Source organism: Salmo trutta, chromosome 31 (genome assembly GCF_901001165.1).
Source record: "Salmo trutta chromosome 31, fSalTru1.1, whole genome shotgun sequence".
NCBI lineage: Eukaryota > Metazoa > Chordata > Actinopteri > Salmoniformes > Salmonidae > Salmo > Salmo trutta.
This window is the reverse complement of record NC_042987.1, coordinates 42,250,315-42,351,327: the sequence shown is the minus strand read 5'-3', so window position 1 is coordinate 42,351,327 and position 101,013 is coordinate 42,250,315. Positions and strand designations below refer to the sequence as shown.

The following is a 101,013-nucleotide window of genomic DNA, read 5'->3' as shown; positions in this document are numbered from 1 at the left end:
ATAAGGACAATGATGAATGTTCACAGATGAAACCCCTTTCTAAATGAATGTTTATATTATTGATATATTTGGATGTTTTTTCTATATGCCATGCATGCAGTCTGAGTGAATGTGTTGATATCTGAACATGACTTCATTATGTGGATCCTTTCCACATTCACCTCTCTTATGTTTTCTTTGATATGGTGAAAACCTATGGTCCCAAATAGCACACTATTCCCTATTTAGTCTCAAATAGCACACTATTCCCTATTTAGTCTCAAATAGCACCCTATTCCCTATTTCATCTCAAATTGCACCCTGTTCTCTATTTAGTCTCAAATAGCACCATATTCTCTATTTAGTCTCAAATAGAACCCTATTCCCTATTTAGTCTCAAATAGCACCCTATTCCCTATTTAGTCTCAAATAGCACCCTATTCCCTATTTAGTCTCAAATAGAACCCTATTCCCTATTTAGTCTCAAATAGCACCCTATTCCCTATTTAGTCTCAAATAGCACCCTATTCCCTATTTAGTCTCAAATAGAACCCTATTCCCTATTTAGTCTCAAATAGCACCCTATTCCCTATTTAGTCTCAAATAGCACCCTATTCCCTATTTAGTCTCAAATAGAACCCTATTCCCTATTTAGTCTCAAATAGAACCCTATTCTCTATTTTAGTCTCAAATAGCACCCTATTCCCGTTATAGTGTGCTACTTATGACCAGGGCCTATAGGGCGGAATAGGGGGCCATTTGGGAAGTAACAATATATAGTGTATTAGAGGTCAACCTCTGTACTGTAACACAACATGTAGAGATCTGAGAGTGGAGGGATTTGTTTTGCCCCTTTTCAAACCTGCACATTTCCGTCCTTTTAATGTATATAATGTATATAATGTATGTCATTTATAATGGTCTCATTGTTCTGGGTAACACTCACATTACATTTCCTGATCCATTAAGTTAGCTAGCTACAACGTGGAAACAAAGTACTGTACATATTTTCATAATAAACATTTGTAACCCAAAGGGCAAACGTTCTAGACATCGGGGGAAAACGAGATTTGGATATGTTGTTTACACCATGGAAAAAGGCCCAACAGTTTCAACACAAAACGGCCCAGTGTAGAGAGGTGACGAGTGAGTAAATATAGCCTGTGTGTGTGTGTGTCTGTCTGTCTGTCTGTCTGTCTGTCTGTCTGTCTGTCTGTCTGTGTGTGTGTGTGTGTGTGTGTGTGTGTGTCACGGTCATCGTAATAGATGGACCAAGGTGCAGTGGGTACGTGATGCTCATTTTTATTTATCCATAACAAACACGAAAAACGATAAACTGACGACAAACAGTCTTGTAGGCAACACACAGCAATACAAGAAACAATCTCCCCCACAAACCCCAAAACAAATATACTCCTAATTATAGGACCTTCAATCAGAGGCAACGATAAACAGCTGCCTCCAACTGAAGGCCCCAACACCAATTAGCAAAAACATAGAAATACAAACGACTAGACAGAACATAGAATACATAAATCTAACACCCCTCTGCATACACAACCACCCCGAACCACATAAAACAAACACCCCCTGCCACGTCCTGACCAAACTACAATAACAAATAACCCCTTTACTGGTCAGGACGTGACAGCGTGCGTGCACGCGTAATGGTGGGAAAAGCACCCAATTGTCATACTTCAGTAAAAGTAAAGATCCCGTAATAGAAAATGACTCCAGTAAAAGTGAAAGTCACCCAGTAAAATACTACTGGAGTAAACGTCTAGAAGTATCTGGTTTTAAAAATCCTTTCAAATGAACCCTCTACAGTCTAGGGAGAGGGGTTTCTAATAAGCTGTATGGAATTGTTTTAAGAAGGTCATACCAAACATCATTTAGCTATTTGAGAATATCGCCCCCCCACCAAAAAAATAAAGAATATATTTGATATCATTTTTTATTTGGCCTTACTGCTATTAGCCCATAGAAACACATTGAATAACAGATAGTCCTTACTGCTATTAGCCCATAGAAACACATTGAATAACAGATAGTCCTTACTGCTATTAGCCCATAGAAACACATTGAATAACAGATAGTCCTTACTGCTATTAGCCCATAGAAACACATTGAATAACAGATAGTCCTTACTGCTATTAGCCCATAGAAACACATTGAATAACAGATTACTGCTATTAGCCCATAGAAACACATTGAATAACAGATAGTCCTTACTGCTATTAGCCAATAGAAACACATTGAATACATTTTTTACTTTTTTTTTACATGTTCATATTTTTGTCACTAAACTATATCCATTCATTTTTTTTCAACTGGTACCGGGGACCTTCAGACCAGTCTTGTAAGACCCCTGGGCGTCCTAGAGCAAAACAACCGACATGTACTTGTTCGTGAGATACTCGCCTTTCCACAAAGGGGTCATATTAGTGTGTAGCTCAAACTGTTCGACTTCTGCAGACAGGAGTTGGCAGGTCGGCTGTAACGACTTCAGACGAGTCCCAAGATGCTTTGGGAGGAGGGGGGCGGGGGTCATAGAGCAAAATGAAGAACACCATCTAGTTCGTGAGAGTCTCATCGTTCCACAGAGGGGTCATAACCATTCGGAAGCTACAGACATTTTCGTTAGAAGACCGATTTGGGCTACACATGCACAATTTGAAAAATAATAATAATAATAATACAAATATATTTTGTTGACAATAAAAAATAAAAAACAATTACGGGTCATCTAAATACTGCTCCCATCTTTGATTAAAAGTTCAGAACGCTTATATTCTTCTATTTGTGCTAGCCTCCTTCTGAACGAGTGGAATCGTGAAGGAGCAGATTTCAGGAGTAGATTTCAGAGGTAGATTTCAGGGGTAGATTTCAGGGGTAGATTTCAGGGGCAGATTTCAGGGGCAGATTTCAGGAGTAGATTTCAGGAGCAGATTTCAGGGGTAGATTTCAGGGGTAGATTATAGGGGCAGATTTCAGGGGCAGATTTCAGGAGTAGATTTCAGGAGCAGATTTCAGGAGTAGATTTCAGGAGCAGATTTCAGGGGTAGATTATAGGGGCAGATTTCAGGGGCAGATTTCAGGAGTAGATTTCAGGAGCAGATTTCAGGGGTAGATTTCAGGAGTAGATTTCAGGAGTAGATTTCAGGAGTAGATTTCAGGGGCAGATTTCAGGGGTAGATTTCAGGGGTAGATTTCAGGGGTAGATTTCAGGAGCAGATTACAGGAATAGATTTCAGGGGCAGATTTCAGGGGTAGATTTCAGGGGTAGATTTCAGGGGCAGATTTCAGGGGTAGATTTCAGGGGTAGATTTCAGGGGCAGATTTCAGGGGTAGATTTCAGGGGCAGATTTCAGGGGTAGATTTCAGGAGTAGATTTCAGGGGTTGATTTCAGGGGCAGATTTCAGGAGCAGATTTCAGGGGTAGATTTCAGGGGCAGATTTCAGGAGCAGATTTCAGGAGCAGATTTCAGGGGTAGATTTCAGGGGCAGATTTCAGGGGCAGATTTCAGGGGTAGATTTCAGGAGCAGATTTCAGGGGCAGATTTCAGGGGCAGATTTCAGGAGCAGATTTCAGGGGTAGATTTCAGGAGCAGATTTCAGGGGCAGATTTCAGGGGTAGATTTCAGGAGCAGATTTCAGGGGCAGATTTCAGGGGTAGATTTCAGGAGCAGATTTCAGGGGCAGATTTCAGGGGCAGATTTCAGGAGCAGATTTCAGGGGTAGATTTCAGGAGCAGATTTCAGAGGTAGATTGCAGGGGCAGATTTCAGGGGTAGATTTCAGGGGTAGATTTCAGGAGCAGATTACAGGAATAGATTTCAGGGGCAGATTAGAGGGGTAGATTTCAGGGGTAGATTTCAGGGGTAGATTTCAGGAGCAGATTACAGGAATAGATTTCAGGGGCAGATTTCAGGGGTAGATTTCAGGGGTAGATTTCAGGGGCAGATTTCAGGGGTAGATTTCAGGGGTAGATTTCAGGGGCAGATTTCAGGGGTAGATTTCAGGGGCAGATTTCAGGGGTAGATTTCAGGAGTAGATTTCAGGGGTTGATTTCAGGGGCAGATTTCAGGAGCAGATTTCAGGGGTAGATTTCAGGGGCAGATTTCAGGAGCAGATTTCAGGAGCAGATTTCAGGGGTAGATTTCAGGGGCAGATTTCAGGGACAGATTTCAGGGGTAGATTTCAGGAGCAGATTTCAGGGGCAGATTTCAGGGGCAGATTTCAGGAGCAGATTTCAGGGGTAGATTTCAGGAGCAGATTTCAGGGGTAGATTTCAGGGGTAGATTTCAGGAGCAGATTTCAGGGGCAGATTTCAGGGGCAGATTTCAGGAGCAGATTTCAGGGGCAGATTTCAGGGGCAGATTTCAGGAGCAGATTTCAGGGGTAGATTTCAGGAGCAGATTTCAGGGGTAGATTGCAGGGGCAGGTTTCAGGGGCAGATTTCAGGGGTAGATTTCAGGAGTAGATTTCAGGGGCAGATTTCAGGAGTAGATTTCAGGGGTAGATTTCAGGGGCAGATTTCAGGGGCAGATTTAAGGGGTAGATTTCAGGGGCAGATTTCAGGAGTAGATTTCAGGAGTAGATTTCAGGGGCAGATTTCAGGGGCAGATTTCAGGGGTAGATTTCAGGAGCAGATTTCAGGGGTAGATTTCAGGGGCAGATTTCAGGGGCAGATTTCAGGGGTAGATTTCAGTAGATTTCAGGGGTAGATTTCAGGGGCAGATTTCAGGGGTAGATTTCAGGGGTAGATTTCAGGAGTAGATTTCAGGAGCAGATTTCAGGGGTAGATTTCAGGGGTTGATTTCAGGGGCAGATTTCAGGGGCAGATTTCAGGGGTAGATTTCAGGGGCAGATTTCAGGGGCAGATTTCAGGAGCAGATTTCAGGGGCAGATTTCAGGGGCAGATTTCAGGGGCAGATTTCAGGAGTAGATTTCAGGGGTAGATTTCAGGAGCAGATTTCAGGGGTAGATTTCAGGGGTAGATTTCAGGGGCAGATTTCAGGGGCAGATTTCAGGGGCAGATTTCAGGGGTAGATTTCCAAGGGTAGATTTCAGGGGTAGATTTCAGGGGTAGATTTCAGGGGCAGATTTCAGGGGTAGATTTCAGGGGCAGATTTCAGGAGCAGATTTCAGGGGTAGATTTCAGGAGCAGATTTCAGGGGTAGATTTCAGGAGCAGATTTCAGGAGTAGATTTCAGGGGTAGATTTCAGGAGCAGATTTCAGGAGTAGATTTCAGGAGCAGATTTCAGGAGCAGATTTCAGGAGCAGATTTCAGGGGTTTGTTCGTTATGTTCAACAACCCCCTGATTTGCCTTTTTTTAGCGGCACATTCACCAATCTCTCAAACGGCTAACTCCGCCCCTCTTGCGGCACACGTGAAACAAAGTACCCCGGCTAGGATTCGGCTCAAGTCGGCCAATTAGAGACGCTCCTGACAGAGTGTTTGTGAGATGCCGGACAATACCTGCCGTCTTTACAGACCCCCCCCCCCTCAAAAAATCAAGACTCTTGGAGAATGACTGCACAACTGGTAGGAAATAGTCAGATGGCTAGCTGCTGGCAGACACTTCTATTGGTTAGTTATAGAAGGATGTGGTAGGAAATAGTCAGATGGCTAGCTGCTGGCAGACACTTGCAGTAAAGTTGAAGGGCTCTGGTTAGTTATAGCCAGCATGAAGGTAGTGGGAAACCCTTCTGTACTCATCTTATCAAAGGGAACTTTACAAAAAAGAAGATATGTTTCAATATGAACATCTCCACAGGACCTATCTTCCCTATAGGCAGACATTAAAATACAACCACTGTTTCAATATGAACATCTCCACAGGACCTATCTTCCCTATAGGCAGACATTAAAATACAACCACTGTTTCAATATGAACATCTCCACAGGACCTATCTTCCCTATAGGCAGACATTAAAATACAACCACTGTTTCAATATGAACATCTCCACAGGACCTATCTTCCCTATAGGCCTATATTAAAATACAACCACTGTTTCAATATGAACATCTCCACAGGACCTATCTTCCCTATAGGCAGACATTAAAATACAACCACTGTTTCAATATGGACATCTCCACAGGACCTATCTTCCCTATAGGCAGACATTAAAATACAACCACTGTTTCAATATGAACATCTCCCTAGGACCTATCTTCCCTATAGGCCTATATTAAAATACAACCACTGTTTCAATATGAACATCTCCACAGGACCTATCTTCCCTATAGGCCTATATTAAAATACAACCACTGTTTCAATATGGACATCTCCACAGGACTTATCTTCCCTATAGGCAGATATTAAAATACAACCCTTGTTTCAATATGAACATCTCCTCAGAACCTATTAAAATACCATCAGAATGCAAACAATACAGTTCTAAAAATGAAATACAAACGTGTTTGTAGATGGACTGAGGTGAAAGAACCTACAGCAGCCGAGGTGATGATGGCTGGGGGGCATTTTTTGCTTGTTGTTGCTGTTCTCCAAACACATGACAGTGTAACTAAAACACAGATGACCTTCAACTGTTCCACCAGGGGGCGCCACAACATCGGTATCTATAGGAGCTGAGCCATGTGGGCTTTTTACTGAGCAGTTTCCCAAACGGTACCCTATTCCCTATATAGTGCACCCTATTCCCTATATAGTGCACCCTATTCCCTATATAATGCACCCTATTCCCTATATAATGCACCCTATTCCCTATATAATGCACCCTATTCCCTATATAGTGCACCCTATTCCCTATATAGTGCACCCTATTCCCTATATAATGCACCCTATTCCCTATATAGTGCACCCTATTCCCTATATAGTGCACCCTATTCCCTATATAATGCACCCTATTCCCTATATAGTGCACCCTATTCCCTATATAGTGCACCCTATTCCCTATATAATGCACCCTATTCCCTAAATAGTGCACCCTATTCCCTATATAATGCACCCTATTCCCTAAATAATGCACCCTATTCCCTATATAATGCACCCTATTCCCTATATAATGCACCCTATTCCCTAAATAATGCACCCTATTCCCTAAATAGTGCACCCTATTCCCTATATAATGCACCCTATTCCCTAAATAATGCACCCTATTCCCTATATAATGCACCCTATTCCCTATATAATGCACCCTATTCCCTAAATAATGCACCCTATTCCCTAAATAATGCACCCTATTCCCTATATAATGCTATATAATGCCCTATTCCCTATATAATGCACCCTATTCCCTATATAATGCACCCTATTCCCTATATAATGCACCCTATTCCCTATATAGTGCACCCTATTCCCTATATAGTGCACCCTATTCCCTATATAATGCACCCTATTCCCTATATAATGCACCCTATTCCCTATATAATGCACCCTATTCCCTAAATAGTGCACCCTATTCCCTATATAATGCACCCTATTCCCTATATAATGCACCCTATTCCCTAAATAATGCACCCTATTCCCTATATAATGCACCCTATTCCCTATATAATGCACCCTATTCCCTAAATAGTGCACCCTATTCCCTATATAATGCACCCTATTCCCTATATAATGCACCCTATTCCCTATATAATGCACCCTATTCCCTATATAATGCACCCTATTCCCTATATAATGCACCCTATTCCCTATATAATGCACCCTATTCCCTAAATAATGCACCCTATTCCCTAAATAGTGCACCCTATTCCCTATATAATGCACCCTATTCCCTATATAATGCACCCTATTCCCTAAATAATGCACCCTATTCCCTATATAATGCACCCTATTCCCTATATAATGCACCCTATTCCCTATATAATGCACCCTATTCCCTATATAATGCACCCTATTCCCTATATAATGCACCCTATTCCCTATATAATGCACCCTATTCCCTATATAATGCACCCTATTCCCTAAATAGTGCACCCTATTCCCTATATAATGCACCCTATTCCCTAAATAGTGCACCCTATTCCCTAAATAGTCCACCCTATTCCCTAAATAGTGCACCCTATTCCCTAGATAGTGCACGCTATTCCCTAAATAGTGCACCCTATTCCCTAAATAGCACAGTACTTTTGACCAGGGCCCATGTGGTCAAAACTAGGACACTTTTTATAGGGTGTCTTTTAGGACATCGTGAGCTTTTTTAACTGAATTTAGTAAAGTATGGATGGACAGCTGGCTGAATGCATTGTATTAGTTTGTGTTTTACTGGGCTCCAGGGGCTTAGGAGCAAATCTGACATTGGGGAGGGACACACATTTTGCTCTGGGAATTTCGGGAAGAAAAATAAGCTTTTAAATGCTAATTTCTAGTGACTTTTGAGCAAAGGATAAATCTTAACATATAAATGGGTACATTTAGAAGACTGGGGGGGGGCCTTGCAGATGGGCACGTATTCTGGTACAGTCCAATCCGTCTTTGGGTCACGGCCATTCATGCTGTACTGAATATACACTGTTTACACCAAACATTAGGAGCACCCCCTTTTCCCTCAGAACAGCCTGAATTAGTCAGGAGGTGTCTTAAGCGTTCCACAGGGATGCTGGCCCATGTTGACTCCAATGCTTCCCTACAGTTGTGTGAAGTTGTCTGGATGTCCTCTGGGTGTTGGACCATCCTTGATACACACGGGATACTGTTGAGCGTGAAAAACCCAGCAGCGTTTGCAGTTCTTAACACACTTAAAACCGGTGAGCCTGTCACCAACTACCATATCCCAAAGGCACTCTTTTGTCTTGTCCGTTCACCCTCTGAATGGCACACATACACATTCCATGTCTGAATTATCTCAACGCTTAAAAAAAAATATTTTTTTACCCGTCTCCTCCCCTTCATCTACACCAGCCCTAGGCAATTCCAGTCCTCGGGGGCCTGATTGGTGTCACACTTTCCCCCCCATCCCTAGGGCCTGATTGGTGTCACACTTCCCCCCCATCCCTAGGGCCTGATTGGTGTCACACTTTCCCCCCCATCCCTAGGGCCTGATTGGTGTCACACTTTACCCCCCCATCCCTAGGGCCTGATTGGTGTCACACTTTCCCCCCCATTCCTAGGGCCTGATTGGTGTCACACTTTCCCCCCATCCCTAGGGCCTGATTGGTGTCACACCTTCCCCCCCATCCCTAGGGCCTGATTGGTGTCACACTTTCCCCCCCATCCCTAGGGCCTGATTGGTGTCACACTTTCCCCCCCATCCCTAGGGCCTGATTGGTGTCACCCTTTCCCCCCCATCCCTAGGGCCTGATTGGTGTCACACTCCCCCCCCCCCATCCCTAGGGCCTGATTGGTGTCACACTCCCCCCCCCATCCCTAGGGCCTGATTGGTGTCACCCTTCCACCCCCCCATCCCCAGGGCCTGGATTTAACAAGTGATATCAATAAGATATCATAGCTTTGACATGGATTCACCTGGTCAGTCTATGTAATAGAAAGGCTGTTCTTAATGTTTTGTATAGTCAGTGTAAATGTGACTGTTAAACGGGAAACTCCCGTGCGGCTCAGTTGGTAGGGCATGGCGCTTGCAAAGCTGAGGTTGTGCGTTTAATTCGCACAGGGGAAAAGTAGGAAAATGTAAACACTCACTACTGTAAGTCGCTGCGGATAACAGTGTCTCTTAAATGATATACAGTACCAGTCAAAAGATTGGATACACCTACTCATTCCAGGGTTTTTCTTTATTGTAGAATAAGACATCAACACCATGAAATAACACATATGGAATCATGCAGTAACCAAAAAAGTGTTAAAACAAATCAAAATATATTTTATATTCTTCAAACTAGCCACCCTTTGCCTGGATCACAGCTTTGCACACCCTTGGCATTCTCTCAACCAGCTTCACCTGGAATGCTTTTCCAACAATCTTGAAGGAGTTTCCACATATGCTGAGCACTTGTTGGCTGCTTTTCCTTCACTCTGCGGTCCAACTCATCCCAAACCATCTCAATTGGGTTGAGATCAGGTCAGGTGATTGTGGAGGCCAGTTCATCTGATGCAGCACTCCATCACTCTCCTTCTTGGTCAAATAGCCCTTACACAGCCTGGAGGTGTGTTGGGTCATTGTCCTGTTGAAAAACAAATGATAGTCCCACTAAGCCCAAACCAGATGGGATGGTGTATCACTGCAGAATGATGTGGTAGCCATGCTGGTTAAGTGTGCCTTGAATTCTAAATAAATCCTTGAATGCCTCTGCTGATCCTACAGCTATTGTATGCAGTAATCATGTGCCTATGAACCAGATATATACTGTTAGCACTAAGCCAGTGTGCCCTAGGAGGAAGTCCACTGTGTGCAGCTCACCCTGCACTAACATAAAGAACATGAGCATATCTACTGATGCTAAGCTTCCCAGTAAAACAAGTAAGCATCCCAGAAGAAAAGTGCTCAAAATATCCCACGTTAACATATTTGGCTTAAGAAACAAGGTTCATGAAATCAATAATTTGCTAGTAACAGATAACATTCATATTCTGACTATCTCTGAAACTCACTAAGATAAAACCTTTGATGATACTGTGGTAGAAATACAAGGTTATAACATCTACAGAAAATATAGAAATGCCAATGGTGGAGGTGTAGCTGTTTATATTCAGAACCACATTCCTGTAAAGATTAGAGAGGATCTCATGTTAAATACTGTTGAAGTAATATGGCTACAGGTTCATCTGCCTCACCTAAAGCCCATTCTGGTGGGAAGCTGCTATAGACCACCAAGTGCTAACAGTCAGTATCTGGATAACATGTGTGAAATGCTTGATAATGTCTGTGATATCAACAGAGAGGTATATTTTCTGGGTGATTTAAATATTGACTGGCTTTCATCAAGCTGTCCACTCAAGAAAAAGCTTCAAACTGTAACCAGTGGCTGGAACCTGGTTCAGGTTATCAGTCAACCTACCAGGGTAGTTACAAACAGCACAGGAATTAAACCATCAACATGTATTGATCACATCTTTACTAACGCTGCAGAAATTAGCTTTAAAGCAGTATCCAGATCCATCAGATGTAGTGATCACAATATAGTAGCCATATCTAGGAAAACCAAAGTGTCATGACTTCCGCTTTAGTCGGTTCCTCTCCTTGTTCGGGCGGCATTCGGCGGTCGACGTCACCGGTCTTCTAGCCACTGCTGATCCACCTTTCATTTTCCATTTGTTTTGTCTTGTTTTCCCACACACCTGGTTTACATTCCCTCATTACTTGTCGTGTATATAACCCTCTGTACCCCCCAATGTCTGTGTGTGGAATTGTTTGTTTTAAAGTGTATGTGCAATTCAGGCTGGTTTGCGACGGGTTATTTCAACCCATATGTTTTTGTTCTGGGTACCGTTGGTTTTGCCTCATTAAACTGCTCCGGTTGTTACCCAGTTCTGCTCTCCTGCGCCTGACTTCCCTGCAGCCAGTTACACACCTCTTACAGAATTCCACACCCTGAATATGGAGTCAGCAGGAGCAGGTGCCCCTGGTATAGGGGTCGAGGAGTGCGTCCGGGAGCACGCGGCGATGCTCCACCATCTCGGCGCCGCCATGGACCGCGTCGTTCAGACGATGGACCCTGGGAGAGACAGGGAGTCCCTCCAGGGCCTCCACTAGCACAACCACGGTCTCCACTACTCACTACCCCTGCACCCGGTCCCAGTGGGATTCGTCTCACCCTTCCCCGGGAGTACGATGGGACGGCTGCACGCTGCCAGGGTTTCCTGTTGCAGCTGGATCTATACCTGGCAACCGCCCACCCAGCTCCTTCGGGCCGTGAGAGTGTGTCCGCCCTCGTCTCGTGCCTCTCAGGGAAAGCCCTGGAGTGGGCCAACGCCGTGTGGGGAGAAGGAGATGCGGCGCTGGACCATTTCGAGGATTTCACCCGCCGCTTCCGGGCAGTCTTCGACCACCCGCCCGAGGGTAGAGCGGCGGGTGAACGTCTCTTCCATCTGAGGCAGGGGACGAGGAGCGCCCAGGAGTTCGAAATAGACTTTCGGACCCTGGCCACCGGCGTGGGATGGAACGACAGGGCCCTGATCGACCATTACCGCTGCAGTCTGCACGAGAACGTCCGTCGGGAGTTGGCCTGCAGGGACACCACCCTCACCTTCGACCAGCTGGTGGACCTGTCCATTCGGTTGGATAACCTGCTGGCTACCCGCGGACGTCCAGAGCGGGGTCTGTCGGTTCCATCCCCCAGCACCACCGCTCCGATGCCCATGGAGCAGGGAGGTGTTGCACTCAGGGAGACCGGACAAGGTTCCATCACGTGCACCATCTGTGGCCGCAGAGGTCACACTGCCGGTCGGTGCCGGGTTGGTTCCTCTGGGGATCGAGGCAGCAGGCAGGGTGCTCTGGCGTCACCCGAGGTGAGCCGGCACCATTCTCACCCAGAGCCCTCTGTTGCACATATTCACTATATATATTTTATTCTTCTTCTCGTACATCCAGAACTACCCAGCGTTATCTAGTTAGATAAAAACCTGACACAGTTATAAAAAAAAAGACTCAACTGTAAAGCTAACTAGCTACTAGCCAGGAGAAAGCTTACAGTTGCTCACGTCTGTTCTAACGCAGCAACGTGTATTCCTATTCATACACTTTTTACTTAAATGCACTTTGATTGTTGCCAACAAACTTGACTTACCCCGGTGCGGTGAGCAGGGATGGTGATGCTGCACAGTGCTAATTTTCTCACTGCTACAGCGCCACACTTCCTGTTATAACCATAGACCATTTTACCTGCTTCTAACATTGGGGGAGGCATTTATATTTTTAAATATTACACAGTTTTGTGTCACTTCTCTGGAAACTTACCTTAATGGAAATGTCTTACTATAAAAACTAAGAGACTTTAGTCATAGTGTTCTTTAGTGGTAGTGTTCTTTAGTGGCAGTGTTCTTTAGCGGTAGTGTTCTTTAGCGGTAGTGTTCTTTAGTGGTAGTGTTCTTTAGTGGTAGTGTTCTTTAGTGGTAGTGTTCGTAGTGTTCTTTAGTGGTAGTGTTCTTTAGTGGTAGTGTTCTTTAGTGGTAGTGTTCGTAGTGTTCTTTAGTGGTAGTGTTCTTTAGCGGCAGTGTTCTTTAGTGGTAGTGTTCTTTAGTGGTAGTGTTCTTTAGCGGTAGTGTTCTTTAGTGGTAGTGTTCTTTAGTGGTAGTGTTCTTTAGCGGTAGTGTTCTTTAGTGGTAGTGTTCTTTAGCGGTAGTGTTCTTTAGCGGTAGTGTTCTTTAGCGGTAGTGTTCTTTAGCGGTAGTGTTCTTTAGCGGTAGTGTTCTTTAGTGGTAGTGTTCTTTAGCGGTAGTGTTCTTTAGCGGTAGTGTTCTTTAGTGGTAGTGTTTGTAGTGTTCTTTAGCGGTAGTGTTCTTTAGCGGTAGTGTTCTTTAGTGGTAGTGTTCTTTAGTGGTAGTGTTTGTAGTGTTCTTTAGTGGTAGTGTTCTTTAGCGGTAGTGTTCTTTAGTGGCAGTGTTCTTTAGCGGTAGTGTTCTTTAGCGGTAGTGTTCTTTAGTGGTAGTGTTCTTTAGTGGTAGTGTTCTTTAGTGGTAGTGTTCTTTAGCGGTAGTGTTCTTTAGTGGTAGTGTTCTTTAGCGGTAGTGTTCGTAGTGTTCTTTAGTGGTAGTGTTCTTTAGCGGTAGTGTTCTTTAGTGGTAGTGTTCTTTAGTGGTAGTGTTCTTTAGTGGTAGTGTTCTTTAGTGGTAGTGTTCTTTAGTGGCAGTGTTCTTTAGCGGTAGTGTTCTTTAGCGGTAGTGTTCTTTAGTGGTAGTGTTCTTTAGCGGTAGTGTTCTTTAGTGGTAGTGTTCTTTAGCGGTAGTGTTCTTTAGTGGTAGTGTTCTTTAGTGGTAGTGTTCTTTAGTGGTAGTGTTCTTTAGCGGTAGTGTTCTTTAGTGGTAGTGTTCTTTAGCGGTAGTGTTCTTTAGCGGTAGTGTTCTTTAGTGGTAGTGTTTGTAGTGTTCTTTAGCGGTAGTGTTCTTTAGCGGTAGTGTTCTTTAGTGGTAGTGTTCTTTAGCGGTAGTGTTCTTTAGTGGTAGTGTTTGTAGTGTTCTTTAGCGGTAGTGTTCTTTAGCGGTAGTGTTCTTTAGTGGTAGTGTTCTTTAGCGGTAGTGTTCTTTAGCGGTAGTGTTCTTTAGTGGTAGTGTTCTTTAGTGGCAGTGTTCTTTAGTGGTAGTGTTCTTTAGTGGTAGTGTTCTTTAGTGGTAGTGTTCTTTAGTGGTAGTGTTCTTTAGTGGTAGTGTTCTTTAGCGGTAGTGTTCGTAGTGTTCTTTAGTGGCAGTGTTCTTTAGTGGCAGTGTTCTTTAGTGGTAGTGTTCTTTAGCGGTAGTGTTCTTTAGCGGTAGTGTTCTTTAGCGGTAGTGTTCTTTAGCGGTAGTGTTCTTTAGTCGTAGTGTTCTTTAGTGGTAGTGTTCTTTAGCGGTAGTGTTCTTTAGTGGTAGTGTTCTTTAGCGGTAGTGTTCTTTAGTGGTAGTGTTCTTTAGTGGTAGTGTTCTTTAGTGGTAGTGTTCTTTAGCGGTAGTGTTCTTTAGCGGTAGTGTTCTTTAGCGGTAGTGTTCTTTAGTGGTAGTGTTCTTTAGCGGTAGTGTTCTTTAGTGGTAGTGTTCGTAGTGTTCTTTAGCGGTAGTGTTCTTTAGTGGCAGTGTTCTTTAGTGGTAGTGTTCTTTAGTGGCAGTGTTCTTTAGTGGTAGTGTTCTTTAGTGGTAGTGTTCTTTAGTGGTAGTGTTCTTTAGTCATAGTGTTCTTTAGCGGTAGTGTTCTTTAGTGGTAGTGTTCTTTAGTGGCAGTGTTCTTTAGTGGTAGTGTTCTTTAGTGGCAGTGTTCTTTAGTGGTAGTGTTCTTTAGTGGTAGTGTTCTTTAGTGGTAGTGTTCTTTAGTCATAGTGTTCTTTAGCGGTAGTGTTCTTTAGTGGTAGTGTTCTTTAGTGGTAGTGTTCGTAGTGTTCTTTAGTGGTAGTGTTCTTTAGCGGTAGTGTTCGTAGTGTTCTTTAGTGGCAGTGTTCTTTAGTGGCAGTGTTCTTTAGTGGTAGTGTTCGTAGTGTTCTTTAGTGGTAGTGTTCTTTAGTGGTAGTGTTCTTTAGCGGTAGTGTTCTTTAGCGGTAGTGTTCTTTAGCGGTAGTGTTCTTTAGCGGTAGTGTTCTTTAGCGGTAGTGTTCTTTAGCGGTAGTGTTCTTTAGCGGTAGTGTTCTTTAGTGGTAGTGTTCTTTAGTGGTAGTGTTCTTTAGCGGTAGTGTTCTTTAGTGGTAGTGTTCTTTAGTGGTAGTGTTCTTTAGTCATAGTGTTCTTTAGTGGTAGTGTTCTTTAGTGGTAGTGTTCTTTAGTGGTAGTGTTCTTTAGTGGTAGTGTTCTTTAGTCATAGTGTTCTTTAGTGGTAGTGTTCTTTAGTGGTAGTGTTCTTTAGTGGTAGTGTTCTTTAGCGGTAGTGTTCTTTAGCGGTAGTGTTCTTTAGTGGTAGTGTTCTTTAGTGGTAGTGTTCTTTAGTGGTAGTGTTCTTTAGTGGTAGTGTTCTTTAGTGGTAGTGTTCTTTAGCGGTAGTGTTCTTTAGTGGTAGTGTTCTTTAGTGGTAGTGTTCTTTAGTGGTAGTGTTCTTTAGTGGTAGTGTTCTTTAGCGGTAGTGTTCTTTAGTGGTAGTGTTCTTTAGCGGTAGTGTTCGTAGTGTTCTTTAGTGGTAGTGTTCTTTAGCGGTAGTGTTCGTAGTGTTCTTTAGCGGTAGTGTTCTTTAGTGGTAGTGTTCTTTAGCGGTAGTGTTCTTTAGCGGTAGTGTTCTTTAGTGGTAGTGTTCTTTAGTGGTAGTGTTCTTTAGCGGTAGTGTTCGTAGTGTTCTTTAGTGGTAGTGTTCTTTAGTGGCAGTGTTCTTTAGTGGTAGTGTTCTTTAGTGGCAGTGTTCTTTAGTGGTAGTGTTCTTTAGTGGCAGTGTTCTTTAGTGGTAGTGTTCTTTAGTGGTAGTGTTCTTTAGTGGTAGTGTTCTTTAGTCATAGTGTTCTTTAGCGGTAGTGTTCTTTAGTGGTAGTGTTCTTTAGTGGTAGTGTTCGTAGTGTTCTTTAGTGGTAGTGTTCTTTAGCGGTAGTGTTCGTAGTGTTCTTTAGTGGTAGTGTTCGTAGTGTTCTTTAGTGGTAGTGTTCTTTAGCGGTAGTGTTTGTAGTGTTCTTTAGCGGTAGTGTTCTTTAGTGGTAGTGTTCTTTAGCGGTAGTGTTCGTAGTGTTCTTTAGTGGTAGTGTTCTTTAGTGGCAGTGTTCTTTAGTGGTAGTGTTCTTTAGCGGTAGTGTTCTTTAGCGGTAGTGTTCTTATTTGGTAGTGTTCTTTAGCGGTAGTGTTCGTAGTGTTCTTTAGTGGTAGTGTTCTTTAGTGGTAGTGTTCTTTAGCGGTAGTGTTCTTTAGCGGTAGTGTTCTTTAGTGGTAGTGTTCTTTAGCGGTAGTGTTCTTTAGTGGTAGTGTTCTTTAGCGGTAGTGTTCTTTAGCGGTAGTGTTCTTTAGCGGTAGTGTTCTTTAGCGGTAGTGTTCTTTAGTGGTAGTGTTCTTTAGCGGTAGTGTTCTTTAGTGGTAGTGTTCTTTAGTCATAGTGTTCTTTAGTGGTAGTGTTCTTTAGTGGTAGTGTTCTTTAGTGGTAGTGTTCTTTAGTGGTAGTGTTCTTTAGTCATAGTGTTCTTTAGTGGTAGTGTTCTTTAGTGGTAGTGTTCTTTAGTGGTAGTGTTCTTTAGCGGTAGTGTTCTTTAGCGGTAGTGTTCTTTAGTGGTAGTGTTCTTTAGTGGTAGTGTTCTTTAGTGGTAGTGTTCTTAGTGGTAGTGTTCTTTAGCGGTAGTGTTCTTTAGTGGTAGTGTTCTTTTAGTGGTAGTGTTCTTTAGTGGTAGTGTTCTTTAGTGGTAGGTTCCTTTAGCGGTAGTGTTCTTTAGTGGTAGTGTTCTTTAGCGGTAGTGTTCGTAGTGTTCTTTAGTGGTAGTGTTCTTTAGCGGTAGTGTTCGTAGTGTTCTTTAGCGGTAGTGTTCTTTAGTGGTAGTGTTCTTTAGCGGTAGTGTTCTTTAGCGGTAGTGTTCTTTAGTGGTAGTGTTCTTTAGTGGTAGTGTTCTTTAGCGGTAGTGTTCGTAGTGTTCTTTAGTGGTAGTGTTCTTTAGTGGTAGTGTTCTTTAGTGGTAGTGTTCTTTAGTGGTAGTGTTCTTTAGCGGTAGTGTTCTTTAGCGGTAGTGTTCGTAGTGTTCTTTAGTGGTAGTGTTCTTTAGTGGTAGTGTTCTTTAGTGGTAGTGTTCTTTAGCGGTAGTGTTCTTTAGCGGTAGTGTTCTTTAGTGGTAGTGTTCTTTAGCGGTAGTGTTCTTTAGCGGTAGTGTTCTTTAGCGGTAGTGTTCGTAGTGTTCTTTAGTGGTAGTGTTCTTTAGCGGTAGTGTTCTTTAGTGGTAGTGTTCTTTAGCGGTAGTGTTCTTTAGTGGTAGTGTTCTTTAGTGGTAGTGTTCGTAGTGTTCTTTAGTGGTAGTGTTCTTTAGTGGTAGTGTTCTTTAGTGGTAGTGTTCTTTAGCGGTAGTGTTCTTTAGTGGTAGTGTTCTTTAGTGGTAGTGTTCTTTAGCGGTAGTGTTCTTTAGCGGTAGTGTTCTTTAGCGGTAGTGTTCTTTAGTGGTAGTGTTCTTTAGTGGTAGTGTTCTTTAGCGGTAGTGTTCTTTAGTGGTAGTGTTCTTTAGTGGTAGTGTTCTTTAGTCATAGTGTTCTTTAGTGGTAGTGTTCTTTAGTGGTAGTGTTCTTTAGTGGTAGTGTTCTTTAGTGGTAGTGTTCTTTAGTCATAGTGTTCTTTAGTGGTAGTGTTCTTTAGTGGTAGTGTTCTTTAGTGGTAGTGTTCTTTAGCGGTAGTGTTCTTTAGCGGTAGTGTTCTTTAGTGGTAGTGTTCTTTAGTGGTAGTGTTCTTTAGTGGTAGTGTTCTTTAGTGGTAGTGTTCTTTAGCGGTAGTGTTCTTTAGTGGTAGTGTTCTTTAGTGGTAGTGTTCTTTAGTGGTAGTGTTCTTTAGTGGTAGTGTTCTTTAGCGGTAGTGTTCTTTAGTGGTAGTGTTCTTTAGCGGTAGTGTTCGTAGTGTTCTTTAGTGGTAGTGTTCTTTAGCGGTAGTGTTCGTAGTGTTCTTTAGCGGTAGTGTTCTTTAGTGGTAGTGTTCTTTAGCGGTAGTGTTCTTTAGCGGTAGTGTTCTTTAGTGGTAGTGTTCTTTAGTGGTAGTGTTCTTTAGCGGTAGTGTTCGTAGTGTTCTTTAGTGGTAGTGTTCTTTAGTGGCAGTGTTCTTTAGTGGTAGTGTTCTTTAGTGGCAGTGTTCTTTAGTGGTAGTGTTCTTTAGTGGCAGTGTTCTTTAGTGGTAGTGTTCTTTAGTGGTAGTGTTCTTTAGTGGTAGTGTTCTTTAGTCATAGTGTTCTTTAGCGGTAGTGTTCTTTAGTGGTAGTGTTCTTTAGTGGTAGTGTTCGTAGTGTTCTTTAGTGGTAGTGTTCTTTAGCGGTAGTGTTCGTAGTGTTCTTTAGTGGTAGTGTTCGTAGTGTTCTTTAGTGGTAGTGTTCTTTAGCGGTAGTGTTCGTAGTGTTCTTTAGTGGTAGTGTTCTTTAGTGGCAGTGTTCTTTAGTGGTAGTGTTCTTTAGCGGTAGTGTTCTTTAGCGGTAGTGTTCTTTAGTGGTAGTGTTCTTTAGCGGTAGTGTTCGTAGTGTTCTTTAGTGGTAGTGTTCTTTAGTGGTAGTGTTCTTTAGCGGTAGTGTTCTTTAGCGGTAGTGTTCTTTAGTGGTAGTGTTCTTTAGCGGTAGTGTTCTTTAGCGGTAGTGTTCTTTAGCGGTAGTGTTCTTTAGTGGTAGTGTTCTTTAGTGGTAGTGTTCTTTAGCGGTAGTGTTCTTTAGTGGTAGTGTTCTTTAGTCATAGTGTTCTTTAGTGGTAGTGTTCTTTAGTGGTAGTGTTCTTTAGTGGTAGTGTTCTTTAGTGGTAGTGTTCTTTAGTCATAGTGTTCTTTAGTGGTAGTGTTCTTTAGTGGTAGTGTTCTTTAGTGGTAGTGTTCTTTAGCGGTAGTGTTCTTTAGTGGTAGTGTTCTTTAGTGGTAGTGTTCTTTAGTGGTAGTGTTCTTTAGTGGTAGTGTTCTTTAGCGGTAGTGTTCTTTAGTGGTAGTGTTCTTTAGTGGTAGTGTTCTTTAGTGGTAGTGTTCTTTAGTGGTAGTGTTCTTTAGCGGTAGTGTTCTTTAGTGGTAGTGTTCTTTAGTGGTAGTGTTCTTTAGCGTAGTGTTCTTTAGTGGTAGTGTTCTTTAGTGGTAGTGTTCTTTAGTGGTAGTGTTCTTTAGTGGTAGTGTTCTTTAGCGGTAGTGTTCTTTAGTGGTAGTGTTCTTTAGCGGTAGTGTTCGTAGTGTTCTTTAGTGGTAGTGTTCTTTAGCGGTAGTGTTCGTAGTGTTCTTTAGCGGTAGTGTTCTTTAGTGGTAGTGTTCTTTAGCGGTAGTGTTCTTTAGCGGTAGTGTTCTTTAGTGGCAGTGTTCTTTAGTGGCAGTGTTCTTTAGCGGTAGTGTTCTTTAGCGGTAGTGTTCTTTAGCGGTAGTGTTCTTTAGTGGTAGTGTTCTTTAGCGGTAGTGTTCTTTAGTGGTAGTGTTCTTTAGTGGTAGTGTTCTTTAGTGGCAGTGTTCTTTAGTGGTAGTGTTCTTTAGCGGTAGTGTTCTTTAGCGGTAGTGTTCTTTAGTGGTAGTGTTCTTTAGTGGTAGTGTTCTTTAGCGGTAGTGTTCGTAGTGTTCTTTAGTGGTAGTGTTCTTTAGTGGTAGTGTTCTTTAGTGGTAGTGTTCTTTAGTGGTAGTGTTCTTTAGTGGTAGTGTTCGTAGTGTTCTTTGTGGTAGTGTTCTTTAGTGGTGTTCTTTAGTGGTAGTGTTCTTTAGCGGTAGTGTTCTTTAGCGGTAGTGTTCTTTAGTGGTAGTGTTCTTTAGTGGTAGTGTTCGTAGTGTTCTTTAGTGGTAGTGTTCTTTAGTGGTAGTGTTCTTTAGTGGTAGTGTTCTTTAGCGGTAGTGTTCTTTAGCGGTAGTGTTCTTTAGTGGTAGTGTTCTTTAGCGGTAGTGTTCTTTAGCGGTAGTGTTCTTTAGCGGTAGTGTTCGTAGTGTTCTTTAGTGGTAGTGTTCTTTAGCGGTAGTGTTCTTTAGTGGTAGTGTTCTTTAGCGGTAGTGTTCTTTAGTGGTAGTGTTCTTTAGTGGTAGTGTTCGTAGTGTTCTTTAGTGGTAGTGTTCTTTAGTGGTAGTGTTCTTTAGTGGTAGGTTCTTTAGCGGGTAGTGTTCTTTAGTGGTAGTGTTCTTTAGTGGTAGTGTTCTTTAGCGGTAGTGTTCTTTAGCGGTAGTGTTCTTTAGCGGTAGTGTTCTTTAGTGGTAGTGTTCTTTAGCGGTAGTGTTCTTTAGTGGTAGTGTTCTTTAGTGGTAGTGTTCGTAGTGTTCTTTAGTGGTAGTGTTCTTTAGCGGTAGTGTTCTTTAGCGGTAGTGTTCTTTAGTGGTAGTGTTCTTTAGCGGTAGTGTTCTTTAGTGGTAGTGTTCTTTAGTGGTAGTGTTCTTTAGTGGCAGTGTTCTTTAGTGGCAGTGTTCTTTAGTGGTATTTGATCTTCATCTAAGTCACAACAATAGACAGACACAGTCTGATTAAACTAATAACACACAAACAGTTATACGTTTTCATGTCTTTATTGAACACACCGTGTAAACATTCACAGTGCAGGGTGGGAAAAGTATGTGAACCCTTGGATTTAATAACTGGTTGACCCTCCTTTGGCAGCAATAACCTCAACCAAACGTTTTCTGTAGTTGAGGATCAGACCTGCACAACGGTCAGGAGGAATTTTGGACCATTCCTCTTTACAAAACTGTTTCAGTTCAGCAATATTCTTAGGATGTCTGGTGTGAACAGCTCTCTTGAGGTCATGCCACAGCATCTCAATCGGGTTGAGGTCAGGACTCTGACTGGACCACTCCAAATTAAATGGCTTTGACTGTGTCTGTCTGTTGCTGTGACTAAGATGAAGATTAGATCAATTTTTGTGACTAATTTATACCCGAAATCCAGGTAATTCCAAAATGGTTCACATACTTTTTCTTGACACTGTAGTTTAAATTTGTGTTGCTGTTCTTGTCTATTAGTGTTCTGTATTTTGTCATGTTCTATGTTTTGTGTGGACCATAACAACTAATGGGAATCCAAATAAAATCATAAATGCCAATCTGATGCAAGTGGGGATAAATGTAGGGCCTAAATTTGAAATCAGGCCATTTGCCTACATGGCTCATAGGTTTTTGTAAATTCCTCTGTTTTTACATGGTACTTACAATAGGCAGGTACAGTGTTATTCATCTAGTGTAACTTCAAGGATCTGCAAATACACTCTGTGGAGGAAAAACAATAGGATAGTTAGTCGGGTGAGGGGAGCTTTACATTATAGATGCTGGGCGGAATGAATGCAGCAGAAATGAAAGATAAATAAAAAAAACTATTATTCTAAATATTATCTGGCTAGTAAATGGGGGCCTCTTTATAGCCCCTTTATAGGCCTAAATAAATAAACTCCATATGAAGGAGAGAGGGGGAGGGAAACTGTAAGGGTAACAATTTTAAGTACTCTACTTTATAACAAAATGTGTACATGTATGTTCTTGAAACATATGTTGTTTTGTGTGAAGACTCAGATGGTCACCTGAGACAGCAGGTGACCAGGTGAAACGGGCCTTCCGGTACCTCTCCCTGCCCCCACTGCCCTGGTTTCCCACCGACAGCCCAGCACATTGAAACAGAGTCGGTGTTGTCTGACAGAGTTCAGAGACACAGTAAGAGAGATACAGTAAGATATATAGAGTAAGAGACATACAGTAAGATATATACAGTAAGATATATACAGTAAGAGAGATACAGTAAGATATATAGAGTAAGAGACATACAGTAAGATATATACAGTAAGAGAGATACAGTAAGAGAGACACAGTAAGAGAGATACAGTAAGAGAGATACAGTAAGATATATACAGTAAGAGAGATACAGTAAGATATATAGAGTAAGAGACATACAGTAAGATATATACAGTAAGATAGATACAGTAAGAGAGACACAGTAAGAGAGATACAGTAAGAGAGATACAGTAAGATATATACAGTAAGATATATACAGTAAGAGAGATACAGTAAGAGAGATAGAGTAAGAGAGATACTGTATCTCTCTTACTGTATATATCACTGTATCTCTCTTACTGTATCTCTCTTACTGTATATATCACTGTAAGAGAGATACAGTAAGATATATACAGTAAGAGAGACACAGTAAGATATATACAGTAAGATATATACAGTAAGAGAGATACAGTGAGAGAGATACAGTAAGAGAGATACAGTGATATATACAGTAAGAGAGATACAGTAAGAGAGATACAGTAAGATATATACAGTAAGAGAGATACAGTAAGAGAGATACAGTAAGATATATACAGTAAGATATATACAGTAGAGATACAGTAAGATAGATACAGTAAGATAGATACAGTAAGATATATACAGCAGAGATACAGTAAGATATATACAGTAAGAGAGATACAGTAAGATAGATACAGTAAGAGAGATACAGTAAGATAAATACAGTAAGATATATACAGTAAGAGAGACACAGTAAGAGAGACACAGTAAGACACAGTAAGATATATACAGTAAGATATATACAGAAAGAGAGATACAGTAAGAGAGATACAGTAAGAGAGATACAGTAAGAGAGATACAGTAAGATATATACAGTAAGAGAGACACAGTAAGAGAGACACAGTAAGATATATACAGTAAGATATATACAGTAAGAGAGATACAGTAAGAGAGATACAGTAAGAGAGATACAGTAAGATATATACAGTAAGAGAGACACAGTAAGATATATACAGTAAGATATATACAGTAAGATATATACAGTAAGATATATACAGTAAGATATATACAGTAAGAGAGACACAGTAAGAGAGACACATTAAGACACAGTAAGAGAGATACAGTAAGAGAGATACAGTAAGAGAGATACAGTAAGATATATACAGTAAGAGAGACACAGTAAGATATATACAGTAAGATATATACAGTAAGAGAGATACAGTAAGAGAGATACAGTAATAGAGATACAGTAAGAGAGATACAGTAAGATATATACAGTAAGATATATACAGTAAGAGAGACACAGTAAGATATATACAGTAAGATATATACAGTAAGATATATACAGTAAGAGAGATGCAGTAAGAGAGATACAGTAAGATATATACAGTAAGAGAGACACAGTAAGATATATACAGTAAGATATATACAGTAAGATATATACAGTAAGAGAGATGCAGTAAGAGAGATGCAGTAAGATATATACAGTAAGAGAGATGCAGTAAGATATATACAGTAAGAGAGATGCAGTAAGATATATACAGTAAGATATATACAGTAAGAGAGATGCAGTAAGAGAGATACAACCAGGAAAACATCGCGTCGCACGTTCGCCACCTACCTGTTGAATACCACCGCCGTTTCATTTGTAAGTTTGGGGTTGGGTTGACGAGTCACTCACTGTCGAAGAACAAAGTCGAACCTGGGGAGGAAAAAAGGAGAGTCAGTCGAGTTTTTGTTGAGATAAATGCGGAAGGAAAGAGGATTTGTAACAACTGGTAACCACTCTAATGTTCTAGCCGGACCGACAGATAAACGGATTTAACACAACCGAACAAAAACCAGATTTATTGACGCCTAAAACACAATGCCTTTAGGACTGAGACGAAAGAAGAACAAGTCGAGAGAGAGCTCGAACCTGGTGGAGAATGAGGAGGTCGGTGGACACGCCGCGGGCAGCTCGGTGAAGTCGACAGTAAACGGAGCGGGTCTCCCACCGCCACCGGCTAACCTGCGGCCCAAACTGGTGTTCCACACTCAGCTCGCCCACGGCAGCCCCACGGGAAGGATCGAGGGATTTACTAACGTCAAAGAACTCTACGGGAAAATAGCCGATACGTTCAATTTAAGTCCACCAGAGGTATGTTTTTAAAAAAAATAACTTTTGTAGTTGTAGACAGATTAAAAAACCCCGAGGTTTTCTGAATTCCCAAGCTGGCAAGGTGCGCCCTGACCCCGCAGCCTACCTACGCACAAGGAGGCTGGACTCTGGATCAGCAGTACCTGGGGGAAGTGGGTCAGAACCAAGCCTTATTTATCCTAACCACATCAGACCTCACATGATGATTTCACAGGTATTACATTTAACTGGAGTTTCTGGGGCAATTTGGTGAGACTATTGGTCCCTCTTCAGTATAGGGAATAATAATTACATCAAAATTAAATATAATCAATTATTATTTTAAGAAATGGGGCTGTATGGGCATCTAACTGTGTTTACATGGTCATTGAATCACATGAATAAATGGGGGGCTATATAGGCATCTGTGTTTACATGGTCAATGAAGACTATTGAAAAGTTTGAGAACTGTACAGGTTTTGGGATCATAGAAAATCCTCATTGATTCTCTTTTAGAGAGTTGGACTTGGTTTACATGGTTAAATATCATCCCATTTGAAGAGAATGAATGCCGTGGTTCACAGACAGACATTAGTGGAAAAAGGTGTATTTCTCTACGGTGAGGGAGAGAAACCTTCCATGGCTCGGTAAACAACAAGTGCATGTTCACAGCCCGTTCTGTCTGCCCTCATCCCTGAGCCTGCCAGGCTACCGAGGCTACACATCCCAAATTACACCCTATTCCCTATGGGCTCTATTCCTTATAGGCCCTGGCCAAAGGTAGTGCACTAAAAGAGGATAGGGTGCCATTTAGAACTCGGGACACAGTCATTTGTGCTGTCTGTCTTTTGTTAAAGGAGTCTGTGAGTGACATGTCTGTCTTTTGTCATTCTGAGCTGGACCTGATAGGTTGGCCAGCCAGCCCGCCTCTGCTATCACACAGGGACACATTTGAGCTGGAGCCATCTCGCGCACGCACACACACACACACACACACACACACACACACACACACACACACACACACCCCACCAGCGTAGATGATCACACAGTGACAGACGAGAGAGAGAGAGATTCTCGGGAACCAGACAAACCAGACCGATGGACAAACTGGGGAAACAAAACCAAAAAGAAAAATACCATAAAGTTAACAAACATAATGTTGTCTTTATATCTGACCTGAACAGAAACTCAACCATTTCACAATGCATCTGTTGCATCACTTCTGACAGACGATGCATAATAAATTCTCTCTAAAACGTGTCCCGACTTTGCCTGACGACTCAAAGTGAATTCTTCCACTGCTCTGTGGTTCGCTGCACGCTGAGAAGTCGTTTGATGGTGACATCAAAATGAGGGATGTTGTATAAAACAAAAGGTCATCAGCGATTGGATCATCTCTAAGCCAATTACACCTTTTCAAAACGCAGCGTTACACACCTGGCACAACTCATGGGTTTCTGCGAACCAATCAGAAGGTCTAGAATGGATTTCCATTCTAGAATCCCCGGGAGGTATTCCGATCCAGACTCATTGTAGAGAAGAAAGGAACGTCTGTGGACGTGGCCTAACGTTTGGCCGGGAAACAAGGAGTAACCCAGGCAACTTCCGTCTCCCAACGTGTTTGAACATGACTCCTCTTTCTTGGTTTGTGAGCATGTTGTTGAAAACATATCTTCACTACAGGATCGGGGCTGTTTTGACACCCATTTTGGACTTTGTTGGATGTTTTTTGTTGTTTACATTTTTTAACAGACATCATGATCTGGGGATAGGATAGGAGCTAGATCTGTTTTATCTCCCAGACCAGAGGCAGGCAGGGAGGGAGGTGTTGTGGTGGTTGGAATCTCCCAAAAGGAAGTCCCCTACTTCCTGCCGGTGGGTACAGCCTAAAGACCATCCTGATAAAACGTCTCTGTCCAGGACCATGGGTCTTCAGGGAGACGAATCAGTACTAACCACTTCCTTACACACCCCTAGAACTTTCTACTGTGTCAACTACTTGGCAGAAGCGTAATATAGTATTGACCCAAATATTATTTTGGTGAGACCGGTAAGGTAAGTTGCCAGACAAAATAAAATGACAGCTGTGATTTATTGTTTAGTATACCTTCATAACGTCAGTTAGGGTTTTGTATAGGAAATCACCTGAACACTCATCCTGCAAGTCAGACTTGTTGTGAACATGGTCTCTGTTTACCATGGCTAAAACACAAACATGGTCTCTGTTTACCATGGCTTACCTAAAACACAAACATGGTCTCTGTTTACCATGGCTAAAACACAAACATGGTCTCTGTTTACCATGGCTAAAACACAAACATGGTCTCTGTTTACCATGGCTAAAACACAAACATGGTCTCTGTTTACCATGGCTTACCTAAAACACAAACATGGTCTCTGTTTACCATGGCTAAAACACAAACATGGTCTCTGTTTACCATGGCTAAAACACAAACATGGTCTCTGTTTACCATGGCTAAAACACAAACATGGTCTCTGTTTACCATGGCTAAAACACAAACCTGGTCTCTGTTTACCATGGCTAAAACACAAACATGGTCTATGTTTACCATGGCTTACCTAAAACACAAACATGGTCTCTGTTTACCATGGCTTACCTAAAACACAAACATGGTCTCTGTTTACCATGGCTAAAACACAAACATGGTCTCTGTTTACCATGGCTAAAACACAAACATGGTCTCTGTTTACCATGGCTAAAACACAAACATGGTCTCTGTTTACCATGGCTTACCTAAAACACAAACATGGTCTCTGTTTACCATGGCTAAAACACAAACATGGTCTCTGTTTACCATGGCTAAAACACAAACATGGTCTCTGTTTACCATGGCTAAAACACAAACATGGTCTCTGTTTACCATGGCTTACCTAAAACACAAACATGGTCTCTGTTTACCATGGCTAAAACACAAACATGGTCTCTGTTTACCATGGCTTACCTAAAACACAAACATGGTCTCTGTTTACCATGGCTAAAACACAAACATGGTCTCTGTTTACCATGGCTTACCTAAAACACAAACATGGTCTCTGTTTACCATGGCTAAAACACAAACATGGTCTCTGTTTACCATGGCTAAAACACAAACATGGTCTCTGTTTACCATGGCTAAAACACAAACATGGTCTCTGTTTACCATGGCTAAAACACAAACATGGTCTCTGTTTACCATGGCTAAAACACAAACATGGTCTCTGTTTACCATGGCTAAAACACAAACATGGTCTCTGTTTACCATGGCTTACCTAAAACACAAACATGGTCTCTGTTTACCATGGCTTACCTAAAACACAAACATGGTCTCTGTTTACCATGGCTTACCTAAAACACAAACATGGTCTCTGTTTACCATGGCTAAAACACAAACATGGTCTCTGTTTACCATGGCTAAAACACAAACCTGGTCTCTGTTTACCATGGCTAAAACACAAACATGGTCTCTGTTTACCATGGCTAAAACACAAACATGGTCTCTGTTTACCATGGCTAAAACACAAACATGGTCTCTGTTTACCATGGCTTACCTAAAACACAAACATGGTCTCTGTTTACCATGGCTTACCTAAAACACAAACATGGTCTCTGTTTACCATGGCTTACCTAAAACACAAACATGGTCTCTGTTTACCATGGCTAAAACACAAACATGGTCTCTGTTTACCATGGCTAAAACACAAACATGGTCTCTGTTTACCATGGCTAAAACACAAACATGGTCTCTGTTTACCATGGCTAAAACACAAACATGGTCTCTGTTTACCATGGCTTACCTAAAACACAAACATGGTCTCTGTTTACCATGGCTAAAACACAAACATGGTCTCTGTTTACCATGGCTAAAACACAAACATGGTCTCTGTTTACCATGGCTAAAACACAAACATGGTCTCTGTTTACCATGGCTAAAACACAAACATGGTCTCTGTTTACCATGGCTAAAACACAAACATGGTCTCTGTTTACCATGGCTAAAACACAAACATGGTCTCTGTTTACCATGGCTAAAACACAAACATGGTCTCTGTTTACCATGGCTAAAACACAAACATGGTCTCTGTTTACCATGGCTAAAACACAAACATGGTCTCTGTTTACCATGGCTAAAACACAAACATGGTCTCTGTTTACCATGGCTAAAACACAAACATGGTCTCTGTTTACCATGGCTAAAACACAAACATGGTCTCTGTTTACCATGGCTAAAACACAAACATGGTCTCTGTTTACCATGGCTAAAACACAAACATGGTCTCTGTTTACCATGGCTAAAACACAAACATGGTCTCTGTTTACCATGGCTAAAACACAAACATGGTCTCTGTTTACCATGGCTAAAACACAAACATGGTCTCTGTTTACCATGGCTAAAACACAAACATGGTCTCTGTTTACCATGGCTAAAACACAAACCTGGTCTCTGTTTACCATGGCTAAAACACAAACCTGGTCTCTGTTTACCATGGCTAAAACACAAACATGGTCTCTGTTTACCATGGCTAAAACACAAACATGGTCTCTGTTTACCATGGCTAAAACACAAACATGGTCTCTGTTTACCATGGCTAAAACACAAACATGGTCTCTGTTTACCATGGCTAAAACACAAACATGGTCTCTGTTTACCATGGCTAAAACACAAACATGGTCTCTGTTTACCATGGCTAAAACACAAACATGGTCTCTGTTTACCATGGCTAAAACACAAACATGGTCTCTGTTTACCATGGCTAAAACACAAACATGGTCTCTGTTTACCATGGCTAAAACACAAACATGGTCTCTGTTTACCATGGCTAAAACACAAACATGGTCTCTGTTTACCATGGCTAAAACACAAACATGGTCTCTGTTTACCATGGCTAAAACACAAACATGGTCTCTGTTTACCATGGCTTACCTAAAACACAAACATGGTCTCTGTTTACCATGGCTAAAACACAAACATGGTCTCTGTTTACCATGGCTAAAACACAAACATGGTCTCTGTTTACCATGGCTAAAACACAAACATGGTCTCTGTTTACCATGGCTAAAACACAAACATGGTCTCTGTTTACCATGGCTTGGCTAAAACACAAACATGGTCTCTGTTTACCATGGCTTACCTAAAACACAAACATGGTCTCTGTTTACCATGGCTTACCTAAAACACAAACATGGTCTCTGTTTACCATGGCTAAAACACAAACATGGTCTCTGTTTACCATGGCTAAAACACAAACATGGTCTATGTTTACCATGGCTTACCTAAAACACAAACATGGTCTCTGTTTACCATGGCTTACCTAAAACACAAACGTGGTCTCTGTTTATCATGGCTAAAACACAAACATGGTCTCTGTTTACCATGGCTAAAACACAAACATGGTCTCTGTTTACCATGGCTAAAACACAAACATGGTCTCTGTTTACCATGGCTAAAACACAAACATGGTCTCTGTTTACCATGGCTAAAACACAAACATGGTCTCTGTTTACCATGGCTAAAACACAAACCTTTACTCTGTTTCATCACCACGGTGACGTCAGGGATTCCGTATGTTACGACGCACGTCATCACCTCATGATTCTGAAGGAGACGTGGAGAAAGCAGTCGTCCTCCTCTCTCACTGATGAGGACGTGGATGTTGTACAGCGTAGAAGCTAGGTTTACTCCAGTCACAGGTGACCTGTACCTGTACCTGTGACTGCAGGTCAAAGTCTGCTGCAGTAGAGGTTTTTTACTACAGGTGAGTTACCAGTACCACATTACAGGTGTGGCTCTCTGGCAGGTAGCGTGACCTGCAACCTGTCTGTCCACCTGCTGTCTCTGTGTATCTACCTGAACTATTAGCTAGGGGTCAGACCGTGTGTGGTCTCTGTGTATCTACCTGTACTATTAGCTAGGGGTTAGACCGTGTGTGGTCTCTGTGTATCCATCTACCTGTACTATTAGCTAGGGGTTAGACCGTGTGTGGTCTCTGTGTATCTACCTGTACTATTAGCTAGGGGTCAGACCGTGTGTGGTCTCTGTGTATCTACCTGTACTATTAGCTAGGGGTTAGACCGTGTGTGGTCTCTGTGTATCTACCTGTACTATTAGCTAGGGGTTAGACCGTGTGTGGTCTCTGTGTATCTACATGTACTATTAGCTAGGGGTTAGACCGTGTGTGGTCTCTGTGTATCTACCTGTACTATTAGCTAGGGGTTAGACCGTGTGTGGTCTCTGTGTATCTACCTGTACTATTAGCTAGGGGTCAGACCGTGTGTGGTCTCTGTGTATCTACCTGTACTATTAGCTAGGGGTCAGACCGTGTGTGGTCTCTGTGTATCTACCTGTACTATTAGCTAGGGGTCAGACCGTGTGTGGTCTCTGTGTATCTACCTGTACTATTAGCTAGGGGTTAGACCGTGTGTGGTCTCTGTGTATCTACCTGTACTATTAGCTAGGGGTTAGACCGTGTGTGGTCTCTGTGTATCTACCTGTACTATTAGCTAGGGGTTAGACCGTGTGTGGTCTCTGTGTATCTACCTGTACTATTAGCTAGGGGTCAGACCGTGTGTGGTCTCTGTGTATCCATCTACCTGTACTATTAGCTAGGGGTTAGACCGTGTGTGGTCTCTGTGTATCTACCTGTACTATTAGCTAGGGGTCAGACCGTGTGTGGTCTCTGTGTATCTACCTGTACTATTAGCTAGGGGTCAGACCGTGTGTGGTCTCTGTGTATCTACCTGTACTATTAGCTAGGGGTCAGACCGTGTGTGGTCTCTGTGTATCTACCTGTACTATTAGCTAGGGGTCAGACCGTGTGTGGTCTCTGTGTATCTACATGTACTATTAGCTAGGGGTTAGACCGTGTGTGGTCTCTGTGTATCTACCTGTACTATTAGCTAGGGGTTAGACCGTGTGTGGTCTCTGTGTATCCATCTACCTGTACTATTAGCTAGGGGTTAGACCGTGTGTGGTCTCTGTGTATCTACCTGTACTATTAGCTAGGGGTTAGACCGTGTGTGGTCTCTGTGTATCTACCTGTACTATTAGCTAGGGGTCAGACCGTGTGTGGTCTCTGTGTATCTACCTGTACTATTAGCTAGGGGTTAGACCGTGTGTGGTCTCTGTGTATCTACCTGTACTATTAGCTAGGGGTCAGACCGTGTGTGGTCTCTGTGTATCTACCTGTACTATTAGCTAGGGGTCAGACCGTGTGTGGTCTCTGTGTATCTACCTGTACTATTAGCTAGGGGTTAGACCGTGTGTGGTCTCTGTGTATCTACCTGTACTATTAGCTAGGGGTTAGACCGTGTGTGGTCTCTGTGTATCTACCTGTACTATTAGCTAGGGGTCAGACCGTGTGTGGTCTCTGTGTATCTACCTGTACTATTAGCTAGGAGTTAGACCGTGTGTGGTCTCTGTGTATCCATCTACCTGTACTATTAGCTAGGGGTTAGACCGTGTGTGGTCTCTGTGTATCTACCTGTACTATTAGCTAGGGGTCAGACCGTGTGTGGTCTCTGTGTATCTACCTGTACTATTAGCTAGGGGTCAGACCGTGTGTGGTCTCTGTGTATCCATCTACCTGTACTATTAGCTAGGGGTTAGACCGTGTGTGGTCTCTGTGTATCTACCTGTACTATTAGCTAGGGGTTAGACCGTGTGTGGTCTCTGTGTATCTACCTGTACTATTAGCTAGGGGTTAGACCGTGTGTGGTCTCTGTGTATCTACCTGTACTATTAGCTAGGGGTTAGACCGTGTGGGGTCTCTGTGTATCCATCTACCTGTACTATTAGCTAGGGGTTAGACCGTGTGTGGTCTCTGTGTATCTACCTGTACTATTAGCTAGGGGTTAGACCGTGTGTGGTCTCTGTGTATCTACCTGTACTATTAGCTAGGGGTTAGACCGTGTGTGGTCTCTGTGTATCTACCTGTACTATTAGCTAGGGGTTAGACCGTGTGTGGTCTCTGTGTATCTACCTGTACTATTAGCTAAGGGTCAGACCGTGTGTGGTCTCTGTGTATCTACCTGTACTATTAGCTAGGGGTTAGACCGTGTGTGGTCTCTGTGTATCTACCTGTACTATTAGCTAGGGGTTAGACCGTGTGTGGTCTCTGTGTATCTACCTGTACTATTAGCTAGGGGTCAGACCGTGTGTGGTCTCTGTGTATCTACCTGTACTATTAGCTAGGGGTTAGACCGTGTGTGGTCTCTGTGTATCTACCTGTACTATTAGCTAGGGGTTAGACCGTGTGTGGTCTCTGTGTATCTACCTGTACTATTAGCTAGGGGTCAGACCGTGTGTGGTCTCTGTGTATCTACCTGTACTATTAGCTAGGGGTCAGACCGTGTGTGGTCTCTGTGTATCTACCTGTACTATTAGCTAGGGGTCAGACCGTGTGTGGTCTCTGTGTATCCATCTACCTGTACTATTAGCTAGGGGTCAGACCGTGTGTGGTCTCTGTGTATCTACCTGTACTATTAGCTAGGGGTTAGACCGTGTGTGGTCTCTGTGTATCCATCTACCTGTACTATTAGCTAGGGGTTAGACCGTGTGTGGTCTCTGTGTATCTACCTGTACTATTAGCTAGGGGTCAGACCGTGTGTGGTCTCTGTGTATCTACCTGTACTATTAGCTAGGGGTCAGACCGTGTGTGGTCTCTGTGTATCCATCTACCTGTACTATTAGCTAGGGGTTAGACCGTGTGTGGTCTCTGTGTATCTACCTGTACTATTAGCTAGGGGTTAGACCGTGTGTGGTCTCTGTGTATCTACCTGTACTATTAGCTAGGGGTTAGACCATGTGTGGTCTCTGTGTATCTACCTGTACTATTAGCTAGGGGTTAGACCGTGTGGGGTCTCTGTGTATCCATCTACCTGTACTATTAGCTAGGGGTTAGACCGTGTGTGGTCTCTGTGTATCCATCTACCTGTACTATTAGCTAGGGGTTAGACCGTGTGTGGTCTCTGTGTATCTACCTGTACTATTAGCTAGGGGTTAGACCGTGTGTGGTCTCTGTGTATCTACCTGTACTATTAGCTAGGGGTTAGACCGTGTGTGGTCTCTGTGTATCTACCTGTACTATTAGCTAGGGGTTAGACCGTGTGTGGTCTCTGTGTATCTATCTGTACTATTAGCTAGGGGTCAGACCGTGTGTGGTCTCTGTGTATCCATCTACCTGTACTATTAGCTAGGGGTCAGACCGTGTGTGGTCTCTGTGTATCTACCTGTACTATTAGCTAGGGGTCAGACCGTGTGTGGTCTCTGTGTATCTACCTGTACTATTAGCTAGGGGTTAGACCGTGTGTGGTCTCTGTGTATCTACCTGTACTATTAGCTAGGGGTCAGACCGTGGTTTTTGTGGGCCTGGGCGATATGGCCTAAAAAAAAAATCAGATCTACATTTTCTTTCAAGCTTTTATGTGGAGATTTCATGATATCTAATTTAAAAAAAAATCTAAATAAGCTTTGTTGTACATTTTTAAAAGGTCAAATACAAACAGTCAGCTATAGTCTAATGAAGTCAGGGCTTGTGAAGTGAAAACTAGGCTGAATATAAACCTTCCACAACCCATAAGACCGACTAATAATTACAGTATTCTATCAGAATAGTTTTACCTGCTTTTGTGCAATAATCACTGATCTGGCTTTCAAGTCTGTGAAAATACCATTTTTTTCTGTTACAAATTTACCATAATGCACATTCAATAATAATGACTGACTTATTCAGCGGGCATGAGAGAAAATATGAACACAAACAATTTCTCGAACACAAGCCCACGTGCTAGCGAGTAGCCAGCTGATCTTTTATATTTCAAGTTTAGCCAACTTGTTAGCAAATAGATCCCAATGTAGCAATTTTGAGTTTTATACTTGTATAGTTTAGGTCAGAAACTGTAAAAAAAAATCTTCACAATTTGCTCGTTAGCACTTGGTTAGCATTCTCTATGCGGATTCCTTAGTACTTGTTAGCATTTTGTTAACTTGTTCACCAGGTAATAGATAAAGCAGATCACATTCATCATTTCGCCCGTTAGATAAATTTTCATTATGAAGCTTTTTCATTATGAAGCTTACGATTTGGGGAAGGGTAGCAAAAAATGTCTGCAGCATTGAAGGTCCCCAAGAACACAGTGGCCTCCATCATTCTTTAAATGGAAGAAGTTTGGAACCACCAAGACTCTTCCTAGAGCTGGCCGCCCGGCCAAACTGAGCAATCGGGGGAGAAGGGCCTTGGTCAGGGAGGTGACCAAGAACCCAACGGTCACTCTGACAGAGCTCCAGAGTTCCTCTGTGGAGATGGGAGAACCTTCCAGAAGGACATCCGTCTCTGCAGCACTCCACCAATCAGGCCTTTATGGTAGAGTGGCCAGACGGAAGCCACTCCTCAGTAAAAGGCACATGACAGCCTGCTTGGAGTTTGCAAAAAAGGCACCTAAAGACTCTCAGACCATGAGAAACAAGATTCTCTGGTCTGATGAAACCAAGATTGAACTCTTTGGCCTGAATGCCAAGCGGCACGTCTGGAGGAAACCTGGCACCATCCCTACGGTGAAGCATGGTGGTGGCAGCATCATGCTGTGGGGATGTTCTTCAGCGGCAGGGACTGGGAGACTGGACAGGATTGAGGCAAAGGTGAAATAAGCAAAGGACAGAGATCCTTGATGAAAACCTGCTCCAGAGAGCTCAGGACCTCAGACTGGGGTGAAGGTTCACCTTCCAACAGGACAACAACCCTGAAGCACACAGCCAAGACAACGCAGGAGTGGCTTTTGGACAAGTCTCTGAATGTCCGTGAGTGGCCCAGCCAGAGTCCGGACTTGAACCTGATCGAACATCTCTGGAGAGACCTGAAAATAGCTGTGCCATACAGGTGTGCCAAGCTTGTAGCGTCATACCCAATAAGACTTGAGGCTGTAATCACTGACAAAGGCGCTTCAACAAAGTACTGAGTAAAGGGTCTGAATACTTATGTAAATGTGACATTTCAGTTTTGTATGTTTTAATACATTTGGAAAAACTATTTTTGCTTTGTCATTATGGTGTGTTTTGTGTAGATTTAAAGGGAAAATATTTTTTTAATCCATTTTAGAATAAGGCTGTAACGTGGAAAAAGTCAAGGGGTCTGAATACTTTCGGAATGCACTGTGCCTATCGGTACTATTAGTTACGGTAGGGCTGTGCTCTCTGTGTACCTATCTGTACTGCTGGGCTCACCACGTCATTTGGTTACAGTTTGAATACTTCAGCTTCCTTCGACCAGGTGTCGCTTGTTGACTCTTACTTTATTGGTACTAACTCCAGTGTGTTGTCTGCCGCTGAGCGAGAGCAGATCAACTCTATGCTCGTCCATGTAAACAAGGTCTGATCAACTCAATGCTCGTCCATGTAAACAAGGTCTGATCAACTCTATGCTCGTCCATGTAAACAAGGTCTGATCAACTCTATGCTCGTCCATGTAAACAAGGTCTGATCAACTCTATGCTCGTCCATGTAAACAAGGTCTGATCAACTCTATGCTCGTCCATGTAAACAAGGTCTGATCAACTCTATGCTCGTCCATGTAAACAAGGTCTGATCAACTCTATGCTCGTCCATGTAAACAAGGTCTGATCAACTCTATGCTCGTCCATGTAAACAAGGTCTGATCAACTCTATGCTCGTCCATGTAAACAAGGTCTGATCAACTCTATGCTCGTCCATGTAAACAAGGTCTGATCAACTCTATGCTAGTCCATGTAAACAAGGTCTGAGTAGTAGTTTTTTTTTTGTTTGGCTAATTTCAAGCTTTTGTCTTTGCTGTCAGTGTACAGACTGTGAATTCTATAAAGTAGACTGCGTTAGAGTAGACCAATGGTAGTCTCGTGTTATTTTAAGTTTACAGCAAGCCTGACATTTTCCTAATTGCTCAAAGGGATTAAAATGTTACAAACAATCCCATCTGAATGAAGCTGGGGCAGAGCTCTGTGTGTGTGTGTGTGTGTGTGTGTGTGTGTGTGAGTGTGTGTGGCTTTCTTGACATGGAGATATCTCAAGATAACTGGTCTAATCCAAGGCTTAGTCCACTGAGAGTAAGACATTAATAATTAATACATGCTCACGTCAACACCAAACAATAACACTGGGTTTGGAGTCACATTTTTGTGATATTTTAGTGGGGGGGGACGACGACACGACTACATTGATTTCTTCTGGCTTATTTGTTTTGTTAGTGTTCGTTTACAATGGATTTCCTTTACCTGAAAACATTTCCGTTCCAAGTCAGGGATTACTGGAGCTTACTGTAATAACGTTGCTGTTTTAAAAGGGGTCAGTGCATTGTTGTTGTTATTGAGAAGCAGAGCTCATTTGATTTTCTTTATGCCTTCAATCCTATTCCTTGATATTTTACCCGACCAGCAGAATTTATTACTGTGTTATCTAGTTGATTTCACCTTTACATTCTTAATCAATTTGAAATGTTAAGACATTCTCTGTTGATTTAAATGTAAAATGTAGTTACTTCCGTTCTCTGGGTAAATAATGCATTTTAGTAAAGAAAAACAGGGAAGACATATTGAGACCTAGTAACATTGTCCTGTAGAATACAATATAAAATACACATTAAACACTATATATACAGTACCAGTCAAACGTTTGGACACACCGACTCCTTCCAGGGTTTTTCTTTATTTTTTACTATTTTCTACATTGTAGAATAATAGTGAAGACCTCAAAACTATGAAATAACACATATGGAATCATGTAGTAACCAAAAAGTGTTTGTTTGAATCTAAAATATTAATGTCGCCACCCTTTACCTTGACAGCTTTGTGCTCTCTTGCCATTCTCTCAACCAGATTCACCTGGAATGCTTTTCCAACGGCCTTGAAGGAGTTCCCACATATGCTGAGCACTTGTTGGCTACTTTTCCTTCACTCTGCGGTCCAACTCATCCCAAACCATCTCAATTTGGTTGAGGTCGGGGGTTTGTGGAGGCCAGGTCATCTGATGCAGCACTCCATCACTCTCCTTCTTGGTCAAATATCCCTTACACAGCCTGAAGGTGTGTTAGGTCATTGTCCTGTTGAAAAACAAATGATAGTCCCCCTAAGCGCAAACCAGATGGGATGGCGTATCGCTGCAGAATGCTGTGGTAGCCATGCTGGTTAAGTGTGCCTTGAATTCTAAATACGTCACTGACTGTGTCACCAGCAAAGCACCATTACACCTCCTCCTCCATGCTTCACGGTGCGAAGATCATCCGTTCACCTACTCTTATTATTTTTACCTCTTTTCTCTCCCCAATTTCCAGGTATCCAATTGGTAGTTAGTCTCGTCTCATCGCTGCAACTCCCGTACGGACTCAGGAGAGGTGAAGGTTGAGAGCCGTGCGTCCTCCGAAACACAACCCAACCAAGCCGCACTGCTTCTTGACACAATTCAAACTTAACCCGGGAAGCCAGCCGCACCAATGTGTCGGAGGAAACACCGTACAACTGGTGACCGTGTCGGCGTGCACTGCGCCCGGCCCGCCAGAGGAGTCGCTAGTGCGCAATGGGACAAGGACATCCATTCACCTACTCTGCGTATCACAAAGACATGGCGGTTGGAACCAACAATCTCAAATTTGGACTCATCAGACCAAAGGACAGATTTCCACCGGTCTAATGTCCATTGCTCGTGTTTCTTGGCCCAAGCAAGTCTCTTCTTCTTATTGGTGTCCTTTAGTAGTAGTTTCTTTGTAGCAATTTGACCATGAAGGACTGATTTCACGCAGTCTCTTCTGAAGAAGTTGATGTTGAGATGTGTCTGTTACTTGAACTCTGAAGCATTTATTTGGGCTGCAATTTCTGAGGCTGGTATCTCTAATGAACTTATCCTCTGCAGCAGAGGTAACTCTGGGTCTTCCTTTCCTGTGGTGGTCCTCATGAGAGCCAGTTTCATCATAACGCTTGATGGTTTCTGTGATTGCACTTGAAGAAACTTTCAAAGTTCTTGAAATTTTCCGGATAGACTGACCTTCATGTCTTAAAGTAATGATGGACTGTCATTTCTCTTTGCTTATTTGAGCAGTTCTTGCCATAATATGGACTTAGCCCTATTTGGTAACATACCATCTTCTGTATACCACCCCTACCTTGTCACGACACAACTGATTGGCTCAAACGAATTAAGGAAAGAAATTCCACAAATTAACAAGACACACCTGTTAATTGAAATGCATTCCAGGTGACTACCTCATGAAGCTGGTTGAGAGAATGCCAAGAGTGTTTCAACACGGTCAAGGCAAAGGATGGCTACTTTGAAGAATCTCAAATATAAAAATATATTTTGTTTTGTTAGTTTTTGGTTACTACATTATTCCTTAGTTTTGATGAGAGAGAGAGAGAGAGAGCACACAAATAAAACATCACGTCACCCTGAAAAACAGTTTGGCAACTCGGATGTCTATAATTCAACAGTAAAGTTCGATAATATGGAAGTTAATGAAGTAGGGAGTAATGTAGAGATCTACCGCAAAGTCCAGCCAACCTTTCAGATACCACTGTTGAAGTTTGCATGTCTACAATATGCGACGTGTTTGAACGGCAACATGGAATGTGTTCAGTTTGGATCAGACCGAGACAGAGTTCAGCTGAGACAGACGGACAGACATGGCCTCCATAACCCGTTTCCCCTGGACAGACAGACAGACATGGCCTCCATAACCCGTTTCTCTGGACAGACAGACAGACATGGCCTCCATAACCCGTTTCCCCTGGACAGACAGAGCTCAGCTGAGACAGACGGACAGACAGAGCTCAGGTGAGACAGACGGACAGACAGACAGAGCTCAGGTGAGACAGACGGACAGACAGACAGAGCTCAGGTGTGAACTGAGACGTGATTACAGTGGAAGGGCTTCAGTTGATTAAGTGGCTGTTTACCCGCCAAAGGGGATAGAAGGGTTGCCACGGTCACCGCATTGTTGAGACGGAGGGTAAGACGTAAACAAGGCTGAGACAGTTTTCATTGGCTGCCGAGAGGTGTGTGTGTGTGTGAGAGAGAGAGCAGGTGGTGACCTTAAGTCATTGCCCCACCATTTACAATGTGATTGAAAAACACATTGTGTTGTAACACCTGATTTATTTTTACATTAAGATTACAATCTCTTTGTGACACACCTGACAGTGGAGAAAGTCTGGACGCTTGTAGTCGGAAGGGAAAAACTCCTGTCCCCTTCATGTCTTTATCTAGTGATGTTTTATTTCTATTTGGACTGTCCCCGACAAAAAAAATAAGATATTGGTTGAACAAAAATAATCTATTCTTTAGACCAATCGATTGCTCAAATTTTAAACATGTATTTTTCTATATACATACATATACACACACACACCATGTGTTTTAATTAAATCAACTATATGCATTGAGCTTGTCTGATGGGGCTTTAAGCTCAGTTTGGTGCCTGAAGAAGGCGACGTCTAGATAAACAGTAGAAATTTACCTGACCCAACTTCTGTTCCCGCTCCTCCCGGATTTCGCAGATTCTGCCATTATGGTTTTCATATGCACATTTTTTTAATAACATCTTCACATCTCAAAATTCTATCCAAATAAATGCAACGAACTTTATACATTGTATCAACTGTAAACTTTTGGTCCAGTCCGAAGCTTGAGCTAGCAACATTGTATAAAATATTCTGGGTCCTCAATTTACCACTCCAGTGAGCTCGGGACAGACACAGCTGTAGGCTATTTGATCAAGGGATGAGAAGCAGTGGTTGACTTGGACAGGAGCTCAATGGAGCAGAGCACCAGAGCCCAGTACCGGAGCCCAGCACCGGAGCCCAGCACCGGAGCCCAGTACCGGAGCCCAGTACCGGAGCCCAGTACCGGAGCCCAGCACCGGCACCTCAAATGTTCTACTGCTTGAGTTCCTGTTCCTCTTATAGAATATCAGCTCGAAAGTATTGTGGAGTTCCTGCACCGTAATATAAACAGTACCAGAACCCATTTCAGTCCAAGTCAAGAACTAAGGATGACAGAGAATTTTAACGTTAACAGGGAATTTATTTCCTTCACGCGGTAATTTGGGGAAAAGGGTCTGGACAGAAACAAAGCAAAAGAAAGTAAAAGTTAAGGAGCCCCCTCTCCTACCTACCCACTACTTACCTAACCAGCACCACCTGGTGCACTAACCATAATACAGGGCATGGTCCGCCCAGGTCTTACCTAGGGTGCATAGACAGAGTACATACTGCGGGTATATGTATGCCCGCAGGCCTCTTGCCTATGCATTCCCAAACTGCCTTCCCCTTCCCCCCCGGGAACAAAAACAGAAAAATCCAAACTTAAAGTAAACAATTTCACTAAGCAAAAACACAGTCCTATGGCATACACAACCGTCAACACGACCTGCTACCAAAAAAAAATACTTACAACAAAACTATTACAGACCAACACAGGACATACCAAGAAGCTCTCACTTTCCTAACAGAGGAACACTGGCTTTTATCCAGTTGGAGAAGGAGTCTGTAATGGAAGACAGCTGTATCCCCTAACGAGAGGGCGTGGTCAGAGCTCCAATTAGCAATGGGGACGACCAATCAGCTGCTTTGGACTTCAGGAAACCATTTCCTGAAATACACACATAAACACATACAAACCCACAACAACACAGAAACTGGGGAAGGTAACATAAACCTGTTTCATGTTTCCATTGGATCAGAGCATGACATTGTTCCCTTTCGCGCTGTGGTCATCGACAGGGAGAGAGCTGGAAAGATCTTTCAAATACATTGAGGAACTATTGTCATTCTCAGTTGATGTAAAAACAGACTGTTTTCTTGCTGATGGAGGTGAAGAAAACATTACTTTTGAGAAGCTCCACAGGTCATTAGTGGGGCGTTAAGCCAATCAGAAACACTATCAGATCCCCAAATGGACACATTTATATGCCTAGGTTTGCACGCAGACCAGGTAGTCTATAGGCCTACTTCTATGTGTAACCAGGCCAGGTAGTCTATAGGTCTACTTCTATGTGTAATCAGGTAGTCTATAGACCTACTATGTGTAATCAGGTAGTCTATAGGCCTACTTCTATGTGTAACCAGGCCAGGTAGTCTATAGGTCTACTTCTATGTGTAATCAGGGCCAGGTAGTCTATAGGTCTACTTCTATGTGTAATCAGGGCCAGGTAGTCTATAGGTCTACTTCTATGTGTAACCAGGTAGTCTATAGATCTACTTCTATGTGTAATCAGGTAGTCTATAGGTCTACTTCTATGTGTAACCAGGTAGTCTATAGGCCTACTTCTATGTGTAATCAGGTAGTCTATAGGTCTACTTCTATGTGTAACCAGGCCAGGTAGTCTATAGGTCTACTTCTATGTGTAATCAGGGCCAGGTAGTCTATAGGCCTACTTCTATGTGTAACCAGGTAGTCTATAGATCTACTTCTATGTGTAATCAGGTAGTCTATAGGTCTACTTCTATGTGTAACCAGGTAGTCTATAGGCCTACTTCTATGTGTAATCAGGTAGTCTATAGGTCTACTACTATGTGTAACCAGGTAGTCTATAGGTCTACTACTATGTGTAATCAGGCCAGGTAGTCTATAGGTCTACTTCTATGTGTAATCAGGCCAGGTAGTCTATAGATCTACTTCTATGTGTAATCAGGCCAGGTAGTCTATAGACCTACTTCTATGTGTAACCAGGTAGTCTATAGGTCTACTTCTATGTGTAACCAGGTAGTCTATAGACCTACTTCTATGTGTAATCAGGCCAGGTAGTCTATAGACCTACTTCTATGTGTAACCAGGTAGTCTATAGGTCTACTTCTATGTGTAACCAGGTAGTCTATAGACCTACTTCTATGTGTAATCAGGCCAGGTAGTCTATAGACCTACTTCTATGTGTAACCAGGTAGTCTATAGGTCTACTTCTATGTGTAACCAGGTAGTCTATAGACCTACTTCTATGTGTAATCAGGGCCAGGTAGTCTATAGGTCTACTTCTATGTGTAATCAGGTAGTCTATAGGTCTACTTCTATGTGTAACCAGGTAGTCTATAGACCTACTATGTGTAATCAGGTAGTCTATAGGTCTACTTCTATGTGTAATCAGGTAGTCTATAGACCTACTATGTGTAATCAGGTAGTCTATAGGTCTACTACTATGTGTAACCAGGTAGTCTATAGGTCTACTTCTATGTGTAACCAGGTAGTCTATAGGTCTACTTCTATGTGTAACCAGGTAGTCTATAGGTCTACTTCTATGTGTAACCAGGCCAGGTAGTCTATAGGCCTACTACTATGTGTAACCAGGTAGTCTATAGACCTACTATGTGTAATCAGGCCAGGTAGTCTATAGGCCTACTTCTATGTGTAATCAGGTAGTCTATAGGTCTACTTCTATGTGTAACCAGGTAGTCTATAGGTCTACTACTATGTGTAATCAGGCCAGGTAGTCTATAGGTCTACTTCTATGTGTAACCAGGTAGTCTATAGACCTACTACTATGTGTAACCAGGTAGTCTATAGGTCTACTTCTATGTGTAATCAGGTAGTCTATAGACCTACTACTATGTGTAACCAGGTAGTCTATAGGTCTACTTCTATGTGTAATCAGGTAGTCTATAGACCTACTACTATGTGTAATCAGGTAGTCTATAGGTCTACTTCTATGTGTAATCAGGTAGTCTATAGACCTACTTCTATGTGTAATCAGGTAGTCTATAGGTCTACTTCTATGTGTAATCAGGTAGTCTATAGGTCTACTTCTATGTGTAATCAGGTAGTCTATAGACCTACTATGTGTAATCAGGTAGTCTATAGGCCTACTTCTATGTGTAATCAGGTAGTCTATAGGTCTACTTCTATGTGTAATCAGGTAGTCTATAGGTCTACTTCTATGTGTAATCAGGTAGTCTATAGGTCTACTTCTATGTGTAATCAGGTAGTCTATAGACCTACTTCTATGTGTAATCAGGTAGTCTATAGGTCTACTTCTATGTGTAATCAGGTAGTCTATAGGTCTACTTCTATGTGTAATCAGGTAGTCTATAGACCTACTATGTGTAATCAGGTAGTCTATAGGTCTACTTCTATGTGTAATCAGGTAGTCTATAGACCTACTACTATGTGTAACCAGGTAGTCTATAGGTCTACTTCTATGTGTAATCAGGTAGTCTATAGACCTACTACTATGTGTAATCAGGTAGTCTATAGGTCTACTTCTATGTGTAACCTGGTAGTCTATAGGTCTACTTCTATGTGTAATCAGGCCAGGTAGTCTATAGGTCTACTTCTATGTGTAATCAGGCCAGGTAGTCTATAGACCTACTTCTATGTGTAACCAGGCCAGGTAGTCTATAGGTCTACTTCTATGTGTAATCAGGTAGTCTATAGGTCTACTTCTATGTGTAATCAGGTAGTCTATAGGTCTACTTCTATGTGTAATCAGGTAGTCTATAGGTCTACTTCTATGTGTAACCAGGTAGTCTATAGACCTACTATGTGTAATCAGGTAGTCTATAGGCCTACGTCTATGTGTAATCAGGTAGTCTATAGGACTACTTCTATGTGTAATCAGGCCAGGTAGTCTATAGGTCTACTTCTATGTGTAATCAGGTAGTCTATAGACCTACTACTATGTGTAACCAGGTAGTCTATAGGTCTACTTCTATGTGTAATCAGGCCTGGTAGTCTATAGGACTACTTCTATGTGTAACCAGGTAGTCTATAGGTCTACTACTATGTGTAATCAGGCCAGGTAGTCTATAGGTCTACTTCTATGTGTAACCAGGTAGTCTATAGACCTACTACTATGTGTAATCAGGTAGTCTATAGGTCTACTTCTATGTGTAATCAGGTAGTCTATAGACCTACTTCTATGTGTAATCAGGTAGTCTATAGGTCTACTTCTATGTGTAATCAGGCCTGGTAGTCTATAGGTCTACTTCTATGTGTAACTATGTGTAACCAGGTAGTCTATAGGTTTACTTCTATGTGTAATCAGGGCCAGGTAGTCTATAGACCTACTTCTATGTGTAATCAGGTAGTCTATAGGCCTACTTCTATGTGTAATCAGGTAGTCTATAGACCTACTTCTATGTGTAACCAGGTAGTCTATAGGTCTACTTCTATGTGTAATCAGGCCAGGTAGTCTATAGGTCTACTTCTATGCGTGCGAGTCCTTACTCAACATTCACAGGAGCGCTCCAAACAAAAGACAAATACATTTGACAGAATTCGTAAATGGAATTAAATAAAACAAAACGTGTTTTTTTACAAGTGTAGCGCAGGTTGTTTGCAGAGCGCAGTGTGTCCACTCTGACAATGTGAACAGGAAGACTGGAACAATAATATAGAAAGCATGAAGAGAAATGACCGTAACCAAAGTAAATAACATTGTAGATTAGAAGTTCTATGAATTAATGGTAGATGTAGTACTGGTGATATATGTAATGGGGAATTGATAGACACCTAACAATCAATGAAGTTATGAAACAATGAATGTGCACAAGTTGGCGGGAGAGACGTGCATTGTGGAGGGAGAGACGTGCATTGTGGAGGGAGAGACGTGCATTGTGGAGGGAGAGACGTGCATTGTGGAGGGAGAGAGACGTGCATTGTGGAGGGAGAGACGTGCATTGTGGAGGGAGAGACGTGCATTGTGGAGGGAGAGAGACGTGCATTGTGGAGGGAGACGTGCATTGTGGGGAGAGAGAGACGTGCATTGTGGAGGGAGAGACGTGCATTGTGGAGGGAGAGACGTGCATTGTGGCGGGAGACGTGCATTGTGGAGGGAGAGAGACGTGCATTGTGGAGGGAGAGAGACGTGCATTGTGGAGGGAGAGACGTGCATTGTGGAGGGGGAGAGACGTGCATTGTGGAGAGAGACGTGCATTGTGGAGAGAGACGTGCATTGTGGAGGGAGAGACGTGCATTGTGGAGGGAGAGACGTGCATTGTGGAGGGGGAGAGACGTGCATTGTGGAGGGGGAGACGTGCATTGTGGAGGGGGAGACGTGCATTGTGGAGAGAGAGACGTGCATTGTGGAGAGAGACGTGCATTGTGGAGGGAGAGACGTGCATTGTGGAGGGAGAGACGTGCATTGTGGAGGGAGAGACGTGCATTGTGGAGAGAGACGTGCATTGTGCATCTGGGCGCTACATGGTCAATCTAATGTCTGCATTGGCCGTGCAGGTATTTACTGTGATACGACCTCAGCATAAGTCAGGACATTCACACTTCTTGTGCTTCGGGGAGCAGCGCTGTTGTCAACACACACACACACACACAGTATATATTTGCATATTTGTTTGTTTGTTTGTTTGTTACTGCTCGACTAAAATAATCTCTGTTGACCAACGGCCTAACGACTAGGTGGCTAATTGGGGTCAGCCCTATTTAATCCAATGGAAACACTCCTGTCCCCTTCATAAAGGTGTTTATCCATCCAGTGATTTTGATTTCTTTAGTCCAATGGAAACACTCCTGATCCCTTTCCATGAAGTGGCGTTTTTATGATCATCATGTATTGTTGTTCTGAAGCTGCATCCTCTGTCGCTCCACTCAGGTCAATGATCCTAAAGACATTATGCTGACCGTGGTTTTCCCTGTCAACAAACAGACCAACATGTACCCTGGTCATTTCAGCAGTCAGTCAGTCAATCAATGATCAGATTCTCCTGAACTTCCTCCCATCTAAATGCTCGGCTGGGACAATTTTAACACTGCATATTGTGAGGTCAGCATTTCATTGGTTAGCCATTATTAAAATTCCATGGTTTTCTCATTGTAGGAAGCAGCACAGCTTCCTAAAAACTCTTAGGTATATTCAGTTAGTTAAACAGGTATATGGCAGACGGCAGCGTTTATGGTGTCGTGTGGGTGAGAGTTTTGCTGATGTCAGCGTTGTGAACAGAGTGCCCCGTGGTGGTGGAGGTGGCGGTGGGGTTATGGTATGAGCAGGCGTAAGCTGTCGACGACGAACACAATTGCTTTTTTTTATCGAAGGCAATTTGAATGCACAGAGATACCGTGACGAGATCCTGAGGCACATTTGTCGTGCCATTTATCCACCGCCATCACTCACCAGACACCTATTGAGCATGTTTGGGATTTGCACGTCCCTGATCACTCTATTGAAGAACAAAAACACTAACTTTCAGTATAAAACACGACCCATGTTATTCCAGTTGTACAGCTGACTAGGTATCCCCCTTTCCCACATGGGGTTAGGGCAGCCACACAGAGGCCTGGGTCACTAGTTGTACTCTATAGGGGAATAAGGTGTATCCCCCTTTCCCACACGGGGTTAGGGCAGCCACACAGAGGCCTGGGTCACTAGTTGTACTCTATAGGGGAATAAGGTGTATCCCCCTTTCCCACATGGGGTTAGGGCAGCCACACAGCTGGACTCCCCTGTTCCCGCTTCCCCTTGTTGTGCTATTTACAAACAAACACGTGACTGGAACCACTGTGCTGAGAAACTCGGTAAGCTTCATAATGTCAAATAACAGGACCTGTGAAATAACAATGTAATCTGCTTCATCGCTTAACACATTGCACAAGTTAACTGCAGGAATTTACTTTAAAAAATGTCTACAAATATTAGTGTGTTTAAAACTTAAAAGAAATCGTTTCAAAGGTATTGATGGTATTGAAAAACCATCCCATGGCTATTTCTAAATACTACCCCGGTATACTGCCCCGGTATACTACCCCGGTATACTGCCCCGGTATACTACCCCATAATACTACCCCAGTATACTCCCCCGGTATACTACCCCATAATACTACCCCATAATACTACCCCAGTATACTACCCCGGTATACTACCCCATAATACTACCCCGGTATACTACCCCATAATACTGCCCCGGTATACAACCCCATAATACTACCCCAGTATACTACCCCATAATACTACCCCAGTATACTACCCCATAATACTACCCCAGTATACTACCCCATAATACTACCCCAGTATACTACCCCGGTTAATACCCCAGCATACTACCCCGGTATACTACCCCGGTATACTACCCCATAATACCACCCCGGCATACTACCCCGGTATACTAACCCGGTATACTTCCCCGGTATACTACCCCGGCATACTACCCCGGTATACTGCCCCGGTATATTTCCATGGTATACCAGCCCGGTATACCGCCCCGGTATACCGCCCCGGCATACCGCCCCGGCATACCGCCCCGGCATACCGCCCCGGTATACCGCCCCGGTATACTGCCCCGGTATACTACCCCGGTATACCGCCCCATCCTACAAAGTGCCATTCAAATCGAAAGGGGTGTGGTGAAAAAGCAATTGAAATGAAATGGAACGACCCTATATTCAGTTGTAATTGGTTTTCATGTACATGGTCCTCTCTTCACCTGTAAAAGACGTAAAGACTGAGAATGAACAGTGCTGTCCGAAGACATGCTGTCCTCTCAATGACCAATAACACAGGAGGGTAGAATGTCTTGTGGGTATGATCTTTGACCCTCTGTAACTCGTGGGTATGATCTTTGACCCTCTGTAACTCGTGAATATGATCTTTGACCCTCTGTAACTCGTGGGTATGATCTTTGACCCTCTGTAACTCGTGGGTATGATCTTTGACCCTCTGTAACTTGTGGGTATGATCTTTGACCCTGTAACTCGTGGGTATGATCTTTGAACCTGTAACTCGTGGGTATGATCTTTGAACCTGTAACTTGTGGGTATGATCTTTGACCCCCTGTAACTTGTGGGTATGATCTTTGACCCTGTAACTCGTGGGTATGATCTTTGAACCTGTAACTCGTGGGTATGATCTTTGAACCTGTAACTCGTGGGTATGATCTTTGACCCCCTGTAACTTGTGGGTATGATCTTTGACCCTCTGTAACTCGTGGGTATGATCTTTGACCCTCTGTAACTCGTGGGTATGATCTTTGACCCTCTGTAACTTGTGGGTATGATCTTTGACCCTCTGTAACTCGTGGGTATGATCTTTGACCCTCTGTAACTCGTGAATATGATCTTTGACCCTCTGTAACTCGTGGGTATGATCTTTGACCCTCTGTAACTCGTGGGTATGATCTTTGACCCTCTGTAACTTGTGGGTATGATCTTTGACCCTGTAACTCGTGGGTATGATCTTTGAACCTGTAACTCGTGGGTATGATCTTTGAACCTGTAACTTGTGGGTATGATCTTTGACCCCCTGTAACTTGTGGGTATGATCTTTGACCCTGTAACTCGTGGGTATGATCTTTGAACCTGTAACTCGTGGGTATGATCTTTGAACCTGTAACTCGTGGGTATGATCTTTGACCCCCTGTAACTTGTGGGTATGATCTTTGACCCTCTGTAACTCGTGGGTATGATCTTTGACCCTCTGTAACTCGTGGGTATGATCTTTGACCCTCTGTAACTTGTGGGTATGATCTTTGACCCTTTGTAACTTTCTCACTCTTCTTTATTCATGATTCATTCAGGATTATCCCTAATCATGGTAGCATCCACATGAATGTAGAAGTGTTATAGAAAACATTATATTCTTGTTTACAATAAAAGTGACTCCAAAATGACACTACATTATTTACCAATAATTTCTATCGGGTACAAAATAATCTGAAACACAACCAAAACAGAATTGCAAATGCGAGCCCTGTGGCCTCCCCTCCTCCCCTCCTCCTGGCTTCCCCTCATCCTGCCCTTGCCTCCCCTTCTCCTCCTCCTCCTGGCCTCCCCTCCTCCTCCTGGCTTCCCCTCATCTTCTTGGCCTGGCTTCCCCTCCTCCTCCTCCTCCTGGCTTACCCTCCTCTTCCTGGCCTGGCCTGGCTTCCCCTCCTCCTCCTGGCTTCCCCTCCTCTTCTTGGCCTGGCCTGGCTTCCCCTCCTCCCTTCCGCATACTGCCCTGCCCTGGCCTCCCCTCCCTGGCCTGGCCTCTCCTCCTCCCACTGCCCTGGCCTCTCCTCTTCCCACTGCCCTGTCCTCTCCTCTTCCCACTGCCCTGGTCTCTCCTCTTCCCACTGCCCTGTCCTCTCCTCCTCCCACTGCCCTGTCCTCTCCTCTTCCCACTGCCCTGTCCTCTCCTCTTCCCACTGCCCTGGTCTCTCCTCTTCCCACTGCCCTGGTCTCTCCTCTTCCCACTGCCCTGTCCTCTCCTCTTCCCACTGCCCTGGTCTCTCCTCTTCCCACTGCCCTGGCCTCTCCTCTTCCCACTGCCCTGTCCTCTCCTCTTCCCACTGCCCTGGCCTCTCCTCTTCCCACTGCCCTGTCCTCTCCTCTTCCCACTGCCCTGTCCTCTCCTCTTCCCACTGCCCTGTCCTCTCCTCTTCCCACTGCCCTGGTCTCTCCTCTTCCCACTGCCCTGTCCTCTCCTCTTCCCACTGCCCTGGCCTCTCCTCTTCCCACTGCCCTGGTCTCTCCTCTTCCCACTGCCCTGTCCTCTCCTCTTCCCACTGCCCTGGTCTCTCCTCTTCCCACTGCCCTGTCCTCTCCTCTTCCCACTGCCCTGTCCTCTCCTCTTCCCACTGCCCTGTCCTCTCCTCTTCCCACTGCCCTGGTCTCTCCTCTTCCCACTGCCCTGGTCTCTCCTCTTCCCACTGCCCTGGTCTCTCCTCTTCCCACTGCCCTGTCCTCTCCTCTTCCCACTGCCCTGTCCTCTCCTCTTCCCACTGCCCTGTCCTCTCCTCTTCCCACTGCCCTGGTCTCTCCTCTTCCCACTGCCCTGGTCTCTCCTCTTCCCACTGCCCTGTCCTCTCCTCTTCCCACTGCCCTGGTCTCTCCTCTTCCCACTGCCCTGTCCTCTCCTCTTCCCACTGCCCTGTCCTCTCCTCTTCCCACTGCCCTGTCCTCTCCTCTTCCCACTGCCCTGGCTGTGTTCCCAGAGGGCTTCTGTTCAGTTCCGTCCTGGTCCTGGTCCTGGTCCTGGTCCTGGTCCTGTTCTGGTCCTGGTCCTGGTCCTGGTCCTGGTCCTGGTCCTGTTCTGGTCCTGGTCCTGGTCCTGGTCCTGGTCCTGTTCTGGTCCTGGTCCTGGTCCTGTTCTGGTCCTGGTCCTGGTCCTGGTCCTGGTCCTGTTCTGGTCCTGTTCTGGTCCTGGTCCTGGTCCTGGTCCTGGTCCTGTTCTTCTTTGTCCTGTTCTGCTCTGCTCCATTCTGTTTTGACTGTGTGGGTGTTGGTGAAAGCTGGGAGTTTAGCCAAGTAGAGCGTGCACTTCACCTCCCACCCACCCAGCCCCCCCCCTTGCCTCCACCTCCTCCTCCTCCACCCCCCTCGCCTCAATTCAAAGGGGCTTTATTGCCAAAGCAAGTGAAAAAAACAAACAAAAGCGAAGAAGACAAAGCAACAAACTAAAAACAGTTACAATTGAACAGTAAACATTGCATTCAAAAAAGGTTTAAAAAAGAGACATTTCAGCTCTTATATTATCTACTGTGTACAGTGTTTTAGCAATGTGGAAATAGTTGTAGTAGGAATAGTGGGGGAAGATAAATAAACATAACTATTGGTGGTATTTACATTGTTGGTGCTTCACTGGCTGCCCTGTTCTCATGGCAACAGGTCACAAATCTTGCTGCTGTGACGGCACACTGTGGTATTTCACCTAACAGATATGGGAGTTTATCAATGTTTGATTTGTTTTCAAATTTTCTGTGTGTCTGTGGGAAATATGTATTTCTAATGTGGTCAGGAAGTGCAGCTCAGTTTCAGACCTGGCTCTCTAGAGAAGACAGGCTATGGTGGAATCTCTCAATAGTAAGTCTATTCTCTCTGAGTCTGTACACAATTTTTTTTATTTCAACTTTATTTAACTTGGCAATCAGTTAAGAACAAATCATTATTTACAATGACTGCCGACCCCTGCCAAACCCTTACCCGGACAACGCTGGGCCAGTTGTGCGCCTCCCCTATAGGACTCCCAATCACGGCCGGATGTGATGCAGCCTGGAATCAAACCAGGGTCTGTAGTGACGCCACTAGCACTGAGATGCAGTTCTTTAGACTGCTGAACCAGGGTCTGTAGTGACGCCTCTAGCACTGAGATTCAGTTCTTTAGACTGCTGAACCAGGGTCTGTAGTGACGTCTCTAGCACTGAGATGCAGTTCTTTAGACTGCTGAACCAGGGTCTGTAGTGACGCCTCTAGCACTGAGATGCAGTTCTTTAGACTGCTGCGCCACTCGGGAGCCCTAAATCCTTGACATTCCTTAATTTTCCACCTGATAGGTGTGGCATATCAAGAAGCTGATTAAACAGAATGATCATTACACATGTGCACCTTGTGCAGGGGACAATAAAAGGCAACACAATGCCATAGTCTCAAGTTGAGGGAGCGTGCAATTGGTATGTTGACTGCAGGAATGTCCACCAGAGCTTTTGCCAGAAAATTAAATGTTAATTTCTCTACCAAAAGCCGCCTCCAACATAGTTTTTTACAAATTTGGCAGTACGTCCAACCGGCCTTACAACCACAGACCATGTGTAACCACAACAGCCCAGGACCTCCACATTCGGCTTCTTCATTTTACATTTTAGTCATTTAGCAGACGCTCTTATCCAGAGCGACTTACAGTAGCGAATGCATACATTTCATTTCATACATTATTCTGTGCTGCCCCCCCCGTGGGAATCGAACCCTCAACCCTGGTGTTGCAAACACCATGCTCTACCAACTGAGCTACAGGGAAGGCCTTCTTCACCTGCGGGATCGTCTGAGACTAGCCTCCCAGACAGCTGATGAAACTGTGGGTTTGCACAACCAAATACATTTCTTCACAAACTGTTTGAAACCGTCTCAGGGAAGCTCATCTGCGTGCTCGTGGTCCTCACCAGGTCCTCACCTCCTTCGTCACCAACAGCAGTGGGCAAATGCTCACCTTCGATGGCCACTGGCACGCTGGAGAAGTGTGCTCTTCACGGAGGAATCCCGGTTTCAACTGTATTGGGCAGCTGGCAGACAGGGCGCGTCTGGCGTCGTGTGGGCGAGCGGTTTGCAGATGTCAACGTTGTGAACAGAGTGCCCCATGGTGGGGGTGGGGTTATAGTATGGGTTATGGTATTTTATTTATTTATTTATTTTACCGTTATTTTACCAGGTAAGTTGGCTGAGAACACATTCTCATTTACAGCAACGACCTGGGGAATAGTTTCAGGGGAGAGGAGGGGGATGAATGAGCCAATTGTAAGCTGGGGATGATTAGACAGCCGTGATGGTATGAGTGCCAGATTGGGAATTTAGCCATGGGCAGACATAAGCTATCGACAACGAACACAATTGCTTTTTATTGATGGAAATTTGAATGCACAGAAATACCGTGACGAGATCCTGAGGCCCGTTGTCGTGCCATTCATCCACCACCATCACCTCATGTTTCAGCATAATGCACGGCCCCATGTCACAAGGATCTGTACACAATTCCTGGAAACTGAAAATGTCCCCGTTCTTCCATGGCCTGCGTACTCACCAGACATGTCACCCATTGAGCACGTTTGGGATGCTCTGGATCGACATGTACGACAGCATGTTCGAGTTCCTGCCAATGTCCAGAAACTTTGCACAGCTATTGAAGAGGGGACAACATTCCACAGGCCACAATCAACAGCCTGATCAACTCTATGGGAAGGAGATGTGATGCGCTGCATGAAGCAAATGGTGGTCACACCAGATACCGACTGGTTTTCTGATCCACGCCCCCACCTTTTTGTAAGGTATCTGTGACCAACAGATGCATATCTGTATTCCCAGTCATGTGAAATCCATAGATTAGGTCCTAATGAATTTATTTCAATTGACTGATTTCCTTATATGAACTGTAACTCAGTAAAATATTTGAAATTGTTGCATGTTGATTTTTTCTTTTGCAGAATTGTTTGTGCCGTTTTATGAAATCTTGGTTGGTGAGTGGACCCCAGACCTCACAACCATGGAGGGTAATGGGTTCTATAACTGATTTAAGTATTTTTTGCCAGATCTTAATTGGTATGTTGAATTTTATGTTCCCTTTGGTGGCGTAGAAGCCCCTTCTTGCCTTGTCTCTCAGATCGTTCACAGCTTTGTGGAAGTTACCTGTGGCGTTGATGTTTAGGCCGAGGTATGTATAGTTATTTTGTGTGCTCTAGGGCAACGGTGTCTAGATGGAATTTGTATTTATGGTCCTGACAACTGTACCTTTTTTGTAACAACATTATTTTTGTCTTACTGAGATTGTGTCAGGGCCCAGGTCTGGCAATCTGTGCAGAAGATCTAGGTGCTGCTGTAGGCCCTCCTTGGTTGCTGACAGAAGCACTAGATCATCAGCAAACAGTTGACATTTGACTTCAGATTCTTGTAGGCTGAGGCCAGGTGCTGCAGACTGTGTTCTAGTGCCCTCGCCAATTTATTGATAGAAATGTTGAAGAGGGTGGGGCTCACGCTGCATCCCTGTCTCACCCCACGGCCCTGAGGAAAGAAATCCCTCTGTTTGTTGCCAATTTTTACCGCACACATGTTTGTGTACATTGATTTTATAATGTCGTATGTTTTTCCCCCAACACCACTTTCCATCAGTTTGTATAGCAGACCCTCATGCCAAATTGAGTCAAAAGCTTTTTTGAAATCAACAAAGCATGAGAAGACTTTGCCTTTATTTTGGTTTGTTTGTTTGTCAGTTAGGGTGTGCAGGGTGAATACGTGGTCTGTCGTATGGTATTTTGGTAAGAAACCAATTTGCCATTTGCTCAGTACACTGTTTTCACTTTGGAAATGTACTAGATCTGCTGTTAATGATAATGCAGAGGATTTCCCCAAGGTTGCTGTTGATGCATATCCCACGGTAGTTATATCAAATTTGTCTCCACTTTTGTGGATTGGGGTGATCAGTCCTTGGTTCCAAATATTGGGGAAGATGCCAGAGCTGAGGATGATGTTAAAGAGTTTAAGTATAGCCAATTGGAATTTGTGGTCTGTATATTTTATCATTTAATTTAGGACACCATCAACACCACAGGCCTTTTTGGGTTGGAGGGTTTGTATTTTGTCCTGTAGTTCATTCAATGTAATTGGAGAATCCAGTGGGTTCTGGTAGTCTTTAATAGTTGATTCTAAGATTTGTAGTTGATCATGTTTTTGCTGTTTGTTCTTTGTTATAGGGCCAGAAAGCTTGGAGAAGGGGTTTATCCACATCTCCATCTTGGATAGATAACTCTTCATGTTGTTTAGTGTTTTTCAATTTTCCCAGAAGTGGTTTCTTCTTCAATTACACTGAGCTGATTTCTGACATTCCTGTTACGCTCGTTGATGGAAGGATTGGACCAAGGTGCAGCGTAGACGTAGGCTCAGGTTTTCTGGCTCTCTGTTATTGGTTGGAAAAGTTTCTCAAATTCTTTCTTAGGTTTTTGCTTTCTTCCTCAAACCATTTTTTTTTCATTTTCTTTGGGTTGTCTGCTTGACATTTCACATTCACTTGAACTGAGAAGCCTGTTGCTTGTTTCTGTTTATCAGTCTGTGTATTAAAGAATATGAAACAATGTCTGTTTTCTGCTTTTCATTAAATCATGCAGAGCTGTGTTCATATGAGCAGAATAGAGAGCTATAGCAGAGCACATTTATATCAGTTATTAAATACAACATTCAGACCACATTTATATCAGTTATTAAATACAACATTCCATGTGAAAATATCTGGCTAAAAAGCCGCCACATGACAACATAAATTGAAACATCGTGATTTTAGAGACACAATTTTAACAATTGCCTATGATTAAAGGTTTAGGCTATAATGGATTCTCACCATTCTTCATCATCATCATCATTATTCACATCATTCCAATTTAATCAAGTCACAATTATCAGCTTTGGAATTGACATCAGTGAGCAGGCTTTTCCGAGTGAGGAGAGACACGAGTCGACTTACGGAAGGAAAACGTCTGAAAAATGAATTGAATAAATTCGAGCAACAGAAATCCAATGTTTTATATAAAATGTCTGCCTTTCTCCCTACATTTTAACAGTCTGTCGTTTCATTTAGTCTCAATATAATATGAAAAATGTAAGCTATTTAAAAAGAACAGAATACCATATTTTGAGTTGGCTATTATAGTGAAGATCTATCCGAGGTTTAAGGCAAGGGCATCTTTAAAACTACATTTTGATACTCACCTCATGTCTTGGACTATAGTCTCATTTATATTATCATGTTATGAAATCAGTATTTGTCCATCTCTCTCATTTGTTCCCATTTTCAATTGAAAAAAAAATATGCCTGAGAGATTCACCAGACGAAAACATTGGAATGTGGTAAAGTGCTACCCTGTAGGCTATCCTACCCAGGGTACTCTCAGCTGAATAATATTAACAGGCTGAAAAATACTATTTTAGGTATTTTATTAACTTAAAGATTCTCACCAAAGACAGGTAGACAGGTAGACAGGTAGACAGGTAGACAGTACAGACAAACAGTACAATAGGTTATACATTGTACGAGAAGAGTATATAGGCTATTTTAAGAGAACGAACACAAAAATGTATGCTGCTAATGAACAATTCACTAGGCCCAATCCATTACCTTAACTGTCCTCTTTGATCAGATCTGAATAAATGGGTTTGATGGATGTCCAGCAATCAAATTACAAGTCATGAGGTGACTACCTCATGAAGCTGGTTGAGAGAATGCCAAGAGTGTGCAAAGCTGTCATCAAGGCAAAGGGTGGCTACTTTTGAAGAATCTCAAATATAAAATATATTTTGATTTGTTTAACACTTTTTTTTTTTGGTTACTACTTGATTCCATATGTGTTATTTCATAGTTGTGACGTCTTCACTATTATTCTACAATGTAGAAAATAGTAAAAATAAAGAAAAACCCTTGAATGAGTAGATGTTCTAAACCTTTTGACTGGTACTGTATGTATATATTTGTAGCCAAACATGATTTAATGAAAAGCAGGGGAAACTCGCTACTTATTGTAGCCTCACGCAGATGAAAGCGTAGCGGAGGGAGGAGTTTGCTTCTGCTGCAGTGTTCACGGTAAAATATTAAGCATTATACAACGGGTGGGTCTAATCCTGGATGCTGATTGGTTAAAAAACGCATTCCAGCCGGTGTCTATTCCACAAGTTACCACCGGCTAAATCTATGACGTTAAAATGCCTATTTACTCTGTTCCATCTGACTGCTGCAATCCACTGTCTCATCAGCCCAGCCAGGCAATTTATAAACTTGATCTCCATTATAAAAAAAAAAAGCATCTAGATATTATTTTGCAGAACAAAAAAAAAACTGAAAGACTGGGTCGCGTCTCTGGCAACGGAGACGATAGAACGACCAGCCGGCTTGGGTAGCAACCCTAGATTTGTGTCTGTGTTTAGAGGATATATTGGTATGGTTTGCCGGCCCTCGACCTTCATCTCAGGCCTAACAACACCCGTGCCAATATGTTCTCCAAACACCGGCTTCGAGGGCATTATCACTTAAATGCGGCGGTGCTTCGAGGTGTCAGTGGGCTGACTGTGAAAGCTCTGAGAGACTCTGGGTTGAGGTCAGTGATAAAGTAGTCTACAGTACTACTGCCAAGAGATCAGCTATAGGTGTACCTACCGTAGGAGTCTCCTCGAAGCCTACCATTGACTATGTGCAGACCCAGCGTGCAACAGAGCTGCAGGAGTTGTGACCTGTTTTTGTTGGTTGTTTTGTCATAGTTGTGCCTGGGGGGGATATTTGGGAGGGAATGCTGTCACCTCCAGGCAGGTGTTTGTCCCTCTGTGTGCTGAGGGTGTCAGGTTCTTGTCCAGTTCTGGCATTTAGGTCGCCACAGACTAGTACATGTCCCTGGGCCTGGAAATTGTTGATTTCCCCCTCCAGGATGGAGAAGCTGTCTTCATTAAAGTATGGGGATTCTAGTGGAGGGATATAGGTAGGATGGAGAAGCTGTCTTCATTATAGTATGGGGATTCTAGTGGGGGGATATAGGTAGGATGGAGAAGCTGTCTTCATTATAGTATGGGGATTCTAGGGGGGGATATAGGTAGGATGGAGAAGCTGTCTTCATTATAGTATGGGGATTCTAGTGGGGAGATATAGGTAGGATGGAGAAGCTGTCTTCATTATAGTATGGGGATTCTAGTGGGGGGATATAGGTAGGATGGAGAAGCTGTCTTCATTAAAGTATGGGGATTCTAGTGGGGATATAGGTAGGATGGAGAAGCTGTCTTCATTATAGTATGGGGATTCTAGTGGGGGGATATAGGTAGCACACATGAGGACATTTTTTCTCTGTTGAGATTATTTCCTAATTTATTTCTAACCAAATGTAAAATGTTCCTGTTTTGATTAAATGATTAGTGGATTAGGTGTGCTCTATACGAAATTAGCATAACTCCTGAATCTCTTCCCTGTGTTTTTAGTTATTTATTTCTCCTTTATTTAACCAGCTAGGCCAGTTAAGAACAAGTTCTCATTTGCAACTGCGACCTGGCCAAGATAAAGCAAAGCAATGCGACACATACAACAACACTGAGTTACACATGGAATAAACAAAACATACAGTCAATAATACAGTAGAACAAAATAAAATAAAACGTCTATATACAGTGAGCAACACCTGGTAGTGTGGTGGATGGGACTACCAGCTCTCTGTAACCTAGAGGGCAACCAGTGGGTCCGTCTCCTCTATACCACCTGGTAGTTTGGCTGATGGGACTACCAGCTCTCTGTAACCTAGAGGGCAACCAGTGGGTCCGTCTCCTCTATACCACCTGGTAGTTTGGCTGATGGGACTACCAGCTCTCTGTAACCTAGAGGGCAACCAGTGGGTCCATCTCCTCTATACCACCTGGTAGTGTGGTGGAGTGGACTACCAGCTCTCTGTAACCTAGAGGGCAACCAGTGGGTCCGTCTCCTCTATACCACCTGGTAGTGTGGTGGATGGGACTACCAGCTCTCTTTTAACTTAGAGGACAACCAGTGGGTCCGTCTCCTCTATACCACCTGGTAGTGTGGTGGATGGGACTACCAGCTCTCTTTTAACTTAGAGGACAACCAGTGGGTCCGTCTCCTCTATACCACCTGGTAGTGTGGTGGATGGGACTACCAGCTCTCTTTTAACTTAGAGGACAACCAGTGGGTCCGTCTCCTCTATACCACCCACCTGGTAGTTTGGCTGATGGGACTACCAGCTCTCTTTTAACTTAGAGGACAACCAGTGGGTCCGTCTCCTCTATACCACCCACCTGGTAGTGTGGTGGATGGGACTACCAGCTCTCTTTTAACTTAGAGGACAAACAGTGGGTCCGTCTCCACTCTCTCTGACCCTCACTCGCTCTCTCTTGGTCTCTCTCTCACACTCTCGCTATCGCTCTCTTCCTGACCCTCTCTTTCACTCTTGGGCTCTCTTGGTCTCTCTCATTCTCTCTCCTCGATCGCCCCCCCCCCCCTTTCCTAATCCAATTATTTATACTCTAGTAACCAGGGGCAACCCTTGCTTGTGTCAGCTGATGCTCATGCAGTGCAGAGTGGTGCAAAGTGGAGCAGTGCTCTGTGGCTGTTAGGCGTCATTGCTTGTATTGTGTACTAACAAGGAATGTTTTTTTCCTCTGCCACTCACGCTAGGGTTGTGTCCCAAATGGCACCCTATTCCAAAAAATAGTGCACTACTTTTGACCAGAGTCCAATGGGCCCTAGTGCACTATAAAGGGAATAGGGTACCTTTTTTGGTACGTAAGCCTAGATAAGAGCCCTTTAACACTCAGAGGTCATTCTGATGACCCCGTACGAATTCAGCATTTTATACAGAAGTAAGGCGGTTCAGGAAACAAGTACATCATATCAGAAACCCCATAGATATTGGTATCATATCAGAAACCCCATAGATATTGGTATCATATCAGAAACCCCATAGATGTTGGTATTATATCAGAAACCCCATAGATGTTGGTATCATATCAGAAACCCCATAGATATTGGTATCATATCAGAAACCCCATAGATATTGGTATCATATCAGAAACCCCATAGATATTGGTATTATATCAGAACCCCCATAGATGTTGGTATCATATCAGAAACGCCATAGATATTGGTATCATATCAGAAACGCCATAGATATTGGTATCATATCAGAAACCCCATAGATGTTGGTATCATATCGGAAACGCCATAGATATTGGTATCATATCAGAAACCCCATAGATATTGGTATTATATCAGAAACACCATAGATATTGGTATCATATCAGAAACCCCATAGATATTGGTATCATATCAGAAACGCCATAGATATTGGTATCATATCAGAAACCCCATAGATATTGGTATCATATCAGAAACCCCATAGATATTGGTATCATATCAGAAACCCCATAGATATTGGTATTATATCAGAAACCCCATAGATGTTGGTATCATATCAGAAACCCCATAGATATTGGTATCATATCAGAAACCCCATAGATATTGGTATCATATCAGAAACCCCATAGATATTGGTATCATATCAGAAACCCCATAGATATTGGTATCATATCGGAAACACCATAGATATTGGTATCATATCAGAAACCCCATAGATATTGGTATCATATCAGAAACGCCATAGATATTGGTATCATATCAGAAACGCCATAGATATTGGTATCATATCAGAAACCCCATAGATATTGGTATCATATCAGAAACGCCATAGATATTGGTATCATATCAGAAACCCCATAGATATTGGTATCATATCGGAAACACCATAGATATTGGTATCATATCAGAAACCCCATAGATATTGGTATCATATCAGAAACACCATAGATATTGGTATTATATCAGAAACCCCATAGATATTGGTATCATATCAGAAACCCCATAGATATTGGTATCATATCAGAAACCCCATAGATGTTGGTATCATATCAGAAACCTCCCAAAAGTAAGGCGGTTCAGGAAACTAGTGCATCAGACTGCCTCAACACTTTGTCATTTCATCACACCAGGTTTAGAAAGTTTGACACAAACCCAAATTGTTTTAAACTCACTCAAGTACAAATGTCTACTGTAGCATTATTCTCTATCGGTGTCGATAAGATAGCGTTGAAATAAATACATCTATTCTCTGTCTGCTTGAAAGAAGCTTTGACAAGGGATGATAGAATAAAATAAAATCTACCATTTATCTATGGGTTTCTGACCTGATACCATTTTATCTATGGGTTTCTGACCTGATACCATTTATCTATGGGTTTCTGACCTGATACCATTTATTTATGGGTTTCTGACCTGATACCATTTTATCTATGGGTTTCTGACCTGATACCATTTTATCTATGGGTTTCTGACCTGATACCATTTATCTATGGGTTTCTGACCTGATACCATTTATCTATGGGTTTCTGACCTGATACCATTTTATCTATGGGTTTCTGACCTGATACCATTTATCTATGGGTTTCTGACCTGATACCATTTTATCTATGGGTTTCTGACCTGATACCATTTTATCTATGGGTTTCTGACCTGATACCATTTATCTATGGGTTTCTGACCTGATACCATTTATCTATGGGTTTCTGACATGATACCATTTATCTATGGGTTTCTGACCTGATACCATTTATCTATGGGTTTCTGACCTGATACCATTTATCTATGGGTTTCTGACCTGATACCATTTATCTATGGGTTTCTGACCTGATACCATTTTATCTATGGGTTTCTGACCTGATACCATTTTATCTATGGGTTTCTGACCTGATACCATTTTATCTATGGGTTTCTGACCTGATACCATTTTATCTATGGGTTTCTGACCTGATACCATTTTATCTATGGGTTTCTGACCTGATACCATTTATCTATGGGTTTCTGACCTGATACCATTTTATCTATGGGTTTCTGACCTGATACCATTTTATCTATGGGTTTCTGACCTGATACCATTTTATCTATGGGTTTCTGACCTGATACCATTTTATCTATGGGTTTCTGACCTGATACCATTTTATCTATGGGTTTCTGACCTGATACCATTTATCTATGGGTTTCTGACCTGATACCATTTTATCTATGGGTTTCTGACCTGATACCATTTTATCTATGGGTTTCTGACCTGATACCATTTTATCTATGGGTTTCTGACCTGATACCATTTTATCTATGGGTTTCTGACATGATACCATTTTATCTATGGGTTTCTGACCTGATACCATTTATCTATGGGTTTCTGACCTGATACCATTTTATCTATGGGTTTCTGACATGATACCATTTTATCTATGGGTTTCTGACCTGATACCATTTTATCTATGGGTTTCTGACCTGATACCATTTTATCTATGGGTTTCTGACCTGATACCATTTATCTATGGGTTTCTGACCTGATACCATTTTATCTATGGGTTTCTGACCTGATACCATTTTATCTATGGGTTTCTGACCTGATACCATTTTATCTATGGGTTTCTGACCTGATACCATTTATCTATGGGTTTCTGACCTGATACCATTTATCTATGGGTTTCTGACATGATACCATTTATCTATGGGTTTCTGACCTGATACCATTTATCTATGGGTTTCTGACCTGATACCATTTATCTATGGGTTTCTGACCTGATACCATTTTATCTATGGGTTTCTGACATGATACCATTTTATCTATGGGTTTCTGACATGATACCATTTTATCTATGGGTTTCTGACCTGATACCATTTTATCTATGGGTTTCTGACCTGATACCATTTTATCTATGGGTTTCTGACCTGATACCATTTTATCTATGGGTTTCTGACATGATACCATTTTATCTATGGGTTTCTGACCTGATACCATTTATCTATGGGTTTCTGACCTGATACCATTTTATCTATGGGTTTCTGACATGATACCATTTTATCTATGGGTTTCTGACCTGATACCATTTATCTATGGGTTTCTGACCTGATAGTGTTTTGTTGGAGTGCTGCCCTTTTGTACTGTCATTATTATCCCTGTGTTTATTTTATTTAACTAGGCAAGTCAGTAACACACAGACACACCCTGTGAAACACACACAGCCCATCTGTGATGTAAGGAGCAGTGGAATAAATGATTGACCAGCAGTAGAGTCCTCCCAGTAGCTTTGGATGTGTCCCGAATGGTATCCTGTTCCCTTTGGGCGCTGGTCAACAGTAGTTCTCTATACAAGGAATAGGCTTCCATTTGGGACGCAGAGCCTTTAACTAGCCACCACAGTGGACTGGGCCATGGTCAGTTTCAAGGCCTTTTTAAAATCAGGCCTCAAACAGATCACATTACACACACCCCCCTCTGGGGTCTGCCACGAGGTTCCTACTAAAGGTGTGAAGCCAGATCTCTGGTGCATCACCGGCCCTTGGTTGAAAGGTCACCTTCCTCGTCTGCTCTACCAGTGGTAATAGGACATGACTGAAAAATAAAAAAACATGACTCACTCATTAATGATTTCTCTGTTTAACACGCTGACACTCACGCTGAAAATAAACTTTGAACACAAAGCAAGGCTTTAATCGCAGACGGACATCAGGGAATGCTGTCTTTTGTTTTTACAGAGACATGGTTTTGGGACAATACACTCGACTCTACTATTCAACCAGACAGCTTTTTCCATTTTCCGTACGGATCGAATGGCGGCTTCTGGTAAGAGTAGGGGGAGGGGTATGCTTCCTCATCAACAATTCCAGGAGTACCGAAGTTGAAAACATCTTGAGCGCCTGTTAACCCGGACCTGGAGTTTCTGATGCTAAAATGGAGACCCCACTATATGCCCGAGGGAATTCACGTGCGTTATCACAGCTGTGTACATGCCACAATAAGCAAACACCAAGACGGCACTCAACGAACTGTACACGGACATTAGCTAGCGAGAATACTCTTAACCGGAAGCAGTCTTTATTGTCGTGGGTGATAAAAAAATAAATAATTTGAAATATCACTAACATGATGATGTTGTAGCCACAATAACAATCCGGACATTCCCCAACCAAAAACCCTGGGTGAATGGAGAATTCGTACCATGCTGAGACCCGTACTGCAGCATTCAATGTCAACAGAATGGACCCCCTCCCATGAATCGGTCGCGTGCGACGCATACAAAGCAAGCAGGTACGAGGTCCACAAAATCATTAGGGATGCAAAAAGACAATACAGACAAACTTGAATTGATGTTTGACAATTCAGACTTGCGACACGTGTCAAGGACTAAAGACTATCACGGACTACCAAGGCCAATCCAGCTGTGTTGTGCCCACCGAAGCCTCCCTCCCAGACCAGCTTAACATTCTATGCTCGCTTTGATGCAGACAATACTGAGCCATCAAGGAAGACTCTCGCTGCTCTGGACAACCAGGTGCTTTCACTCCGAGGCTGACGTGAGTTGAAAATTCTCGAGTGAATACTCACAAGGCCGCAGGCCCAGATGGCATCCCTGGCCGCGTCCCCAGAGTGTGTGCTGACCGGCGGGTGTCTTCTGACGTTTTCAACCTGTCCCTGTCCCAGGCTGTAGTCCCACCTGTCCCAGGCTGTAGTCCCCACCTGTCCCAGGCTGTAGTCCCCACCTGCCTCAAGGAGACCACCATCGTCCCAGTGCCCAAGAAAAACAAGGTGACATGCCCAAATGACTATCGCCATGTCGCGCTCGCCTCGGTCATCATGAAGTGCTTCGAGAGACTGGTCATGGCCCGCATCAAGGCCAGCATGCCAGGCACACTGGACCCACTCCAATATGCATACTGTTCCAACAGATCCACGGAAGACACCATTTCCATCGCTATTTACACGGCCGTAACACATCTGGACAAGAGAACACCTATGTGAGAATGCTGTTCATTGACTACAGTTCAACACTATTGTTCCCTCCAAACTCGGCACCAAGCTCAGAACCCTGGGTCTGGACACTACCCTCTGAAACTGGATCCTGGACTTCCTGACGGGCAGACCACCGTGTCGTGACGTGGCCCTTACTGGGTATAGATCGTGGCTTCCCCCTCTCTCACTCTCTCCTACACCCCAGGTTCTGTTATCTCAGGTTGTAAATTCCTGGTGGAGACTCTCCCCCTGGCCATGCAGTATGGAGAGAGAGATTTTCACAGTAGAACAAAGGAACTCCCGCCAAAGAGAGAGTTGGTAAGTGAACTGGCATTGTGGTGCCAGGACAAGCTCTCCCTCAACGTTAGCAAAACAGAAAGGAATAGATGTTTTTACTTCAGGAAGCACAGGACTGCAGTAGAGAGAGTCAGTAGTTTTAAGTTCCTCGGCGTCCACATCACCGAGGACCAACAACACGATCACTCTTGTCAAGAGGGCGTAACAGAGTCTCTATTTCCTAAGGAGGCTGAAGAAATTCACTGTGCCACCCGGGTCCTCTCCCAGGACTATCGCTGCACCGTGCCACCTGGGTCCTCTCCCAGGACTATCGCTGCACCGTGCCACCTGGGTCCTCTCCCAGGACTATCGCTGCACCGTGCCACCTGGGTCCTCTCCCAGGACTATCGCTGCACCGTGCCACCTGGGTCCTCTCCCAGTACTATCGCTGCACCGTGCCACCTGGGTCCTCTCCCAGGACTATCGCAGCACCATGCCACCTGGGTCCTCTCCCAGGACTATCGCTGCACCGTGCCACCTGGGTCCTCTCCCAGTACTATCGCTGCACCGTGCCACCTGGGTCCTCTCCCAGGACTATCGCTGCACCGTGCCACCTGGGTCCTCTCCCAGGACTATCGCTGCACCATGCCACCTGGGTCCTCTCCCAGGACTATCGCTGCACCGTGCCACCTGGGTCCTCTCCCAGTACTATCGCTGCACCGTACCACCTGGGTCCTCTCCCAGTACTACCGCTGCACCGTGCCACCTGGGTCCTCTCCCAGGACTACCGCTGCACTGTGCCACCTGGGTCCTCTCCCAGGACTACCGCTGCACCGTACCACCCGGGTAGAGCGTGGTGTTTGCAACGCCAGGGTTGTGGGTTCGATTCCCATGGGGGGACCAGTACGGAGAATTATTTTTTTTTAAGTATGAAATGTATGCATTCACTACTGTAAGTCGCTCTGGATAAGAGCGTCTGCTAAATTACTAAAATGTGAAAATGTTCATTAATCTGTCTGTCTGTCTGTCCCCAGATCCTGTTCATTAATCTGTAATGTCTGTCTGTCCCCAGATCCTGTTCTGTACGCTGAACACCCATAAGATAGACATGGAGAAGCTGCTCGGTGGTCAGATCGGCCTGGAGGACTTTATATTCGCCCACATTAAAGGGATTAAGAAGGAGGTGGAGGTGTTTAAATCAGAGGACGCCCTGGGCCTCACCATCACAGACAACGGGGCAGGATACGCCTTCATCAAGGTAGGATCCAATCAATCAATCCATAAAGTCTATCAATCAACCAATCAATCAACCAGTAAAATATATCAATTGAATTGCAACTCATCTATTATAGAAGGTTAAATCATTACAATCACGGGGCGGTTATTATAGACGATAGTTATATGTTCAGGACTTGGGTGTCAATTATGTAGTTAAATAAAACAATCGTTGGGCTCTAGTTTAGTACTACCTTAAGGCTGGTCTTAGAGAGGCTAGTTTAGTACTACCTTAAGGCTGGTCTTAGAGAGGCTAGTTTAGTACTACCTTAAGGCTGGTCTTAGAGAGGCTAGTTTAGTACTACCTTAAGGCTGGTCTTAGAGAGGCTAGTTTAGTACCACCTGGTCTTAGAGAGGCTAGTTTAGTACCACCTGGTCTTAGAGAGGCTAGTTTAGTACTACCTGGTCTTAGAGAGGCTAGTTTAGTACCACCTGGTCTTAGAGAGGCTAGTTTAGTACCACCTGGTCTTAGAGAGACTAGTTTATTACCACCTGGTCTTAGAGAGGCTAGTTTAGTACCACCTGGTCTTAGAGAGGCTAGTTTAGTACCACCTGGTCTTAGAGAGGCTAGTTTAGTACTACCTGGTCTTAGAGAGGCTAGTTTAGTACTACCTTAAGGCTGGTCTTAGAGAGGCTAGTTTAGTACCACCTGGTCTTAGAGAGGCTAGTTTAGTACAACCTGGTCTTAGAGAGGCTAGTTTAGTACCACCTGGTCTTAGAGAGGCTAGTTTAGTACCACCTGGTCTTAGAGAGGCTAGTTTAGTACCACCTGGTCTTAGAGAGACTAGTTTAGTACCACCTGGTCTTAGAGAGGCTAGTTTAGTACTACCTGGTCTTAGAGAGGCTAGTTTAGTACCACCTGGTCTTAGAGAGGCTAGTTTAGTACTACCTTAAGGCTGGTTTTATGATTAAAGTTTTCCACCAACATCTTGTATAGACAGCAACAATAATGGCGTCTTTTTCTAGACACTAACAGAGGCTAACTCCGCCTTGACTCGCTGGCCAAAGCCTATGGAGGATTTTTTTTTATTTTTTTTTATAGAGGTTTTGGATAAACACCAAAAATAAGGTCTATGGTAAACACAGGCCTTAGGGATCTTATACATTTTGTTCTATAAGATAATGTTCATTAGCGAACGTCACCTTTTTTTGTGAATTTTGAAGCATTTACGTCATCAGAACAAGCGCATGAAGGTCATGTTAACTGACTGATATCTCACAGAACACAACATATAAGATCTACAAAACTTGTGTCCTTTATTTTCAGTATTTATCCCAAAACCCCATTGTCCCCCCCCCCCCCCCCCCCCCCCGACATAGGAATGGCTGAAGGAAACAGTGGTATTAATACCAGGGTCTTAGCACTACAAGCTGGTGGGCTCTTCTATAGCCTAGTGTGTAAAACATTGCTCCAAGACACCCCCTTGTGTTGGTGAAGCGTCATGGTATCTTAAGAGCATTTACACCAGAGATTTTCTTAGCGTTTTTGATTAGTCAGCGTTTACAGATCAGACAGAAACCCGGGTACACGAACCAGCTTAAGGGTTAAGACGGACTGTAGTATCTTTGTATGTACCAATTATTGTGCCTATATAATCTGTTTATTGTTGTCAGCACTAGTTCACCAAGGCCCGGTTTCCCGTTAGCGATGAAAATTAGATTTCTGATTTATTTGTATTTTTTTTAAACGATGCCTCTTTCCTACAACGGCCCCGAGGATGTAACATGTGTTTTTCCCAGAACACCACACTGAGAGAAGGTTCACTAAGTGTGTCGTTGAGGCGTAGTGTTGATACTGATAGGATGGAAAGAAAAGGGATCGCTGCTCTCAGATCAGCTTTCACCGTTCAAATCTGACCTTTTAACATTTAGAATTATTTCACATAAACTGACAATGGATCAGCTGCTAGAGAGAGATTATATTTACCTTAATAGTCAAATCCACTCAAACTATCTCTAGGCCTGTTTTGCATCAGTTCACTGTCCCAACATGTTTTGCATGTCAGTTATCAAGATATTGGACTTTCAAGAAGCAAAGTGTCACAGGCCACGTCATCATGATGATGATGATGATGCAACATTAGAATTAATTGACAATACTGACGACCAATCCGCTCCTAGAGAGATATTATTGAGGCGGCTTATTCTAATGCTTATGCCCTATAATAATGCTCTAAATCCCTGATTTGGCCCGTCATTGTGTTCACGTTAGGATACACATCATGAGATGGATTGAGACTAATTACAGATAGTAGCCTACAAGTAACAAAATAGAACTCAATTGAATGAACATGAAATGTATTTCGATATGATTGAAATAGGAATATATAGCTCACTGTGTATTTTAATGCGGTCATCTCGGTTTGTATTTGAAGCATCTTTTTATCCTTCGATTTGTTTGTAACATTTGCGAAGACATTTGCAACATCTTGATTCTATGTTTAGCGGAGAACTTGTGTGTATAAAGTGACGCTGGAGGGCAAATAAAATATACACTCCTCTGTTCTAGAGTGTTTCTGAGGAAGGCGTTAGATTACGAGCGTTTTAAAGAGCAACTTTAGTAACGATGGTTTTGGGAAACAGCTCGTAGACTTAACGATGCTCCTACGAAGGTTCTAACAATGAACTTAAGATGCTTTTTGGGAATCCGTGCCCTGGTCATACTCCTTGGCAAATAAAAGTTCCTCTGATTTGTGGTTCTGATGGGAGCTGGTTGGTCATAAAGCTGATTGTGGTTCTGAAGGGACCTGGTTGGTCCTAAAGCTGATTGTGGTTCTGAAGGGACCTGGTTGGTCATAAAGCTGATTGTGGTTCTGAAGGGACCTGGTTGGTCCTAAAGCTGATTGTGGTTCTGAAGGGACCTGGTTGGTCCTAAAGCTGATTGTGGTTCTGAAGGGACCTGGTCGGTCATAAAGCTGATTGTGGTTCTGAAGGGACCTGGTCGGTCATAAAGCTGATTGTGGTTCTGAAGGGACCTGGTTGGTCCTAAAGCTGATTGTGGTTCTGAAGGGACCTGGTTGGTCATAAAGCTGATTGTGGTTCTGAAGGGACCTGGTTGGTCCTAAAGCTGATTGTGGTTCTGAAGGGACCTGGTTGGTCCTAAAGCTGATTGTGGTTCTGAAGGGACCTGGTTGGTCATAAAGCTGATTGTGGTTCTGAAGGGACCTGGTTGGTCCTAAAGCTGATTGTGGTTCTGAAGGGACCTGGTTGGTCCTAAAGCTGATTGTGGTTCTGAAGGGACCTGGTTGGTCATAAAGCTGATTGTGGTTCTGAAGGGACCTGGTTGGTCCTAAAGCTGATTGTGGTTCTGAAGGGACCTGGTTGGTCCTAAAGCTGATTGTGGTTCTGAAGGGACCTGGTTGGTCCTAAAGCTGATTGTGGTTCTGAAGGGACCTGGTTGGTCCTAAAGCTGATTGTGGTTCTGAAGGGACCTGGTTGGTCCTAAAGCTGATTGTGGTTCTGAAGGGACCTGGTTGGTCCTAAAGCTGATTGTGGTTCTGAAGGGACCTGGTTGGTCATAAAGCTGATTGTGGTTCTGAAGGGACCTGGTTGGTCCTAAAGCTGATTGTGGTTCTGAAGGGACCTGGTTGGTCATAAAGCTGATTGTGGTTCTGAAGGGACCTGGTTGGTCATAAAGCTGATTGCGGTTCTGAAGGGACCTGGTTGGTCATAAAGCTGATTGCGGTTCTGAAGGGACCTGGTTGGTCCTAAAGCTGATTGTGGTTCTGAAGGGACCTGGTTGGTCATAAAGCTGATTGCGGTTCTGAAGGGACCTGGTTGGTCATAAAGCTGATTGTGGTTCTGAAGGGACCTGGTTGGTCATAAAGCTGATTGCGGTTCTGAAGGGACCTGGTCGGTCATAAAGGAGATTCTGATTGCGGTTCTGAAGGGACCTGGTTGGTCATAAAAGAGATTCTGATTGTGGTTCTGAAGGGACCTGGTTGGTCATAAAGCTGATTGTGGTTCTGAAGGGACCTGGTTGGTCCTAAAGCTGATTGTGAAGGGACCTGGTTGGTCCTAAAGCTGATTGTGGTTCTGAAGGGACCTGGTTGGTCCTAAAGCTGATTGTGGTTCTGAAGGGACCTGGTCGGTCATAAAGCTGATTGTGGTTCTGAAGGGACCTGGTTGGTCATAAAGCTGATTGTGGTTCTGAAGGGACCTGGTTGGTCCTAAAGCTGATTGTGGTTCTGAAGGGGCCTGGTTGGTCCTAAAGCTGATTGTGGTTCTGAAGGGACCTGGTCGGTCATAAAGCTGATTGTGGTTCTGAAGGGACCTGGTCGGTCATAAAGCTGATTGTGGTTCTGAAGGGACCTGGTCGGTCATAAAGCTGATTGTGGTTCTGAAGGGACCTGGTCGGTCCTAAAGCTGATTGTGGTTCTGAAGGGACCTGGTTGGTCCTAAAGCTGATTGTGGTTCTGAAGGGACCTGGTTGGTCATAAAGCTGATTGTGGTTCTGAAGGGACCTGGTTGGTCCTAAAGCTGATTGTGGTTCTGAAGGGACCTGGTTGGTCCTAAAGCTGATTGTGGTTCTGAAGGGACCTGGTTGGTCATAAAGCTGATTGTGGTTCTGAAGGGACCTGGTTGGTCCTAAAGCTGATTGTGGTTCTGAAGGGACCTGGTTGGTCATAAAGCTGATTGTGGTTCTGAAGGGACCTGGTTGGTCCTAAAGCTGATTGTGGTTCTGAAGGGACCTGGTTGGTCATAAAGCTGATTGTGGTTCTGAAGGGACCTGGTTGGTCCTAAAGCTGATTGTGGTTCTGAAGGGAGCTGGTTGGTCCTAAAGCTGATTGTGGTTCTGAAGGGACCTGGTTGGTCATAAAGCTGATTGTGGTTCTGAAGGGACCTGGTTGGTCCTAAAGCTGATTGTGGTTCTGAAGGGACCTGGTTGGTCCTAAAGCTGATTGTGGTTCTGAAGGGACCTGGTTGGTCATAAAGCTGATTGTGGTTCTGAAGGGACCTGGTTGGTCCTAAAGCTGATTGTGGTTCTGAAGGGACCTGGTTGGTCATAAAGCTGATTGTGGTTCTGAAGGGACCTGGTTGGTCATAAAGCTGATTGCGGTTCTGAAGGGACCTGGTTGGTCATAAAGCTGATTGCGGTTCTGAAGGGACCTGGTTGGTCCTAAAGCTGATTGTGGTTCTGAAGGGACCTGGTTGGTCATAAAGCTGATTGTGGTTCTGAAGGGACCTGGTTGGTCATAAAGCTGATTGCGGTTCTGAAGGGACCTGGTTGGTCATAAAGCTGATTGTGGTTCTGAAGGGACCTGGTTGGTCATAAAGCTGATTGCGGTTCTGAAGGGACCTGGTCGGTCATAAAGGAGATTCTGATTGCGGTTCTGAAGGGACCTGGTTGGTCATAAAAGAGATTCTGATTGTGGTTCTGAAGGGACCTGGTTGGTCATAAAGCTGATTGTGGTTCTGAAGGGACCTGGTTGGTCATAAAGCTGATTGGGGTTCTGAAGGGACCTGGTTGGTCATAAAGCTGATTGCGGTTCTGATGGGACCTGGTCGGTCATAAAGCTGATTGTGGTTCTGATGGGACCTGGTCGGTCATAAAGCTGATTGTGGTTCTGATGGGACCAGGTCGGTCATAAAGCTGATTGTGGTTCTGAAGGGACCTGGTCGGTCATAAAGCTGATTGTGGTTCTGAAGGGACCTGGTTGGTCCTAAAGCTGATTGTGGTTCTGAAGGGACCTGGTTGGTCATAAAGCTGATTGTGGTTCTGAAGGGACCTGGTTGGTCCTAAAGCTGATTGTGGTTCTGAAGGGACCTGGTTGGTCATAAAGCTGATTGTGGTTCTGAAGGGACCTAGTTGGTCATAAAGCTGATTGCGGTTCTGAAGGGACCTGGTTGGTCATAAAGCTGATTGCGGTTCTGAAGGGACCTGGTTGGTCCTAAAGCTGATTGTGGTTCTGAAGGGACCTGGTTGGTCATAAAGCTGATTGTGGTTCTGAAGGGACCTGGTTGGTCATAAAGCTGATTGTGGTTCTGAAGGGACCTGGTTGGTCATAAAGCTGATTGCGGTTCTGAAGGGACCTGGTTGGTCCTAAAGCTGATTGTGGTTCTGAAGGGACCTGGTTGGTCATAAAAGAGATTCTGATTGTGGTTCTGAAGGGACCTGGTTGGTCATAAAGCTGATTGTGGTTCTGAAGGGACCTGGTTGGTCATAAAGCTGATTGTGGTTCTGAAGGGACCTGGTTGGTCATAAAGCTGATTGCGGTTCTGATGGGACCTGGTCGGTCATAAAGCTGATTGTGGTTCTGATGGGACCTGGTCGGTCATAAAGCTGATTGTGGTTCTGATGGGACCAGGTCGGTCATAAAGCTGATTGTGGTTCTGAAGGGACCTGGTCGGTCATAAAGCTGATTGTGGTTCTGAAGGGACCTGGTCGGTCATAAAGCTGATTGTGGTTCTGAAGGGACCTGGTCGGTCATAAACATTTGGGAGGGACCGTACTAGTTCAGTGAACCTCCTCCCTCTCATTCATTAACAGAGTCAGCCTGTATTAAATGGATCATTCATATTCACACAGAACCAAAACCCGTCCAGGACAGTGCAGATTATCCTAAATTAGGAGATAAATCTGCATTGCACATATTTTCTTTATTTCAACTCTTTGAAGCCTGTCATTATCAGAGAAGCCTTTCAACTAGTCCTCTATAGAAACGTGTTGCCTGTTATTTCTTGATATTTTTAGAGACCTGTCCTATAGATCTTTAAATCACCTGTAGGAATAAAGGATCAATTATACCAAGTTCTTAAAACAACTCATTTGTTGGAACTGATTATGGTTAGACAATTGATTCACTGATTATGATTCACTGATTATGATTCACTGATTATGGTTAGACAATTGATTCACTGATTATGGTTAGATAATTGATTCACTGATTATGGTTCACTGATTATGGTCAGACAATTGATTCACTGATTATGGTTCACTGAACATAGTTCGACAATTGATTCACTGATTATGGTTAGACAATTGATTCACTGATTATGGTTCACTGATCATGGTTCGACAATTGATTCACTGATTATGATTCAGTGATTATGGTTAGACAATTGATTCACTGATTATGGTTCACTGATTATGGTTTGACAATTGATTCACTGCTTATGGTTAGATAATTGATACACTGCTTATGGTTAGACAATTGATTCACTGATTATGGTTAAGCCATTTTTGTGACTTGTGATAATGTTCTATACGCTCTGTTTAATTGGGCTTTATTAGCCTGGGAAACATACTGTATGTTTTATATTGCCGAAGCAACTGAAATAAACAAACAAAAGTGGGAAGAAACAACAAAACATGAACACCATTAACAGTGATAATTACACTCATAAAGGATAAAGATGTTTCAAATGTCATATTATCAGCTGTGTACAGTGTTTTAGCAATGTGGAAATAGTTGTAGTAGGAATAGTGGGGGAAGATAAATAAACATAACTATTGGTGGTATTTACATTGTTGGTGCTTCACTGGCTGCCCTGTTCTCATGGCAACAGGTCACAAATCTTGCTGCTGTGACGGCACACTGTGGTATTTCACCTAACAGATATGGGAGTTTACCAATGTTTGGTGCTTCACTGGCTGCCCTGTTTTCAAATCTTGCTGCTCTGATGCACATTGCGGTATTTCACCTAATAGATATTGGAGTTTTATCAATGATAGACTTTTTTAAATGTTTTTAAGATCTGTGGGAAATATGTGTCTCTAATATGGTCATACCGTTTGGCAGGAGGTTAGGAAGTGCATCTCCAGTTTCCAAATCATTTTGTGGGCAGCTTTTCTTTTCTCAAGAGCCAGGTCTGCCGACGGTGGCCTCTCTCAATAGCAAGGCTATGCTCATTTAATCTGTACAGGTTCAGGTTCATCTCTCTGTAGGTGAGGGCTTTGTGGTGAAATGCGTGGACATCGCTTTCCTTTTAGGTGGTTTATAGAATTGAACAGCTCTTTTCTGATCAGAGGGTATAGTGCTAATTCTTCTCTGCGTTCATTGTTTGGGGTTTTGCGTTGTACATGAAGGATATTTTGTCAGAATTCAGCATGCAGACTCTCAAATGGGTGTTTGTCCCATTTTAGTGAATTCTTGGTTGGTGAGTGGACCCCAGACCTCCCAACCATGAAGGACAATGGATTGTAGAACTGATTTGAAATAGAAAGCCCTTCTTGCATTGTGTCTCAGATCAGCTTTGTGGAAGTTACCTGTGGTATTGATGCCGAGGTAGGTATAATTATTAATGTGCTCTAGGGCAACTGTATCTAGATAGAATTTGTATTTCTTGTCCTGGCAACTGGACCTTTTTTGGAACACCATTATTTTTGTCTTACTGAGATTTTACTGTCAGGGCCCAGGTCTGGCAGGTCCAGCAGGGCCCAGGACTGTCAGGGCCCAGGTCTAGCAGGGGCCAGGTCTGGCAGGGCCCAGGACAAGCAGGGCCCAGGTCTAGCAGGGCCCTGGTCTGGCAGGGCCCAGGTCTGGCAGGGCCCAGGTCTGTCAGGGCCCAGGACTGTCAGGGCCCAGGATTGGCAGGGCCCAGGTCTGTCAGGGCCCAGGTCTGACAGAATCTGTGCAGAAGATCTAGGTGCTGCTGTAGGTCCTCCTTGGTTGGTGACAGAAGCACCAGATCATCAGCGAACAGTAGACATTTGACTTCAGATTCTTGTAGGGTGAGGCCGGGTGCTGCAGACTGTTGTAGTCCCTTTGCCAATTCATTTGTGTGTGTGTGTGTGTGTGTGTGTGTGTGTGCCATGTTTCTTGTAGAATAGTAATGTCTGTATTTCTGATTTCTTATGTGAAGTCCAGGTTCCTGCTCTTTAGACCAAAGGCAGATAACCTCTCTCTCTCTCGCTCTCTCCCCCCTCCTCTCCTCACCCTCCTTCCCTGCCCCCCCCCCCCCCCCCCCCCCAACAGCGTATCAAGGAGGGCAGTGTGGTGGACGATGTGAAGGTGATCTCTGTCGGAGACCACATAGAATGCATCAACGGGAAGAATATTGTGGGAACACGTCACTACGAGGTGGCTCGCATGCTGAAGGAACTGCCCAAGCAGCAGAAGTTCACCCTCAAACTGGTGGAGCCTATGAAGGCCTTCGGTGAGTGGACAGGGGATGTTCAGTAACATTTCTAGAGATGTAAGCTACATGTAGCGTAGTGGTTAGAGCTTTGGGCCAGATAACCCAACCAGATTGAATCCCCGAGCTGACATGGTAAAAATCTGTCGTTCTGCCTCCTGAACAAGGCAGTTAACCCACTGTTTCTAGGGCTGTCATTGTAAATAAGAATTTGTTCTTAACTGACTTGCCTAGTTAAATAAAAAATTAAATTCAAATGATGAACTATAGTCGTTGGCGAGGGCATGGACCTCGGGTAGAGGGGTCTTCCAACTGTGTAGAGAGTTGTAGAGTGTGCAGGCTTTTATTCTAGCCCAACAAGATGTTTACAGATTTTGATAAGTTGATCTGAAGCGTTTTTATTTATTTTTGGTGCTGAACAGAGATGCTGGAGCCTAGATCGAAGGGAACCAAGCCGGCCAGTGAGAATAAGTTGGGGACAGGGAGAGGGACTCTGAGACTGCGCGCCAAAGGACCTGCTACCGTAGAGGAAGTGGTGAGTGTCTATTTAAATCGTTTGGACGTCTGGATCCCGCTGTCGCTAAGAGGTCAGTGGGGGGGGGGGAGTCCTCTCTCTGGTACTCACGCTGTTTCTCCTTTCCAGCCGACAGAGTTTGAGGAGAAAGCGGTGAAGAAGGTGGATGACTTGCTGGAGAGTTACATGGGTATCAGAGATACAGAACTAGGTGAGTTGATAAACCCTTTTAAATCTAGTTGGATTGGATTTCAGAAGCAGCGTAGGCATATCTAACTAAACGATCAGAATACACATTGTTTACTTTAAACAGAAAGAAGTTGGTGTAACCGATGTGAAATGGCTAGCTAGTTAGCGGTGGTGCGCGCTAATAGCGTTTCAAACGTCACTCGCTCTGAGACCTTGAAGTAGTTGTTTCCCCTTGATCTGCAAGGGCCGCGGCTTTTGTGGCGCGATGGGTAACGATGCTTCGTGGGGTGTCAGTTGTTGATGTGTGCAGAGGGTCCCTGGTTCGAGCCCGGGTTGGGGCGAGGAGAGGGACGGAAGCTACACTGTTACATTGGTCATGAAGGTAGTTGTTCTAATCTGTGACAAATCCTCTCTCCGCTCCCCCCACTCTCTAGCGGCGACCATGGTGGAGGTGGGTCGGGACAAGAAGAACCCTGATGAGTTTGCCATGGCTCTGGACGAGGCTCTCGGAGACTTTGCCTTCCCTGACGAGTTTGTGTTCGACGTCTGGGGCGCCATTGGAGATGCCAAACAGGGACGTCTTTAATGTTTTAACTGATTACCCAGATCACCTAGCCTGGTCCAAGACAGCACAAACATCTGGGACCAGGCTACCAACCCCTGCTCCAGTGGACAAATATCAGCCAGTAGAGAAAGAGGGGTGGGAATTACCAGGGACCTCAACGCATTGCGATTCCATACTGTGATTTTATTCCAATTTGATGTTCCGAACATATTGCTCACTAAATGTCTGCTGTAGAAGGACAAGCTAGAGAATGAGGAAATTATTTTTGAAATCAGTCATGGAAATAAGTGGTGACTATGTAAAAAGATGGAGAATAAACTATACTTTTGGCGCAGGTACATCTGACTAGCGCTTGCTAACACTACCTTTTGAAAATGAAAAATCGATACTTAAAAGAGTCAAAGTATCTACATAATATGGTCCAAAATAATATTGTGATATGTAACTATTGATTTTATTCCCTTATTGTTATTCCCATTATAATATACACCCTCGAAGACTGATCAATAAGTGATTCTGTCATGTCCCACTCAATGGAATGCATCCCAAATGGCACTCTATTCCCTTTATAGTGCACTACATGGCGCCCTATTCCCTTTATAGTGCACTACATGGCACCCTATTCCCTTTATAGTGCACTACATGGCACCCTATTCCCTTTATAGTGCACTACTTGGCACCCTATTCCCTTTATAGTGCACTACATGGCACCCTATTCCCTTTATAGTGCACTACATGGCACCCTATTCCCTTTATAGTGCACTACATGGCACCCTATTCCCTTTATAGTGCACTACTTGGCGCCCTATTCCCTTTATAGTGCACTACTTGGCACCCTATTCCCTTTATAGTGCACTACTTGGCACCCTATTCCCTTTATAGTGCACTACATGGCGCCCTATTCCCTTTATAGTGCACTACATGGCACCCTATTCCCTTTATAGTGCACTACATGGCACCCTATTCCCTTTATAGTGCACTACATGGCGCCCTATTCCCTTTATAGTGCACTACATGGCGCTCTATTCCCTTTATAGTGCACTACTTGGCGCCCTATTCCCTTTATAGTGCACTACTTGGCACCCTATTCCCTTTATAGTGCACTACTTGGCACTCTATTCCCTTTATAGTGCACTACTTGGCACCCTATTCCGTTTATAGTGCACTACATGTCCTTTTCCACGGGTTACAAAGGGTACGCACCTCTGATGTCTGAATCGCTACTTCAAATAACTGGTGTGAATTGTAACGTACTAATGATCACATACTACTTTTAAAATCGTGTTTTAAAAAAAAATGTTGCTGTGTAGTTTTAAAACACCAGCAGATACCCCATCAGAAACAGGTGCTCTATGGTCTTCATATGGTCCCGACTTTACAGCCTACAGTTTGGTTTTTAATTCTAGTTTTATGGAGGGTACACTTTCAGCTAACATTCCTTCACTTTGTGGCATTTTGTTTTGTGTACAGGCTGCTTAGTATATAAAATTGTCTTATAATAGATAAATACTTATTTTTGTTTATTTATTTGTTCAAATAAACTTTCATTTATTTTAAGCTGGAAAATGTTTTATACAAAATCTCTCAAGACCGACGATTGGAATTCGACAGAAATCTTGAAATGTGTCACTTGTGGTCAATTGCAATTCAAAATGTCTGACACCGTCGATAGAAACTACTGTAGATTGAATTGAATCGACACACTGAATTTGAAAAGTAATTAATTCTTACTGTAGTATGTGTATTGAGTTGTTTTTAGAGAGAGGTTAACTACTGAACACTAGACACAGCTTCAGTGTTTTATGGAAATACTTAAAAGGGATCACTGTTAGACAAGAAAATAAATATACTATTCTCTAGCTGAGTGTTTGTATTCTTCACTAACTACAGAGATCATCATGTAGACTGAGCAGGAGAAGTTAGAGACGTGTACATATTGTTTTTGTCTGTACGTGGCTGAATACCCAGTCAGTGCATGACTAAGGCCGTATCAGAAGTTAAGCGTTAAGGCTCCATCTGAAACAACCGTTTATTTCTAGTGCACGATCCACATTGAATAGCGCCCGAAGTCGCTTTGGATAAAAGCATTTGCTAAATTTAGTCGTTTCACACACACACACGTCCTTATCCAGAGCGACTTGCACGAGCAGTGAAGTCATCATATTGGTGGAGAAAAATACTACATTAGCTTCCCCCAGGTAACGCCACCCAGAACATTCCACCAGGTAACGCCACCCAGAACATTCCACCAGGTAACGCCACCCAGAACATTCCACCAGGTAACGCCACCCAGAACATTCCACCAGGTAACGCCACCCAGAACATTCCACCAGGTAACGCCACCCAGAACATTCCACCAGGTAACGCCACCCAGAACATTCCACCAGGTAACGCCACCCAGAACATTCCACCAGGTAACGCCACCCAGAACATTCCACCAGGTAACGCTACCCAGAACATTCCACCAGGTAACGCCACCCAGAACATTCCACCAGGTAACGCCACCCAGAACATTCCACCAGGTAACGCCACCCAGAACATTCCCCCAGGTAACGCCACCCAGAACATTCCACCAGGTAACGCCACCCAGAACATTCCACCAGGTCATTCCACCCAGAACATTCCACCCAGAACATTCCACCAGGTAACGCCACCCAGAACATTCCACCAGGTAACACCACCCAGAACATTCCACCAGGTAACGCCAACCAGAACATTCCACCAGGTAACGCCACCCAGAACATTCCCCCAGGTAACGCCACCCAGAACATTCCACCCAGAACATTCCCCCAGGTAACGCCACCCAGAACATTCCACCAGGTAACGCCACCCAGAACATTCCACCCAGAACATTCCCCCAGGTAACGCCACCCAGAACATTCCACCCAGAACATTCCACCCAGAACATTCCACCCAGAACATTCCACCAGGTAACGCCACCCAGAACATTCCCCCAGGTAACGCCACCCAGAACATTCCACCCAGAACATTCCACCCAGAACATTCCCCCAGGTAACGCCACCCAGAACATTCCACCCAGAACATTCCACCCAGAACATTCCACCCAGAACATTCCCCCAGGTAACGCCACCCAGAACATTCCCCCAGGTAACGCCACCCAGCACATTCCACCCAGAACATTCCACCCAGAACATTCCCCCAGGTAACGCCACCCAGAACATTCCACCCAGAACATTCCCCCAGGTAACGCCACCCAGAACATTCCACCAGGTAACACCACCCAGAACATTCCACCAGAACATTCCCCCAGGTAACACCACCCAGAACATTCCACCAGAACATTCCCCCAGGTAACGCCACCCAGAACATTCCACCAGGTAACGCCACCCAGAACATTCCACCAGGTAACACCACCCAGAACATTCCACCAGAACATTCCACCCAGAACATTCCCCCAGGTAACACCACCCAGAACATTCCACCAGGTAACGCCACCCAGAACATTCCACCAGGTAACACCACCCAGAACATTCCACCAGAACATTCCACCCAGAACATTCCCCCAGGTAACACCACCCAGAACATTCCACCAGGTAACGCCACCCAGAACATTCCACCAGGTAACACCACCCAGAACATTCCACCAGAACATTCCACCCAGAACATTCCCCCAGGTAACGCCACCCAGAACATTCCACCAGGTAACGCCACCCAGAACATTCCACCAGAACATTCCACCCAGAACATTCCACCCAGAACATTCCACCAGGTCATTCCACCCAGAACATTCCACCAGGTCATTCCACCCAGAACATTCCACCCAGAACATTCCACCCAGAACATTCCACCAGAACATTCCACCCAGAACATTCCACCCAGAACATTCCACCAGGTCATTCCACCCAGGTCATTCCACCCAGAACATTCCACCAGGTCATTCCACCAGGTCATTCCACCAGGTCATTCCACCCAGAACATTCCACCAGGTCATTCCACCAGGTCATTCCACCCAGAACATTCCACCCAGAACATTCCACCAGGTCATTCCACCAGGTCATTCCACCCAGAACATTCCATACGACAAACTTTATTAACACTTGGCTGTGAACATACATGTAAAAAAAAAAAATAATAATACAGCATGACAAGACTTATCACTACATCTCGCGTCCCTTCTATTCTTCACAGAAAGCAGTTTGGTCTCGTCAGTCAGAATTATGAGCCGTTTGGGGGGGGGTCCACACAAAGCAAAATCATTTTTAGCAATTGAACATTTTATTGATATACTGATTTTAAAAAGAAATCCCCCATGAAAAGAAGGAGATGGAATTCAAGGCCCCTTGCATACATTTGACGGAGCGAGTGTTTCTAAAAAATGAACCGTTGGAAGCACTTTGAAAGAGAGCTCTTACCGTCTGAAGTCTTGGTGTGTAAAGTGTGCGTTTTAAATGCAGGACAGTTTTATGGGTCCAGCTGTTCTGTTGATCAACTTCTACAGAGTTGTTATATGGCCTGTGTTCAACCTCGAATTACATTTTCGATATGTGGATGGATTACACCAAAAGTTTACCATAAAAACAAGTTTACATGGAGAAACTAAAACTTTAGCACCTGTGTGTCAGATGGACGGTTTGCTTTGGTTGACCAAGATGGGACTCCCATTCACTCACACCTTAGAGTACTATACAGTCGAAACAACTAGAGTATTGTGGACTTACGAGTTGTGAGGTACTGAAACAAATGTAAAACTAAACAACAACAACAAAAAAGTTGATTTCTGGACATTAACTTTCAACGGGTTTAAGGGTGAGGAGAGAAAGTGGAAGCAGCAACAGGTTGTCACTGATGGAAACAGGAGTCCTGAAATGTGCACTTGCTCACTCGTGTTTAAAAAGCCTTCGGAGCGCAGTAAGCATGTGATAGTTGAAGTGAACGAGTAGACACTTCAGGTAGAAGGGTAGTGGATAAGAACTCTGCAGCCTTCTCTCCCAACCTATCCTACCCGCCTTACAGCTCGTCTTCAATGTGGGTCCTGAAGGCATCTCCTGTCAACTTCTCCTGAGCTTGTTTCATAGCAGACACAACTACAGACACACACACACACACAGGGGAAAAGGAAAAGTCAGAAGATTGACCTAAGTAAGGAACTGCAATGATTCAACCATCGTCATCATCCAAACCTACAATATGGGATTCTCACCTTGATCTGCGTTGCTGTAAAAGTATTTGTAGTTGGGGTTTCCGTTTTTGTTGGTGATCTCAGGGTGGACTTTACCACTGGGGTCTACGGATTAGAAAAGGACAGGAATGTAGAGACAGCGTTAGAATGATGGGTGTTGGGAACACAGAAAATTATGAATAAAAAAATGTTAAAACTATTTTTAGTAGGGTCTCACAGAATAACTTATTATGTAGAGACCTAGGAACAGTATCCTGGGGATGTCTCCACCACCAGGAATGTAGGGGTTCTTACCTAGCAACAGTATCCTGGGGATGTCTCCACCACCAGGACTGTAGGGGTTCTTACCTAGGAACAGTATCCTGGGGATGTCTCCACCACCAGGACTGTAGAGGTTAGGGGTTCTTACCTAGCAACAGTATCCTGGGGATGTCTCCACCACCAGGACTGTAGGGGTTCTTACCTAGGAACAGTATCCTGGGGATGTCTCCACCACCAGGACTGTATGGGTTCTTACCTAGCAACAGTATCCTGGGGATGTCTCCACTACCAGGACTGTAGGGGTTCTTACCTAGCAACAGTATCCTGGGGATGTCTCCACCACCAGTACTGTAGAGGTTAGGGGTTCTTACCTAGCAACAGTATCCTGGGGATGTCTCCACCATCAGGACTGTAGGGGTTCTTACCTAGCAACAATATCCTGGGGATGTCTCCACCACCAGGACTGTAGAGGTTAGGGGTTCTTACCTAGCAACAGTATCCTGGGGATGTCTCCACCACCAGGACTGTAGAGGTTAGGGGTTCTTACCTAGCAACAGTATCCTGGGGATGTCTCCACCACCAGGACTGTAGAGGTTCTTACCTAGCAACAGTATCCTGGGGATGTCTCCACCACCAGGACTGTAGGGGTTCTTACCTAGCAACAGTAACCTGGGGATGTCTCCACCACCAGGACTGTATGGGTTCTTACCTAGCAACAGTATCCTGGGGATGTCTCCACCACCAGGACTGTAGAGGTTAGAGGTTCTTACCTAGGAACAGTATCCTGGGGATGTCTCCACCACCAGGACTGTAGAGGTTCTTACCTAGCAACAGTATCCTGGGGATGTCTCCACCACCAGTACTGTAGAGGTTAGGGGTTCTTACCTAGCAACAGTATCCTGGGGATGTCTCCACCACCAGGACTGTAGGGGTTCTTACCTAGGAACAGTATCCTGGGGATGTCTCCACCACCAGGACTGTAGGGGTTCCGACCTAGCAACAGTATCCTGGGGATGTCTCCACCACCAGGACTGTAGAGGTTAGGGGTTCTTACCTAGGAACAGTATCCTGGGGATGTCTCCACCACCAGGACTGTAGGGGTTCTTACCTAGGAACAGTATCCTGGGGATGTCTCCACCACCAGGACTGTAGGGGTTCTTACCTAGGAACAGTATCCTGGGGATGTCTCCACCACCAGGACTGTAGGGGTTCTTACCTAGGAACAGTATCCTGGGGATGTCTCCACCACCAGGACTGTAGAGGTTAGGGGTTCTTACCTAGGAACAGTATCCTGGGGATGTCTCCACCACCAGGACTGTAGAGGTTAGGGGTTCTTACCTAGCAACAGTATCCTGGGGATGTCTCCACCACCAGGACTGTAGGGGTTCTTACCTAGGAACAGTATCCTGGGGATGTCTCCACCACCAGGACTGTAGGGGTTCTTACCTAGGAACAGTATCCTGGGGATGTCTCCACCACCAGGACTGTATGGGTTCTTACCTAGCAACAGTATCCTGGGGATGTCTCCACCACCAGGACTGTAGAGGTTAGGGGTTCTTACCTAGGAACAGTATCCTGGGGATGTCTCCACCACCAGGACTGTAGAGGTTAGGGGTTCTTACCTAGGAACAGCATCCTGGGGAATTCTCCACCACCAGGACTGTAGGGGTTCTTACCTAGCAACAGTATCCTGGGGATGTCTCCACCACCAGGACTGTAGGGGTTCTTACCTAGGAACAGTATCCTGGGGATGTCTCCACCACCAGGACTGTAGGGGTTCTTACCTAGGAACAGTAACCTGGGGGATGTCTCCACCACCAGGACTGTAGAGGTTAGGGGTTCTTACCTAGCAACAGTAACCTGGGGATGTCTCCACCACCAGGACTGTAGGGGTTCTTACCTAGGAACAGTAACCTGGGGGATGTCTCCACCACCAGGACTGTAGAGGTTCTTACCTAGGAACAGTATCCTGGGGATGTCTCCACCACCAGGACTGTAGGGGTTCTTACCTAGGAACAGTATCCTGGGGATGTCTCCACCACCAGGACTGTAGGGGTTCTTACCTAGGAACAGTATCCTGGGGATGTCTCCACCATCAGGACTGTAGGGGTTCTTACCTAGCAACAGTAACCTGGGGATGTCTCCACCACCAGGACTGTAGAGGTTAGGGGTTCTTACCTAGCAACAGTATCCTGGGGATGTCTCCACCACCAGGACTGTAGGGGTTCTTACCTAGCAACAGTATCCTGGGGATGTCTCCACCACCAGGACTGTAGAGGTTAGGGGTTCTTACCTAGCAACAGTATCCTGGGGATGTCTCCACCACCAGGACTGTAGGGGTTCTTACCTAGCAACAGTATCCTGGGGATGTCTCCACCACCAGGACTGTAGAGGTTCTTACCTAGGAACAGTATCCTGGGGATGTCTCCACCACCAGGACTGTAGGGGTTCTTACCTAGCAACAGTATCCTGGGGATGTCTCCACCACCAGGACTGTAGAGGTTAGGGGTTCTTACCTAGGAACAGTATCCTGGGGATGTCTCCACCACCAGGACTGTAGGGGTTCTTACCTAGCAACAGTAACCTGGGGATGTCTCCACCACCAGGACTGTATGGGTTCTTACCTAGGAACAGTATCCTGGGGATGTCTCCACCACCAGGACTGTAGGGGTTCTTACCTAGGAACAGTATCCTGGGGATGTCTCCACCACCAGGACTGTAGGGGTTCTTACCTAGCAACAGTAACCTGGGGATGTCTCCACCACCAGGACTGTATGGGTTCTTACCTAGGAACAGTATCCTGGGGATGTCTCCACCACCAGGACTGTAGGGGTTCTTACCTAGGAACAGTATCCTGGGGATGTCTCCACCACCAGTACTGTAGGGGTTCTTACCTAGGAACAGTAACCTGGGGATGTCTCCACCACCAGGACTGTAGAGGTTAGGGGTTCTTACCTAGCAACAGTAACCTGGGGGATGTCTCCACCACCAGGACTGTATAGGTTAGGGGTTCTTACCTAGCAACAGTAACCTGGGGGATGTCTCCACCACCAGGACTGTAGAGGTTAGGGGTTCTTACCTAGGAACAGTATCCTGGGGATGTCTCCACCACCAGGACTGTAGGGGTTCTTACCTAGGAACAGTATCCTGGGGATGTCTCCACCACCAGGACTGTAGGGGTTCTTACCTAGCAACAGTAACCTGGGGATGTCTCCACCACCAGGACTGTAGAGGTTAGGGGTTCTTACCTAGCAACAGTATCCTGGGGATGTCTCCACCACCAGGACTGTAGGGGTTCTTACCTAGCAACAGTATCCTGGGGATGTCTCCACCACCAGGACTGTAGAGGTTAGGGGTTCTTACCTAGCAACAGTATCCTGGGGATGTCTCCACCACCAGGACTGTAGGGGTTCTTACCTAGGAACAGTATCCTGGGGATGTCTCCACCACCAGGACTGTAGGGGTTCTTACCTAGCAACAGTATCCTGGGGATGTCTCCACCACCAGGACTGTAGAGGTTAGGGGTTCTTACCTAGGAACAGTATCCTGGGGATGTCTCCACCACCAGGACTGTAGGGGTTCTTACCTAGCAACAGTATCCTGGGGATGTCTCCACCACCAGGACTGTAGGGGTTCTTACCTAGGAACAGTATCCTGGGGATGTCTCCACCACCAGGACTGTAGGGGTTCTTACCTAGCAACAGTAACCTGGGGATGTCTCCACCACCAGGACTGTATGGGTTCTTACCTAGGAACAGTATCCTGGGGATGTCTCCACCACCAGGACTGTAGGGGTTCTTACCTAGGAACAGTATCCTGGGGATGTCTCCACCACCAGTACTGTAGGGGTTCTTACCTAGGAACAGTAACCTGGGGATGTCTCCACCACCAGGACTGTAGAGGTTAGGGGTTCTTACCTAGCAACAGTAACCTGGGGGATGTCTCCACCACCAGGACTGTATAGGTTAGGGGTTCTTACCTAGCAACAGTAACCTGGGGGATGTCTCCACCACCAGGACTGTAGAGGTTAGGGGTTCTTACCTAGGAACAGTATCCTGGGGATGTCTCCACCACCAGGACTGTAGGGGTTCTTACCTAGGAACAGTATCCTGGGGATGTCTCCACCACCAGGACTGTAGGGGTTCTTACCTAGCAACAGTAACCTGGGGATGTCTCCACCACCAGGACTGTAGAGGTTAGGGGTTCTTACCTAGCAACAGTATCCTGGGGATGTCTCCACCACCAGGACTGTAGGGGTTCTTACCTAGCAACAGTATCCTGGGGATGTCTCCACCACCAGGACTGTAGAGGTTAGGGGTTCTTACCTAGCAACAGTATCCTGGGGATGTCTCCACCACCAGGACTGTAGGGGTTCTTACCTAGGAACAGTATCCTGGGGATGTCTCCACCACCAGGACTGTAGGGGTTCCGACCTAGCAACAGTATCCTGGGGATGTCTCCACCACCAGGACTGTAGAGGTTAGGGGTTCTTACCTAGGAACAGTATCCTGGGGATGTCTCCACCACCAGGACTGTAGGGGTTCTTACCTAGCAACAGTATCCTGGGGATGTCTCCACCACCAGGACTGTAGGGGTTCTTACCTAGGAACAGTATCCTGGGGATGTCTCCACCACCAGGACTGTAGGGGTTCTTAACTAGCAACAGTATCCTGGGGATGTCTCCACCACCAGGACTGTAGGGGTTCCGACCTAGCAACAGTATCCTGGGGATGTCTCCACCACCAGGACTGTAGAGGTTAGGGGTTCTTACCTAGGAACAGTATCCTGGGGATGTCTCCACCACCAGGACTGTAGGGGTTCTTACCTAGCAACAGTATCCTGGGGATGTCTCCACCACCAGGACTGTAGGGGCTAGGGGTTCTTACCTAGGAACAGTATCCTGGGGATGTCTCCACCACCAGGACTGTAGGGGTTCTTACCTAGGAACAGTATCCTGGGGATGTCTCCACCACCAGGACTGTAGGGGTTCTTAACTAGCAACAGTATCCTGGGGATATCTCCACCACCAGGACTGTAGGGGTTATTACCTAGCAACAGTATCCTGGGGATGTCTCCACCACCAGGACTGTAGGGGTTCTTACCTAGCAACAGTATCCACCATCAGGACTGTAGGGGTTCTTACCTAGGAACAGTATCCTGGGGATGTCTCCACCACCAGGACTGTAGGGGTTTTTACCTAGCAACAGTATCCTGGGGATGTATCCACCACCAGGACTGTAGGGGTTCTTACCTAGGAACAGTATCCTGGGGATGTATCCACCATCAGGACTGTATGCCTCATCTTTAGGCTCCTCCTCATCCTGAGAACATAACATTTCGTAATTAATTCATATAAGTAGTGACATAGGGACCTGTACTACGGTTGTTACATTACAGCCTTATTCTAAAATGGATTAAGTCGTTTTTTTACCCTCTCAATCTACACACAAAATATATTTTTCCCACTTGGTATTTTCTAAGCCTTTTCGTGATATCCAAATTGGTAGTTACAGTCTTGTCCCTTCGTTGCAACTCCCGTACGGACTCGGGAGAGGCGAAGGTCGAGAGCCGTGTGTCCTCTGAAACACGACCCCGCCAAGCCGCACTGCTTCTTGACACACTGCTCGCTTAACCCGGAAGCCAGCCGCACCAATGTGTCGGAGGAAACACCGTCCAACTGGTGACCATGTCAGCGTGCACTGCACCCGGCCCACCACAGGAGGCGCTAGAGCGCGATGGGACAAGGACATCCAGGCTGGCCAAACCAAACGATGCTGGGCCAATGATGTGCCTCATGGGTCTCACGGTCGCGGCCGGCTGCGACTCATAGGCTTCTTCCATTTAAGAATGATGGAGGCCATTGTGTTCTTCAGGACCTTCAATGTTGCAGAAATGTTTTGGTACCCTTCCCCAGATATGTGCCTCGACACAATCCTGTCTCGGAGCTCTACAGACAATTCCTTCGACCTCATGGTTTGGTTTTTGCTCTGACATGCACTGTCAACTGTGGGACCTTATATAGACAGGTGTGTGCTTTTCCAAATCATGTCCAATCAATTGAATTGACCACAGGTGGACTCCAAGTTGTAGAAACATCTCAAGGATGATCAATGAAAACAGGATACACCTGAGCTCAACTTAGAGTTTCATAGCAAAGGGTCTGAATACTTACGTAAATAAGGTATGTTTATTTTTTTATACATTTGCAAACATTTCTAAAAACCTGTTTTTGCTTTGTCATTGGGATATTGTGAGTAGATTCAAGAGGAAACATTATAATTTAATACATTTTAGATGAAGGCTTTAACGTAACAGAAATTTGTCAAGGGGTCTGAATACTTTCCGAATGCCCTGCATATGTGGTTACTTTATAACACAACGTAATTCTAGGACCCCTTTTAGGTAGAAAATATTTTATTTGTCCTTTACTGCTATAGCCCATAGAAACACACTGAATAACATTCATAAATGTCAACAACAACAAAAATGTATCGTAAGGAATAAGCTTTTGAAGTATCTGTCCTATATCTAGGAGATATAAGAAAGCTCAGGAAATATATATTTTTTTGGGGGGGGACACATATTTAACCCCTCATTTTTGTTTGGCACAATACTAGCTTCATACTTCCCTGTTTATATGGGTTACCTTCAGATGAGTCTCGCGACACTTGTGGGGATCGTAGAGCAAAACAGAGAACAACATGGTGTTCGCGAGTCTCCCCTTTCCATAGAGTGGCCATACCGTTCAGACGCTACATACTTTGGTGAGAAGACTGATTATATTTGGGGGGGGGGGGGGGTGTCTCGTGGTCTGACAAACACGGCTAGACCTCTGCCACCTTTCAACTCAGGTACGTTAGGCAGATTGTGACATAGCCCATGCAACAACAACAACAAAAAACCTCTCTCTAGCTTAAACTGACAGATTTATGGTTTTTTTTTTTTTTTATTATGTTACACAGTCCATTTATCCTCACCTCCAGGTTGACCATGACAAAGTTGTGAGCCAGCTCAGAGATTTCCTTGGACTCAGCGAACTTGGGCTTCAGAGCTAGAGGTAGAAAACTGAACGTGACGATGGCTTCATTGTGCAAGGTAAATGTAAATCAGGTTATTATAAATAAATAAATACAAAAAAATAAAAAAGAGGAAGGTCTTTACCTTTGCAGGCTCCACACCAGGTCTTGTGGATGATAACCATCAATGGTAGTCCACTGTGAAAAGGATAAAGTCATCGTGTTAAAAAAAGTACTGGACACAAACTCCCCAATGGTTCCATATAATTGACCTCTATCTTGCTAGAGAGGCCGCGGGATATATTGATTAGTCAGGACAGGGGCAAAACATTTTCGCACTTAAAAAAAAAGAAATGTACTCAAAAAAACGAGTCGCCTTCCCTGTGGCTCAGTTGGTAGAGCATGGTGTGTGCAACGCCAGGGTTGTGGGTTCGATTCCCACAGGGGGGGCAGTACAAAAAAAAATTAAAAAATGCATGAAATGTATGTATTCACCACTGTAAGTCGCTCTGGATAAGAGCGTCTGCTAAATGACTAAAATGTAAAAAAATGCTTTCATTTGGTTCCTAGTGAATATACCCCCCATTAGCTGTTCCAGAGAAGTGTTTATATCAGGGGTTACATATCTTTACCTGGCCTCTGCCTCCTTCTTCCCATCGTCCAAACTCCTCCACTGGATATTGTCTCCGAACCCTGGGAGAAGAATCACAGAGGATCATTGTTGGGAACTCTACACAGTGAATCTTACATGCTTTGTTCCCAGTAACTTGACTATGTTGATAATATGACTGCAGGGTGGCTTGTGTATTATGAATATTGTAGCCAAATTAACTAGGTCTCAAATAAAGTTTCTATTTAAAAATTCTACTTTGTCTATATAGCTGCATGGTGAAATTAGTGAGTGCTCGACTTCACTAATGTTCTTGTGGCTGAATGGAAGCAAGTCCCCACAGCAATGTACCAACATCTAGTGGAAAGCCTTCCCAGAAGAGTGGAGGCTGTTATAGCAGCAATGTTCCAACATCTAGTGGAAAGCCTTCCCAGAAGAGTGGAGGCTGTTATAGCAGCAATGTTCCAACATCTAGTGGAAAGCCTTCCCAGAAGAGTGGAGGCTGTTATAGCAGCAATGTTCCAACATCTAGTGGAAAGCCTTCCCTGAAGAGTGGAGGCTGTTATAGCAGCAAAGGGGGGACCGACTCCATATTAATGACTTCCCAGAAGAGTGGAGGCTGTTATAGCAGCAAGGGGGGGGACCAACTCCATATTAATGCCCAATGATTTTAGAATGAGATGTTGGTCCACATACTTTTGGTCATGTAGTGAATAATTTTCCATGGCAAAAATAAACACGAAGCAGACAGGTCTTTCTTTGGTCCTTTAAAAACCTGCTGTATGTCAAAATGTTAGGTTGGAATATAAAATACATGTGACAACAGATTAATGTTTTGTTTCCAACATCAGGGCTGTTTTCTTAGAGAAGTCAAGTCCGCTTGGTGTTGTGTCTTCCTTGACACGGTACTGGTATCGTCCCGGGTCTAATCGATAACACACTGTGAATAAAATAGCACACCATTGCTTTCTTATAATCTTGAGGGGGAAGTTGAAGACAACGAGAGAAGAGAAGGATCTAGACCATTTGAAGACAACGAGAGAAGAGAAGGATCTAGACCATTTGAAGACAACGAGAGAAGAGAAGGATCTAGACCATTTGAAGACAACGAGAGAAGAGAAGGATCTAGACCATTTGAAGACAACGAGAGAAGAGAAGGATCTAGACCATTTGAAGACAACGAGAGAAGAGAAGGATCTAGACCATTTGAAGACAACGAGAGAAGAGAAGGATCTAGACCATTTGAAGACAATGAACAGAAGAGAAGCAGAAGAGACTCCAACCTGACTGCTGGAAACAGAAGAGAGGTGAGTACTTGGTGAGTAGAGGACACACACACCAAGTCTCTGTAACCTCTTCACAATGGTGTTCGTTTCAATACTTGGAACTGTCGCAAACATGAATCTCTCCCGTCTCCCTTACAGGGAGAACCATGAGGCAGATGACAGGAGAGAAAGAGAAGAGGTGGTGTTCGGCCAGGAGATGAAGACCCTGATCCAAATCAAATGTATTTATAAAGCCCTTCTTACATCCGCTGATATCTCAAAGTGCTGTACAGAAACCCAGCCTAAAACCCCCAAACAGCAAGCAATGCAGGTGTAGAAGCACGGTGGCTAGGAAAAACTCCCTAGAAAAGGCCAGAATCTAGGAAGAAACCTAGAGAGGAACCAGGCTATGAGGGGTGGCCAGTCCTCTTCTGGCTGTGCCGGGTGGAGATTATAACAGAACATGGCCAAGATGTTCAAATGTTCATAGATGACCAGCATGGTCAAATAATAACAATCAAGGACACACACACACGTTACAGCCAGCCCCCACTCCGAGAACACACACACGTTAGAGCCAGGTATACCCTTCCTGTGGCATTATAGGCTTGCTTTCTATCCAAATACAGAATCATGTAAGAAAGGAGATATATATATATATATACTGTGCTTGAATATGATATTTTTTATGACTGACTTAATTTGAATCTTTGTAATGAATATGAATTTATTTCAGGTCATTTCATAAGTTATAGTTTGAAAAAGCATCAAACTCTAGTGCTGTTGGGTAGGAATGGTGAAAACAGTCAGTTTTCTATCATTGCTGAAATACTTCCTCTAGTGAGGGAAGGGATGTGTGTTTCTAACCAGGACTCTTGCTCTATTCTAAAAATGGACACCTAACCCCCTAGGACCTTAAAGTAGATATTATCCAGACCCTCTTAGATTACTGGCAGTGGTTAATTGACCACAAAAATCAACGGTCATCTGTCTCCTGACTTTATGATCCCCATTTCAGATCAGTGGTTTGAATACAAGAGGGAATATCAAGGATCTGGAAGTATCGTCTACAGAGAGGAATAATCTAAGATCCCTTCCCAAGGTGTTCTCCAACCTCAGAAAACATTTTTTTTTGGGGGGGGGGGGGGAAGGCTGTCCTGCTATCATCGCAAGGGGAGGGTGCCAGAGTGTTGAGAACAGGTGACAAAATCCTTTTCATTTATATCTTTTAGATTGAGAAAATTAATTTTAAAAGAATATATATATATATATATATATATACAATACAACGTGACTGTACTAAGATGAGAAGGGGTGCAGATGAGAAGGGGTGCAGATGAGAAGGGGTGCAGATGATAAGGGGTGCAGATGAGAAGGGGTGCAGATGAGAAGGGGTGCAGATGAGAAGGGGTGCAGATGATAAGGGGTGCAGATGAGAAGGGGTGCAGATGAGAAGGGGTGCAGATGATAAGGGGTGCAGATGAGAAGGGGTGCAGATGAGAAGGGGTGCAGATGATAAGGGGTGCAGATGAGAAGGGGTGCAGATGAGAAGGGGTGCAGATGAGAAGGGGTGCCGTCACACCTGTACTACAAAGCACAGCACCGTCATCTTCAGTACAGGGCTACGAACTGGAATACCTCTAAACAGTTAAACATAATGTAATACCCATAAAATGATGTACCATATACTTCTACAATTACAGGACATATACACAAAGCACTGGGGGGACATTATCTTTTACAAATACAGGGTTAAACATCCGAAATGATACGACAAACCAAAACAGAACTAGCCAATTAGCACAGTAGCTAAGTCGCGGTACAAACTACTAATTAACGTAACCATAAAATATGACATTATATGACATCGTCGCAGACAAACACATGAAAGATATGAAATATGTACTTATATAAATCAACAAGGACACACACGCTGGCCTTTAGCTAACACAATGAAAGCTAACTGGTGGTGGTGGGGGGGACGACACAAGGATGGCTGGAACTTTCTCTCAATTGACTTCTCTGGAGCCAGAGCATGTGAGCAGAGCCTGTCCAATTTGACTGGAGCAAGATTCAGTCCGCCTTCTGGCCCGCTCCAACTTCAATGTGACTGGAGTGTGGAGCAAGATTCAGTCTGGCTTCTGGCCCGCTCCAACTTCGCTCCAGTAACGGACACTTCCCCAGCTCATGGCATGCCCAGCCCAGCATGCATTTGTAGTCTACTTGTGCGCTACTAATAGCCCCCTTGAGTTCGCTAAATATTTTCATAAATAAACTGATTAAAAAATTATTCTTATTTTTTTTTTTAAATCACACAGGTGCTAAATCAAGGTGAATTACAAAGATGAGGACCAAGAGAGGGTGATGTAGTGTCCACAACTAAAAGAACCATTGTTGAATCTGAAAAGACACGTATCCTGAAAGCATGATCGTGTACTTCCTACATCCACATGTTAAAAGAAAGGAACGAGGTGGGAATATAACATATAATATAACTGTGTCATTGTAGCAAAGTATTTATAAACTTAAAAATTAGATCTCTTAACAGTTTCGTTCATTTTTCATTCTATTATCTATACAATATGGCATAATTGATTTTGGCCCAATAGGCCTGGCATTTCCCACGTTCAAGGAGCTTTCCGTTTTGATTGGGTTATTTTGCCTAAAAACTTTTAGGCCCACCTATAGAAGAATAAGAAAAATAACACTTAATCTCTGCCCAGCTTGACAAGCGTGGACAAAAGGGTGTTTAGCATCCCCAAGCGGGTCGACAAGTGAGGAGAACATATTCTCCGTTCTCCAGGCACCATCCCATGAGCCAGAAGACACAGACAAGCCAAACTCCTGTTTATAAAAATGAATTTAAAAAAAAGGGCACCAAGTTATTTTGAGTTTAATTTGTATTTAATTCTAAACTCAGTCACAGACTATATGCGCAATGTATAGATTATTTAATGCGACTGAAATGTTTAAATGCTGAGCACTTTATGCCCACCAGCCTAGTGTGTCACACTCGCAAATGCTTCTCAAATGTATTTCTTTGAAGGCTATAGTCTTGAAATAAATTAAAATAATAGCCTAAAAAAAATAATTTCTGCTTCTGGTTTATTTCGAATGTTTATATGCCGTTTAATATTATGTACAATACAGCTCAGCCTTTAATTATTTATATGCTCATCTTTAAGAAAGCATGATCTCACACCCTTAAAAACTCACGTTATAAACGCTTGAAAATTGCCTCATCTGACTACAGCGTTCCGTCGCCTTGGTAACAGTGTTATCAATGAATACACTTGAATAGGGAGTCTGACAGCTAGCCCAGATTACAATGCATGTTAGTAGCCTCATTTTGACAACAAAATTAAAAGTGCCTTTCTAGAAGGCTATCCTGTTATGAGACTAGCCAGGTAACATGACATGAACGATAAATTGACAACAAAAACAAACAAAAAATGTACTGTGCAAGGTGGGTCATCTTAGCTAGCCAGCTAGTGCAAAACAAGCTTGTCCTATCATTTATGGATATTTTAGTAGTTAGTGACATTAGCAGGACTGCTTGCTACAGTGCAGGATTTTTACTATAGATTTCACAATGGGACATTGGCAGCATCATTTGGTGAGTCTCATAACTAGCTGGGTTTGATGGAAGAGGAGTGGACACTTATTAACTCTACATATCTGTAGCTAATGCTTTCAGAACAGACACGTTCACCTGCAGGATCGTCTGAGACCAGCCACCCGGACAGCTGATGAAACTGTGGGTTTGCACAACCTTAGAATTTATGTCAGAACTTTCAGAAACCGTCTCGGTGAAGCTCATCTGTGTGCTTGTCGTCACCAAGGTCTTGACCTAACTGCAGTTCTGTGTCTTAACTGATTTCAAATGCTCACCTTCGATGGCCACTGGCACGCTGGAGAAGTGTGCTCTTCACGGATGAATCCCAGTTTCAAACTGTACCAACAAACACAGCTGCATTTTATTTATGGCAATTTGAATACCGTGACCAGAATCCTGAGGCCTATTGTCATGCCATTCATCCTCCTCCATCACCTCATGTTTTAGCACGATAATACACGGCCCCATGTCGCAAGGATCTGTACACAACTCCAGGAAGCTGAAAATATCCCAGTTCTTCCATGGCCTGCGTACTCACCAGACATGTCACCCATTGAGCATGTTTGGGATGCTCTGGATCTACATGTACAACAGCGTGTTCCAGTTCCCACCACTATCCAGCAACTTCGCACAGCCATTGAAGAGGAGTTGGACAACATTCCACAGGCCACAATCAACAGTCTGATCAACTCTATACGAAGGAGGAGGCAAATGGTGGTCTCACCAGCTACTGACTGTTTTTTGTTTAAGTTATGTGACCAACAGATGCATATCTGTATTCCCAGTCATGTGAAATCCATAGATTAGGACCTAATGAATTTATTTCAAATTGACTGATTTCCTTATGTGAACTGTACCTCAGTAAAATATTTGAAATTGTTGCATTTATATTTTTGGTTCAGTGTAAAAATGTGAGTCACAATGCCAAGTCAAACCGGGGGGGGGGATCCCGAGTGGCGCAGTGGTCTAAGGCACTGCATCTCAGTGCTTGAGGCGTCACTACAGTCCCTGGTTTGATTCCAAGCTGTATCACAACCACCCGTGATTGGGAGTCCCATACATAGGGCATCGCACAACTGGCCCAGCGTCGTCTGGGTTTGGCCGGGGGGGCAGGCCGCCATTGTAAATAAGAATTTGTTCTTAACTGACTCGCCAAGTTAAATAGGGTTAAGGTTCCCACACACGGCCATATCTTCATGTCACGGCGCTTGTTTGTGGAAAACAGACGGAAGACCGAGTGGACTACTTGTGTTAATAAGCCATGTTTGTCTCCTAGCATCTGTCTTTCCTGTGGCTCAGTTGGTAGAGCATGGTGTTTGCAACGCCAGGGTTGTGGGTTCGATTCCCACGGGGGCCCAGTACGAACAGAAAAAAAAGAGGAAAAAAATGCATGAAATGAAATGTATGCATTCACTACTGTAAGTCGCACTTATCCAGAGCGTCTGCTAAATGACTAGAATGTAAATGTAAAATATGTAAACGGAAGACTGACACCACAAATGTGTTGTCACTGAAAAATATATTTAGCATTTGTGAAATTATTTTGGTTGTGATAATGAAAGTATAGAGCTTTATGGTTTTTAGAGCCTTACCGTAATTAGGAATCGATTCACGTTTAAAAATGATGATTTGGCTGTTTTTAGCTTCCAAAGCAAATTTGCCTCGAAAGACAACAGGTAGGGGTCCTTGGACTAGTAAAGACTAACATCAGGCTCCTTCAGTCCATTATTGGGCCACATACAGTCTGATTAATCAGGCTGTAATGACCAATTAATTAATATAGACAGCCTGAAAGTAAATATCGTGTATATGTTCATTACAAGCCATAATGGTTTAATAAAATTACATTTAAAAACTTACTCTATTGGTTGTCTTTGCAGTGTGTCCAACTGCTCGAAACATCTTTTTTAATATCCTCCCCTGATTCCAAATATAACATTTTCATTGTTATGGCATGCTTGGTTCAATAGCTATTGATGAGATGATATTCTATATAAAAACGAACTTTAGCAAGGTGACTAACCGAACCATATACAGTACCTCCCTACCAGCTCTCTAAAAGGTCAGGTAAACAATACATTCCTGTGGATCTTTTGTATAAAAATTTCGAGCAGCTTAAGGACAAACAGTACAGACAACTGGTAAGAATAAATTTGTATGTAATTTTATTAAACATTCTGGCTTGTAAGAAACATTTACAAGATTTTGCAGGCATTAGCTTCAGGCTGTATACCAATTCATTGTTTCAATTTTCAAAGTCACGTGTACAAGTACAGTGAAATGCCGTTCTTGGAGCTTTAAATCCAATAACAATGTAATATACACATTTAGTTTTAGTTACTACATCATGATTCATCAGATTACCACACCCAATGAGACATGGGTGAGGTTTGTTTGCATTAAACAGGTAGCCTACGGGCGAGAAATGGTGTCGTCGACAACACAAAGCTGATAAAGCACTGAAAGTTAGATAACAAAGCTGGGTTGTTACTATTTACCACAGCCACAAAGTCACACTTGGCTATATCGTCAAAATTTCTGAAAACAAAAAAAAAAAAACGCTTTTTTGGGGTCTTAATTTAAGATAGAATTTGACATACGGTTAGCAGTGTGGTTAAGGTTAGGTTCAAAATGAGATTTTAGTAAGATATATGTTCAATAATAGGCGGAGTTTAGACATAAGTATGACTTTGTAGATGTGGTAAATAGTGACGACCCTCAAACAAGCTAGCAAGCAAAGAATCTTGTTAGCATGACCTGATGATTGCTAAAAATATATATATATATATATATATAACATTAGCTAGCTAGTTTTCAGAGCTCCCACCGAAGCTACATTTGACTAATCTTACCTCTCGCATTCTCCTCAGCTGCAACCTTCTGAATATGAGTCAGAGAAAATAAGACATAAGAGGACAACAGAGCGATATTCACAAGAGGGGACTGCATGTTTGTAGCTGTGTTGTCGGCCTTTCTTCCAACAGACTGGAGCACAACACGGTGAAATACACCGGAAGTGATGTTCGTTTCGATAGGAAAAAAACCGGTTTCCACCCGTTACCATAGCCACAAAATCTAAATTAGCTAATTTTTTGTTGTTGTTGTTGTTTTTGAATTTTTGCATTTAAAATTAGGGTTGGACATAAAGACGTTTGGTTGTTAGGTTTAAAATAACATTTTAATTGTAAAAATGTGTAAAAAAAAAATATAAATATATAAAAAAAATAGGCGGGTTTATTACTTTGTAGCTGTGTTAACTAGTGACGAACAGGAAAAAGTGAGTTGAAGGAGGGGAGCGGTTCGAACTTCAAAATACAAGTCCTCGTTTCTTCTTTGTACAGTCTACAGTGCCCTACAGAAAGTATTCATACCCCTTGTCTTAGTTCAAAAATGTTTGTGTTATAGTCTAAATTCAAAACGGATTCAATAGATTTTTTTTCTTCTCAACCATCTACACACAATAACCGACAATGTTATTGTCGGTTATTATGTAGCGAAATGCTTGTGCTTCTAGTTCCGACCGTGCAGTAATATCTAACAAGTAATCTAACAATTTCACAACAACTACCTTATACACACAAGTGTAAAGGAATGAATAAGAATATGTACATAAAAATATATAAATGAGTGATGGCCGAACGGCATAGGCAAGATGCAGTAGATGGTATAGAGTACAGTATATACATATGAGATGAGTATTGTAGGGTATGTAAACATTAAAGTGGCATTGTTTAAAGTGACTAGTGATACATTTATTACATCCAATTTCTAATTGTTAAAGTGGCCAGAGATTTGAGTCAGTATGTTGGCAGCAGCCACTCAATGTTAGTGATGGCTGTTTAACAGTCTGATGGCCTTGTATTTGGTTAAGGTGTATGTAAACTCCCGACTTAGCCAGGTGGGACAACCACATATCATTGGCATAGAAAGTACATTTTTCCTCATTAAAGTAGATATCAGTAGAGTCAGAGTTAGAAAGGGGGGGGGGGGGTCAAATGCAAGTGCTGGTTAAGGGTGAGGCGGAGGATTATTTAAGATTCTGTTTGAAGAAGTAGGGTTTAAGATGTTTTCAGAAGATGGGCAGGGACTCTGCTGTCCTAGTTTCAGCGAGAAGCTGGTTCCGCCATTGGAGTGCTAGAACAGAGAACAGTTTGGACTGGTCTGAGCGGGAGCTGCCCTCCCGTAGGGGTGGGAGGGCCAAGAGACCTGATGTGGCAGAACGGAGTACTCGGGTCGGGGTGTAGGGTTGGATCATTGCCTGAAGTTAGGGAGGGGCATTTCACAACTCCGAGTCAATACTTTGTTGAAGCACCTTTGTCTTTCTGGGTAAGTCTCTAAGAGCTTTCCACACCTGGATTGTGCAACATTTGCCCATTTATTCTTTTCAAAATCCTTATAATATGAAATTGGTTGTTGATCATTACTAGACAACCATTTTCAAGTCTTGCCATAGATTTTCAAGTAGGTTTAAGTCAAAACTGGAACTAGGCCACAGAAACATTCAACGTTGTCTTGGTAACCAACTACAGTGTATATTACAGTGTAGATTACAGTGTGTATTACAGTGTAGATTACAGTGTAGATTACAGTGTGTATTACAGTGTAGATTACAGTGTGTATTACAGTGTGTATTACAGTGTATATTACAGTGTATATTACAGTGTAGATTACAGTGTAGATTACAGTGTGTATTACAGTGTATATTACAGTGTGTATTACAGTGTAGATTACAGTGTGTATTACAGTGTGTATTACAGTGTAGATTACAGTGTGTATTACAGTGTATATTACAGTGTGTATTTGGCCTTGTGTTTTAGGTTATTGGTGAAAAAGGTGAATTCATCTCCCAGTGTGTATTTGGCCTTGTGTTTTAGGTTATTGTCCTGCTGAAAGGTGAATTCATCTCCCAGTGTGTATTTGGCCTTGTGTTTTAGGTTATTGTCCTGCTGAAAGGTGAATTCATCTCCCAGTGTGTATTTGGCCTTGTGTTTTAGGTTATTGTCCTGCTTAAAGGTGAATTCATATCACAGTGTCAGGTGGAAAGCAGACTGAACCAGGTCTTTTGATAGGATTTAGCCTGCGCTTAGCTCCATTCAGTTTCTTTTTATCCTGAAAAACTCCTCAGTCCTTAACGATTACAAGCATACCCATAACATGACACAGCCATCACTATGCTTGAAAATATGGAGAGTTGTACTCAGGACAAAAAGGGGAATTGCTTTGCCACATTATTTGCAGTATTACTTTAGTGCCTTGTTGCAAACAGGATGCATGTTTTGGACTATTTTTATTCTGTACAGGCTTCCTTCTTTTCACTCTGTCATTTAGGTTAGTATTGTGGAGTAACTATAATGTTGTTGATCCATCCTCAGTTTTCTCCTATCACAGCCATTAAACTCTGTAGCTGTTTTAAAGTCACCATTGGCCTCATGGTGAAATCCTTGAGCGGTTTCCGTCATTGTAAATCAGAACATGTTCTTAACTGACTTGCCTTGTTAAAAAAATCTATCTACCAATAGATGCCCTTTTTTTGCAAGGCATTGGAAAACCTTGGTCTTTGTGGTTGAATAAGAAAAAAAAAATTGTTGTTTTTTTAAGCACCTTTTTACTCATGAGCGTATTTAACCTTGCAATAAAAAAGGGGTTAAATACTTATTGACTCCAGACATTTCATCTTTTCATTTTTTAATCATTTTTAAACGTAAAAAAAAATATGATTCCACTTTGATATTATGGGGTATTGTGTGTAGGCCAGTGACAAAGACATGTCTATTTAATCCATTTTAAATTCAGGCTGTAACACAACTAAATGTGGAAAAAGCCAAGGGGTGTGAATCATTTCTAAAGGCGCTGTATCTTACTGAAGAGTCTCAGTGACTTTCAACGTGGCACTGTCATAGGATGCCACCTTTCCAACAAGTCAGTTCATCAAATTTCTGCCCTGCTAGAGCTGTCCCGATCGACTGCATTATTATTATTATTATTGTTATTGTGAAGTGGAAATGTCTAGGAGCAACAACGGCTCAGCCACGAAGTGGTAGGCCACACAAGCTCACAGAACGGGACCGAGTGCTGAAGTTCGTAGCATGTAAAAATTGTCTGTCCTCCGTTTCCACACTCACAACTGAGTTCCGAAGTGCCTCTGGAAGCAATGTCAGCACAATAACTGTTCGTCGGGAGATTCATGAAATGGGTTTCCATGGCCGAGCAGCCGCACACAAGCCTAAGATCACCATGCGCAATGCCAAGTGTCTGCTGGAGTGGTGTAAAGCTCACCGCCATTGGACTCTCTGAATCACACTTCAACATCTGTCAGTCCGATGGACAAATCTGGGTTTGGCAGATGACAGGAGAACGCTACCTGTCCCAATGCATAGTGCCAATGTAACAGTATAGCTTCCGTCCCTCTCCTCACCCCAACCTGGGCTCGAACCAGGGACCCTCTGCGCACATCAACCACTGACACCCCACGAAGCATCGTTACCCATCGCGCCACAAAAGCCGCGGCCGTCGCAGCGCAAGGGGAACAACTACTTAAGGTCGCAGAGCAAGTGACGTCACCAATTGAAACGCTATTAGCGCGCACCACCGCTAACTAACTAGCCATTTCACATCGATTACACCAACTGTAAAGTTTGGTGGAGGAGGAATAATGGTCTGGGGTGTTTTTTGTGTGTTTTTTTTTTTTACCTTTATTTAACTAGGTAAACCAAACCCGGACGACGCTGGGCCAATTGTGCGCCGCCCTATGGGGCTCCCAATCACGGCCGGTTGTGATACAGCCTGTGTATCATGATTCGGGCTAGTCCTCTTAGTTCCAGTGAAGGGAAATCTTAACGCTACAGCATACAATGACATTGTAGATGATTCTGTGCTTCCAACTTTGTGGCAACAGTTTTGGGAAGGACCTTTCCTGTTTCAGCATGACAACGCCCCTGTGCACAAAGCAAGGTCCATACAGAAATGGTTTGTCGAGATCGGCGTGGAAGAACTTGACTGGCCTGCACAGAGCCCTGACTTCAATCCCATCGAACACCTTTGGAATGAATTGGAACGCTGACTGCGAGCTAGGCCTAATCGCCCAACATCAGTACCCGACCTCACTAATGCTCTTGTGGCTGAATGGAAGCAAGTCCCCAGCAACAATATTCCAACATCTAGTGGAAAGCCTTCCCAGAAGAGTGGAGGCTGTTATAGCAGCAAAGGGGGGACCAACTCCATATTAATACCCATGATTTTAGAATGAGATGTTCGACGAGTAGGTGTCCACATACTATTGGTCATGTAGTTCAATGGTTCCCAACCAGGGGTACAAGGCCTATCAGGGAGTACTTGAGAAGACTCATGAGACCATAGACCATCTATTACAATGCACAAGAGGGGGTACTTCAGGGGTACTCCAGGCAGAGCAGAATTCAGTTGCTGGTACTGTAACCGGAAAAGGTTGTGAACCACTGAGTGTATTTTATTACCATGTTTCCATCCAACATTTTTATGCCAGTAAAGTTCATGTTGGATTAAAAAAAAA

The 101,013-nt window shown here is 43.8% G+C and overlaps 2 protein-coding genes and 2 long non-coding RNA genes across 4 annotated transcripts; 1 reads left to right on the top strand and 3 right to left on the bottom strand.

Moving 5' to 3' along the window:
* Window positions 1-21,060: 21,060 nt before the first annotated feature.
* Window positions 21,061-23,513, bottom strand: LOC115170227 (uncharacterized). Its single transcript, XR_003870991.1, has 3 exons — window positions 23,429-23,513; window positions 21,603-21,711; window positions 21,061-21,294 (listed from the first exon to the last, which is right to left on the bottom strand). It is a non-coding gene; the product is annotated as an uncharacterized LOC115170227 (long non-coding RNA).
* Window positions 23,430-75,952, top strand: LOC115170223 (PDZ domain-containing protein GIPC1). The gene is made up of 6 exons (XM_029726619.1): window positions 23,430-23,947; window positions 65,029-65,214; window positions 74,150-74,330; window positions 74,732-74,844; window positions 74,953-75,034; window positions 75,447-75,952. The coding sequence occupies exons 1-6, from the start codon at window positions 23,675-23,677 to the stop codon at window positions 75,596-75,598; spliced, it is 987 nt and encodes a 328-aa protein (XP_029582479.1). The 5' UTR covers window positions 23,430-23,674; the 3' UTR covers window positions 75,599-75,952.
* Window positions 68,046-73,763, bottom strand: LOC115170226 (uncharacterized). Its single transcript, XR_003870990.1, has 2 exons — window positions 69,239-73,763; window positions 68,046-69,206 (listed from the first exon to the last, which is right to left on the bottom strand). It is a non-coding gene; the product is annotated as an uncharacterized LOC115170226 (long non-coding RNA).
* Window positions 75,953-79,791: 3,839 nt separating the features above from the next.
* On the bottom strand, window positions 79,792-96,504 carry txndc12 (thioredoxin domain containing 12 (endoplasmic reticulum)). The gene is made up of 7 exons (XM_029726620.1): window positions 96,338-96,504; window positions 88,627-88,687; window positions 88,140-88,192; window positions 87,956-88,029; window positions 86,230-86,299; window positions 80,739-80,822; window positions 79,792-80,622 (listed from the first exon to the last, which is right to left on the bottom strand). Exons 1-7 carry the CDS (start codon window positions 96,432-96,434, stop codon window positions 80,546-80,548), a joined length of 516 nt encoding a protein of 171 aa, XP_029582480.1. The 5' UTR covers window positions 96,435-96,504; the 3' UTR covers window positions 79,792-80,545.
* Window positions 96,505-101,013: the final 4,509 nt, after the last annotated feature.

What these genes read in the sequence shown, in the direction of transcription:
- txndc12 (XM_029726620.1), bottom strand. Translation starts at nt 96,434, where the DNA reads ATGCAGTCCCCTCTTGTGAATATCGCTCTGTTGTCCTCTTATGTCTTA. An exon ending in CCCCAGGATACTGTTCCTAG is followed by an intron (nt 80,823 to 86,229) that starts GTAAGAACCCCT and finishes TCTAATCCGTAG; the next exon opens with ACCCCAGTGGTAAAGTCCAC. An exon ending in TTACAGCAACGCAGATCAAG is followed by an intron (nt 80,623 to 80,738) that starts GTGAGAATCCCA and finishes GTGTGTCTGTAG; the next exon opens with TTGTGTCTGCTATGAAACAA.
- LOC115170223 (XM_029726619.1), top strand. Translation starts at nt 23,675, where the DNA reads ATGCCTTTAGGACTGAGACGAAAGAAGAACAAGTCGAGAGAGAGCTCG. An exon ending in CAGGATACGCCTTCATCAAG is followed by an intron (nt 65,215 to 74,149) that starts GTAGGATCCAAT and finishes CCCCCCCAACAG; the next exon opens with CGTATCAAGGAGGGCAGTGT. An exon ending in GGAGCCTATGAAGGCCTTCG is followed by an intron (nt 74,331 to 74,731) that starts GTGAGTGGACAG and finishes GGTGCTGAACAG; the next exon opens with AGATGCTGGAGCCTAGATCG.